The sequence below is a fragment of the Salvelinus alpinus genome, chromosome 7 (genome assembly GCF_045679555.1).
Source record: "Salvelinus alpinus chromosome 7, SLU_Salpinus.1, whole genome shotgun sequence".
In the NCBI taxonomy this organism is placed as follows: domain Eukaryota; kingdom Metazoa; phylum Chordata; class Actinopteri; order Salmoniformes; family Salmonidae; genus Salvelinus; species Salvelinus alpinus.
In genome coordinates, this window is record NC_092092.1 from 60999999 (window position 1) to 61139998 (window position 140000).

At 45.8% G+C, this 140000-nt stretch overlaps 4 protein-coding genes across 11 annotated transcripts in view; 1 reads left to right on the plus strand and 3 right to left on the minus strand.

Moving 5' to 3' along the window:
- Window positions 1-16764: 16764 nt before the first annotated feature.
- On the plus strand, window positions 16765-27614 carry LOC139581402 (T-cell leukemia homeobox protein 3-like). Its single transcript, XM_071411124.1, has 3 exons — window positions 16765-17407; window positions 18702-18936; window positions 25739-27614. The coding sequence occupies exons 1-3, from the start codon at window positions 17014-17016 to the stop codon at window positions 25920-25922; spliced, it is 813 nt and encodes a 270-aa protein (XP_071267225.1). The 5' UTR covers window positions 16765-17013; the 3' UTR covers window positions 25923-27614.
- LOC139581403 (A-type potassium channel modulatory protein KCNIP1-like) lies at window positions 26874-85972 on the minus strand. 4 transcript variants are annotated; one of them, XM_071411125.1, is made up of 8 exons: window positions 85582-85972; window positions 84581-84770; window positions 31946-32070; window positions 31741-31810; window positions 30503-30573; window positions 30237-30344; window positions 29946-30113; window positions 26874-27919 (listed from the first exon to the last, which is right to left on the minus strand). In XM_071411125.1, exons 2-8 carry the CDS (start codon window positions 84666-84668, stop codon window positions 27872-27874), a joined length of 678 nt encoding a protein of 225 aa, XP_071267226.1. In that variant the 5' UTR covers window positions 84669-84770; window positions 85582-85972; the 3' UTR covers window positions 26874-27871. The 4 variants fall into 4 exon arrangements, with proteins under 4 accessions (XP_071267226.1, XP_071267228.1, XP_071267227.1 ...); XM_071411127.1 differs by lacking the exons at window positions 84581-84770; window positions 85582-85972 and adding an exon at window positions 65979-66514; XM_071411126.1 differs by lacking the exons at window positions 84581-84770; window positions 85582-85972 and adding an exon at window positions 53303-53924.
- Window positions 85973-98458: 12486 nt separating this feature from the next.
- LOC139581400 (uncharacterized protein C4orf50-like) lies at window positions 98459-119343 on the minus strand. 3 transcript variants are annotated; one of them, XM_071411117.1, is made up of 19 exons: window positions 119131-119343; window positions 118327-118542; window positions 117778-117925; window positions 115224-116069; window positions 112145-114949; window positions 111913-112032; window positions 111639-111824; window positions 111444-111560; window positions 111119-111241; window positions 110683-110736; window positions 110138-110407; window positions 108775-108885; window positions 108370-108618; window positions 106305-106893; window positions 106086-106216; window positions 105920-105973; window positions 105513-105743; window positions 105012-105146; window positions 98459-101458 (listed from the first exon to the last, which is right to left on the minus strand). In XM_071411117.1, the coding sequence occupies exons 2-19, from the start codon at window positions 118506-118508 to the stop codon at window positions 101282-101284; spliced, it is 6528 nt and encodes a 2175-aa protein (XP_071267218.1). In that variant the 5' UTR covers window positions 118509-118542; window positions 119131-119343; the 3' UTR covers window positions 98459-101281. The 3 variants fall into 3 exon arrangements, with proteins under 3 accessions (XP_071267218.1, XP_071267221.1, XP_071267219.1); XM_071411120.1 differs by lacking the exon at window positions 108775-108885; XM_071411118.1 differs by lacking the exon at window positions 119131-119343 and having other exon boundaries at window positions 118327-118892.
- A 66-nt stretch (window positions 119344-119409) lies between these two features.
- The window catches only part of LOC139581401 (janus kinase and microtubule-interacting protein 1-like), a 57527-nt gene continuing 36936 nt past the window's right edge, over window positions 119410-140000 (minus strand). The window contains exons 8-22 of one of the 3 annotated variants that reach the window (XM_071411121.1): window positions 138209-138367; window positions 137324-137386; window positions 130511-130639; window positions 130189-130317; window positions 128717-128800; window positions 127473-127535; window positions 127212-127310; window positions 125249-125350; window positions 125129-125182; window positions 124907-124972; window positions 124056-124124; window positions 123840-123917; window positions 122611-122817; window positions 120249-120314; window positions 119410-119902 (exon numbers count right to left, since the gene is read on the minus strand). In XM_071411121.1, the coding sequence (XP_071267222.1) occupies window positions 119735-119902; window positions 120249-120314; window positions 122611-122817; window positions 123840-123917; window positions 124056-124124; window positions 124907-124972; window positions 125129-125182; window positions 125249-125350; window positions 127212-127310; window positions 127473-127535; window positions 128717-128800; window positions 130189-130317; window positions 130511-130639; window positions 137324-137386; window positions 138209-138367 (1536 nt within the window). In that variant the 3' untranslated portion in view covers window positions 119410-119734. Of the gene's footprint in view, window positions 119934-120248; window positions 120315-122610; window positions 122818-123839; window positions 123918-124055; window positions 124125-124906; window positions 124973-125128; window positions 125183-125248; window positions 125351-127211; window positions 127311-127472; window positions 127536-128716; window positions 128801-130188; window positions 130318-130510; window positions 130640-137323; window positions 137387-138208; window positions 138368-140000 lie in introns of all 3 variants that reach the window. The other 2 variants (XM_071411122.1, XM_071411123.1) reach the window with 2 other exon arrangements.

A 140000-nucleotide genomic window follows, 5' to 3' on the forward strand; every position in this document is an offset into this window, starting at 1 on the left:
CCTCTCACTCACTAACATTCTACCTTTCACTCACTAACATTCTACCTTTCACTCACTATCATTCTACCTCTCACTCACTAACATTTTACCCCTCACTCACTATCATTCTACCTCTCACTAACTAACATTTTACCCCTCACGCACTAACATTCTACCTCTCACTCACAAACATTCTACCTTTCACTCACTAACATTCGACCTTTCACTAACTAACATTCTACCCCTCACTCACTAACATTCTACCTTTCACTCACTAACATTCTACCTCTTACTCACTATCATTCTACCTCTCTCTAACTAACATTTTACCCCTCACTCACTAACATTCGACCTTTCACTAACTAACATTCTAACCCTCACTCACTAACATTCTACCTTTCACTCACTAACATTCTACCTCTCACTAACTAACATTCTACCTCTCACTAACTAACATTCTTCCTCTTACTCACTATCATTCTACCTCTCACTCATTATCATTCTATCTCTCACTCACTATCATTCTACCTCTCACTCACTAACATTCTACCCCTCACTCACTATCATTTTACCTCTCACTCATTATCATTCTACCTCTCACTCACTATCATTCTACCACTCACTCACTAACATTCTACCTTTCACTCACTAACATTCTACCTCTCACTCACTATCATTCTACCTCTCACTCATTATCATTCTACCTCTCACTCACTATCATTCTACCTCTCACTCATTATCATTCTGCCTCTCACTCACTAACATTCTACCTCTCACTCACTTACATTCTACCCCTCACTCACTATCATTCTACCTCTCACTCACTAACATTCTACCTCTCACTCACTAACATTCTACCTTTCACTCACTAACATTCTACCTTTCACTCACTATCATTCTACCTCTCACTCACTAACATTTTACCCCTCACTCACTAACATTCTACCTTTCACTCACTAACATTCTACCCCTCACTCACTATCATTCTACCTCTCACTCACTAACATTTTACCCCTCACTCACTATCATTCTACCTCTCACTAACTAACATTTTACCCCTCACGCACTAACATTCTACCTCTCACTCACTAACATTCTACCTTTCACTCACTAACATTCGACCTTTCACTAACTAACATTCTACCCCTCACTCACTAACATTCTACCTTTCACTCACTAACATTCTACCTCTTACTCACTATCATTCTACCTCTCTCTAACTAACATTTTACCCCTCACTCACTAACATTCGACCTTTCACTAACTAACATTCTAACCCTCACTCACTAACATTCTACCTTTCACTCACTAACATTCTACCTCTCACTAACTAACATTCTACCTCTCACTAACTAACATTCTTCCTCTTACTCACTATCATTCTACCTCTCACTCATTATCATTCTATCTCTCACTCACTATCATTCTACCTCTCACTCACTAACATTCTACCCCTCACTCACTATCATTTTACCTCTCACTCATTATCATTCTACCTCTCACTCACTATCATTCTACCTCTCACTCACTAACATTCTACCTCTTACTCACTATCATTCTACCTCTCACTCACTAACAGTATACCTCTCACTCATTATCATTCTACCTCTCACTCACTAACATTCTACCTCTCACTCACTAACAGTCTACCTCTCACTCATTATCATTCTACCTCTCACTCACTAACATTTTACCCCTCACTCACTAACATTCTACCTCTCACTAACTAACATTCTACCTTTCACTCACTAACATTCTACCTCTCACTCACTAACAGTCTACCTCTCACTCATTATCATTCTACCTCTCACTCACTAACATTTTACCCCTCACTCACTATCATTCTACCTCTCACTAACTAACATTCTACCTCTCACTCACTATCATTCTACCTCTCACTAACTATCATTCTACCTCTCACTAACTAACATTCTACCTCTCACTCACTATCATTCTACCTCTCACTCACTATCATTCTACCTCTCACTAACTAACATTCTACCTTTCACTCACTATCATTCTACCTCTCACTAACTAACATTCTACCTCTCACTCACTATCATTCTACCTCTCACTCACTATCATTCTACCTCTCACTCACTATCATTCTACCTCTCACTAACTAACATTCTACCTCTCACTCACTATCATTCTACCTCTCACTCACTATCATTCTACCTCTCACTAACTAACATTCTACCTTTCACTCACTATCATTCTACCTCTCACTAACTAACATTCTACCTCTCACTCACTATCATTCTACCTCTCACTCATTATCATTCTACCTCTCACTCACTATCATTCTACCTCTCACTCATTATCATTCTACTTCTCACTCACTAACATTCTACCTCTCACTCACTAACATTCTACCTTTCACTCACTAACATTCTACCTCTTACTCACTAACATTCTACCTTTCACTCACTATCATTCTACCCCTCACTCACTAACATTCTACCCGTCACTCACTAACATTCTACCTTTCACTCACTATCATTCTACCTTTCACTCACTAACATTCTACCTCTTACTCACTAACATTCTACCTTTCACTCACTATCATTCTACCCCTCACTCACTAACATTCTACCTCTCACTCACTAACATTTTACCCCTCACTCACTAACATTCTACCTTTCACTCACTAACATTCTACCTCTCACTCACTAACATTTTACCCCTCACTCACTAACATTCTACCTCTCACTAACTAACATTCTACCCCTCACTCACTAACATTCTACCTCTCACTAACTAACATTCTACCCCTCACTCACTAACATTCTACCTCTCACTAACTAACATTCTACCCCTCACTCACTAACATTCTACCTTTCACTCACTAACATTCTACCTCTCACTCACTAACATTCTACCTCTCACTCACTATCATTCTACCCCTCACTCACTAACATTCTACCTCTCACTCACTAACATTCTACCTTTCACTCACTATCATTCTACCTTTCACTCACTAACAGTCTACCTCTCACTCACTAACATTTTACCCCTCACTCACTAACATTCTACCTCTCACTAACTAACATTATACCCCTCACTCACTAACATTCTACCTCTCACTCACTAACATTCCACCTCTCACTCACTAACATTCTACCTCTCACTCACTATCATTCTACCCTCACTCACTAACATTCTACCTCTCACTCACTAACATTCTACCTTTCACTCACTATCATTCTACCTCTCACTCACTAACATTCTACCTTTCACTCACTATCATTCTACCTCTCACTCACTAACATTTTACCCCTCACTCACTAACATTCTACCTCTCACTAACTAACATTCTACCTTTCACTCACTAACATTCTAACTCTTACTCACTATCATTCTACCTCTCACTCACTATCATTCTACCTCTCACTCACTATCATTCTACCTTTCACTCACTAACATTCTACCTTTCACTCACTAACATTCTACCTCTCACTCACACCTCACACCAGCATGTGTGTAGGCTACCTTGCAAATGTATGAATGTTTGTGCATTGTCTCTGTCTTTGTGTGCATTGTCTCTGTCTTTGTCTCTGTCTTTGTGTGCATTCGTATGTGTGTGTGAAATGCCTTTCTTGCTTGCTCTTTCCCAACAATGCCTAACAATCTAGTAATCAATATCAGTCTCTGCCTCATTGCAAAAGCAAGCAGGGACGCCTGCTATCACACAAAGGTTTCAGAACATCTCTATTAGCAGACACACCAGGCACACACATCCATCATTTACACACTGTGTGTGTGTGTGTGTGTGTGTGTGTGTGTGTGTGTGTGTGTGTGTGTGTGTGTGTGTGTGTGTGTGTGTGTGTGTGTGTGTGTGTGTGTGTGTGTGTGTGTGTGTGTGTGTGTGTGTGTGTGTGTGTGTGTGTGTGTGTGTGTGACTGCAGCCTGGGGCAGGACAGGTGGGACTGGTGGCAGTGCAGACTACTCCATCCTGAGGGGCCAGAAGGCCGGACGAAGCAGGGGACTGGAGTATCTCCTCTGCCAGGGAGGGGAGCACTGCAGCTGGTGGCAGCTGGTGCCTTCCCTCCTCCTTCTCTCCCCCTCCTCCAACATCCCGCAGCCAGGCAACAGAAGGGGTGAGGAGGTCAAAAGGCAGAAGAATGAGCGGAACAATGACACGCAGGATAATCGGCTTTTATGAAGAGTAGAGGACAGAGAGGGCTGGTAAGGGCTGCTCTGGCACAATGATACTGAGATGAACACTAATGAATTATCACATTAACACAGGACAAGGGGCCTGCAGGTCGCCCCAGCTCCTCACACACACACACACATCAACTCTGACACATCTACACACCCGTTAACACGCTCACTAATGAATTTAATTTGTCATTTATCAAGGACAGCCAAGTGCTTTTTGAAATGTGATGCTTTTTTTTAAGCATTGGGCTGTCTGGGTCTAAAAGCTATGAGAGGCTGAGAGACAGAAAGACAGACAGAAAAACAGACAGACAGAAAGATATTCATTAATGTGTTAAAGCTGATCTTTTACATCTCAATCTGATTAATCTTTATCTCTCCATCCATCCCTTTAACTCAGGACATTCCTCCCCCCTCCTCCTCTCCCTCCCTCCATCCATCCCTTTAACTCAGGACATTCCTCCCCCCTCCTCCTCTCCCTCCCACCATCCATCCCTTTAACTCAGGACATTCCTCCCCCCTCCTCCTCTCCCTCCCACATTCGTGTAGAGGCAATCATGCATTCAACCATCAGACAGACTAACATGGTCCGAATACACACACCCACCATACACACACCATACACACACCATGCTCACACACCATACACACAACATGCTCACACCATACACACACCATACACACACCATACACACACCATACACACACCATGCTCACACACCATGCTCACACACCATGCTCACACACCATGCTCACCCACCATACACACACCATGCTCACACACCATTCACACACACCATGCTCACACACCATACACACACACCATGCTCACACACCATACACACACACCATACACACACACCATGAACACACACCATACACACACACCATGCTCACATACCATGAACACACACCATGAACACACACCATGAACACACACCATACACACACACCATGCTCACATACCATGAACACACACCATACACACACACCATACACACACACCATGAACACACACCATACACACACACCATGCTCACAAACCATGAACACACACCATGAACACACACCCTTGATCTCAGCCAAACCCCATCCCTTCCTTTATTTTTACAAGCCAAGAACACAATGCTCAACAAATATCTCAAAATAAATGTTCTAAATATAACAAACTAAAACAAAACATTTATGTGATTGGCTTTGTCTTCCCAAACTATTTTAATAAAGAGAACCCTAAAGACTATGTGCATAGTCCTGTATCCACATGGGCATAGCCCTTCCACCCCATAGTCCTGTATCCACAGTGGCATAGCCCTTCCACCCCATAGTCCTGTATCCACAGTGGCATAGCCCTTCCACCCCCTAGTCCTGTATCCACAGTGGCATAGCCCGTCCACCCCATAGTCCTGTATCCACAGTGGCATAGCCCTTCCACCCCATAGTCCTGTATCCACAGTGGCATAGCCCGTCCACCCCCTAGTCCTGTATCCACAGTGGCATAGCCCGTCCACCCCATAGTCCTGTATCCACAGGGGCATAGCCCTTCCACCCCATAGTCCTGTATCCATAGTGGCATAGCCCTTCCACCCCCTAGTCCTGTATCCACAGTGGCATAGCCCTTCCACCCCATAGTCCTGTATCCACAGGGGCATAGCCCGTCCACCCCATAGTCCTGTATCCACAGGGGCATAGCCCTTCCACCCCATAGTCCTGTATCCACAGTGGCATAGCCCTTCCACCCCCTAGTCCTGTATCCACAGGGGCATAGCCCTTCCACCCCATAGTCCTGTATCCACAAGCCCTTCCACCCCATAGTCCTGTATCCACAGGGGCATAGCCCTTCCACCCCATAGTCCTGTATCCACAGGGGCATAGCCCTTCCACCCCATAGTCCTGTATCCACAGTGGCATAGCCCTTCCACCCCCTAGTCCTGTATCCACAGTGGCATAGCCCGTCCACCCCATAGCCCTGTATCCACAAGGCCTTCCACTCCATAGTCCTGTATCCACAGTGGCATAGCCCTTCCACCCCATAGTCCTGTATCCACAGTGGCATAGCCCTTCCACCCCCTAGTCCTGTATCCACAGTGGCATAGCCCTTCCACCCCATAGTCCTGTATCCACAGTGGCATAGCCCTTCCACCCCATAGTCCTGTACCCACAGGGGCATAGCCCTTCCACCCCATAGTCCTGTATCCACAGTGGCATAGCCCTTCCACCCAATAGTCCTGTATCCACAGTGGCATAGCCCTTCCACCCCATAGTCCTGTATCCACAGTGGCATAGCCCTTCCACCCCATAGTCCTGTATCCACAGTGGCATAGCCCGCCCACCCCATAGTCCTGTATCCACAGGGGCATAGCCCGTCCACCCCATAGTCCTGTATCCACAAGGCCTTCCACTCCATAGTCCTGTATCCACAGTGGCATAGCCCTTCCACCCCCTAGTCCTGTATCCACATGGGCATAGCCCTTCCACCCCATAGTCCTGTATCCACAGTGGCATAGCCCTTCCACCCCATAGTCCTGTATCCACAGTGGCATAGCCCTTCCACCCCCTAGTCCTGTATCCACAGTGGCATAGCCCTTCCACCCCCTAGTCCTGTATCCACAGTGGCATAGCCCGTCCACCCCATAGTCCTGTATCCACAGTAGCATAGCCCTTCCACCCCATAGTCCTGTATCCACAGTGGCATAGCCCGTCCACCCCCTAGTCCTGTATCCACAGTGGCATAGCCCGTCCACCCCATAGTCCTGTATCCACAGGGGCATAGCCCTTCCACCCCATAGTCCTGTATCCATAGTGGCATAGCCCTTCCACCCCCTAGTCCTGTATCCACAGTGGCATAGCCCTTCCACCCCATAGTCCTGTATCCACAGGGGCATAGCCCGTCCACCCCATAGTCCTGTATCCACAGGGGCATAGCCCTTCCACCCCATAGTCCTGTATCCACAGTGGCATAGCCCTTCCACCCCCTAGTCCTGTATCCACAGGGGCATAGCCCTTCCACCCCATAGTCCTGTATCCACAAGCCCTTCCACCCCATAGTCCTGTATCCACAGGGGCATAGCCCTTCCACCCCATAGTCCTGTATCCACAGGGGCATAGCCCTTCCACCCCATAGTCCTGTATCCACAGTGGCATAGCCCTTCCACCCCCTAGTCCTGTATCCACAGTGGCATAGCCCGTCCACCCCATAGCCCTGTATCCACAAGGCCTTCCACTCCATAGTCCTGTATCCACAGTGGCATAGCCCTTCCACCCCATAGTCCTGTATCCACAGTGGCATAGCCCGTCCACCCCCTAGTCCTGTATCCACAGTGGCATAGCCCGTCCACCCCATAGTCCTGTATCCACAGGGGCATAGCCCTTCCACCCCATAGTCCTATATCCATAGTGGCATAGCCCTTCCACCCCCTAGTCCTGTATCCACAGTGGCATAGCCCTTCCACCCCATAGTCCTGTATCCACAGGGGCATAGCCCGTCCACCCCATAGTCCTGTATCCACAGGGGCATAGCCCTTCCACCCCATAGTCCTGTATCCACAGTGGCATAGCCCTTCCACCCCCTAGTCCTGTATCCACAGGGGCATAGCCCTTCCACCCCATAGTCCTGTATCCACAAGCCCTTCCACCCCATAGTCCTGTATCCACAGGGGCATAGCCCTTCCACCCCATAGTCCTGTATCCACAGGGGCATAGCCCTTCCACCCCATAGTCCTGTATCCACAGTGGCATAGCCCTTCCACCCCCTAGTCCTGTATCCACAGTGGCATAGCCCGTCCACCCCATAGCCCTGTATCCACAAGGCCTTCCACTCCATAGTCCTGTATCCACAGTGGCATAGCCCTTCCACCCCATAGTCCTGTATCCACAGTGGCATAGCCCTTCCACCCCCTAGTCCTGTATCCACAGTGGCATAGCCCTTCCACCCCATAGTCCTGTATCCACAGTGGCATAGCCCTTCCACCCCATAGTCCTGTACCCACAGGGGCATAGCCCTTCCACCCCATAGTCCTGTATCCACAGTGGCATAGCCCTTCCACCTAATAGTCCTGTATCCACAGTGGCATAGCCCTTCCACCCCATAGTCCTGTATCCACAGTGGCATAGCCCTTCCACCCCATAGTCCTGTATCCACAGTGGCATAGCCCGTCCACCCCATAGTCCTGTATCCACAGGGGCATAGCCCGTCCACCCCATAGTCCTGTATCCACAAGGCCTTCCACTCCATAGTCCTGTATCCACAGTGGCATAGCCCTTCCACCCCCTAGTCCTGTATCCACATGGGCATAGCCCTTCCACCCCATAGTCCTGTATCCACGGTGGCATAGCCCTTCCACCCCATAGTCCTGTATCCACAGTGGCATAGCCCTTCCACCCCCTAGTCCTGTATCCACAGTGGCATAGCCCTTCCACCCCCTAGTCCTGTATCCACAGTGGCATAGCCCGTCCACCCCATAGTCCTGTATCCACAGTAGCATAGCCCTTCCACCCCATAGTCCTGTATCCACAGTGGCATAGCCCGTCCACCCCCTAGTCCTGTATCCACAGTGGCATAGCCCGTCCACCCCATAGTCCTGTATCCACAGGGGCATAGCCCTTCCACCCCATAGTCCTGTATCCATAGTGGCATAGCCCTTCCACCCCCTAGTCCTGTATCCACAGTGGCATAGCCCTTCCACCCCATAGTCCTGTATCCACAGGGGCATAGCCCGTCCACCCCATAGTCCTGTATCCACAGGGGCATAGCCCTTCCACCCCATAGTCCTGTATCCACAGTGGCATAGCCCTTCCACCCCCTAGTCCTGTATCCACAGGGGCATAGCCCTTCCACCCCATAGTCCTGTATCCACAAGCCCTTCCACCCCATAGTCCTGTATCCACAGGGGCATAGCCCTTCCACCCCATAGTCCTGTATCCACAGGGGCATAGCCCTTCCACCCCATAGTCCTGTATCCACAGTGGCATAGCCCTTCCACCCCCTAGTCCTGTATCCACAGTGGCATAGCCCGTCCACCCCATAGCCCTGTATCCACAAGGCCTTCCACTCCATAGTCCTGTATCCACAGTGGCATAGCCCTTCCACCCCATAGTCCTGTATCCACAGTGGCATAGCCCTTCCACCCCCTAGTCCTGTATCCACAGTGGCATAGCCCTTCCACCCCATAGTCCTGTATCCACAGTGGCATAGCCCTTCCACCCCATAGTCCTGTACCCACAGGGGCATAGCCCTTCCACCCCATAGTCCTGTATCCACAGTGGCATAGCCCTTCCACCCCATAGTCCTGTATCCACAGTGGCATAGCCCTTCCACCCCATAGTCCTGTATCCACAGTGGCATAGCCCTTCCACCCCATAGTCCTGTATCCACAGTGGCATAGCCCGTCCACCCCATAGTCCTGTATCCACAAGGCCTTCCACTCCATAGTCCTGTATCCACAGTGGCATAGCCCTTCCACCCCATATACCTGTATCCACAGTGGCATAGCCCTTCCACCCCCTAGTCCTGTATCCACAGTGGCATAGCCCTTCCACCCCATAGTCCTGTATCCACAGTGGCATAGCCCTTCCACCCCATAGTCCTGTACCCACAGGGGCATAGCCCTTCCACCCCATAGTCCTGTATCCACAGTGGCATAGCCCTTCCACCCCATAGTCCTGTATCCACAGTGGCATAGCCCTTCCACCCCATAGTCCTGTATCCACAGTGGCATAGCCCTTCCACCCCATAGTCCTGTATCCACAGTGGCATAGCCCGTCCACCCCATAGTCCTGTATCCACAAGGCCTTCCACTCCATAGTCCTGTATCCACAGTGGCATAGCCCTTCCACCCCCTAGTCCTGTATCCACAGTGGCATAGCCCGTCCACCCCATAGTCCTGTATCCACAGGGGCATAGCCCGTCCACCCCATAGTCCTGTATCCACAAGGCCTTCCACTCCATAGTCCTGTATCCACAGTGGCATAGCCCTTCCACCCCCTAGTCCTGTATCCACAGTGGCATAGCCCGTCCACCCCATAGTCCTGTATCCACAGGGGCATAGCCCTTCCACCCCCTAGTCCTGTATCCACAGTGGCATAGCCCGTCCACCCCATAGTCCTGTATCCACAGTGGCATAGCCCTTCCACCCCCTAGTCCTGTATCCACAGTGGCATAGCCCATCCACCCCATAGTCCTGTATCCACAGTGGCATAGCCCGTCCACCCCATAGTCCTGTATCCACAGGGGCATAGCCCTTCCACCCCATAGTCCTGTATCCACAGTGGCATAGCCCGTCCACCCCATAGTCCTGTATCCACAGTGGCATAGCCCTTCCACCCCCTAGTCCTGTATCCACAGTGGCATAGCCCGTCCACCCCATAGTCCTGCTGTACCCACTGGGGCTTAGCCCTTCCACTCCATAGTCCTGTACCCCCAAGGCTTTCCACTCCATAGTCCTGTACCCCCAAGGCTTTCCACTCCATAGTCCTGTACCCCCAAGGCCTTCCACTCCATAGTCCTGCTGTACCCACAGGGGCTTAGCCCTTCCACTCCATAGTCCTGTACCCCCAAGGCCTTCCACTCCATAGTCCTGTACCCCCAAGGCCTTCCACTCCATAGTCCTGTACCCCCAAGGCCTTCCACTCCATAGTCCTGTACCCCCAAGGCCTTCCACTCCATAGTCCTGTACCCCCAAGGCCTTCCACTCCATAGTCCTGTAGCCCCAAGGCCTTCCACTCCATAGTCCTGTCTCATACTCTAACACAGGCAGGGTTATGCTAGTCCCCAAAGGAGTTTCCATTCCCCTCTCTGACCTAGAAACATCCCACTGAGCATGTCAACATGTCAACTCTCCCACTGGCAACACCATGCATTGAGCACGGAAAAGGGAAGACATTATTTCTCTTTTTCATTGTAAACAGAGATATATTCTGCCAAGCATTGTAGGCTAATGTGAAATACCTCCTATAAATGTCGTATGACACCAATTTTATTGATTGCTATAGCTGCCTGTTGCCCAATGGCCAGCACCAATACGTATATTAAATACTTTAAATATTGCATGAGGATGGCAGGAAAATAATCGTTATGAGCGGTAGTTTCATTAACAACTCAATTTGCCTGCGAGGCAATCTCTTCCTCTACTGTCGCTTATATTGCAATAAAACAGATCTCTCCTCCTTTTCTCCCTCTCCCCATCTCCATCTCTTTCCCTACATATCATAATAAAACATTAGTACATCCTCTTTAAATGCCCTATTACTTACCGCTGCGTTTCCATATCCTAACATCAGCAGCACTTTAGCAACAATAGAAAAACACCTCATTCATTATTCAAAAGCAGCCCGTCCCCTTCCTTTAAAAAGAGGGAGTGAAGACACGTGCAATAAAAACAGAGCCCGTGGGTGCCACAAGCTCGAACCTCGATTATGCAGATCAAGTGGTAAGCTAATTTCTCAAATAAATCGTGCGCTTTCAGTCTTTGTTCCATTTTCTTTGGACTTTAGGCCTCTCTCTCCAGAGAACCAGAATGCCAGCTGAATATATTGGCTTTGCAGTTTGTACGAGAATTGACCGTGTCCTAATTGCTCACGGAGGGCCATTTATGAAGATAGCTTTCCAAAGTCAAGTGTCATTACCAAAACTGCTTTCGATTGAAATGTCATTGGTCTATTGTTATATTAGCCTACTTGCCTAATAATTATAAGTGTTACAATTGCTTTAGCCTAATTTAGTATTGGCATCCATTATTTTTTATGTCATTACTTTTATCTAATTGGTGTTAACAGCCCATCTGTAAATATCCCACCCAACTACCTCATCCCCATATTGTAATTTATTTTTTTGCTCCTTTGCACCCCAGTATCTCTACTTGCACATTCATCTTCTGCACATCTATCACTCCAGTGTTAATGCTAAATTGTAATTATTTCGCCACTATGGCCTATTTATTGCCTTACCTCCCTAATCGTATTACATTTGCACACACTGTATATAGATATTTCTATTGTGTTATTGACTGTACGTTTGTTTATCCCATGTGTAACTCTGTGTTGTTTGTGTCGCACTGCTTTGCTTTATCTTGGTCGCAGTTGTAAATGAGAACTTGTTCTCAACTGGCCTACCTGGTTAAATAAAGGTAAAATTAAAATAAATAAATACAAGTTAAAACATTTTTTTTTTTTATGTAAGCAGATATAGCCTTTAAGGGGAGGTAGCCTATAGACTGGTCCCAGGACTGTTTGTGCTCTTGCACTCCAAAAGAAAATGTTCCTGGAGAATCGTTTAGGGGTTCTTCAAATTGAAACTGTGGGGGAACCCCTATATTCAAAGAACCTCTTTTGATGGATCCTCAAAGAACCTTTTGAGGTTCATTTTTTAACCCCCCCCCCCCCCCCCCCCCCCCCAATATTAATAATAATAATATGCATAAAAATAACACAATATTTTAGTTGTCAGTGTTTATTATGATTTTAGTGGCAAAGCAGAATTAAAAAATCTAAATATGAGGTAAACTCCCAGCAGAGCCCCAAGTCCAATAGGTACCGTATATCTTCTGGCTTGATGATGTTAATGTGTTGATGTTCTCCGTATCCACAGCCAGAATGATTTTGCAGTGCATGGGGATCTAACAGGTTTCCTGTTATATTCATCAGAGGTGAAGGGAGGGGGAAGTCTGTGAATCCAAAAATGTTTTATTATACAGATGATTAACAAAACATCCACTCGACAGGATTCATACCTTGGTTTTTGTGGTGAATGTGATTCTTTTTTAAACTGTTTTGATACTGGTTTTCATACACATACCTTGTCCATAATGTAGAGGCCTATGGGATATTCATTGAAGAGGTAAGGGAGGAGGATGGTAAATGTGATCTATATTACATACCAATACCAATTGACATATCTTTGTATGCCTCCTCGTCTGTATACCTGCAGACAGACACAAAAGTGAGCAGTTCAGTCATCTGCTCCCAATACAGCTGGCCTTCAACATATTCTTATAGCCTACATATCATTACCTCTTTGTTGATTGATATCCATTGAATTGTGTCCATTTTCTGTTTTAGAAAGATTTGCACAAATATGAAAAGATAGATGGTATCATCACAAAACAATATCAATTTAGATCATATAAGGGACAAACCTTACCTTAAATCGAGGAGATCTTTACATTTTTCAATTAAGCGTCTGCACCTGCTGTCGTTTCAAATTCAAATCCAAATGTTTCGATTGGACAGTTAGGTTCCTGCAAGAACCCCCACCAACCCCCACCTCCTATTGGGTTCTTGGAAGAACCTTTTGGGGTAACTTTTCAGTGCCAAGAACCGTATGGTTCTTCAATGAACTTTGAGGATCTTAGAAGAACCCTTGTTGAACCCCTAATTTTTAGAGTGTATGATTTTAGTGGCAAAGGAGAATAGAAAAATCCAAATATGAGGTAAACTCCCAGCAGAGACCCAAGTCCAATGTCTATATCCTCTGGCGTGTTGATGTTAATGTGTTGATGTTCTCTGTATCTATATACAGTGGCAAGAAAAAGTATGTGAACCCTTTGGAATTACCTGGATTTCTGCATAAATTAGTCATAAGATTTGATCTGATCATCTTAGTCACAACAATAGACAAACACAGTGTGCTTAAACTAATAACACATTCATTATTGTATTTGTCTTGTCTATATTGAATACATCATTTAAACATTCACAGTATAAGTTGGAAAAAGTATGTGAACCCCTAGGCTAATGACTTTTCCAAAAACGAATTGGAGTCAGGAGTCAGCTAACCTGGAGTCCAATCAATGAGACGAGATTGGAGATGTTGGTTAGAGCTGCCTTGCCCGATAAAAAACACTCACAAAATGTGAGTTTGTTATTCACAAGAAGCATTGCCTGATGTGAACCATGCCTCGAACAAAAGAGACCTCAGAAGACCTAAGATTAAGAATTGTTGACTTGTATGAAGCTGGAAAGGGTTACAAAAGTATCTCTAAAAGCCTTGATGTTCATCAATCCATGGTAAGACAAATTGTCTATAAATGGAGAAATTCAGCGCTGTTGTTACTCTCCCTAGGAGTGGCCGTCCTATAAAGATGACTGCAAGAGCACAGCGCAGAATGCTCAATGAGGTTAATGTGTTTTGTATCCGGTAGCCTATTTATTTGTTCTTCTATTTCTAGTATTTCTTAAATAGTTTTAAAGCTATTAGTTCTATTATCGTATAGAACTATAGTTATTATCGTGGTTGTATCATCCATGTAGTAGGCCTAGCATTCCCCGCATTTAGTGGCTTCATGGTGTGACATAAACTCGGATAATCTGAGGATTACACCGGCTCATTTACACCCACGACCCCTGAACCAACGTTCCCCTGTCCCCGTCCGCTCATTCCATTTCCAGTGGAGAGAGAGCCAGCTATGACACCGTTTCTGCCGCGTTCCCAAATCCGCAGTGCATAATATACCCACCGGGAACAGATGTCAGTTCAACTTCAATTTTGTATTTACATTTGGTTGATTTGTCAACTAACGTGAATTCAACGTGAAATCAACCAAAAATGTCACCATGTCATTGGATTTAGATGCAACGTTGGGTGAAAAAAAGACGAAATTCCTTATGTTGATTACTTTTTTCAAATCTAAGCAGTTTTCCACGTTGATTGAACGTCATCACATTGCATTTTTTGATTAACATGACGTGAAAACAACGTTGACTAGACCCGTTTTTGCTATGTGTGTAGGACTGCAGATGGTCATATTAGGCTAAATCAAAATGCATGCAATCGAAAAAATATATATACATCAAACATATAATTTAATAGAATAAAACGATCAACCACATATAGGTACACAATAAATAGTAATTATGATTTTAATATAAAGTAGCCTGATAACTGCGCAGTAAATATGAAAATGTGTACGGGAAATGACAGCTATAACAGTCCATTTCTCCCTCATGAAAATAGGCCGCCGGTGTGCTCACGATGGTGGGGAAACTATAGCCAATTCTGCCAGTCCATATTTCTGAACAACCACGTCAAGTTTTGGTTAGGTCTCTTGATATGCCTACCCCGTTTGTTCGTTTATGGAAAACACATGTTTTGTAAACTACGTATTAATACGAGATCATTATTATTCACAAAGGAATTTCCCCAGGATGAATATGAAAACCTTAACGCACATAAAAATAAAGAAAAGTTAAATAGATGGCACAAAAAAACAATAGAACCTCCGTTATGGACATTCACTTATGCAACAAATTCGATCGAGGTAATCATTTTGATTGTGGGAGGTACCCAGCTTATTTCGCCTCATCAAATTAATCATTAAAATAGTCGTATTCAGTTATCTATGCCTAAAACCTATAAGAAACTTGCAATCCAAAATATAGGTTTCAATTATAGCCTAATAGTTAAAAAATGTTTTACCTGTGTTAAGAATATTTGCTTTGGTCGATAAATAAAATGTACATGTAAATATGATAGACTATGGGCCTATATCAGGTCTATAGAGACGAGGACAGGAACACATCTCAGCAAAGCTCTAGCCAGGGGTACATAAACAGTTAATTGTGTCCGTCTTTTCATTGATTCTGATGGGCAGGAGGTTCCAGCGACCACGCAGACCCTCCACTTCCTCTGTATAGCCCGTGGCCTCGTCAGACAATTCCCTTTTATTATCAATTAATGTGCCACCGTCGGGTTATACCCTGCACTATTGTCATTTAGTTTAGGCCTTGTAAGGACTTAAAGCATCATGATTACCAGCAGCAGACACGGTTCGGAAACAACCTATTGGCTTAGTTCAAATGTATATCTTACACAGAGGAGGAATCTGACAGACACCGTAATCAAAACGGAGAAGTGATGCCTCGCTTCCTCTATACCTCAAATCAATGGCCCTAACCAAGGCCCACTTTAATCCATGACGAATAGACTCTTGTGTTAATACAGGTCCTCTCATGTTCCTCGTAGAAAATCAATAAGCCGACTGAACTGCCTGCGTTCATCTTCACTACTCCACAGGTCCGGTGAGAGACGCGCAGCCACCAACATGTGTATTGCGGGATGGACATATCACAGAGAAGAGACAGAGACAAGAGCTAGAGATTATCAACGACTAAACTGTATCGAAATAGGAAAAGGCAATGGGAAGTAAGAAATATGTAATCGTTGCAACTTGTATCTGTTATTTCAGGTCAATTAATATACTTCATTACAGCCTACTGTATTTTCATGGAGATCGGACAATGACAAGGCTACAAAAAGGAGGTTAGAATAAAGGGACTCCGGGCACTTTTTCAAAGCCTGTGGGGCGGCAGGTAGCCTAGCGGTTAGAGTGTTGTACCAGTTACCGAAAGGTTGCTAGCTCGAATCCCCAAGCTGGCAAGGTAAAAATCTGTCGTTCTGCCCCTGAACAAGGCAGTTAACCCACTGTTCCTAGGCCGTAATTGTAAATAAGAATGTGTTCTTAACTGACTTGCCTGGTTAAATAAATAAAGCACTAGGTCAAGTGAATTGTGAATTGCACTAAATTATATGAACTCTGTCGGAAAGCAGTCTAGGTTATGGTGTTAAATTATCCTCCCCCCAAGGGGTTGACAGCACCAACCAATAAAAACACAAGAATGGGGGGGGCAGCAAGACCAACATGTTTAGACGCAGGGAAGAGAGCGTCACAGACTTATCCAAACGCACATCAAACTGGCGTGCACTGGCGTGCACGAGGATGATCTGAAGGAGTGCTTTCCGAAGTTTCAGATGGTCGGATTCTGAACGGAGGATGACAATGGAGCCAACCGCAGTTGCTTTTTGGCACAAACCGGCTGTTTAACCTCGTTATTTAATTTCCATCCTGTCCAGCCATCCCACGGTCTGAGTAAACGGTGGGGATGGAGCGCGCACAGAGCGCCACAAGCCCTCCTACCAAAGAGGTCCAGCACGAACCCATCAGCTTCGGCATCGACCAGATACTTAGTAGCGGTGCTGACTCAGAGAGCGGCCGGACCAGCAGTGGAGACGGTTACCTTTTGGGGAGCCCAACCGGAGAGAGCGCAGCGCCCTACACCGCGCTGTCCATCTCCCTCTCGGGTATGGTACCACAGTTAGAGGATCCTGGTTTGTACGGAGTGAACCGCAGCCTGGGCAGCAGAGGAGTGATCCGGGTGCCCGCTCACAGACCGTTGACGGTCGAGGGACCGCTGCACGTGGGGAGCGCTGTGCCTGGGTATGGAGGCCTGTGTTTCCCGTGGGTCGGTTATAGGTTCGCCAAGGACAGGTTATCAGGTAACTTTCCGATAGAACCCTTAGCCTATAGCCCATCAAATAATGTTTATTCTGTTTATATATATATATATATATATATACATACACCATTTCAGGCACAGTGATTTAGACTATCCATCTGAACATTAAGAAAATGTTCCCGGTTTCCCGTAATGGCAATTTTCAAAACATCTTATCTTACGTGTAATAAGCTTTAAAAAAGTGAAAAGCCAAATAATAACGATAACGATACGGCAATAAAAACAACAATAATACAGATTATGTGATCAATAAAATAACAAAGCATTTTGATAACCATTATTTCAATCTTCAACCTTTTACGCATTAAAACGGAAGAAAATGTAGGCTTCACCCACTTATGCAATTTTACTGAAATTGTAGCTTATTTCCTTATTTCTCTACATATTTAGCATATTTTAATGTTACAAGGCGTGTGCTTGATAAAGTCAATTAATACTTATAGCAACGAAAACCACGTGTAAATATTGAATAGGCCTATACAAATAAAATGTGGTAAAAAAACATAATTGCTACAATAATCAAATTGCATTGTAAAATCACCCAGAATAGCCTTAAATTGTATTGCTTTATGCCTCCATTTGTATTCACTTCCAGTTTAGGATCTTCTAGCGCCAAGGACATGTGATAAATTATTATTTTTAGATGTATCTCATGCACGTTCTTGTTATTGGCCTAAATATATAGATTTTAAATATAAGGATTTTGTTTAACACCCAACAGTTTATACAATCTGATAAAGACATATGAAAACATCCTCGTGAAGAGTGGTAAGCCATAGTGTAAATGTTAGGCAATAATGCTATTCATCTCACATGTAGACCTATTCAATCTGTAATAGCCTAATTCGGCACCCAGAGCCGAAACCAACATGATCGACTCCCTGTATTTACTATTTCATGTCATTGTTTGCTCACGCAAGAGGAAGCCTAATTGTAATATCCAGACAGAAATTATGGCTTTATCCCCAGAGAATAAACGATTCAAATCAGGTTAAAAATGAATATTCGCAAATTGCAGATGGATGTGTCGACGTAGGCCCAAACAGAAACGCCCGGTTTTATGCAGGCGCCAAATCAACCAATACAATTATCTTCTAACTAGGCTAATAATGAATATAACCTTTGTTTTCTACTGAGTATTAGCCTATACCCCAGAATTTATGAACTGTACAACAACACAGTTGGAGTCTTTCCTACCACAGAGGACAAAACACCCATCACTCATCCTCCGTGTAAACTCATCCTCCAGTCTGTTGTTCTGCTCCCTCCTTCAGCTCTCGTGCCATTCACGGTGACCCGGCGGATAGGTCATCCATACCAGAACCGCACACCGCCCAAACGGAAAAAGCCTCGGACATCCTTCTCCCGTGTGCAGATTTGTGAGTTGGAGAAGCGCTTCCACCGGCAGAAGTACCTCGCGAGCGCGGAGCGGGCCACCCTCGCCAAGAGCCTGAAGATGACAGACGCGCAGGTCAAGACCTGGTTCCAGAACCGCAGGACCAAGTGGAGGTCAGTTTATCAATTTTACAGTTGACATGTTTAGTCATACCTTAAAGTAAATGTCCATTGAAAATCTCAATGGATGATGTCTTCCTCGTGAGGAGAATGAACTGGCCAATTAGAAGTCTACTCGGATGAATATTTTTAACGATGGTTGGTATATGCCCACACCGTTATGTTGTTGGGGTACGCCCACACCATTCAGTTGTTTCGGTATACCCACACAATTCTGTTGTTGGAGTAAGCCGACATCATTTCAACACAGAAAAGCTGCTGCTTTTAGAAGGTGCTACACATAGGATTTTTGTTGTTGTTGGATTTTTACATTGTAATTTCAGGAAATGTCCATATTAAATCTGCAGTAATAGTGAAAATAAAGTGTTTCATAGTCACTATCATTTCATTATTAGCAACAGATCTATCATGAAGATCTATCATGAACATTTTCTGAAATTATACTAAACAAAAATATAAACACAACATGTAAAGTGATGGTCCCATATTTCACGAACTGAAATAAAAGATCTCAGAAATCTTCCTCATGCACAAAAAGGTTATTTCTTTCAAAAGTTGTATGCAAATTTGCTTACATCCCTGTTAGTGAGCATTTCTCCTTTGCCAAGATAATCCATCCAATTGACAGGTGTGGCATATCAAGAAGCTGATTAAACAGCATGATCATTACACAGGTGCACCTTGTGCTGGGGACAATAAAAGGCCACTCTAAAATGTGCAGTATTATCACACAAGTTTTGAGGGAGCATACAATTGACATGCTGACTGCAGGAATGTCCACCAGAGCTGTTGCCAGGTCATTTAATATACATTTCTCTACCATAAGCCACCTCCAAAGTCATTTTAGAGAATTTGGCAGTACGTCCAACTGGCCTCACAACCGCAGACCACATGTAAGCACACCAGCCCAGGACCTCTACATCCGGCTTCTTCACCTGCTGGATCATCAGAGACCTGCCACTCGGACAGCTGATGAAACTGTGGATTTGCACAAGCAAAGAATTTCTGCACAAACTGTCAGAAATCGTCTCAGCGAAGCTCATCTGCGTGCTCGTTGTTCTCACCACGGTCTTGACCTGACTGTAGTTTGGCATCATAACCGACTTAAGTGGGCAAATACTCCCCTTTGAAGGCCACTTGCACGCTGGAGAAGTGTGCTCTTCATGGATGAATCCTGGTTTCAACTATACCAGGCAGATGGAAGACAGCGTGTATGGCGTCGTGTGGGCGAGCGGTTTGTTATTCACAACATTGACATCAGAGTGCCCCATGGTGGTGGTGGGGTTATGGTATGGGCAGGCATAAGCAACGGAAAACAAACACAAATGCATTTTATTAAAGGTCATTTTAATGCAGAGATACCGTGCCGAGATCCTGAGGCCTATTGTCGTGCCATTCATCTGCCGCCATCACCTCATGTTTCAGCATGATAATGCACGGCCCCATGTCGCACGGATCTGTATACAATTTCTGGAAGCTGGAAATGTTACAGTTCTTCCATGGCCTGCATCCTCACCAGACGTGTCACCCATTGGGCAGGTTTGGGATGCTCTGGATCCACGTGTACGACAGCGTGTTCCAGGTCCCAACAATATCCAGCAACTTTGCACAGCCATTGAAGAGGAGTGGGACAAGATTACACAGGCCACAATCAACAGCCTGATCAACTCTATGCGAAGGAGATGTGTCACGCTGCATGAGCCAAATGGTGGTCACTCCAGATACTGACTGGTTTTCTGATTCACTCCCCTACTTTTTTTAAGGTGTCTGTGACCAACAGATGCATATCTGTATTCCCAGTCATGTGAAATTCATAAATTAGGGCCTAATGAAGTTATTTCAGTTGACTGATTTCCTTATATGAACTGTAACAGTCAAATCTTTGAAATTATTGTTTTTATATTCTTGTTCAGTATATAATGCAAAAATGTTAAAGAAAATCCTATCTGTAGCACCTTTAACCAGTGATGTAAAGTACCTACACTACCGTTCAAAAGTTTGGGGTCACTCAGAAATGTCCTTGTTTTTGAAAGAAAATCTAAAAAAATTGTCCATTAAAATAACATCAAATTGATCGTAAATACAGTGTGGACATTGTTAATGTTGTAAATGACTATTGTAGCTGGAAACGGCAGGTTTTTTATGGAATATCTACATAGGCGTACAGAGGCCCATTATCACCAACAATCACTCCTGTGTTCCAATGGCACATTGTGTTAGCTAATCCAAGTTTATCATTTTAAAAGGCTAATTGATCATTAGAAAACCCTTTTGCAATTATGTTAGCAGTTTTATTGCTTCTTTAATCAGGGCAACAGTTTTCAGCTGTGCTAACATAATTGCAAAAGCGTTTTCTAATGATCAATTAGCCTTTTTAAGTGATAAACTTGGATTAGCTAACACAACGTGCCATTGGAACACAGGAGTGATGGTTGCTGATAATGGGCCTCTGTACGCCTATGCAGATAATCCATTAAAAATCTGCCGTTTCCAGCTACAATAGTCATTTACAACATTAACAATGTATACGCTGTATTTCTGATCAATTTTGTTATTTTAATGGAACAAAAATGTGCTTTTCTTTCAAAAACAAGGACATTTCTGAGTGACCCCAAACTTTTGAACGGTAGTGTAGTTGAAAATACTTCAAAGTACTATTTAAGTTATTTTTTGGGGTATCTGTACATTACTTTACAATTTATATTTTTGACAACCTCATACTTTTACTTCACTGCATTGCTAAAGAAAATGATGTACTTTTTACTCCATACATTTTCCCTCTTCACTCAAAAGTACTCGTTACATTTTGAATGCTTAGCAGGAGAGGACAATTGTCTAATTCACACTTATCAAGAGAACGTCCCTGGTCATCACTACTGCCTCTGATCTGGCGGACTCACTAAACACGTGCTTCGTTTGAAAAACATGTCTGATGGTTGGAGCGCGCCCCTGGCTATCCGTAATGAAAAAAATGAAAAATTGGTGCCGTCAGGTTTGCTTAATATAAGGAATTTGAAATGATTTATACTTTTACTTTTCATACTTAAGTATATTTAATACCAAATACTTTTTAGACATTTACTCAAGTAGGAATTTACAGGGTGACTTTCACTTTTACTTGAGTCATTTTCGATGAATGTATGTTTACTTTTACTCAAGTATGACAATTGGTCACTTTTTCAAGCACTGCCTTTAACATAAACGTAATGAAACATTTTTGTGAGGAAAACTATTTCAGTCACATTGTAATTAATTATAGATACTATTTAATGGAAATCTGGAAACACTGTTACTTTAAGTCTTAATCTCGTTCATCAGTCACCAGACAGACACTTCTGCTCATGCCCAATTAGTCTGGGGACAAGGATAGTTTTAAAATATAGGCCTGAATTGAGACTATTGAGACGAATTATTTTCTGGTAGTGTGAAAGGTGCTACATGGGATTTTGGGGGATTTTTGCAGTGCCTTCAGAAAGTATTCACAAAGTGGGGTTGAAATGGATTTAATTGTATTTTTTTATCAATGATCTACACAAAATACTCTGTCATGTGAAAGTGGAAGAAACATTTCAACATTTGCCAAAAAATTATGAAAAATAAAAGACTAAAATATCTTGATTAGATAAGTATTCAACCCCCGTGTTAGAATCACCTTTGGCAGCGATTACAGCTGTGAGTCTTACTGTGTCACGCCCTGACCTTAGAGAACCTTTTATTTCTCTCTTTTGGTTAGGTCAGGGTGTGATTAGGCTGGGCATTCTAGTATTTCGTTTCTATGTTGGCCTGGTATGGTTCCCAATCAGAGGCAGCTGTCTGTCGTTGTCTCTGATTGGGGATCATATTTAGGCAGCCTTTTCCCACCTGTTGTTTGTGGGATCTTGTTTTTGTGTAGTGCCTGTGAGCACTCCATTACTTCACGTTTCGTTTGTTTCTGTATTTGTTTTGGTGAGTTTCATTTATTAAAACATGTGGAACTCTACGCACGCTGCGCCTTGGTCCATTTATTCCAACGAGCGTGACAGAAGATCCCACCACAACTGGACCAAGCAGCGTGCCCGGGAGGAGATGGCATCCTGGTCTTTGAAAGAGGTCGAGGAGAGAATATCCGGGACTTGGGAGGAAGTCTTGGCAAGACACGAAAGCCTGCCGGGGAAGCATGCGGAAGCAGCGAAGGAGCAACAACGACGACACCGGGGTTCGCGGCCACGACGGAAGCCCGAGAGGCAGCCTCAAAAAATGTTTTGGGGGGGGCACACAGGTTGGTTGGCGGAGCCAAGGTGGGAAGCAGAACCAACTCCCTGTACTCACCGTGTGGAGTTGGTCACCGTTCAGGTGCCATGTTTTGCGGTTCTACGCACCGTGTCTCCAGTGCGCCTCCACAGCCCGGTGCGTTCTGTGCCAGCTCCCCGCACTTGTCGTGCTAAAGTGGGTATCTGTCCAGGACGGGTTGTGCCGGCTCAGCGCTCCTGGTCTCCAGTAAGCCTCCAGGGTCCAGTATATCCTGCGCCGGCTCTACGCACTGTGTCCCCAGTGCGCCTTCACAGCCCAGTGCATCCTGTGCCAGCTCCCCACACTTGCCAATGCAGAGGTGGTCATTTGTCCAGGACGCGTTGTGCCAGCTCTACGCTCCAGACCTCCAGTGCGCCTCCACGGTCCAGTACATCCTGTGCCGGCTCCACGCACCCAGCCTCCAGTGCGTCTCCTCAGCCCGGTACGTTCTGTGCCAGCTCCACGCACCAGGCCTCCAGCGACGGTCTGCAGTCCAGAGCCTCCAGCGACGGTCTGCGGCCCGAAGCCTCCAGTGACGATCCATGGCCCGAAGCCTCCAGTGATGATCCATGGCCTGGAGCCTCCATTGATTATCCATGGCCCGGAGCCTCCATTGATGATCCATGGCCCGAAGCCTCCAGTCATGATCCATGGCCCGAAGCCTCCAGTGATGATCCATGGCCCAAAGCCTCCAGTGGATCCATGGCCCGGAGCCTCCAGTGATGATCCATGGCCCGGAGCCTCCAGTGATGATCCATGGCACGAAGCCTCCAGTGATGATCCATGGCCCGAGGCCTCCAGTGATGATCCATGGCCCGGAGCCTCCAGTGATGATCCATGGCCCGGAGCCTCCAGTGATGATCCATGGCCCGAAGCCTCCAGTGATGATCCATGGCCCGAAGCCTCCAGTGATGATCCATGGCCCGAAGTATAGGTCTTGCGTCAATAAGTATTCAACCCATTTTTTATGGCAAGCCTAAATAAGTTCAGGAGTAACATTTTTATCCAGACTCATTGCAGGTAAGAAAACAAACGTCCGTGGGCGTGGCGTAGAATCTGGCCGTATTAAGGAGCCTGGGTAGCCAGGCAAGCTGTCAGCATGGCCACTGCTCTTTAAATATGTCACTCAATGCTTCAAGTCACACCCTGCCACACCCACCAAATGGAGCAAATGTACCTCAAAGTCTGCTCAAGAATGCTGAAGAAAGTTTTGGTGAAACATGTCGTTCATTTCAAACCATTATGCAACATAGCGAACGTTCAATCGAACAGCTCGCTGGTAGATCCCTAATTCTTCTGCCAAAAAATGATTGGACTATCCTGTAGGCCTACCAGAATAAGTCAGGAGAAAACAGGATGGTAAAATCAGCCCAAGTGTCACACCTTCTCCCCCTTCCCCTCTCTGAGCTTGAGGGAGCCAGGCTGCCCTTCATTACGCACACCTGTCACCATCATTACTCGCACCTGCGTGGTTTTATTCCCCCGTCCAGGCGCTATTCTTGTTTTGTTTGATGTCTGTTTTCCATTAAATGTTCACTCCCTGTATTTGCTTCTCGTCTCCAGCGTCAGTCCTTACAGAATGCTGACACCAATATTTGAGGGAGTTCTTGTTTTTTGTTTTTGGTGGTTACGTCGGATCCAGGTGCCACCGCTGATGGAACCAGGGGTGCCTCAGCTGGCTCGTCGGGCTTCCACGCCTTAGTTGTCTCGAGAGGTTTCCTTGCCTCGTTTGGCTCAGCAGGCTTCCATCCACGTCATGCCTCAGCCGGCCCATCAGGCTCCCACGCCTCATCCGGCTCGTCAGGCTCCCACGTCTCAGCTGGATTGTTAGGCTCCCACGTCTCAGCTGGATTGTTAGGCTCCCACGCCTCAGCCGGCTCGTCGGGCTCCCACTCCTAAGCCGGCTTACCGGGCTTCTACGCCTCTGCCCGCTAGTACAGCGACAATGCCTCGGCCCGGCCTGTCAGGCTTGCCCAGGTGGGATGCCGGGTGGGGCCCCTAGAGGGGGGGGGGGGGTACTGTCACGCCTTCTCCCCCTTCCCCTCTCTGAGCTTGAGGGAGCCAGGCTGCCCTTCATTACGCACACCTGTCACCATCATTACGCGCATCTGCTCTAATTGGACTCACCTGGACTCTTTCATGTTTGTTGATTCCTCCTCTATATCTGTCTGTTCCTCAGTTGGTTCCCCGTGTCAGCATTATTGTCGTCATGTCGTTTCATTGCCCCGTCCAGGCGATGTTCTTGTTTTGTTCACTCCCTGTACTTGCTTCTTGTCTCCAGCGTCAGTCCTCACACCAAGTCTGTTTGGCCTAGACCTATAGTTTATCAAGTCATCTGCAATTATACAGTGCCTTCAGAAAAATGAAGCTGTAGGCCTAGATGCCTAAGGAAAGTTGAGATGGTATATAAACGTCCACTAGGCTACATAAGTTTGACCATTGTTGAATTTCAACATATTAGAAGTATTTTATGTTCATAATTAGATTGTAAGCAAGTAGGCCTAATCTCTCTCTTTCTCTGTTTTAGGAGACAGACAGCAGAGGAGCGGGAGGCTGAGCGTCAACAGGCCAATCGGCTGATCCTACAGCTGCAGGCCGACGCCCTCCACAAGTCCCTCAACGAATCAGCAGGTTTCGACCCGCTGTACTCACATAACTCCTCCTTGTATGCCCTGCAGAACCTCCAGCCCTGGGCCGAGGAGAGGGAGTAGGAGGAACCTGCAGCCCTGGGCCGAGGAGAGGGAGTAAGTCTCCCGTAACCACTGATCCAGGGTCACATATTTGGCCATCCTTCCCAACTGTTAAGATGAGGAATTGGATGATTTGACCCTAGCTCAGTTGGTAGTGGCAAAGTGGAGATTATGGACAGTGTGTGATGCCCCTTTGAGACTGTGTGGAGACAAGGTGCCTGATAGCCCTAATACTACACCCAACCCCTCATCCTTAGATTGAGCCCTATCTAGGTCTATCACTAGCCAAGCACCCTTACAGGTGTTTTGACCCCTATCTGGCCTTGTGTTATATCCCACACTGTGGCCGTGTTCGAGAGCGTCAAATCCATGGTGCATTGTGGGTAAATGGTTACTGACTGATCTACAGATAAGAATGAGTAGTTATTTATGATGCAAGGTGATTTGTAGATCAGTCAGCACTGTTGGCAGCAACGTGGAACAAGCTCTATGACTCTATGGCTAAAGAGAGATTGTAGACTCAAGTGACAGGGAACTGAGGGAAGGACAGGAGGAGCCATGTGTGAGAGGTAGAGGGGTAGAGAAGAGAGGGAGGAAGTGGAGAGGTGGAAGAGTGATGCATGTAATGTTGGTAAAGTATGAAACTAAAACATCCTCAAATGTTCCATTTGTGATTCATTTCCTATGAGGATGTGGGTGTAAATGTATCGTCATTTGTACTTGGGATGTAGATATGTAAATACCGATATACACTCTTCACTTGAGAACTCTTCATTTGTTGCCTGTGGTGTACAGACATGGATGGAAAGCTTCGTTTTACTCAAAGAAGACATATCAAACGTCACAATTTGTTCTGAAAAGTTGTTAAATATCATTTTGTACCACATCTCAATACACTGATGTTTTCTGTGAGATAACTGTGAGAAAAGGGATTTTGTATTTTTTGTCAGTAAGTTCACATTGATTAGGCTATTGTCATCTCTCATGGCTTTATTCCTGTATTCTCAGTGACAAGGTCTCTCTCTCTCTCTCTCTCTCTCTGGTCACAGTGAGTGGTTGGGTATTGTCTTGAGAGTTGTTACTGTCGGAATATCGTAATATCCCACAGCCGTAATATCCCACATAAGAATACACTTCAAAATGGGACTTGCAATAACTTCCTACCACTGTATATGTCTATCATAGGCCACATAACATCCAATCCAGGCTCTGTGGGCGGGATGTCGTCTGGCCATGACTTAGATTGACAGAAAAAGAGACCAACCACGACACAGATAAAAGAGCTCATTGCAGACAGAAAGATAGAAGCCAAAAACACTATGACACAAGTTACCACAACACCAAAAACATTGAATAACACTAACACACATTCGGTAGGAGTTCTGCATTTAGCAGGGTTAAGAATGACTTGGTTCAAATGTATTTTTCTTAAAGGTTAAATACCGATCAGATGAATTCTACAGATGAAAATGTATTGATTGTGTATTTGTTATTTGTAGTCGATTGAGGATTCAATCCAAGGTATGTGTGTATGCCTTAATCTGTGTGTGTGTTTATGTCAGTAGGTACACTAACAGGTGTGATATACACTCTCAGAGAGATCAGTAACCATAACAACATCAACAGAACAAGACAGAGAGGACTAGGGTGAAAGGTTACAGGGTCACAGGAGGTTCAAAAACAGGTACAGGGGTCAGAGGTCAAGGGCAAGGGTCATAACCCAGCCCATTGATGGTCACTGCCATGGTAACATGATGGTGAGACACTGTGCCACACGACTGGTGTGTATAGCTGTTGTTGGGCAGCCGGTGTTGAGTACCTCTCGTAACCATGGTGACAACAAAGTTTATTTGTGCCTCTTTTTTCCATTAAATGGCGGGCTGCTTTTCCTTCTCACAGTTCAAGCATCTCTTCCAATCCCTCCCGGTCTTTCTTTCTCTGTGTCTTTTCTCTCCTTTTCTCTGTGTGGTCTAAATGACATTTTTGAAGAGCTGCAGGGACCTCATGATGTTTTCGTCCTAAGAGAATAAAGTATGGAAAAAAGGAGAGCTGATTTAATATCAGGTGGAAAAAATTATACCTCTGAACTTGCAGTTCTCATAACCACCACGAGGGGGCAACAAAAACAGAGGAGAAGATAGCAAGGGACAGCAATGTGAACAGCAGAGAGTACAGAAAGCAAGACACCTCACATGCTTGTTTTTTTCTGGTTGGGGCAGGGTTGGCGGGGCAAGAGGGAGGAAGCGAGTTTAGTCAACCAAAACCAGCTGCTATCACAGTGATGCCTATGCTAAGCTAAGGTCCCTGGGAGTAAACACTTCCTTCTGCAACTGGATCCTGGACTTCCTGACAGGCTGCCCCCAGGTGGTAAGGGTAGGTAACAACACATCCGCAACGCTGATCCTCAACACAGGGGCCACTTAGAGGGGGGGTGCTCAGTCCCCTCCTGTAATCCCTGTTTCCTCATGACTGCACGGCCAGGCACGACTCCAACACCATCATTAAGTTTGTCGATGACACAACAGTGGTAGGCCTGATCACCAACAACGACAAGACAGCCTATAGGGAGGAGGTCAGAGACCTGGCCGTGTGGTGCCAGGACAACAACCTCTCCCTCAACATGATCAAGACAAAGGAGATGATTGTGGACTACAGGAAAAGGAGGACCGAGCACACCCCCAACCTGTAGTGGAGCAGGTTGAGAGTTTCAAGTTCCTTGGTGTCCACATCACCAACAAACTATCATGGTCCAAGCACACCAAGACAGTCGTGAAGAGGGCACGACAAAACCTATTCCCCCGCAGGAGACTGAAAAGATTTAGCATGGGTCCTCAGATCCTCAAAAGGTTCCACAACTGCACCATCGAGAGCATCCTGACTGGTTGCATCACTGCCTGGTATGGCAACTGCTTGGCCTCCGACCGCAAGGCACTACAGAGGGTAGTGCGTACGGCCCACTACATCACTGGGGCCAAGCTTCCTGCCATCCAGGACCTCTATACCAGGCGGTGTCAGAGGAAGGCCCTAAAAATTGTCAGACTCCAGCCACTCTAGTCATAGACTGTTCTCTCTGCTACCGCACGACAAGCGGTACCAGAGCGCCAAGTCTAGGTCCAAGAGGCTTCTAAACAGCTTCTACCCCCAAGCCATAAGACTCCTAAACATCTAATCAAATGGCTACCCAGACTATTTGCGTTGCTACTCTTATTATCTATGCATAGTCACTTTAACTCTACCTACATGTACATATTACCTCAATTACCTTGACTAACCGGTGCCCCCGCATATTGACTCTGTACCGGTACCCCTGTATGTAGCCTCGCTATTGTTATTTTACTGCTGCTGTTTAATTATTTGATACATAGATTTTTTTTAATGTTATTTTTGGGGGAGTATTTTTTCTTAAAACTGCACTGTTGGTTAAGGGCTTGTAAGTAAGCATTTCACTGTAAGGTCAACATCTGTTGTGGTGACAAATACAGTTTGATTTCGTTTGATTTGATGGGAGAGCCATAGGATTTGACCGAATATTGTGGATTTCTCCCCCACACAATGACTGGAGTCAATTTTGGGCGACTTTATGACAAGCTGAAAGAGTGTTGAGCATTCTGAGCCCGCATGGTTTCCATGACATTTTCCAGGCTGTGACATCTTCATTCTAAGTCTTTGGAGGACCGAATGAAGAAGTTAAAAAGGTAAAGACCTACAGAAGGGGCAAATAGAAAAGAATATTATACTTCATAAAATAACCCTAAGTCACTGTTGTGTACTTCTAAACTATAAAACTACACAACAGTGTTTGAAACGATAATTGATTATCTGCCTAGCAGCTACCTTGTTCTAATCTGATTGGTCAGATGTTTGTTGTTGACATAGAGATGGTAGATGGTTGGAAGCAAACCTAAAGTGGTTGAGTTGACGCATGGCTGTGAAGTTGGTCAGTTGATCATTGAATTTGATCCATCCAAAACCCTCAAACTAATATAAAATACAAGAATAAGTGGGTGGAACAATGATGATCGTATAAATGTAGAGAAAGTTGACCTCCTGGCAGGACAGAATGAACTCGTCCAGAGTGACTACTCCATCTCTGTTCTTGTCCATCTTCTGGAAGAAGGCATCCACATGTTGTTTGGGGGTGTCTGTCTTCAGGGCAGGGTAGGTGTACTTCCCCATCATGTCATATATCGCTCTGACGATGTCTGTCATCTCCTGTAAAACACGCACAAAGAATACACAAAACCGCCGCATATGAAGCAAAATATATGCAATAATATTTGCCTGTCGTTGTTAAATGGTGAAATAACCACACGCAATATTTAAGTACACACACACCTCCTTGTTGATGTAGCCATCTCTGTTGATGTCGTACAGGTTGAATGTCCACGTCAGTTTCTCCCTCACTGAACCCCTCAGCAGGGTGGACAACGCCATGATAAAGTCCTGGAGGAGGGAGAGAGCGACAGAATGAGACGCCGTATCACCGAGAACAAGAAGACGAATGATCCAGAATACAAAAAGGGTTAGTCATCTGATGATGGTGAGAAAGAGAAAGAGAGAGATAGAGGGGAGGAGTAGAGAGACAGTAGAGGAATGTTAACCTCAAACTTGATGGATCCACTGTGTGCTGAGTCAAAGGTGTTGAACAGGTAGTGTGCGTAGGTACTGGCATCTGCAGAGCATTGGAGAGAAGAGATACACTATGTATACAAAGTATGTGGACACCCCTTCAAATTAGTGGATTCGGCTATTTCAGCCACACCCATCGCTGACAGGTGTATGTAATTGAGCACACAGCCATGCAATCTCCATAGACAAACATTGGCAGTAGAATGGCCCGTACTGAAGAGCGCAATGACCTTCAACGTGGCACCGTCATATGATGCCACCTTTCCAACAAGTCAGTTCGTCAAATCTCTGCCCTGCTAGAGCTGCCCCGTTCAACCGTAAGTGGTGTTATTGTGAAGTGGAAACGTCTAGGAGCAACAACGGCTCAGCCGTGAAGTGGGAGACCACACAAGCTCACAGAACGGGACCGCCGAGTGTAAAAATCGTCTGTCCTCAGTTGCAACACTCACTATTGAGTCGCAAACTGCCTCTGGAAGCAACATCAGCACAGTAACTGTTAGTCGGGAGCTTCATGAAATGGGATTCCATGGCAGAGCAGCCACACACAAGCCTAAGATCACCATGCGCAATGCCAAGCGTCGGCTGGAGTGGTGTAAAGCTCGCCGCCATTGGACTCCGGAGCAGTGGAAACGCATTCTCTTGAGTGATGAATCCCGCTTCACCAACTGGCAGTCCGACAGGACGAATCTGGGTTTGGCGGATGGCAGGATAACCCTACCTGCCCCAATGCATAGTGCCAACTGTAAAGTTTGGTGGAGGAGGAATAATGGTCTGGGGCTGTTTTTCATGGTTTGGGCTAGGCCCCTTAGTTCCAGTTAACGGAAATCTTAACACTAGAGAATACAATAACAATGCCCCCGCGGACAAAGTGAGGTTCATACAGAAATGATTTGTCAACATCGGTGTGGAAAAACCTCACTAAGGCTCTTGTCGCTGAATAGAAGCAAGTCCCCGGAGTGTTCCAACATCTAATGTTCCAACATCTAGTGGAAAGCCTTCCCAGAGAGTGGAGGTTGTTATAGCAGCAAAGGGGTGACCAACTCCATTTTAATGCCCATGGTTTTGGAGTGAGATGTTGGACTAGCAGGTGTCCACATACTTTTGGTCATGTAATGTATGTATTACCCTTTATGTGATCATAACACAAATCCACTGCACAACTCAACACCTTTAAAGGTTATGTACACACAGACACAAACTCATTCCCTACCTCCATGGGGAAAGAACTGTGCGTATATTTGTTTGAAGGTGTCCTCATTCACCACCCCACTAGGGCACTCCTACGATGGAGAGAGAGGCAGAGAAAGATAGAGAAAATAGAGAGAAAAGAGAGAGATCAGCCATAGAGAGAGTGACAGACACTAAGTGATGAAGTAATGGAGAAATGGAGTGACACACATAGATTGACTACATACGTTTTTGAAGCCTCGGTAGAGCACTTGCAGCTCTTGCTTGCTGAAGTTGGTCTGAGCCTCTAGTTTATCCAGCCCTTCTGGCCGATGACACACAATGCTCAACTCAAAATCATCATCTATTTTATCTAGAGAGAGACAGAGCATCAATATCATTAGAGGGAATTTACACAAAATGTTGCATTTTCATCAGCTATAGAAAGGAGTAATACTGTAGGTAGGGAAAGAGAGAGAAGGGAGGACACAATAGCACAGAGAGGAGATGGACCTCAGAGAGAGAGTGAGAGAGAGGTCATTGTAGAAATCCCTGTGTTCCTCCACCTCAGTCACCTGACCGAGTCACTGTTCAATGATACTGTACACTCTTAGAAAAAAAGGTGCTATCTAGAATCTAAAAGGGTACTTTGGTTGTCCCCATAGGAAAACCCTTTGAAGAACCCCTTTTGGTTCCAGGCAGAACCCTTTTAGGTTACCTGGAACCAAAAAGGGTTCTCCTATGGAGACAGCCGTAGAACCCTTTTGGAACCTTTTTTTCTAAGAATGTACAGTCACACAAAACCAGCCTTACACACAGGTAATGGTAGTACACCTTCCCTCCTCTCTCTCAATACGCAGGGCAATCTTCATTCATATTGAAAAGTTTCACTATGCAGAAAATCGGAGAGACCCTTTAATAAGCTCAGCAGTGGTAACATACCAGGTCAATATCTGGGTTGAAAATCCTGGATAACCCGCAGTGGTAACTAATCACCCTCAATGTGGATTGCACCCAGTGGTAACTACTCTCCCTATACATTGGTAACCCCCAATGGTACCTACTCACCCTCAACATGGACAACCCCCAGTGGTAACTACTCACCCTCAATGTGATTAACACCCAGTGGTAACTACTCAGCCTCAAAGTGGATTGCTCCCAGTGGTAACTACTCACCCTCAATGTGATTAACACCCAGTGGTAACTACTCAGCCTCAAAGTGGATTGCTCCCAGTGGTAACTACTCACCCTCAACATAGTTAATCCCCAGTGGTAGCTGCTCAGCCTCAACGTGGATTACCTCTAGTTGTAAGTACTCACCCAAAACATGGATAACCCCCAGTGGTAACTACTCAGGCTCAATGTGGATAACCCCCAGTGGTAACTACTCAGCCTCAATGTGGACAACCCCCAGTGGTAACTACTCAGGCTCAATGTGGATAACCCCCAGTGGTAACTACTCAGGCTCAATGTGGACAACCCCCAGTGGAAACTATTCTCCCTCAACATGGATTACCCCCAGTGGCAACTACTCAGGCTCAATGTGGATAACCCCCAGTGGTAACAATTCTCCCTCAACATGCATAACCCCCAGTGGTAACTATTCACCCTCAATGTTGGTAACCCTCAGTGGTAACAATTCTCCCTCAACATGCATAACCCCCAGTGGTAACTATTCACCTCACTCTCAACGTGATTAACCCCCAGTGGTAACTATTCACCTCACTCTCAACGTGATTAACCCCCAGTGGTAACTATTCACCTCACTCTCAACGTGATTAACCCCCAGTGGTAACTACTCACCTCACTCTCAATGTGGATAACCCCCAGTGGGAGCTGCTCAGCCTCAACGTGGATTACCCCTAGTTGTAAGTACTCACCCACAACATGGATAACCCCCAATGGTAACTACTCACCCTCAATGTGGATTACCCCAAATGGTAGCTACTCAGCCTCAACATGGACAACCCCCAGTGGTAACCTCTCAGCCTCAATGTGGATGACCCCCAGTCGAAACTACTCACCATCAACTTGAATAACTCCCAGTGGCAACGACTCACCCACAACAGGGATTACCCCAAGTGGTAACTGCTCAGCCTCAACATGTATAACCCCCAGTGGTAACTACTCACCCTCAACGTGAATAACCCGCAGTGGTAACTACTCACCTCACCCTCAAGGTGGTTAACCACCAGTGGTAAATACTCAGGCTCAACGTGGATAACCCCCAGTGGTAACTACTCACCCACAACATGGATAACACCAAGTGGTAACTACTCAGCCTTAATGTGGATAACCCCCAGTGGTAACTACTCAGCCTTAATGTGGATAACCCCCAGTGGTAACTACTCACCTCAACATGGATAACCCCCAGTGGTAACTACTCAGCCTTAATGTGGATAACCCCCAGTGGTAACTACTCAGCCTCAATGTGGATAACCCCCATTGGTAACTACTCAGCCTCAACGTGGATAACCTTTAGTGGTAACTGCTCAGCCTCAATGTGGATAACCCCCTTGTTAACTACTCAGCCTCAATGTGGACAACCCCCAGTGGTAACTACTCACCCTCAATGTTGGTAACCCCCAGTGGTAACTATTCTCCCTCAACATGGATAACACCAAGTGGTAACTACTCAGCCTCAATGTGGACAACCCCCAGTGGAAACTGCTCAGCCTCAATGTTGGTAACCCCCAAAGGTAGCTACTCAGCATCAACGTGGATAACCCCCATTGGTAACTACTCAGCCTCAACGAGGATTACCCCCAAAGGTAGCTACTCAGCATCAACGTGGATAAACCCCAGTGGTAACTACACAGCCTCAACATGGATAACCTTTAGTGGTAACTGCTCAGCCTCAGCGTGGATAACCCTCAGTGGTAACTACTCAGCATCTATGTGGACAACCCCCAGTGGTAACTACTCAGCATCTATGTGGACAACCCCCAGTGGTAACTACTCAGCATCTATGTGGATAACCCCCAGTGGTAACTACTCAGCCCCAACGTAGATTACCCCCAGTGGTAACTACTCAGCATCAACGTGGATAACCCCCAGTGGTAACTACTCACCATCAACATGGATAACCCCCAATGGTAACTATTCACCTCACTCTCAATGTGGATAACCCCCAGTGGGAGCTGCTCAGCCTCAACGTGGATTACCCCTAGTTGTAAGTACTCACCCACAACATGGATAACCCCCAGTGGTAACTACTCACCCTCAACGTGGATTACCCCAAATGGTAGCTACTCAGCCTCAACATGGACAACCCCCAGTGGTAACCTCTCAGCCTCAATGTGGATGACCCCCAGTGGTAACTACTCACCATCAACTTGAATAACTCCCAGTGGTAACTACTCACCTCACCCTCAAGGTGGTTAACCACCAGTGGTAAATACTCAGGCTCAACGTGAATAACCCCCAGTGGTAACTACTCACCTCACCCTCAAGGTGGTTAACCATCAGTGGTAACTACTCAGCCTTAATGTGGATAACCCCCAGTGGTAACTACTCAGCCTTAATGTGGATAACCCCCAGTGGTAACTACTCACCTCAACATGGATAACACCAAGTGGTAACTACTCAGCCTCAATGTGGACAACCCCCAGTGGTAACTATTCTCCCTCAACATGGATAACCCCCAGTGGTAACTACTCAGCCTGTCAGGGTTGTGTGCGGAGAAGTATTGGAGTCAAGCGCAGGACACAGGTGTTGAGTGAAACCACAGTGTTTTACTCAAAATATATGCAGAAGTTCCACAAATGGAAAATATCATAAACACACACGTAATCATCACAACACCTAACGCACAAACAATCACGGACAAAACAGAAATGAAAGCCAGAGGGTTAAATAGGGAACATGATGGGGGAATTGAAACCAGGTGTGTATAAACAGACAAAACAAAACGAAACTGAAAAATAGATCGATGGTGACTAGAAAGCCGGTGACGTCGACCGCCGAACACCACCCGAACAAGGAGAAGGGCCGACTTCGGCGGAAGTCGTGACAGTACCCCTCCCCTGACGCGCGGCTCCAGCAGCGCGACGACACCGGCCTCGGGGACGACCCGGAGGGCGAGGTGCAGGGCGATCCGGGTGGAGACGGTGAAACTCCTGTAACATGGACGGATCTAGAATGTCCTCCACCGGTACCCAGCATCTCTCCTCCGGACCGTACCCCTCCCACTCCACGAGGTACTGAAGGCCCCTCGCCCGACGTCTAGAATCCATGATGGCCCTTACGATATACGCCGGGACCCCCTCGATGTCAAGAGGGGGCGGAGGGACCTCCAGCACCTCAGACTGCTGGAGCGGACCAGCCACCACCGGCCTGAGGAGAGACACATGGAACGAGGGATTAATACGGTAATCAGGGGGGAGTTGTAACCTATAACAAACCTCGTTCAGTCTCCTCAGGACTTTGAATGGCCCCACAAACCGCGGACCCAGCTTCCGGCAGGGCAGGTGAAGGGGTAGGTTTCGGGTCGAGAGCCAGACCCGATCCCCCGGTGCATACACCGGGGCCTCACTGCGGTGGCGGTCGGCACTCGCCTTTTGTCTCCTGATGGCCCGTTGTAACCGCACATGGGCAGCGTTCCAAGTCTCCTCTGAGTGCCGAAACCATTCATCCACCGCAGGAGCCTCAATCTGGCTCTGATGCCATGGTGCCAGGACCGGCTGGTAACCTAGCACACACTGAAATGGTGATAGGTTGGTAGAGGAGTGGCGGAGGGAGTTTTGGGCCATCTCCGCCCAGGGGATGTAAGCTGCCCACTCCCCCGGCCGGTCCTGGCAATAGGACCTCAGAAACCTACCCACATCCTGGTTGACTCTTTCCACCTGCCCATTGCTCTCGGGGTGGAAACCTGAGGTAAGGCTGACCGAGATCCCCAGGCGTTCCATAAACGCCCTCCAGACTCTAGACGTAAATTGGGGACCCCGATCAGAAACTATATCCTCAGGCACCCCGTAGTGCCGGAATACGTGGGTGAACAGAGCCTCCGCAGTTTGTAGAGCCGTAGGGAGACCGGGCAAAGGAAGGAGACGGCAGGACTTAGAAAACCGATCCACAACTACCAGGATCGTGGTTTTACCCTGCGACGGGGGAAGATCCGTCACAAAATCGACCGATAGGTGTGACCACGGTCGTTGTGGAACGGGAAGGGGTTGTAATTTCCCTCTGGGCAGATGTCTAGGTGCCTTGCACTGTGCACATACCGAACAGGAGGAAACATAAACCCTCACGTCCTTAGCTAAAGTGGGCCACCAGTACTTCCCAGCAAGGCAGCGCACCGTCCGACCGATACCAGGATGACCAGAGGAGGGTGACGTATGAGCCCAACAGATCAAACGATCGCGGACATCAAACGGAACGTACATACGCCCAGCTGGACAGTCAGGTGGAATGGGCTCTGAACGTGACGCCCGTTCGATGTCCGCGTCCACCTCCCATACCACCGGTGCCACCAGGCGAGAAGCTGGAATTATGGGAGTGGGATCTGAGGACCTCTCCTCTGTATCATACAGCCGGGACAGTGCGTCTGCCTTAACGTTCTGGGAACCTGGTTTGTAGGAAAGGGTGAAATCAAAACGGGTGAAAAACATGGCCCACCTTGCCTGGCGAGGGTTCATTCTCCTCGCCGCCCGGATGTACTCCAGATTGCGGTGGTCAGTCCAAATGAGAAAAGGGTGTCTAGCCCCCTCAAGCCAATGTCTCCACGCTTTCAGAGCCATGACAACAGCCAGCAACTCCCGGTTCCCCACATCATAGTTTCGCTCCGCCGGGCTGAGCTTCTTCGAAAAGAACGCACAGGGGCGGAGTTTTAGTGGCGTACCCGAGCGCTGAGACAGCACAGCCCCTATCCCTGCCTCGGACGCGTCCACCTCAACTATGAATGCTAAGGAAGGATCAGGATGAGCCAGCACGGGAGCTGAGGTAAACAGAGCCTTCAGGTGACCAAACGCCCGGTCCGCCCCAGCTGTCCACTGCAGTCGCACCGGTCCTCCCTTCAGCAGTGAGGTAATGGGAGCCGCTACCTGACCAAAACCCCGGATAAATCTCCGGTAGTAGTTGGCAAACCCTAAAAACCGCTGCACTTCCTTTACCGTGGTTGGAGTCGGCCAATTACGCACGGCCGAAATGCGGTCATTCTCCATCTCTACCCCTGACGCTGAAAAGCGGTACCCTAGGAAGGAGATGGACTGTTGGAAGAACAGACATTTCTCAGCCTTGACGTACAGGTCATGCTCCAACAGTCGACCAAGCACCCTGCGCACTAGGGACACATGCTCGGCGCGTGTAGCGGAGTATATTAGAATGTCATCTATATACACCACTACACCCTGCCCGTGCAGGTCCCTGAAGATCTCATCCACAAAGGATTGGAAGACTGATGGAGCATTCATTAACCCGTACGGCATGACTCGGTACTCATAATGCCCAGAAGTGGTGCTAAATGCTGTCTTCCACTCATCTCCCCCCTTGATACGCACCAGGTTGTAAGCGCTCCTGAGGTCCAATTTTGTGAAGAAGCGCGCCCCGTGTAATGACTCGGTCATACTGGCTATAAGTGGTAGCGGGTAACTGTATTTTACCGTGATCTTATTTAATCCGCGATAATCAATACACGGGCGCAACCCTCCATCCTTCTTCTTCACAAAAAAGAAACTCGAGGAGACAGGTGAGATGGAAGGCCGAATGTATCCCTGTCCCAGAGATTCGGTGACATATGTCTCCATAGCCACCGTCTCCTCCTGTGACAGAGGATACACGTGACTCCGGGGAAGTTTAGCGTCTACCAAGAGATCTATCGCACAATCCCCCGGTCGATGGGGTGGTAATTGAGTCGCCTTCTTTTTACAGAAGGCGAGTGCCAAATCGGCATATTCGGGAGGAATGTGCATGGTGGAAACCTGGTTTGGACTTTCCACCGTAGTGGCACCTAAGGAAACACCTACACACCTCCCTGAACACTGACAGGACCATCCCTTGAGAGCCCTCTGTTGCCACGAAATAATCGGATCATGAGAGGCCAACCAGGGAAGACCCAACACAACAGGAAACGCAGGAGAGTCGATCAGGAAGAGACTAATTTTCTCCTCGTGATTCCCCTGCGTTCTCATAGCGATGGGCGCTGTGACCTCCCCAACCAGCCCCGACCCCAAAGGACGACTATCTAAGGCATGTACAGGGAAGGGAACATCAACAGGAATAATAGGAATCCCTAAGCTATGAGCCAAAGAGCGGTCAATAAAGTTCCCAGCTGCGCCTGAATCTACTAGCGCCTTATGCTGGGGGTGCGGGGAAAACTCAGGAAATTCTATAGGTAACCACATGAGGGCAACAGAAGGCTCTGGGTGAGTTCTGTGCCTACTCACCTGAGACGACCCACCAGTGCTCCGCCTGCTACCTCGACTTCCAGGAGAAACATCCCAGCACCGGACAGCAGTGTGCCCTCTGCGTCCACAGTTGGTACATGGAGTGGTTCCCCCTCCGGTCTCCCTCCTATCAGCCCCTCCCAACTCCATAGGGGTTGGATCCAAGGAGCTGGGTAATGGAATGGGCGGACCCCGATCTAGACGCCCGCGGGAGGCCAACAGGTTATCCAGCCGGATAGATAAATCCACCAGCTGGTCCAGGTTGAGAGTGGTGTCCCTGCAGGCTAGCTCCCTACGAACGTCTTCTCGTAGACTACACCTGTAATGATCGATCAGGGCCCGCTCATTCCATTCCGCACCAGCGGCCAGAGTACGGAAGTCCAGGGCGAATTCTTGAGCGCTCCTCATCCCCTGTCTTAGATGGAATAATCGCTCTCCCGCCGCTCTCCCTTCAGGTGGATGATCAAAGACTGCTCGGAAGCGGCGAGAGAAGTCATCATAGTTATCCCGGGTAGATCCTTCTCTTCCCCAGATGGCGTTGGCCCACTCCAGGGCTTTACCAGTCAGACAGGAGATGAGGGCGCCCACCCTCTCGTGTCCCGAAGGGGACGGATGAACAGAGGCCAGGTAGAGCTCCAGCTGTAGGAGAAACCCCTGGCACCCGGCTGCTGTTCCGTCGTATGCTCCTGGGAGCGAGAGCCGAATCCCACTGGGTCCGTACGATGGAGGGATGGACGGTGGTGTAGGTAGAGGTGCGGGTGGAGGTGCTGGGGTATGATTTACTGGAAGACCTCCTCTCTCCCATCTGTCCATTGTTTGCAGCACGCGATCCATGGCTGTCCCTAAACTATGCAACATGTTCGCGTGCTGCTGAACCTGCTCTCCTACTGGGAGAGAAGGGCTGGCGGCGCCTGCTGACTCCATTTGAAGATGGTCCGTGATTCTGTCAGGGTTGTGTGCGGAGAAGTATCGGAGTCAAGCGCAGGACACAGGTGTTGAGTGAAACCACAGTGTTTTACTCAAAATATATGCAGAAGTTCCACAAATGGAAAATATCATAAACACACACGTAATCATCACAACACCTAACGCACAAACAATCACGGACAAAACAGAAATGAAAGCCAGAGGGTTAAATAGGGAACATGATGGGGGAATTGAAACCAGGTGTGTATAAACAGACAAAACAAAACGAAACTGAAAAATAGATCGATGGTGACTAGAAAGCCGGTGACGTCGACCGCCGAACAAGGAGAAGGGCCGACTTCGGCGGAAGTCGTGACACAGCCTCAATGTGGATAACCCCCATTGGTAACTACTCAGCCTCAACGTGGATAACCTTTAGTGGTAACTGCTCAGCCTCAATGTGGATAACCCCCTTGTTAACTACTCAGCCTCAATGTGGACAACCCCCAGTGGTAACTACTCACCCTCAATGTTGGTAACCCCCAGTGGTAACTATTCTCCCTCAACATGGATAACACCAAGTGGTAACTACTCAGCCTCAATGTGGACAACCCCCAGTGGAAACTGCTCAGCCTCAATGTTGGTAACCCCCAAAGGTAGCTACTCAGCATCAACGTGGATAACCCCCATTGGTAACTACTCAGCCTCAACGAGGATTACCCCCAAAGGTAGCTACTCAGCATCAACGTGGATAAACCCCTGTGGTAACTACACAGCCTCAACATGGATAACCTTTAGTGGTAACTGCTCAGCCTCAGCGTGGATAACCCCCAGTGGTAACTACTCAGCATCTATGTGGATAACCCCCAGTGGTAACTACTCAGCCCCAACGTAGATTACCCCCAGTGGTAACTACTCAGCATCAACGTGGATAACCCCCAGTGGTAACTACTCACCATCAACATGGATAACCCCCAATGGTAACTATTCACCTCACTCTCAATGTGGATAACCCCCAGTGGGAGCTGCTCAGCCTCAACGTGGATTACCCCTAGTTGTAAGTACTCACCCACAACATGGATAACCCCCAGTGGTAACTACTCACCCTCAACGTGGATTACCCCAAATGGTAGCTACTCAGCCTCAACATGGACAACCCCCAGTGGTAACCTCTCAGCCTCAATGTGGATGACCCCCAGTGGTAACTACTCACCATCAACTTGAATAACTTCCAGTGGCAACAACTCACCCACAACAGGGATTACCCCAAGTGGTAACTGCTCAGCCTCAACATGTATAACCCAAGTGGTAACTAATCACCCTCAACGTGAATAACCCGCAGTGGTAAATACTCACCTCACCCTCAAGGTGGTTAACCACCAGTGGTAAATACTCAGGCTCAACGTGAATAACCCGCAGTGGTAACTACTCACCTCACCCTCAAGGTGGTTAACCACCAGTGGTAAATACTCAGGCTCAACGTGAATAACCCCCAGTGGTAACTACTCACCTCACCCTCAAGGTGGTTAACCACCAGTGGTAAATACTCAGGCTCAACGTGAATAACCCCCAGTGGTAACTACTCACCTCAACATGGATTACCGCTAGTTGTAAGTACTCACCCTCAACATGGACAACCCCCAGTGGTAACTACTCAGCCACAACATGGATAACCCCCAGTGGTAACTACTCAGCCTCAACATGGATAACCCCCAGTGGTAACTACTCAGCCTTAATGTGGATAACCCCCAGTGGTAACTACTCAGCCTCAACATGGATAACACCAAGTGGTAACTGCTCAGCCTCAACATGGATAACCCCCAGTGGTAACTACTCAGCCTTAATGTGGATAACCCCCAGTGGTAACTACTCAGCCTCAATGTGGACAACCCCCAGTGGTAACTATTCTCCCTCAACATGGATAACACCAAGTGGTAACTGCTCAGCCTCAACGTGGATTTCCCCCAGTGGTAACTACTCAGCCTCAACGTGGATAACCCCCATTGGTAACTACTCAGCCTCAACATGGACAACCCCCAGTGGAAACTGCTCATCCTCAACGTGGATTTCCCCCAGTGGTAACTACTCAGCCTCAACGAGGATTACCCCCAAAGGTAGCTACTCAGCATCAACGTGGATAACCCCCATTGGTAACTACTCAGCCTCAACGAGGATTACCCCCAAAGGTAGCTACTCAGCATCAACGTGGATAACCCCCAGTGGTAACTACACAGCCTCAACGAGGATTACCCCCAAAGGTAGCTACTCAGCATCAACGTGGATAACCCCCATTGGTAACTACTCAGCCTCAACGAGGATTACCCCCAAAGGTAGCTACTCACCCTCAACATGGATAACCTTTAGTGGTAACTGCTCAGCCTCAATGTGGATAACCCCCTTGTGAACTACTCAGCCTCAGCGTGGATAACCCTCAGTGGTAACTACTCAGCCCCAACGTAGATTACCCCCAATGGTAACTATTCACTCTCAACGTGGATAACCCCCAGTGGTAACTACTCACCCACAACGAGGATCACCGCCAGTGGTAACTACTCATCCTCAACGAGGATCACCCCCAGTGGTAACTACTCATCCTCAATGTGGATAACCCCCGTGGTAACTACTCACCCACAACGAGGATCACCCCCAGTGGTAACTACTCATCCTCAACGAGGATCACCCCCAGTGGTAACTACTCATCCTCAATGTGGATAACCCCCGTGGTACCTACTCACCCACAACGAGGATAACCCCCAGTGGTAACTACTCATCCTCAACGAGGCTCACCCCCAGTGGTAATTACTCACCCACAACGAGGATAACCCCCAGTGGTAACTACTCACCCACAACGAGGATCACCCCCAGTGGTAACTACTCATCCTCAACGTGGATAACCCCCAGTGGTAACTACTCACCCTCAACGAGGATCACCCCCAGTGGTAACTACTCACCCTCAACGAGGATCACCCCCAGTGGTAACTACTCATCCTCAACGTGGATAACCCCCGTGGTAACTACTCACCCACAACAAGGATCACCCCCAGTGGTAACTACTCATCCTCGATGTGGATAAACCCCGTGGTAGCTACTCACCCTCAACGTGGGTAACCCCCAGTGGTAACTACTCACCCACAATGAGGATCGCCCCCAGTGGTAACTACTCACCCTCAACGAGGATCACCCCCAGTGGTAACTACTCACCCACATCGAGGATCACCCCCAGTGGTAACTACTCACCCACAACGAGGATCACCCCCAGTGGTAACTACTCACCCACAACGAGGATCACCCCCAGTGGCAACTACTCACCCACAACGAGGATCACCACGTGTGGTAACTATTCACCCACAACGAGGATCACCCCCAATGGTAACTACTCCCCCACAACGAGGATAACCCCCAGTGGTAACTACTCATCCTCAACGAGGCTCACCCCCAGTGGTAATTACTCACCCACAACGAGGATAACCCCCAGTGGTAACTACTCACCCACAACGAGGCTCACCCCCAGTGGTAATTACTCACCCACAACGAGGATAACCCCCAGTGGTAACTACTCATCCTCAACGAGGATCATCCCCAGTGGTAACTACTCATCCTCAACGTGGATAACCCCCGTGGTAACTACTCACCCACAACGAGGATAACCCCCAGTGGTAACTACTCATCCTCAACGAGGATCACCCCCAGTGGTAACTACTCACCCTCAACGTGGATAACCCCCATGGTAACTACTCACCCTCAACGAGGATAACCCCCAGTGGTAACTACTCACCCACAACGAGGATAACCCCCAGTGGTAACTACTCATCCTCAACGAGGATCACCCCCAGTGGTAACTACTCATCCTCAACGTGGATAACCCCCGTGGTAACTACTCACCCACAACAAGGATCACCCCCAGTGGTAGCTACTCACCCTCAACGTGGGTAACCCCCAGTGGTAACTACTCACCCACAATGAGGATCGCCCCCAGTGGTAACTACTCACCCACAATGAGGATCGCCCCCAGTGGTAACTACTCACCCTCAACGAGGATCACCCCCAGTGGTAACTACTCACCCACATCGAGGATCACCCTCAGTGGTAACTACTCCCCCACAACGAGGATCACCCCCAGTGGTAACTACTCACCCACAACGAGGATCACCCCCAGTGGCAACTACTCACCCACAACGAGGATCACCACGTGTGGTAACTATTCACCCACAACGTGGATAACCCCCAGAAGGTGCAGTAGTTTAACCCACCCAGATAAGTGCTATAATAGTTATAGAATGGAGACTGCTCCGTGTGTGTGTGTGTGTGTGTGTGTGTGTGTGTGTGTGTGTGTGTGTGTGTGTGTGTGCGTGCGTGCGTGCGTGCGTGCGTGCACGCGTGCGTGCACGCGTGTGTGTGTGCGCGTGCGACCGTGTTTATGAATGAGGGCATTTTTCACTGTACAACATAACGTAGCTGTGCTTAACTTGCCTGAAAGTAACTTTGCTAAACTGTTGTCATATCCGTTCAACGGTACCCAACAATGACTCAAGTCATTGTCCCCCATGTAAACCAACCAGTCAGGCCCAATAGTTATTATTATTATCAATAAAATACAATGCCGCTCTATGAATCTAGTCAAATATACTTGTAGTAATCACAATCTACCAGTAGAGGGAGGCATGTAGTTTTGCCAGATCAGATCCCTGATGGTCATTGTGACGTTCCTATTCCCCTCTGTCAACATCTTGTATTCTCTTATATTGTCCTGATGGTGTTGTTTCCAGAACCTCACTGACCATGAGAAAGCAAATGCTCCTGGAGTCATATCACCATTTTATTATTGAGTATATAATCCTGACTCTTTCTCTATTTTTCTCTCCCTTTTCCTCTCTCTTCCCTCTCTCACCTCTCCCCCTCTTCCCTCTATCCCTTTCCCCCCTCTGCCCCTCCTGTTCTCTTCCCCCTCTCCCTTTCCCCCCTCTCCCTCGATCCCTTTCCCCGCTCTCCCCCTCTCCCTTTCCCCCCTCTGCCCCTCCTGTTCTCTTCCCTCTGTCCCTCTCCCCCCTCTCCCTCTCCCCCCTCTCCTGTTCTCTTCCCTCTCTCTCGTTCTACTCAAACTGATCCCTGCAATCCTTCCATATGAGACTCTCGTTTGTATAATCTGAGTTAGCCTAATCTGTGGCGTCCCCCAGCGACCACAACAGCTGCCTCTCATTGGCCACTTATCAGTGTGGAATGCTCTCTATGAAGCAGAACCACTACTCTGATATCACAACACTGAGCAGGTATATGGATCACACACACCCATATTACACACTATTACACACACACCAATAGATTTACACAGCATTACACCAACTCACAACCAGTGGAGATAAGATACTGCATTCTAAATTCCATTTGACTAAAGCAACTGTGCGACTTCAGGACAGGGTGACACAAATTGACATACTGTACCTAAACCTTCACTTTGCATGCCTTCCGGTCACCCTTCACTCACACCAATAAATCACTGGGAAATGTTAAGCAGTGTTACTACTAATGTACATAATCACTGGCCTTTTGAAGGGCTCACTGTCCAACACTGACAGACAGAGTGACATCTCCACATATTCTTAGAAAGTGCAAAAGAAACACATCCATTATTAAAAACAGGAAGACACTGGCCGACACAAATTCAGTGACTCAGAAAAGCAGACCCACACACACCATCGCACTAAATATTACGCTAATGCCATGACACAGTCCGTGTGAAATGCATTAGAGTGGCGTTTGTCTGCTCATCCCCATGGACAAGAAGAGATGCGTCTGCTATCAACACATGAAGAAAAAAACACTTCAGTAGATAGTCAACTGAGGCTGTCGTCACAGGATGTCCTGGTTAATAGGCACTCACACACCCTGCAATACTCTGTATGAGCGTTGGGGAGAGAAGGAATGTGAGAGAGGATGGGAGGGAGGGAAGGAAAGGGGGATGATAGCAAAAATAGGGATGTGAAAGGGTTGGGTTGAGAGTGAGGAGAAAGATGTAGATTATGAATCAGAGTGTGTGGGAGAAAAGAACGAAGAAGTGATAAAACCAGAAAGAAATGTGGAATGAGTAGGAGGGGGGAGCAAAAACAGAGAGGGAGGAGTGGAAATGGGGACAAGAAGGAGAGGATGACAGAAAGAGAGAGGGAGAGAGAGAGCGACAGATGGAGACAGAGGGAGATATGGAGAGAGAGAAAGTGGGAGAGAGAGAAAGAGAGAGGGAGACAGAAGGAGACAGAGCGAGATATGGAGAGAGAGAGAGATAGAGAGAGAGAGCGGGAGAGAGAGAGAGCAGGAGAGAGAGAGAGAGACAGAGGGAGATGTGGAGAGAGAGATATGACAGAGAAAGGAAGACGAGAAAGGGTTTGGGAGACAGGAAGGCAGGAAAAGACAGGAAGGGACAGAAAAGATGAGCAAGGGAGAGAGGGAGAGTGGCAGGAAGAGAGAAGAGTAACACAACATTGCTGCAGGGTGCCTGAGTGAGGGATGGAAGGATGGGGGTGGAGGAGAAGGAATGACACATTCACCAGAGAGAAAAAGACATCCAAAGCTTCTGTCGGAGCTGGCTGTCATCAGCCCCATGTCACTAAGACCCTGTCAGACTGACTGTTACAGAGAAGAGACACACACACACTGTCACAGAGATAACATGCATCAGAAAACATCAGAGAGATGGAAAGACCCAGATAGGATAACACACCTCCATAGCACAGCTCTAATAAGGTCAAGCTAGGATACTATATTTAACAAGGAACTATAACTGTAATCTGACGTTACCACTAGCCCTACACTCTTAGAAAAAATGTGTTATCTAAAAGGGTTCTTCAGCTGTCCCAAAAGGAGAATCCTTTGAAGAACTCATTTCGGTTCCTTTTTTATATATACAGTTGAAGTCAGAAGTTTACATACACTTAGGTTGGAGTCATTAAAACTCGTTTTTCAACCACTTCACAAATTTCTTGTTCACAAACTATAGTTTTGGCAAGTCGGTTAGGACATCTACTTTGTGCATGACACAAGTAATTTTTCTAACAATTGCTTATAGACAGATTATTTCACTTATAATTCAATGCATTACAATTCCAGAGGGTCAGAAATTTACATACACTAAGTTGAATGTGCCTTTAAACAGCTTGGACAATTCCAGAAAATTATGTCATGGCTTTAGAAGCTTCTGATAGGCTCATTGACATAATTTGAGTCAATTGGAGGTGTACCTGTGGATGTATTTCAAGGTCTACCTTCAAACTCAGTGCCTGTTTGCTTGACATCATGGGAAAATCAAAATAAATCAGCCAAGACCTCAGAAAAAAATGGTAGACCTCCACAAGTCTGGTTCATCCTTGGGAGCAATTTCCAAACGCCTGAAGGTACCACGTTCATCTGTACAAACAATAGTACGCAAGTATCAACACCATGGGACCACGCAGCCGTCATACCGCTCAGGAAGGAGACGCGTTCTGTCTCCTAGAGATGAACGTACTTTGGTGCGAAGAGTGCAAATCAATCCCAGAACATCATCAAAGGACCTTGTGAACATGCTGGAGGAAACAGGTACAAAGTATCTATATCCACAATAGAACGAGTCCTTTATCGACATCACCTCAAAGACCCCTCAGCAAGGAAGAAGCCACTGCTCCAAAACCGCCATAAAAAAACAGACTACGGTTTGCAACTGCACATGGGGACAAAGATCGTACTTTTTGGAGAAATGTCCTCTGGTCTGATGAAACAAAAATATAACTGTTTGGCCATAATGACCATCGTTATGTTTGGAGGAAAAAGGAGGAGGCATGCAAGCCGAAGTACGGGGGTGGCAGCATCATGTTGTGGGGGTGCTTTGCTGCAGGAGGGACTGGTGCACTTCACAAAATAGATGGCATCATGAGGGTGGAAAATTATGTGGATAAATTGAAGCAACATCTCAAGACATCAGTCAGGAAGTTAAAGCTTGGTCGCAAATGGGTCTTCCAAATGTACAATGACCCCAAGCATACTTCCAAAGTTGTGGCAAAATGGCTTAAGGACAACAAAGTCAAGGTATTGGAGTGGCCATCACAAAGCCCTGACTTCAATCCCATAGAAAATTTGTGGGCAGAACTGAAAAAGTGTGTGCGAACAAGGAGGCCTACAAACCTGATTCAGTTACACCAGCTCTGTCAGGAGGAATGGGCCAAAATTCACCCAACTTATTGTGGGAAGCTTGTGGAAGGCTACCCGAAACGTTTGACCCAGGTTAAACAATTTAGAGGCAATGCTACCAAATACTAATTGAGTGTATGTAAACTTCTGACCCACTGGGAAGTTGTGAAAAACTGAGTTTAAATGAATTTGGCTAAGGTGTATGTAAACTTCCAACATCAACTGTATATACTGTATATAAAATACATTTTTATAAAGGAGAACCCTTTTTGGTTCCAGGTAGAACCCTTTCCACAAAGGGTTCTTCATGGAACCCAAAATAGTTCTACCTGGAACCTTTTTTTCTAAAAGTGTAACATACATCGTTGATATGACAAGATAAGGAACAAGACAGATATTCAAAATGTTTGTTTTTGTCCATCATCAATCTACACACAATACCCCATAATGACAAAGCAAAAACAGGTTTGCAGAAATGTTTGAAAATGCATAAATTAAATAAACTGAAAAATCACATTTACATCTCTATCTGTCTTGTTCCTTCCTTATAGCTGTAACGTAACAAAATGTGGAAAACGTCAAGGGGTCTGAATAGTTTCTGAATGCACTGTACGTAAGAAATAAGACAGATATGGAAGGAACAAGGGTAGGAACAAGACAAATAGGGAAGGAACAAGACAGATAGGGAAGGAACAAGACAGATAGGAAAGGAACAAGACAGATAGGGAAGGAACAAGACAGATAGGGAAGGAACAAGACAGATAGGGAAGGAACAAGACAGATATGGAAGGAACATGACAGATAGGGTAGGAACAAGACAGATAGGGAAGGAACAAGACAGATATGGAAGGAACAAGACAGATAGGGAAGGAACAAGACAGATAGGGAAGGAACAAGACAGATAGGGAAGGAACAAGACAGATAGGGAAGGAACAAGACAGATAGGGAAGGAACATGACAGATAGGGAAGGAACAAGACAGATAGGGAAGGAACAAGACAGATATGGAAGGAACAAGACATATATGGAAGGAACAAGACAGATAGGAAAGGAACAAGACAGATAGGAAAGGAACAAGACATATATGGAAGGAACAAGACAGATAGGGAAGGAACAAGACAGATAGGGAAGGAACAAGACAGATAGGGAAGGAACAAGATAGATAGGGCAGGAACAAGACAGAGAGGGAAGGAAAAAGACAGATAGGGAAGGAACAAGACATATATGGAAGGAACAAGACATATATGGAAGGAACAAGACAGATAGGAAAGGAACAAGACATATATGGAAGGAACAAGATAGATAGGGAAGGAACAAGACAGATTGGGAAGGAACAAGATAGATAGGGAAGGAACAAGACAGATAGGGAAGGAACAACACAGATAGGGAAGGAACAAGACAGATAGGAAAGGAACAAGACAGATAGGGAAGGAACAAGACATATATGGAAGGAACAAGACAGATAGGGTAGGAACAAGACAGATAGGGAAGGAACAAGACAGATAAGGAAGGAACAAGACAGACAGGGAAGGAACATGACAGACAGGGAAGGAACATGACAGATAGGGAAGGAACAAGACATATATGGAAGGAACAAGACAGACAGGGAAGGAACACGACAGACAGGGAAGGAACAAGATAGATAGGGAAGGAACAAGACAGATAGGGAAGGAACAAGACAGATAGGGAAGGAACAAGACAGATAGGGAAGGAACAAGACAGATAGGGTAGGAACAAGACTTATAGGGAAGGAACATGACATATAGGGAAGGAACAAGACAGATAGGGAAGGAACAAGACAGATAGGGAAGGAACAAGACAGATAGGGAAGGAACAAGACAGATAGGGAAGGAACAAGATTGATAGGGAGGGAACAAGACAGACAGGGAAGGAACAACACAGATAGGGAAGGAACAACACAGATATGGAAGGAACAACACAGATAGGGAAGGAACAACACAGATAGGGAAGGAACAAGACATATAGGGAAGGAACAACACAGATAGGGAAGGAACAAGACAGATAGGGAAGGAACAAGACATATATGGAAGGAACAAGACAGATAGGGAAGGAACAAGACAGATAGGGAAGGAACAAGACATATTTGGAAGGAACAAGACAGATAATGCAATGCAAACTATATTTAAGAAATTATATTTATTGTCTTCATTATGTTAATATTTCATGATATAAAACATGATAAGTTACCTAATGTGATTTATATTACAATATGGAAATAGCCCATGGAAAAATAATCAAAATAGCAATATGCAAAATTGTGCAAATTTGCAATAAGCATGGTTAACTTTGGAACCACCAATCTCATAACATCTCACTGACCCCCAAAACTGATATATTTTGTTGTCATGCCAACCGTTCTTCCAAGGAAACAGGCAAGATGGAAGAGAGTGTGTGAGCAGAGTGACAAATACCTTGTGTATGTTTCCCCTCCACTGATGTGTTCACATACACTTATGTAGACACACACACACACACACACACACACACACACACACACACACACACACACACACACACACACACACACACACACACACACACACACACACACATCAAGCAAACACATGCACATAGACATTACCTTACACTAGAGCATGTATAGATCCTCTATGTCCTGATGACACTACCCTTCTCTCTAGAGTTATCACCCACACATTACCTCAGGTGTTACCTCTCTCTCTCTCACCCACACATTACCTCAGGTGTTACCTCTCTCTCACACACACATTACCTCAGGTGTTACCTCTCTCTCTCTCACCCAGACATTACCTCAGGTGTTACCTCTCTCTCTCTCACACACAAATTACCGCAGGTGTTACCTCTCTCTCTCACCCACACATTACGTCAGGTGTTACCTCTCTCTCTCTCACCCACACATTACCTCAGGTGTTACCTCTCTCTCACACACACATTACCTCAGGTGTTACCTCTCTCTCTCTCACCCAGACATTACCTCAGGTGTTACCTCTCTCTCTCTCACACACAAATTACCGCAGGTGTTACCTCTCTCTCTCACCCACACATTACCTCAGGTGTTACCTCTCTCTCAAACACACAATACCTCTCACACACACATTATCTCAGGTGTTACCTCTCTCTCTTACACACACATTACCTCAGGTGTTACCTCTCTCTCACACACACATTACCTCAGGTGTTACCTCTCTCTCATACACACATTACCTCAGGTGTTATCTCTCTCTCTCACACACATTATCTCAGGTGTTACCTCTCTCTCTCACACACATTACCTCAGGTGTTACCTCTCTCTCTCACACATTACCTCAGGTGTTACCTCTCTCTCACACACACACATTACCTCAGGTGTTACCTCTCTCTCTCTCACACACATTACCGCAGGTGTTTACCTCTCTCTCACACACACATTACCTCAGGTGTTACCTCTCTCTCACACACATTACCTCAGGTGTTACCTCTCTCTCTCTCACCCAGACATTACCTCAGGTGTTACCTCTCTCTCTCTCACACACAAATTACCGCAGGTGTTACCTCTCTCTCTCACCCACACATTACGTCAGGTGTTACCTCTCTCTCTCACTCACACATTACCTCAGGTGTTACCTCTCTCTCTCACCCACACATTACCTCAGGTGTTACCTCTCTCTCAAACACACAATACCTCTCACACACACATTATCTCAGGTGTTACCTCTCTCTCTTACACACACATTACCTCAGGTGTTACCTCTCTCTCACACACACATTACCTCAGGTGTTACCTCTCTCTCATACACACATTACCTCAGGTGTTATCTCTCTCTCTCACACACATTATCTCAGGTGTTACCTCTCTCTCTCACACACATTACCTCAGGTGTTACCTCTCTCTCTCACACATTACCTCAGGTGTTACCTCTCTCTCACACACACACATTACCTCAGGTGTTACCTCTCTCTCTCTCACACACATTACCGCAGGTGTTTACCTCTCTCTCACACACACATTACCTCAGGTGTTACCTCTCTCTCACACACATTACCTCAGGTGTTACCTCTCTCTCACACACATACACTACCTCAGGTTTTACCTCTCTCTCACACATTACCTCAAGTGTTACCTCCCTTTCTCACACACACATTACCTCAGGTGTTACCTCTCTCTCTCACACACATTATCTCAGGTGTTACCTCTCAGAGACACACCCATTACCTCAGTGGTACCTCTCTCTCACACACACACACCCATTACCTCAGTGGTACCTCTCTCTCACACACACACACATTACCTCAGGTGTTACCTCTCTCTCACACACACACATTACCTCAGGTGTTACCTCTCTCACACATGATCTCAGGTGTTACCTCTCTCTCACACACACACATTACCTCAGGTGTTACCTCTCTCTCTCACACATTATCTCAGGTGTTACCTCTCTCTCTCACACATTACCTCAGGTGTTACCTCTCTCACACATGATCTCAGGTGTTACCTCTCTCTCACACACACACATTACCTCAGGTGTTACCTCTCTCACGCATGATCTCAGGTGTTACCTCTCTCTCTCACACATTATCTCAGGTGTTACCTCTCTCTCTCACACATTACCTCAGGTGTTACCTCTCTCTCTCACACATTACCAAAGGTGTTACCTCTCTCACAGACACACATTACCTCAGGTGGTACCTCTCTCTCTCTCACACACATTACCTCAGGTGGTACCTCTCTCTCACACACACACATTACCTCAGGTGGTACCTCTCTCACACACACACATTCAACAGATGCTTCCATGGAATAGTGACTTAATGATGATGAATATTATTATTATTATTATGTGTGTGTGTGTGTGACTTTGTATTGTTTGCATGCGTTGTAGATAGGTGTAGGTTGTGTTGTTTTCATAAATGTGTGTATGTGAGTGCTAGCATCCTTTTTTAAGTGTGTGTGTGTGTGTGTGTGTGTGTGTGTGTGTGTGTGTGTGTGTGTGTGTGTGTGTGTGTGTGTGTGTGTGTGTGTGTGTGTGTGTGTGTGTGTGTGTGTGTGTGTGTGTGTGTGTGTGTGTGTGTGTGTGTGTGTGTGTGTGTGTGTGTGTGTGTGTGTGTGTGTGTGTGTGTGCGCGCGTGCGTGCGTGCGTGTGTGTGTGTGTGTTTGTGTGTGTGTGTGTGTGTACGTGTGTCTCACCTCTGGATGGCCTCCTCCTCTCCCCCTTGGTCCTCTCCCCCATGGTTAACGTGCCCACAACAGCGCCCATGTTGTCACCGTGGAAACAGTCTTGTCTACGTTCTGTCTGTCTACAGAGGTCCGTAACGTGTCTGACAGTTAGCTCTCACACTGCCTCCCTCACTCCCTCTCTCTCTCTGTCCCTCTCTCCACTCATCCTGTCATCTGACTCTCTGAATGGTTTTCCTCAACGACGCCCCGCTTTCTTTCTTTCGTTCTTTTACTCTCTCGATCTATGTGGAGCCTCGAAGGTCCTTTCCCTCTCTCTGCCTCTGCTTCTCCCTCTTCTCTCTCTACCCCTCCCTCCTTTCTCACCTTCTCTCTCTCCCTATCTCTCCTCTCATCTCTCCTCTCTTCCTATCTCTCCCTAGCTCTCCTCTCTTCCTATCTCTCCCTAGCTCTCCTCTCTTCCTATCTCTCCTCTCTTCCTATCTCTCCCTAGTTCTCCTCTCTTCCTATCTCTCCTCTCTTCCTATCTCTCCCTAGCTCTCCTCTCTTCCTATCTCTCCTCTCTTCCTATGTCTCCCTAGCTCTCCTCTCTTCCTATCTCTCCTCTCTTCCTATCTCTCCCTATCTCTCCTCTCTTCCTATCTGTCCCTATCTGTCCTTCTCTCTCCCCATCTCTCCTTCTCTATCCCTATCTCTTCTCTCTCTCTATCTCTCCTATCTCTCCCCTATCTCTCCTTCTCTCGCCCTCTCTCCTTCTCTCTCCCTCTCTCTCCTTCTCTCCCTCTCTCCCTCCCTCCTTCTCCCCTTCTCTCTCATTCTCTCTCCCGCTTTCATCCTCTCTCGCCGTCTTTCATCCTCTCTCGCCCTCTCTCCCTATCTCCCTCTCTCCCTATCTCCCTCTCTCCCTCTCTCCTTCTCTCTCCTTCTCTCTCCCTAGCTCTCCTTCTCTCTCCTCCTCTCTCCCTCTCCCCTTCTCTCTCATTATCTCCCTATCTCTCCCTCTCGCCTTCTTTCTCTCTCTCTTTCTCTCTCCCTATCTCTCCTTCGCTCTCCTTCTCGCTCCCTCTCTCTCCTTCTCTCTCCTTCTTACTCCCTCTCTCCTTCTCTCCTTCTTTCTCCCTCTCTCTCCCTCTCCCCCTCTATCCCTCTCTCTTTCTCTCTCTCTCTCCCTCTCTCTCATTCTCTCTCTCTGTCTCCCCATCTCTCCCTCTCCCCTTCTCTCTCACTCTCTCCCTCACCCCTTCTCTCTCATTCTCTATCTCCCTATATCTCCCTCTCGCCTTCTCTCTCACTCTCTCCCTCTCCCCTTCTCTCACATTTTCTCTCGCTATCTCCCTATATCTCCCTCTTTCCTTCTCTCTCACTCTCTCTCCCTCTCTCTCCTTCTCTCTCCTTTGCTCTCCTTCTCTCTCCCTCTCATTCTCTCTCCCTATCTCTCCCTCTCTCCTCTCTCCTTCGCTCTCCATCTCTCTCCTTCTCTCTCCCTCTCTCCTTCTCACTCCTTCTCTCTCGCCTTCTCTCTCACTCTCTCCCTATCTCTCCCTCTCCCCTTCTCTCTCATTATCTCCCTATCTCTCCCTCTCGCCTTCTTTCTCTCTCTCTTTCTCTCTCCCTATCTCTCCTTCGCTCTCCTTCTCTCTCTCCCTCCCTCTCCTTCTCTCCTTCGCTCTCCCTATCTCTCCTTCTCTCTCTCCTTCTCTCTCCTTCTCTCCTTTTCTCTCCCTATCTCTCCCTATCTCTCCCTCTCTCTCCTTCTCTCTCCTTCTCTCTCCCCATCTCTCTCCTTCTCTCTCCCTCTCTCTCCCTCTCTCTCCCTCTCTCTCCCTCTTTCATCCTCTCTCTCCTTCTTTCATCCTCTCTCTCCCTCTTTCATACTCTCTCGCCCTCTTTCATCCTCTCTCCCTATCTCTCCCTCTCTCCTTCTCTCTCCTTCTCTCTCCCTAGCTCTCCTTCTCTCTCCTCCTCTCTCCCTCTCCCCTTCTCTCTCATTATCTCCCTATCTCTCCCTCTCACCTTCTTTCTCTCTCTCTTTCTCTCTCCCTAGCTCTCCTTCTCTCTCCTCCTCTCTCCCTCTCCCCTTCTCTCTCATTATCTCCCTATCTCTCCCTCTCTCCTTCTTACTCCCTCTCTCTTTCTCTCCTTCTTTCTCCCTCTCTCTCCCTCTCTCTCACTCTCTCCCCTCTCCCTCTCTCCTTCTCTCTCCTTCTCTCCCCTTCTCTCTCCCTCTCTCTCCCTCTCTCCTTCTCTTTCCTTCACTCTCCCTCTCTCTCCCGCTCTCCTTCTCTCTCCACCTCTCCTTCTCTCTCCCTCTCTCTCCCTCTCTCTCCTTCTCTCTCCCTCTCTCTCCCTCTCTCTCCCTCTCTCTCCTTCTCTCTCCTTCTCACTCCTTCTCACTCCCTTTCTCCTTCGCTCTCCCTCTCTCTCTCCCTCCCCTGTTACTCATTTGTAGTTGTTGCTGTGTTCCTCCCACCTGCCACCTCCCTCCTCTAGAACACTGAAAAGCCTGAATCATTGAATCAGAGTCAGTAAATCAGTAAGAGGTTGATTCATTGAATCATAGATCATATGACTCAATGACTCATAGTACGAGAAGAGCCGAGTTCGGATTTCAGTACTGTTACACCATTCCATCCACCTGAGAATAAAACTGTAATTTAAACACACACACGCAGATACACACGCCCCTCCATAAAACAATTATTCATATATTTGAACTAAACTGATTACAGACATGATCATACTGTCACACAGACACCTTTACACACATATTCTCCTCCCTCTCTTCTCCCCCTCCTCCCCCTCTTCGCCCCCCACACACAGCACTCATACCACATGTAAGCACACACATCAACCATACCACTGATCACCCACTACATGCATCATCCATCTATAAAAACATACCAGGATAGAGAAGAAGATGGAGACAGAAAAGAGGGGAGAGGGTGGGGATGGGGGGGAGAAGGAGTGTGGGGATGGGGGAATGAAGGAGTGTGGGGATGGGGGGGAGAAGGAGTGTGGGGAAGGGGGAGAGAAGGAGTGTGGGGATGGGGGAGAGAAGGAGTGTGGGGATGGGGGAGAGAAGGAGTGTGGGGATGGGGGAGAGAAGGAGTGTGGGGATGGGGGAATGAAGGAGTGTGGGGATGGGGGGAGAAGGAGTGTGGGGATGGGGGAGAGAAGGAGTGTGGGGATGGGGGAATGAAGGAGTGTGGGGATGGGGGGAGAAGGAGTGTGGGGATGGGGGAGAGAAGGAGTGTGGGGATGGGGGAGAGAAGGAGTGTGGGGATGGGGGAGAGAAGGAGTGTGGGGATGGGGGAGAGAAGGAGTGTGGGGATGGGGGAGAGAAGGAGTGTGGGGATGGGGGAGAGAAGGAGTGTGGGGATGGGGGAGAGAAGGAGTGTGGGGATGGGGGAGAGAAGGAGTGTGGGGATGGGGGAGAGAAGGAGTGTGGGGATGGGGGAGAGAAGGAGTGTGGGGATGGGGGAGAGAAGGAGTGTGGGGATGGGGAGAGAATGAGTGCGGGGAAGGGAGAGAAGGAGTGTGAGGAAGGGGGAGAAGGAGTGTGGGGATGGGGGAATGAAGGAGTGTGGGGATGGGGGAGAGAATGAGTGTGGGGAAGGGGGAGAGAAGGAGTGTGGGGAAGGGGGAATGAAGGAGTGTGAGGAAGGGGGAGAGAAGAAGTGTGGGGATGGGGGAGAGAAGGAGTGTGGTGATGGGGGAGAGAATGAGTGTGGGGATGGGGGAGAGAAGGAGTGTGGGGATGGGGGAGAGAAGGAGTGTGGGGATGGGGGAATGAAGGAGTGTGGGGATGGGGGAGAGAAGGAGTGTGGGGATATTTTTTTTTATCTTTCTTTTTCTCTCACAAAAGTAGTGCACTGCGCCAATACTAGTCCTGTATTAGCCGACTGATATAGCGGACTGATATGGCCGACTGATATGGCCGACTGATATGGCCGACTGATATGGCCGACTGATATGGCCGACTGATATAGCCGACTGATATAGCCGACTGATATAGCGGACTGATATAGCCGACTGATATAGCGGATTGATATGGCCGACTGATATGGCCGACTGATATGGCCGACTGATATGGCCGACTGATATGGCCGACTGATATAGCCGACTGATATAGCGGACTGATATGGCCGACTGATATGGCCGACTGATATTGCGGAATGATATAGCCGACAGTACCACGGGCCCCAAAAAATATATTCTAGATGGAGAACTGGAGAGAGGGAGAGGTGGAACAAAGATCCTCACACAGTGTGCTGTGAGCTATGCTTGCCAAGGCCATTAGTCAAGAAGCAACTTTAACCAACGAACATCATTATAGGAAGAAAATTGTACAATACACTGAACACCATGTGTGAATATACAAAACTTTGCTCGTTAATCAAATACACTAACTCTGAGATCTTAAAACAGCATGTATGCATAGCCTGAGTACGACAGTTCTGGTCAAGTGAGCCAAGGCTCTTTTATGTATAATACATCAGGAGTCTTAATGAGTTAATCCACAGATTGAGACTAAAGAATGTTAGTTGTAAAATGGTATAACAATTACTATACATAGGAATATAAACTGACTATACAGAACATTAGGAACACCTTCCTAATATTGAGTTGCACCCCCCTTTACTCTCAGAACAGACTCATTTCGTTAGGGCATGGACTCTACACGGTGTCGACACACACACACACACACACACACACACACACACACACACACACACACACACACACACACACACACACACACACACACACACACACACACACACACACACACACACACACACACACACACACACACACACACACACACACACACACACACACACACACACACGACTACATAACAAATGGGTCAGTTCAGTTGTCAGCCACAACTCAGTTTGAGCTCTGACTCATTTGCCCCCTGTTGGTTAGGGCAGTCACATAGGCCTCTCTTCACAGCACAACAGTCATGACCACAGTTATTTACAGTCACACATCATGTAACATGCCACTGAGCAACTGAAACATAATCACTCAAGCTCACAGAAACACGGCGGAACAAATGAGGGAAAGACCACACTGCAGGCATGCCACACATCCTGGATGAATTGTTGGAGCATATAGCTCATTACCATAGAACTGGGCAGGGACGTCACTCTTCTCAGAAATTCTGTCTGGAGATTTAGGATGTTTGAATATTTCTGATGTCCCTAATCTCCTCAGCTTTACTTCTCACATCTACATTCCTGGCGGTCAGAAAAATTCAGCCCCTCTCTCGGGGGCCAATGACATTTGAATAGGAAGTGTTTATCATTAAACACCAACACGTTTCAGCACACCAGCTTTAATCAGGGTGCCTTTCACATGACTGAATAGGCTTCTCACATGACTCACTCAGGCTCCTCAGGGATTGGATATGAAATGAAAAGAGACTGGAAACTCTGTGGAGGATAGTGAACTTAAGCTTGGCTACCACTCAGCAATCAGACCCACACACATCAAGCAATTTATACTGAACAAAAATACATACACAACATGCAATCATTTAAAAGATTTTACTGAGTTACAGCTCAAATAAGGAAATCAGTCCTTTGAAATAAATTCGTTAGGCCCTAATCTATGGATTTCACATGACTGGGAATACAGATATACATCTGTTGGTCACAGATACCTTAACAAAATAAAGTATGGCCGTGGATCAGAAAACCAGTCAGTATCTGGTGTGACTGTGGCCTGTGGAAGGTTGTCCCACTCCTCTTCAATGGCTGTGCGAAATTGCTGTATATTAGCGGGAACTGGAACACGTTGTCGATCCAGAGCATCCCAAACATGCTCCATGGGTGACATGTCTGGTGAGTATGCAGGTCATGGAAGAACTGGGACATTTTCAGCTTCCAGGAATTGTGTATAGATCCTTGCGACATGGGGCCGTGCATTACATTTACATTTACATTTAAGTAATTTAGCAGACGCTCTTATCCAGAGCGACTTACAAATTGGTGCATTCACCTTATGATATCCAGTGGAACAACCACTTTACAATAGTGCATCTAACTCTTTTAAGGGGGGAGGGGGGGGTTAGAAGGATTACTTTATCCTATCCTAGGTATTCCTTAAAGAGGTGGGGTTTCAGGTGTCTCCGGAAGGTGGTGATTGACTCCGCTGACCTGGCGTCGTGAGGGAGTTTGTTCCACCATTGGGGTGCCAGAGCAGCGAACAGTTTTGACTGGGCTGAGCGGGAACTGTACTTCCTCAGAGGTAGGGAGGCGAGCAGGCCAGAGGTGGATGAACGCAGTGCCCTTGTTTGGGTGTAGGGCCTGATCAGAGCCTGAAGGTACGGAGGTGCCGTTCCCCTCACAGCTCCGTAGGCAAGCACCATGGTCTTGTAGCGGATGCGAGCTTCAACTGGAAGCCAGTGGAGAGAGCGGAGGAGCGGGGTGACGTGAGAGAACTTGGGAAGGTTGAACACCAGACGGGCTGCTGCGTTCTGGATGAGTTGTAGGGGTTTAATGGCACAGGCAGGGAGCCCAGCCAACAGCGAGTTGCAGTAATCCAGACGGGAGATGACAAGTGCCTGGATTAGGACCTGCGCCGCTTCCTGTGTGAGGCAGGGTCGTACTCTGCGAATGTTGTAGAGCATGAACCTACAGGAACGGGTCACCGCCTTGATGTTAGTTGAGAACGACAGGGTGTTGTCCAGGATCACGCCAAGGTTCTTAGCACTCTGGGAGGAGGACATAATGGAGTTGTCAACCGTGATGGCGAGATCATGGAACGGGCAGTCCTTCCCCGGGAGGAAGAGCAGCTCCGTCTTGCCGAGGTTCAGCTGAAACATGAGGTGATAGCGTGGGATGAATGGCACGACAATGGGCCTCAGGATCTCGTCACGGTATCTCTGTGCATTCAAATTGCCATTGATAAAATACAATTGTGTTCGTTGTTTGTAGCTTATGCATGCCCATACCATTACCCCACCTTCACCATGGGGAACTCTGTTCAAAACATTGACATCAGCAAACCACTCGCCCACACAACACCGTACACGTGGCCTGCGGTTGTCCAGTTGGACGTACTGCACAATTCTCAAAAATGACATTGGAGGTGGCTTATGGTAGAGAAATTAACATTAAATTCTCTGGTGGACATTCCTGCAGTCAGCATGCCAATTGCACGCTGCCTCAAAACTTGAGACATCTGTGGCAGTGTGTTGTGTGACAAAACTTTTATTGTCCCCAGAATAAGGTGCACCTCTGTAATGATCATGCTGCTTAATCAGCTTCTTGATATGCCACACCCGTCAGGTGGGTGGGTTATCTTAGCAAAGGATAAATGCTCACTAACAGGGATCTAAACAAATTAGCTTTTTGTGCATGTGGAACATTTCTGGGATCTTTATTTCAGATCATGTAACATGGGATCAACACTTTACATGTTGCGTTTATATTTTTGTTCACGGAAAATACGGTACACAGACACCGGAAAATGCATGTGCACACGTGAATACACACATGCACGCATGCACAGACAAACATGCACTTGCATGCACACACACAGTGCTGCAGGCAGTGGATTATCACCCCTGGATGAAGCCATGTGACTAATAAAGCTCTTTGGCAGTTCTAACACAGCGCTGTGGGCAGTGGATTATCACCACTGGATGGAGCCATGTGACTAATAAAGCACTTTGGCAGTTCTAACTAATCCTTGTGGTGTCTGTTGATGTGAGGGGATGAGGGGGGTTACTGATGAAGCTGGAGGAGCGGAGAGGAGAGAAGAGGAGAGGAGCGAAGAGAAGAGAAGAGGAGAGGAGAGGAGCAGAGAGGAGCAGAGAGGAGAGGAGAGGAGAGGAGCAGAGCGGAGCGGAGAGGAGCGGAGCGGAGCGGAGCGGAGAGGAGAGGAGAGGAGAGGAGAAGAGAGGAGAGGAGAAGAGAGGAGAGGAGCAGAGAGGAGAGGAGCAGAGAGGAGAGGAGAGAGGCGCAGAGAGGAGAGGCGCAGAGAGGATAGGAGATGTGCTCTTCTGATACTGCTGATGTAGCCTCTTTAGCCTGTGGCTGAGGGAGATATTAACCCAAAGACACACTCACTACACACACACTACCCTAGACTAGATAGCCCCACACTCACAGAACAAGATTAGCCCAACACATGTTTCAAAGCCAGCGATGAGCTTAGTGTAGCATGCAGTGTGGCTGTCCCTATCAGACCTGATAACGACAGATAGAGGAAGTTTGCATATAGAGTGAGAAGTGGAGAGAGAACAGGGAAGAGAAATCGTTTGACAGAGTGTGTGAGAGAGAGAAGAGGGATGAAAAATTGTTTGACAGAGTGTGTGAGAGAGAGAAGAGGGATGAGAAATTGTTTGACAGAGAGAGCAAACTAGAATGCTATTTGGCCCTAAACAGAGAGCACACAGTGGCAGAATACCTGACCACTGTGACTGACCCAAACTTAAGGAAAGCTTTGACTATGTACAGACTCAGTGAGCATAGCCTTGCATTTGAGAAAGGTTGCCGTAGGCAGACATGGCTCTCAAGAGAAGACAGGCTATGTGCACACTGCCCACAAAATGAGGTGGAAACTGAGCTGCACTTCCTAACCTCCTGCCAACTATTTGTACATCGTTACAACACTGTATATAGACATAATATATGAAATGTCTGTATTCTTTTGGAACTTTTGTGAGTGTAATATTTACAGTTCATTTTTTATTGTTTATTTCACTTCATTTCACGTTTTTATCTATTTCACTAGCTTTGGCAATGTAGACATATGTTTCCCATGCCAATAAAGACCCTTGATTTGAATTGAGAGAAAGACGGGGGGGGGGGGGGGGGGGGGGATTAGTGATGGGTTTCTTGCTGCTATGTTTTTGTTGTTACAGGAAATCATTCCTATTGGAAGTAGTGTGTTGTGAGGTGACAGAAGATAACTGCATCATGTTCCCTGAGGCTCTTCAGAAGAAGCCATCTGTTATTATTGCCGGAGCTATGACCTCCTGCTGTACTGACTACGATCAACACCTCTCAGCAGACCTCCTCTTCTCTCTACCTCTGTCTACCTTGGTTAACCGCCTCTCTCTCTTTACATCTACCTACCTCTGTTAACAGAGGTAGATAGAGGTAAAGAGAGAAGAGGTTAACAGAGGTAGATGTAGAGAGAGGAGGTTAACAGAGGTAGGTAGATGGACGTAGAGAGAGGTTAACCAAGGTAGATGTAGAGAGAGGAGGTTAACAGAAGTAGGTAGATGGACGTAGAGAGAGGAGGTTAACCAAGGTAGTTGTAGAGAGAGAGAGGAGGTTAACCAAGGTAGACAGAGGTAGAGAGAAGAGGTTTTAACCTCCTCTCTCTACCTCTCTACATCTACCTCTGTTAACCTCCTCTCTCTAACCTCCTCTCTCTACCTCATCTACCTACCTCTGTTAACCTCTTCTCTTCTGTTTTTGGTAGGTTTCCAAACTACATTCCTTCCATCTATAGCATTTCTTAATATTACTCAGTTCCTTTGGCTTTGATGCCTCATGATTGAGTATTGCTCTGTTCAAGTAGACTGTGATTTAGCTGTGGTCTGATAGGGATGTCAGTGGACTGACTGTGAACGCTCTGAGAGACTCTGGGTTGAGGTCAGTGATAAAGTAGTCTACAGTACTACTGCCAAGAGATGAGCTATAGGTGTACCTACCATAGGACTCTCCTTGAAGCCTTCCATTGACTATGTACATACCCAGCGCGCGACAGAGCTGCAGGACTTGTGACCGTTTTTGTTGGTTATGTTGTCATAGTTGTGCCTAGGTGGGCATATGGGGGAGGGAATGATGTCATCTCCAGGCAGGTGTTTGTCCCCCTGTGTGCTGAGGGTGTCAGGTTCTTGTCCAGTTCTGGCATTTAGGTCACCACAGACTAGTACATGTCCCTGGGCCTGGAAATGATTGATTTCCCCCTCCAGGATGGAGAAGCTGTCTTCATTAAACTATGGGGCTTCTAGTGGGGGGATATAGGTAGCACACAGGAGGACATTTTTCTCTGTTAGGATCATTTCCTTTTGAATTTCTAGCCAGATGTAAAATGTTCCTGTTTTGATTAATTTAATGGAGTGAGTTAGGTCTGCTCTATACCAAATTAGCATACCCCCTGAGTCTCTTCCCTGTCTCACAACTGGTAGTTTGGTGGATGGGACAACCAGCTCTCTGTAACCTAGAGGGCAACCAGTGGGTCCATCTCCTCTATACCAGGTGTCTTGCAGGATGACAACGTCTGTATTACCGATTTCTTTGGTGAAGTCCAGGTTCCTGCTCTTTAGGCCAAAGGCAGATGACCCCAGGCCTTGGATATTCCAGGATGAGATAGTGAAGGCTTTGTGTTCCATAAAGTGTCCAATATTGTTGGTCGTGTGGTTTGGCCTCAGGCCAGTTAGAGTGAGCAGAGCCTGCTGAGCATCTGGTACATGCCATTGGCTTGGGCTAGTGTAAGAGTGGGGGTTGGGCTTGTTTGCCTGCTCACGGTCTGGGCATATGTGTGACTTCTTTGCGGGGGTGGGGTGCATGGGATGGGCAGGAGGGGCATGGGTCTGATCTGAGGGGGCCTAAATGGGGTGTGGGCATGGTTGAATTGGGAGGGTGTTGATTGGTTGGGGTGGGGTTGTGTATGTGGCTGGTGGTGTTGTGATCTAGATGTAGGTCCTCTCAGTGTGGGTCCTCTATGTGTAGGTCCCCCCCTCCCGTCAGATGGCCAGCAGAGGGACTGAAGGCTCCCCAAAGCCCTGGTGGTTCCTGCTTGTCCCTGGGTACATCTCAAATGGCACCCTATTCTCTACATAGTGCACTACTAAATATGGTGCTCTGGTGAACAGAAATAGAGCACTATATATAAATAGTCTGCCTTGGGACGCAGCCCCTGCTTCCGTTGAGCTAGATCCTGGAGGTTGAAGCTTCTGCAGGGATACACCTTGTTTTTATCACAGATTTCGTTTCTTAGGAGCTTGTAGCTCTGCTTTCTGCTATTGTAATTCTGTTCAAATTGTACCGTTTCAGATCCAGCATGTTCTGATTCAGGAATAGATCGTGGATTAACAGTTTATAGTAATGGATAATGCTCCTGTAGACCCAGTTTCTGTTGGTTTAGTATTTTTAGCTCTATGTATGGGAGTTCTATGCTCTCAATTTCTGTGTCCAATGGTGAGTGACAATCTGTAGTCAGCAGACACGCCACAGCCTATGGCTGACGGATTACAGTGATTACCTGAACACAACATAAGGGGCTAGAAAGATGCCCCTTAAGACCAACAGACACAGACACACACACACACACACACACATACACACACACACACAATTTCCTGTCCTTGTAAGACACTGGTAGACAGAACGCAGGTTTTGTTTTAATGAGCAGAAGCAGAGACGTGGAGGCTAGTGAATACCATCACCTTTTATAGACATTATCCCAACCCTCTCTATTTACCTTAGCAGTATGCTGTCTACACACACACACACACACGCACACACACACACACACACACACACACACACACGCACACACACACACACACACACACACACGGACACACACAATGTGTACAGAAAACAGAAGAAGCTGACTCTATGGTATAGTGCTAGTGCTGAAACCAGTCAGTCACTCACAGACTGTAGTCTACAAGTAATCATATTCACTCACACACTGTATTCTACAAGTAATCATATTCACTCACCGACTGTATTCTACAAGTAATCATATTCACTCACACACTGTATTCTACAAGTAATCATATTCACTCACCGACTGTATTCTACAAGTAATCATATTCACTCACACACTGTATTCTACAAGTAATCAGATTCACTCACAGACTGTAGCCTATAAGTAATCATATTCACTCAGACTGTATTCTATAAGTAATCATGTTCACTCACAGACTGTATTCTACATTTAAATGTAATCACATATGCATAAACAACTGATAAATCATGAATTGACACTGACACTAATGGATGCTAGTCCATATGCAGTACATGCAGACACATATGTGCATAATTTAGCCTATACATACACTCAATGTACAAAACATTAAGAACACCTTCCTAATATGGAGTTTCATCCCCTTTTCGTCCTCAGAATAGACTCAATTCGTCGGGGCATGGACTCTACAAGGTGTCGAAAGAGTTCCACGGGGATGCTGGCCAATGTTCACTCCAATGCTTCCCACGGTTGTGTCAAGTTGGCTGGATGTCCTTTGAGTGGTGGACCATTCTTGATACACACAGGAAACTGTTGAGCAGGAAAAAAACAGCAGCTTTGCAGTTCTTGACACAAACCTGTGTGCCTGGCACCAACTACCATACCCAATGCAAAGGCATTTCAATCTTTTGTCTTGCCCATTCACCCTTTGAATGGCACACATACACAATCCAGGTCTCAATGGTCTCAAAGCTTAAACATCCTTCTTTAACCTGTCCCCTCCCCTTCATCTACTGTACACTGATTGAAGTGGATTTAACAAGTGACATCAATAAGGGATCATAGCTTTCACCCAGATTCACCTGGTCAGTCTGTCATGGAAAGAGCAGGTGTTCATAATGTTTTGTACACTCAGTGTATATAACAAAGTCTCTCACACACAGACATACAGTACTAACCCTGTAACACACAGTAAACTGAATCAGTCTCCCACTCTGAGAATAAACAATGGAGGTCTTACCTTTCCGATAGGTCCGATCCTGCTTATTGCTCTGCATGGAAAAGGTCCCCATGACGAGCCCCATGTTTACAGCCACACAAAGAGTCTGTGTCTGCGATTGATTGAGTGTGTGTATGTGTGTGTGCGTGTGTGCGTGCATGTGTGTGTCTTGTGCGCCTGTTGTTGTTAAGTTATGAATGTGAGGCTACTCCGTGTGCAAGCCAGTGGCATTCCTCTTCTGTCTGACTCCTACGCAGTTGTAATGCCGGTGTGTGCGAGAGTGTGTGTGTGTGCGAGAGTGTGTGTGTGTGTGTGTGAGAGAGAGACCACATGCACTACGGTGCTACCTTTGTCTGTATGGCAACACTGACACACCTGGGTTTACATTAATCTATCTATCTATCTATCCATCTCTCTCGCTATCCCTTTCTATCTTTCTCTTAATATCTCTGTCACAGCCATCTTGTCATTCTATTCATTCTTAATATACGTCTGCTACTCCCCCTCTTTTTCCCTCTCTCCGTCTCTTTGTCTGTCTCGTGGGGAGAGGGGGATCACACTGTTGCTTACGGAACAGGAAGGAAGCAGACAGAATCTCACAGAGGAAAGCTGAAAGCTGGGAGGAGAGAGGAAAGGGTGATGCAGAGGGAAAGCAAGAGAAAGATTCAGCTTGATGAAAAGGAGAGTGATGAAGTAGGTTTTGACAGTGGAGAATGCAAAAAGCAGGGGAGTGAGAAACAGAGAGAGATGAGGTGAGAACGGGGAAGGGCTCTGCTCTGCCTCTGTTGCTATTTTGCAGACACACTGTCTGCCTGTGTTGACTGTATTTTGCATTATCTAACACACTACTGCCTTGGCGAGTGTGTGTTTGTGTGTGTGTGTACATGTTTTCCTACCTTATCAGGACCACAATGTCCTAACAATTCACCAGAGTGTGTGTGTGTCTGTGTGAACTGTGTGTGTACTGTGTGGACCACTAGTGTCCTATCTCTCAGAAACAGGACAGACACTTCAGAACTAACTTCCTTTCCATTTTGGGGGGGGAACTATCTGGTGTTTATGGGGCAATAGCAGTAACGCCAAATAAAAATGCTAATCTAATATTTTTTTTTATATACTTCAAGGGATCTTAAAATACAAAATCAAATAGAAAAATGATTATTGGTATGACAATCTTAAAATAATTCCATATAGCTTGGTAGAACCCCCTCCCCCGGCTTAGACAGGGATTAGACTCTAATGGATTAAAGGAGAGTTCCTCAGTGAGATCAAGCATAACATGGCAGTAATACAGTCATTAGGGCAGCACTCATTAAACACACTGCTCCCTCAGCACAGGTAGTCAATCAGGTCAGGGAGGGAGGGAGGGAGGGAGGGAGGTAGAAACTGGTGTGTAATGAAACGTGACATTTCCTTCTCTCTCCCTCTGCCCTCCTGGCTCAGTGAAAGTGATATGACAGCATTTTTAGATCTATCCTCATACAGAGGTGCAGCACACCCACACACTGTCTGTCGCTGTCTCCATCTCCCTGGAAGCACAGGAGGAGAGTGAGGAATACAAAACAGTATGTCTGATCAGACATGCCAGGCAGGGCAGCAACAAACCTGAAGAGACTTCACACCACCAGCCAATCACCACCAGCCATTCACCACCAGCCAATCACCACCAGCCATTCCCCACCAGCCATTCACCACCAGCCATTCAACACCAGCCATTCAGCACCAGCAGCACCAGCCATTCAGCACCAACCATTCAGCACCAGCCATTCAGCACCAGCAGCACCAACCATTCAGCACCAACCATTCAGCACCAGCAGCACCAACCATTCAGCACCAACCATTCAGCATCAGCAGCACCAGCCATTCAGCACCAACCATTCAGCACCAGCCATTCAGCACCAGCAGCACCAACCATTCAGCACCAACCATTCAGCACCAGCAGCACCAGCCATTCAGCACCAGCCATTCAGCACCAACCATTCAGCACCAGCAGCACCAGCCATTCAGCACCAACCATTCAGCACCAGCCATTCAGCACCAGCAGCACCAGACATTCAGCACCAACCATTCAGCACCAGCAGCACCAGCCATTCAGCACCAACCATTCAGCACCAGCCATTCAGCACCAGCAGCACCAGACATTCAGCACCAGCCATTCAGCACCAGCCATTCAGCACCAGCCATTCAGCACCAGCAGCACCAGGCATTCAGCACCAGCCATTCAGCACCAGCCATTCAGCACCAGCCATTCAGCACCAGCCATTCAGCCATTCAGCACCAGCCATTCAGCCCCAGCCATTCAGCCATTCAGCACCAGCCATTCAGCACCAGCCATTCAGCACCAGCCATTCAGCCATTCAGCCCCAGCCATTCAGCACCAGCCATTCAGCCATTCAGCACCAGCCATTCAGCCCCAGCCAATCAGCCATTCAGGCCCAGCCATTCAGCACCAGCCATTCAGCCATTCAGCACCAGCCATTCAGCCCCAGCCATTCAGCCATTCAGCCCCAGCCATTCAGCACCAGCCATTCAGCCATTCAGCCCCAGCCATTCAGCACCAGCCATTCAGCCATTCAGCACCAGCCATTCAGCCCCAGCCATTCAGCCATTCAGGCCCAGCCATTCAGCACCAGCAGCACCAACCATTCAGCCATTCAGCCCCAGCCATTCAGCACCAGCCATTCAGCCATTCAGCACCAGCCATTCAGCCCCAGCCATTCAGCCATTCAGGCCCAGCCATTCAGCACCAGCCATTCAGCCCCAGCCATTCAGCACCAGCCATTCAGCCATTCAGCACCAGCCATTCAGCCCCAGCCATTCAGCCATTCAGGCCCAGCCATTCAGCACCAGCCATTCAGCCATTCAGCACCAGCCATTCAGCCCCAGCCATTCAGCCATTCAGGCCCAGCCATTCAGCACCAGCAGCACCAACCATTCAGCCATTCAGCCCCAGCCATTCAGCACCAGCTCCAACACACATCAGACATCAGGGTCAGCACTGAGCTTTAAAACACACTGAAGTGGAGAGATGAAGCAGTGTGTTTCTGTTTGTTGCTCTCTCTGTTGCTTCCTGGCACTGAAATAGCAAACAGGAACAAAATTAAGTGGTCTTGTTCCCCTGCTATTCGGTGTCCCTGAACATGTCGAAAGCAGAGAAGCAATATACATGTTTTGTGTTCCTAATTGAGGACCGATAAAAAACAGTTTAGCACAGTGAAACACTAAGCCACTGTTAGATGAGTCTGATGGACCTGGATGGTGTCTGTCACTGGGATGATGGAAACATCAACAGCAAGGTTGACAAATGACCAGAGCATTCACATTTCCTGTACTAGTACCAAAAATGGAAAGGAAGTTTGTTCTGAAGTGTCAGTACTACAGACACAGTATTCAATAGAGGAACTTCAAAGCCCAAATATACAAAGTGGGCTGTTGCCGTGAACGTATTACTGCCATACCAGCGGTCACGAGTCATGAAGGCAGCGGTCACGAGTCTCCAAGCTCTGATGCTGCTGGTCATTAGTAGTATTCCAAACTTGCTAACTGCCTGGTACTTAGCACTCTATTGTCCCTCTAATCACTGTGACATCAATGCAAATGTATTCAAAAATCGAATCAAACACTTCATGAGCTCATGTTGCGGAACATTTCTATAGGCGATGCAATTGCACGAGAAAATAGTGATGGCCACTAATAAAAAGTGGAGGCTCCCATCAGCTTTCCATAGGCCTACTATATTTATTTCTCAACTTTCCTAATATTAAGCACATTGCTTATATTTACAATAGGGGTATAGCCTACCTGTCTGGCATGAAAATAAACCACGGAGAAAGCGTCCTCCATACCCTATTTAAGTGCATAGATGACAAGTATTTTTCCCACTGCCCCTGTTTCAATACGGGTGCATGATAATGGTCTATTCTAAATCAAAACAAATGTCACACATGTATTATTTAGTATATGTAAAGACAATATTAAATCAAGAAAAATTGATCCACCCCCTAAAATAATAAAATAATAATAATAATAATAATAAATATTTAAAAAAAAATATATATATATATATATATGTATATATATAAAAATAAATCAAGAAAAGTCTGATGGTTGACAATATTAGCCTGTCACTTGTGAATTAAATATTATCACTTGTGAATGATGCCCATCATGAGAAACAGTGAATTGTTTTTGCAACTTGTTCGAATCATAGTCGCACACCTCATGTAGCCTAGCCCATAGGCCTATATGTTTTAATAAGGTTTGTATCACAACTAAAGTGGCCAAATAACTTCTTAAAATTAAGCACATTAATCCGCTTTACAAGGGGTGTAGAGCCTAACTGGCATTTATAAGCAGTGCGTGAATTTCAAGTTTGGGGAAGATCATTTTCACCATAAAAATGCACCTTTACAATAAAAGCATTACATGCATAATGTCATTTGCGGTCACTTTTGATAATGGTGTTTTCCGCTAATGTAACATTCATGCTTACAGCCTTCTACCATGTGCACATTGCTGCGCTTATAATGTGAAGAAATAGCCTAATAGTAATCAACATTTTAAGCTAAACGTTCTGATCTGTTGAGGCAGCCACTTTGCATAAAAAAGTTTGGGGGATACTAGTGGTTGTATTAATATGGGATCTATCGCATCCCACAACTGTCCCAGACTATGTTTGGAAAGATTATTTCTCACACAGAATAGAATAGGTTGACTTTTGTACTATGGGGGATAGTAGATTGACATAGGCTAGTGCTTTTGCTGTTCGTTAGGCCTACTCATCTTGTTGGCTGACGAAAAGTACATATGGACAGTTCTTCCAATATCTTCAATATGTACCTCGGAATTGGATAAGGACTCACGCAGTTGCGTCCCTGATGTGTCTGTCTTAACTTGTAGCCTGTGAGAAGACTGAGAGAAGACTGAGAGAAGCTTCGAATAGGCAGTACACTCAGTGAGAAGGGCACAATGCAGCACTCCAGGCCGCAAAAGGTATTCATATTTTTAGGGTGCATTACGGGCACAAAAGGGATGCCTCCGTGAAATTCAAGGTATTATCAAGTACTTGTCAAATTGTGAATGAGACACTATTGGAGTGTGTACAGCCTGTGCAAAAAACAAAGAGCTCACGCCTTTCAAGTGACTTTTTTCAAATCATAATTTGAGTCTCATCATGCAGCCTTATAATGTATTCAAAATCTAAACACACTATAAAATACTGCCACGGAATTATAAGCAAATCTTATCTGCTAAATTAACTAGTGTAGCCCACAACCATTTGGCATAGCCACATCAGGACCTAACATAAGAACAACTCCGAGTATGCTATTATTATCCTCTGAAATAGACTACATTATCTTCATTTCATGCTTCTTTAGACCTATCTAAAATATATAATGATTTTTTGTGAAGGTGTAGGCTATATTACATGGATTTATTAGACTTTTAAAATGGCTTGTAGGCTATGTGTGGAAGCCAGGAGGTGCTAAATGTGTTTATGTTAATTAACGGTCAATTACCGTGAGACCGACAGTTATTTGCTTGACAATCACCGGCTGACTAAAATTTATTGACCGCCACAACGCTAGTACTGATGAACAGAGTTGAAGACACAGAGTTCTACAAACATCTGTTAAGTTTGGCAGTTCTGCCACATAGTTCCACCATGGCACAGTCCAGTCCTGGAGTCAGAACAAAGCAAACAGAGGGTCCCCTTGCAGGCAGGCAGTCATTTTTCATCTGGGATTAAATATTTACTGTTCCATATACACCATATGAGTGTTTTACACACACTGGTTTCTTCCTCCCTCTCTTTGTCTCCACATTGAATACAACAGCACAGCCAGCTCTCCTTGACTTCATGGAAGGGCAGAGGTGGTTGAGTGATGGCATTACATTTTTTATTAGGCACTCTTGAAGAACACCTAAAGCAGAGGACCAAGGAGTGAGGAAGAACCTTGTGAAATTGTTTAATCTATCAATCGGTATCAATAATGGTTTGGCTGGAATCGCTTTATCAGCAAGTCTTTTGCAATTCTTACAATCAATGGTGTAAAACATGTAAGTAAAAATACTTTAATGTACTACTTAAGTCGTTTTTTGGGATATCTGTAATTTACTAGTTATATTTTTCAACAACTTTTAATTCACTACATTACTAAAGGAAATCATATAATTTTTACTCTATACATTTTCTGACACCCAAAAGTACTCATTATATTTTGAATGCTTAGCAGGACAGGAAAATGGTCCAATTCAAGCACTTCTCAAGAGAACATCTCTGGTCATCTACTGCCTCTGATCTGGCGGACTCACTAAACACACATGCTTTGTTTGTAAAAGAAGCCTTAGTGTTGGAGTGTGCCACTAGCTATCTGTAAAACAAAATGGTGCCATCCAGGTTTGCTTAATATAAGGAGTTTGAAATGATTTATACTTTTACTTTTCATACTTAAGTATATTTTAGCAATTACATTTACGTTTGATACTTATGTATATTTTCTTGAGTAATTTCTATTAAGGTATCTTTATTTTGACTCAGGTATGAGAATTGGGTACTTTTTCCACAGCTGGTTTGAACATGTGTGTGCACGTGCATGTGTGTGTGTGTGGGGGGGGGGGGGGGTTATGACACAGGGTTGCATCCATGGACCATAGGTAAGGTTTGAATGGATTGGGGTTTTTCCGTTTAGACCAATTTGACAAACTGCTTCGAATAAATTATCCATCAACATTTGAGTATGACTTCTTCTATTTTATCAATATGAATCAGTGGACTATCATGAATCAGAATTGGACTTCTATCGCCATCTGCTGTTCACTAGAGGGACAGTTGAGACTAGGGTTGAATGGTGGGAACCCGGTTAACGAGATTTCCCGACCGAAACCACTCCCTTTTCCTGGGATAAATAACTGTGTTTTAAAACAGCCTATCACTGTGACTGCCGAAAACTTCAGAACTAATGTGACTACAAATACAAAGTTGGTAATGTCTTTGCAATGGTTAGAAACAAGCAAAGGAGCATACCGCTGAATTCCACCGCTGGCTTGCTTCTGAAGCTGGTTGATCCTGGTCAGTCCCTGGATGGGAGACCAGGTGGTGTTGGAGGGCCAGTAGGAGGCACCCGTTCCTCTGTTCTAAAAATAAAGATCCCAGGGCAGTGATGGGGGACATTCCCCTGTGTAAGGTGCCGTCTTTTGGCTGGGATGTTAAACGGGTGTCCTGGCTCACTGTGGTCACTAAAGATCCCATGGCACTTATTGTAAGAGTAGGGGTGTTAACCCTGATGTCCTGGCTAAATTCCTAATCTGCCCCTCATACCATCATTGCCACCTAATCCTCCCCAGTTTACAATTGGATCATTAATCTCCTGTAACCATTCCCCGGGTTGTTGCTGTAAATGAGCATGTGTTCTCAGACAATTTACCTGGTAAAATGAATATAAATGTGTCTCAAAAGAAAACTGAGATGACTGCAATAAAAGACATGTACAGGCTACATATACCTATTCAAATAAATTTGATGTTAATTGAGTTGTATTTAGCTTTTTTTATACACTACTGTCTGTAACATGTGCGCAAATGAATCTTGGTTTAGTGAATTATTATAGGGTGAGAATTAGAAAAAGCCTCCTCAATACAATATTTGTAGCCATGGGTGATATATCATAGGAGTTGATCCGTCGTCAGTATTGTGGAATAATTCTAATGTTAAGGTAAGATTTGAAAGGGAGAACGCTGATCTGAGAGCAGTGCTGCCTGCCTTTCTTTCGATCCTATCAGTGTTGTTGACACAGCCTCAATAACGCCCTTATAGTCGTGTTTTGGGGAACGCATACATCTTGGCGTGAAAGGGTTTTGATGGATAAACAAGTTGTGGGTGTGTCAAGGCTTGGCCCCTCACTGGTCAATCAGAATCAAATCAAATCAAATGTTATTTGTCACGTGCGCCGAATACAACAGGTATTCCTTACAGTGAAATGCTTACTTACAAGCCCTTAACCAACAATACAGTCAAGTAAAAATAGATAAGTAAAAAATAAGAAATAAAAGTAACAAATAATTAAAGAGCAGCAGTAAAATAACAATAGCGAGGCTACATACAGGGGGTACCGAAAAAGATTCAATGTGCGGGGGCACCGGTTAGTCAAGGTAATTGAGGTAATATGTACATGTGGGTAGAGTTATTAAAGTGACTATGCATAGATAATAACAGAGAATAGCAGCAGCGTAAAAGGGGGGGGGGGGGGGGGGGGCAATGCAAATAGTCCGGGTAGCCATTTGATTAGCTGTTCTGGAGTCTTATGGCTTGGGGATAGAAGCTGTTAAGAAGCATTTTGGACCTAGACTTGGTGCTCCGGTACCGCTTGCCGTGCGGTAGCTGAGAGAACAGTCTATGACTAGGGTGGCTGGAGTCTTTGACCATTTTTAGGGCCTTCCTCTGACACCGCCTGGTGTAGAGGCAGGTGGTCAGATGGGAGGCGTAGAAATATTCCGCAGTCAAAATTCATGCCATAACCGACTGAATTACCACTAAAACCAGCTTTTGGTTGGTCTTAAATATCCTTACCAGCGCTGCCTGAAATTAGCACTTTGCATCATGTTTTTAAGACATGACTCAAATATTTCCACCCCTGCCATCTGAGCACCTACGTGCTGATTTTAGACAGGTATATTACCGCTAAATTGACACTAGCGCCACCTTAAAGCCAGCCGAAAACAGAGCCCACTGAGTGCGTCTGAAAGAGGGTGTTGCAAAAGAAGTGGGTGGATCACATCAATGGGTGTAACATCAGCTCTCCATTATTAGTTAGACCGGCCATAGCCAGGTGCACCGCAGGTCAGCTTAATGTTTACATAGCAGGTTAAGAGAACTCATGTAGCAGGTTAAGAGAACTCATGTAGCAGGTTAAGAGAACTCATGTAGCAGGTTAAGAGAACTCATGTAGCAGGTTAAGAGAACTCATGTAGCAGGTTAAGAGAACTCATGTAGCAGGTTAAGAGAACTCATGTAGCAGGTTAGGAGAACTCATGTAGCAGGTTAGGAGAACTCATGTAGCAGGTTAAGAGAACTCATGTAGCAGGTTAAGAGAACTCATGTAGCAGGTTAAGAGAACTCATGTAGCAGGTTAAGAGAACTCATGTAGCAGGTTAAGAGAATTCATGTAGCAGGTTAAGAGAACTCATGTAGCAGGTTAAGAGAACTCATGTAGCAGGTTAAGAGAACTCATGTAGCAGGTTAAGAGAACTCATGTAGCAGGTTAAGAGAACTCATGTAGCAGGTTAAGAGAACTCATGTAGCAGGTTAAGAGAACTCATGTAGCAGGTTAAGAGAACTCATGTAGCAGGTTAAGAGAACTCATGTAACAGGTTAAGAGAACTCATTTAGTAGGTTAGGAGAACTCATGTAGCAGGTTAGGAGAACTCATGTAGAAGGTTAAGAGAACTCATGTAGCAGATTAAGAGAACTAATGTAGGAGGTTAAGATAACTAATATAACAGGTTAAGAGAACTCATTTAGCAGGTTAGGAGAATTAATGTAGCAGGTTAGGAGAACTAATGTAGCAGGTTAGGAGAACTAATGTAGCAGGTTAGGAGAACTCATGTAGCAGGTTAAGAGAACTAATGTAGTAGGTTAGGAGAACTCATGTAGCAGGTTAAGAGAACTCATGTAGCAGGTTAAGATAACTCATGTAGCAGGTTAAGAGAACTCACGTAGCAGGTTAAGAGAACTCATGTAGCAGGTTAGGAGAATTAACGTGTCAGGTTAGATGAATTAGCGTGGCAGGTTAGGAAAACTAACGTAGGTAGCCGGTTACGAGAATTAACGCAGTAGGTTAAGAGAATGAGGTTAAGGTTAGGGAAAAAGTTTGGGTTATGCTTAGCTAAAATGCTACAGCTGTCAACAATGGACTTGCATGCAGCCCAATCAGCTACACAAAACAGTCTTGAGTGGCAACACATTTTCCTAATTAGCTGATCCGTTTTCCTTACACCCACTTCTGTCGATCCTTCCACTTCTGTTGACACCCCCACTTTCAGACACAGTTACCTACGACCGGCCCTGAACGTTAAAGCGCATCTCTTGCAGTACGGTTTTGGAAACATAAGGAACATCTCACTGGGCACACACTGGTTGAATCAACATGGTTTCCACGTCATTTCAATTAAATTACGTTGAACCAGCGTGGAATAGACGTATAATTGACGTCTCTGCCCAGTGGGGAATCTTTCATATCAGCGAGAAATAATAATAAATAAAAAAATAAAGGTTAAATTTCTACACACCTTTATAGGGTTAAGGTTCCCACATTGCCATATCTCCATGTTACAGTGCTTGTTTACGGAAGACAGAGCAGACTACCTGTACTAATTAGCTATCTGCGTCTCCGAACACCTGTGTGTAAACTGAAGGCAGACGCCACAAACGTGTTGTCACTGAAAAATACTGTCGGCTGCAACTGTGTTAAAACCTGTTAAAACAGTCTACAGTATGTGTATATTTAGCATGTGTAAATATTTTGATGAGATATGAAAGCACAGGTCCCCCACAAGCTATTCCTTATTTGTCCACATCTGGCACACGTGCAGGACTTTTATTTTGACATGAGGTAAACAGGGAGGGAGTGGGTCTACAACAGACCCACGTTTGGAAAGTCTGTTAAATAGGATGATCCTTGACGTTTTGTCTCAAATTGCCCCGTCATAATGACCAAGCATCCTGCCCACCTGCACTGTAAGTTGAAATGGAATTGTATTTAACTTCTGGCTTCGCCCGGACTGTTTTTGTGCCACCCAATACAATTGAAAGAAATGCTAAAAGCACCTGACTAACTCTATGCTGGCGCCATATTGCCATTAACTCCTTCAATTCTGCTCTAAGTGGTGAAGCCATAAATTTCCAACAAGTGTCAGAATAACCAAACACTAAATGGGGTTTCTACAGACATAAACATCTATTTTCCAAATAACATTCTTTACATTTCATACATAATTCAACACATTTTCTTTTCCAACAAAATGACTCTTACAAGATTAAAGAGAGGAAATGGCCAAGAAGTATTAAAGGTCTGTTCGTATGTACTATTACAAATAATATAAAGCACTTTGCAGATGCTTTTATCCAAAACGACTTCTTGGTGACAGAACACTCTACATATATTTTCGTTGTTCATTTCTAGTTTGAAACTATGGGAGATGATTCTCAATTGACTCCTCCGTCCCCACTCCTCTGTGACCCAGAAAACGATAAGTGGTCAGGTGCTGGAGGAGAGTGTCAATTCGTTAGAGGCGAGAAGTGTCCTCCTCGGCTTGATAGCCTCCTCTTGCAAAGGATACTGGTCCATTCTGTGTGGAAGAGTTTTAAAATCTGCCACACCCCCTTTGAATCAGCTGTTGTTTACTCAGAGGAGAAAAGCATGCTAACATTTAAAAACAATATGCTACTTATCCTTTTCTTTATAACATGTCTTGCACAACTAACTAAATTCGTTTTTATCACTTTACACATTTATTAGGATCCACCCCTGTAAATGTCATTTGCCTGATGGCACACGAGTGGAGAAGAGAGGCGATAGGAGTCGAGCAGAACCAATTGAGATTTTCCCAATGACTGTAAGCAATGATAAGTGTGAACTTCAGCCCAATAGCAAACAAAAGAGGTCCTCTAGTGCAGTGGTTCCCAAACTGTGGGGCGTGCCCCCTAAAGGAACAGTCCGGCTTTAAACTTACTCTTAAAATGTGTAATAGTAGAATGCACCAATTTCGAAATTGGGTAGTGCCTCATCAGTTCCTCTTGTCATGTCAGTCATTGCATACCTTAGAGAGCTATTTATTACTTTTCAGAAATGTCCACATCAACTAGCCCATGTCAACTAACACTTTTCTATTTCAGTTTTTTAGCCCATAGATATTATTGTAATTTTTTTGTCACTCAAATATCACATGAATACACACTAGACATAGCAAAATGTATATAATTGCAAGAAAATGTGCTTTAAAATTCTACATTTTCTTTGCAACCCATTACAGAATGTGTAGAATTGCAGGAAATAAGCTTTAAAGCTGCACAATGTTCTCTCCACCAACAAGAGGGGTGTGAACAGTTTGTTTCATGAACAGTGCTTGTGCACATAGAAATAGACGTTGCGCGTGCGCAGGGGGACGCGGGATGCCACCCAAAGCTGGAAGTGGGGCCCGGGTGAAAAAGTTTGGGAACCCCTGCTACAGTGGGCAGGAAAGGAACGGACAGAGCTACACTGCTACCAGCAGAGGTCAGTGTTACTCCTACTCATACATTGCCTGCCACCTGTTATACAATCTACTACAAGCCCAAGGTTTCTCCCCTCCCTGGGTGGGGAGACTTCCTTCCCTGTTATCAGTTCCACAGTGGTCACAAGTTGTCTGCCACAGTTCCTTTTTTCTTATGGACAAACATTCTTCATCATTATACAGACACAGGGTAGAATTCTATTAGATATAGTCCTATCATTACTTTAAATGTATACATCATTTAATCATTATACATTAAATTCATAACAGTTTTTAAAAAATTATACATGTGCACACAAAAAACTGTTTTTGCTTTGTCATTATGGGGTATTGTGTGTAGATTGATGAGGGGGAAAAACAATTTAATCCATTTTAGAATAAGGTTGTAATGATACAAAATGTGGAAAAAGTCAAGGGATCTGAATACTTTCCGAATGCACTGTACCTACAAAGACAAAATGTTCAGATTCTAACAACTGTGTGTGTGGGTGTGTGTTTGTGTCTCGGTCATAGCCTTTATTACCACTGTCATGACGTTGGCCTGGGGGTAGGTTAATGACAGTCATAAATACCTCTCCCCCCCTTTTTCCTCTCTCTACCCTACTGATGTGACATTTGAAAATCCCTTGGGAATTCTGGGAACATCAGAATGTGGGGGGAAATGAACCATATTTTGGTAATCCGACCAGTTGAACATATGGGTTGGTACTTAATGAATATGATGTCAGTTCGGTTGTCATCTGAGACATTCTCATCAATGATAGGATGACATAAACTCTACAGTGGAAAGTCTACACATTAGAGTTATCAGATTCACATGGAATTGTTGGGCAATTTAAAAGTTTGAATATACAATTATTGGTGAAAAGATTAAATGTAATTTTAGCTTCCAAATGAGAGATTTGGGTTTCATAAGGTTAGAGCTCTGCTCAATCAGTGGCCCACCCCTGTGAAGAGACAGGGGTTATAAAACTATGAAAACACACCCTTCTCTCTCCACTATATAAAGCCTTGACGAAAATGTAACCTCCTGTTCCGAGGATGTGAGGACGACGGTCCATACCTTAAAAGGACTAACATGTCAACTGTTCCGGGTACATTAGGATGACGATCCGATGTCAGAATGGTTCAGATAATAACTACAGAACGAAGCCAACCTCAGCGTGAGCTTTGGTTGCGAATGGTATGAACTTTGAACTCTTATTCACTACAGAAGTGATACCTCCTAGCCGTTGAGTTAGCAACAGCAGCTGCAAACGTGGGCTAGAAAAGAACAGACAGAGTTTTCCTTCTACCACACAATGACGTTACTACAACGTATCCAATAGTTAGGTATTTAGTAAATAAATAATTAAACCCAATTTTGTATTGCTGATTCAACTTGTTAGGCGTTCGTGAAGATAACCAATAATTTACAACTATCAGATGAGACTGAAATAAGGTGCCATTGACGTAAAATATTACTAGGTCTTTAAGAGTTTATTCGGAAGATAACAGCTCTATAAATATTATTTTGTGGTGCCCCGACTTTCTAGTTAATTACATTTACATGATTAGCTCAATCAGGTAATATTAATTACGGAGAAAGGATTTTATAGAATAGCATGTCATATCACTTAATCCGGCATAGCCAAAGACACGACACATTGGTGCCCCCTGTGATTAATCTAAAATAGAATGACGCTTTCATTTTGATTCAGCCTGTATGAAATTGAAAAGCAGATTACATAATATACCAAGTTTTATTATACACATTATGGGAGTTAAAGACAGGAATTATTGGTGCGTGTGTGTGCTCTGGAGAAATGCCTCCGTGTAGTGTTCTGCCGTAGTCAGTGGGTAACATAAGCGAATACATTTCTGTACTAGGGCTGATAAAGCTAATTACAGAAATCTGAGAAATAGAGGGTTTGGCCAAACGCAGGGCTATTTCTGCCTCTTGTGTTTCAGATGCGTGTAGGCTCGGTCATTATTAATTTCTCGAGCGAGGACAAAGAGCCAGCCGATTGAAATTCAGGAGATATTAGCTTGACCAGCGATAATTATCTCTGTCTCTCTCGTGTTTCCACGCAAGTAGACCACGGTGCAGTCCGTTGTTTGCCGCGTGTTCTGGTTAAAACATCGTCAAAATAACGCCGAAAAGGGTTTGCATGCATTTTTCATGCATAAAGTAGGATTAGCTTGCACAAGATGCTAAGCTAACAAAGGGAAAATCGCCATTTTGTTTTCTTGGGCCACGTTGAAATTCCTCCGCCTTGCGGAACGGAAGTCCCGCCCCGGGTACTTCCGTTTGATTTCAGCGTGTGTAATCATTGACCGCTGAAGTGTGCCCAGTATATTCGTTCATGAAGAATTATTCAGGTCACACTCAAGTCATTACTTATGATATCCAGACAGATATCAATGTCTTATCCAATTGAACTAATAAGTGTAAATCTGGCAATTTCATTCTCAAATGGATCTTTTAAATAATATCCAAATTGATGAGTCTTCTGTAAACTTTTTTCAAACTAACCTAGATGAAGCAACTTCTCAGGTTAATTAAAGTTTCATTCCCAAATAGCCTATACAGGTCTGATTTATTATTAAATTGATCAATCAGTAAAATTTGGTTTTTCCAAAACCATTCAGTAATCCAGTACGGACAGAAATCCCGCCCCAGCGGGAACCCCATGTGGCTTCGGCCTTAGGGAGAAGTGTACCATAGTGGTGAATGATCCCAACATTTGATCTACTGTTTACACTGTTTACGATATCCAATCAATGGAGATTGTATAGATTATAGTCTCATTCAATTTAATAAGTTAAATTGTTGAACATACCTTAATGTTCTTCCAATCAAATGAGACACTTTTAAACTTATTATTAACCTGGATAAAGCAACATCTCAGGTTATTTCAAGTTTAATACCCAGATAGCCTACCCAGGTAGGATTAATCATTGGCATTGATTAATTCATTCAATTTGCTTTTGCAAATTCATTCACGTCCAACTTCCACATTACTGGTACGGTACTGATGGTTCGTCAACATCAATAAATAGATTAAACTTGTCTTTGCAGCTTCCGACGAATTCCAAACCTTTGAAAATTAGGAATATTTTTCCTCTAAATTTTTCTAATAATGTGCAAGCTATCAAAGGAAGTGGTCACCACTCCTCCGCTAATTAGTGAACCTCCACCCATAAAAGGATTGATCTCTGACCTCAGCAGCGATACCAACCCTAATTATGCCATTAGCGAAAAAACTGCAGAAATTGCGAACGCTCTCCAAAATGAACCATCAAACACAGACTTTGTGACAGTTCTCCCCACTTTTGCACTGATGTATCACCATAAAAATATGGCATCGGTCCAATACCACAGTGCACAGCTGAAGCACGTGCCAGACATGGCTAACATGAGGGGACAGATGGAGAGAACTGAGCAACTATTGACAAAAGCAAGAAATGAAAACATTCTGCTCGTCGAGGAACTGCATTTGAAATCTGAACAATTAAAAGTAATTGCAAATACTTATGACGATGAACGAGCACAAACTCTCCAACAAAATCGTTGTCTCCAGGAACAACTCGATTTAGCCAAAACTAAATACAATGTAGTCCAGTCCAAACTAGATAAATCTGTCGAGTTATCTACGAACAGGGGCGTGCAATTTGATAACATGCAGGCAGTTTTGTCAAACGTTACACAAGGTAACAATGTTCTACTCCAAATTCTGCAGACCAAAGACGATCAGTTGATGAACACAATGACTTAGTTGGATGACAAATCAGCAGAACTCATTGAAGTCGCTGACCAAATGAATGATGAGAGAACTCGGGTGATGAAGATGGATATCTTGATGTCTAAGCAAGCGGAATAAATCTCTTCACTGAATCTCTCCCTCCGTACTCAAGACCTCTATCTACAAACCATGACAGATAAGTTTGAGACCGAAAGGAGCAAGTGAGAGAGAGATTACACCATTGTGTAATCTGATGTTCTTAGATGTAGCTCTCGTTCCCTGTGGAGCACTGAGACACTGAGACACTGAGACAATGAGACCCTGAGACACTGAGACTCTGAGACTCTGAGACTCTGAGACTCTGAGACCCTGAGACCCTGAGACTCTGAGAGACTGAGACTCTGAGACACTGAGACACTGAGACTCTGAGACCCTGAGACTCTGAGAGACTGAGACTCTGAGACTCTGAGACCCCGAGAAACTGAGACCTTGAGACCCGGGGACACTGAGACACTGAGACCCGGGAACACTGAGATTCTGAGACACTGAGACACTGAGACCCGGGGACACAGACACTGAGACCCGGGAACACTGAGATTCTGAGACACTGAGACACTGAGACCCGGGGACACAGACACTGAGACCCTGAGACCCTGAGAAACTGAGACACTGAGACACTGAGACCCTGAGACCCGGGGACACTGAGACCCGGGGACACTGAGACACTGAGACACTGAGACACTGAGACAGCCCAGTGAGATTGTGTGTGTGTATTTGATGTTATTCAGACCCAGATCTCTTATATTTTCCTCTTCATTTCCTTATTACTTTGTGTGTGCCTGTGTGTGTGTTTTCAGCTTTTAAGGAGCCATTCGTTACGCAACATAACCTCTGCAGGACCCCCTAATAGAGCCCTAGACGGGCATGAATTTTAACACTTACCCGTGCCCGCAATTTTCAGGCCCTACCCTACCCAGACCCGATAGCTTCTGCCAAATTTAAGGCCCTGCCCGAAACCTGAAATCATAAATAACTTCCTCCGTTAGTAAATCAATTAGCTGCTCCTCTCTGTCTGTTACTCTCTAACTGCACGCAGCTCGCTCTGCATGAGCTCTGCTCATTGGCGGCTCTGAGTCTGCGAGTAGCCATGGCAATGGCTCCGCTTGTCCTGCTCTGCTAAATGACGAGACACGAGAGAGCAGTTAGTTGTTAGCTACATCTGTCACTCTAAACATTATTATTTTCTATGAAGAGTCTCTCCAGTCTTATATTTGTCGAGGTTGAAGCACTTCTGACACCCTGTTATGATCTTAGTCAGATATGACTGTGCTGCGCAGAAGAGCACAAGTAAATGGCTCAGCTTCAAAATGTTAGTGATCAACTCAGTGATACCCTGCCCGTACCCTAGTTATTGATGAGAAACCAGGCCCTACCCCGTAGTATAATGTAGGGGCCCTCAGGCTTGGGTCTGGAGCTCTATCCCTAATAACATCACCAGTTTACCCCCTCCACAGAGCCGGCTCTAACACTAGTGTGTGACTGTGCTTCCTTCAAACCAAAGTCAATAGCAGTACGCCTGCGCGGGTGTGCGTGTGTTGGTTTGTGTGCGTGCGCTGTATATCCTCCAGTCTCATAATGTACTGTACTGTACTCTACTGTACTGTACTCTACTGTACTGTATTTGAGATTCAGCTCATTTTGTTTAATCCTGCCCTGCTTTCCTCCAGCAATAGAGGCAATATAATGAAATCATGAATCACACACACACACGAACACACACGAACACACACACACACAGTAGAAAACAATGAATCACAACAGTAAAGCTTTTCCTTCTATATTGAGAGCTTCCCCTGTTTTTCCCAGCCACTACGTTGCCACGCCGAAATGTTATTACACACATTCATCACACTGTCAAACACATTCTGCTCTCTATCAAGTTTATCACTCCTCTATTACCAAACCCTCACTGCCTCCCTCCCTCCCTCCCTGCCCCCTTGCCTCCCTGCCTCCCTCCCTCCCTGTCTCCCGCTTCCTTCCCTGCCTGCTTCCTTCCCTGCCTGCCTCCCTCCCTCCCTGCCTGCATGCCTCCCTCCCTCCCTCCCTCCCTCCCTCTTTCACTTGTCTCCTTTATACAATAATCATTCTGCCAGAGATATGGGGAGGAGGGATGGATAGTGAGAGAGAGAGAGAGAGAGAGAGAGAGAGAGAGAGAGAGAGAGAGAGAGAGAGAGAGAGAGAGAGAGAGAGAGAGAGAGAGAGAGAGAGAGAGAGAGAGAGAGAGAGAGAGAGAGAGAGAGAGAGAGAGAGAGTTGGACACTTCGGTCTAGCCGTGTAACTTACGTGTTGGTTCAATAGTTTAGATGGAGCTTTAGATGAGTAGCCATGCAAACTCTATAAAACTGACACACAAGCACAATGTCATGTACTGATGTGGTGAGGTTCCTACAGCTCATGCAACTCCACAACAGACACTCAAACCCAGAGAGAGCAAATCTAACCCTATAGCTATGTACTCCTATACAGTTCACACTCATTCTGCTTTATACTGTATAAACAGTATATTCACACGCCCATGCTCAAATTTGTCCTTGGACGCACACACTCACACACCGTCCAGTGACGTACCTTTGTTGAGAGTCCCTGTGACTAGTTTGTGCAGGGACAGGACACATTTCACTAATCCCTGTTTACAGCGCTTAGCACAGCCTGCCATTCTGACTCCAAGCTGGGCCAAAGCAGGCCAAGACGGACCCAAGGGTGCCAATGTGGTCTGGAGCTGGAGGTGCAGTCTATGGCATTAGCCTGAGTCAGATGTCTAAGGAGTTGAGAAGATACGCAGTATTAAAGGAGGACCTCTCCTGAATCTCTCTCCTGGGCTGAAAAAAAACTGTGATCTCACCCTCTGTTTCCCAATCTCTCCCTCCCTCCATTATCTACCCCTCCTCTTTCCCCCTAAATATGTCAAATTCTCTGTCTCAAGAGAACGAGGGAGAGAGAGAGCGAGGGAGAGCGAGAGCGAGGGAGAGCGAGAGCGAGGGAGAGCGAGAGTGAGGGAGAGAGAGAGCGAGGGAGAGAGCGAGGGAGAGAGAGAGGGAGAGAGCGAGGGAGAGAGAGAGCGAGGGAGAGAGCGAGGGAGAGAGAGAGCGAGAGAGAGAGCGAGGGAGAGAGAGAGCGAGGGAGAGAGGGAGAGGGAGAGAGAGAGAGAGAGGGAGAGAGCGAGGGAGAGAGAGAGAGAGAGGGAGAGAGAGCGAGGGAAAGGGAGGGAGAGAGAGGGAGAGAGAGCGAGAGAAAGAGCGAGAGGGAGAGAGAGAGAGGGAGAGAGCGAAGGAGAGAGAGAGAGGGAGAGAGAAAGTGAGGGAGAGAGAGAGAGAGAGAAAGCGAGGGAGAGAGAGAGTGAGAGAGAGAGCGAGTCAGAGAGAGAGCGAGAGAGAGAGCGAGGGAGAGAGAGAGAGAGAGCAAGGGAGAGAGCGCGAGGGAGAGAGAGAGAGAGAGGGAGAGAGAGAGAGAGGGAGAGAGAGAAAGAGAGAGTGAGAGAGAGTCAGAGAGAGAGCGAGTCAGAGAGAGAGCGAGTCAGAGAGAGCGAGGGACAGAGAGAGAGTCAGAATATCACAGATAAAAAAACTGACATCATTGGTAAGCGAAGTCAAAGCTCTGATGTTAAAATCCAACTTTGACAATCATACATCTTCTTCTCCCCAAATGACTCCAAACTTCAAGAGGAAACCTTGAATAGACAGTCCAGTTTGCTCTGAGTGTCCGAAAATATCCTGCTTTATTTTAGTCCTCTTTCTTCCATGATCTCTTTCACCATTTCTCTCTTCCTCTGAATTAACAGAGTGGTAATCCACCTATGGCACCACTACCGGTGGGCAGCTCCCAACAACGCAGGGCAACGCAGACATACTGCGTTCAACCCTTTTGCTTTCTCTCTTTGTCTCTCTTCCTCTCTCTTTCTCTCCTCCCTCTTCCTCTACCCCTCACACACACAACCCCCTACACTGTGCTCACATATGTTCTGCCTCTGTATAATTCCAGTCCGTTATCACACTAATAGCCATGAAGTCAGGGGATGGATATTCTCCAATCTGTATTTAAGCAACAAATATCATACATACTCAGTCTAAAATCTCACTTCACCTTCAATCTGTCAGCCAATCATAATAGGGTCTAATTAAGCCTGCTTTCACAGGTAAGAGATCAGGGACCTTAAAGTGTAGGCTCTGCCTCCTCCTCCTCAATCTCTCTGGTTCATACCCAGTAGCTCTTCTTCCTAAACTAACACACTTCAGCTATAAGTGTGAGAGAGAGAGAGAGAGAGAGAGAGAGAGAGAGAGAGAGAGAGAGAGAGAGAGAGAGAGAGAGAGAGAGACAGAGAGAGCGCCGTGGGGTGAGACAGGGAGGCAGCTTAAGCCCCACAATCTTCAACATATATATCAACGAATTGGCGAGGGCACTAGAACAGTCTGCAGCACCCGGCCAGCCTCACCCTACTAGAATCTGTCAAATGTCTACTGTTTGCTGATGATCTAGTGCTTTTGTCCCCAACCAAGGAGGGCCTACAGCAGCACCTAGATCTTCTGCACAGATTCTGTCAGACCTGGGCCCTGACAGTAAATCTCAGTAATACAAAAATAATGGTGTTCCAAAAAAGGTCCAGTCGCCAGGAACACAAATACAAATCCCATCTAGACACCGTTGCCCTAGAGCACACAAAAACCTATACATACCTCGGCCTAAACATCAGCGGCACAGGTAACTTCCACAAAGCTGTGAACGATCTGCGAGACAAGGCAAGAAGGGCCTTCTATGCCTTCAAAAGGAACATAGAATTTGACATACCAATTAGGATCTGAATAAAAATACTTGAATACTTGAATGCTTGAATCGGTCATAGAGCCCATTGCCCTTTATGGTTGTGAGGTCTGGGGTCCGCTCACCAATGAAGAATTCACAAAATGGGAAAAACACCACATTGAGACTCTGCATGCAGAATTCTGCAAAAATATCCTCTGTGTACAACGGAAAACACCAACTAACACATGCAGAGCAGAATTAGGCCGATACCCACTAATTATCAAAATCAGAAAAGAGACGTTAAATTCTACCACCACCTAAAAGGAAGCAATTCCCAAACCTTCCATATCAAAGCCATCACCTACAGAGGGAGGAACCTGGAGAAGAGTCCCCTAAGCAAGCTGGTCCTGGGGCTCTGTTCACAAACACAAACAGACCCCACAGAGCCCCAGGACAGCAACACAATAAGACCCAACCAAATCATGTGAAAACAAAAAGATAATTACTTGACACATTGGAAAGAATTAACAAAAAAGCGGCGCAAACTAGAATGCTATTTGGCCCTTAAAACAGAGAGTACACAGTAGCAGAATACCTGACCACTGTGACTGACCCAAAATTAAGGAAATCTTTGACTATGTACAGACTCAGTGAGCATAGCCTTGCTATTGAGAAAGGCCACCGTAGGCAGACATGGCTCTCAAGAGAAGACAGGCTATGTGCACACTGCCATCAAAATGAGGTGGAAACTGAGCTGCACTTCCTAACCTCCTGCCAAATGTATGACCATATTAGCGACACATATTTCCCTCAGATTACACAGATCCACAAATAATTCGAAAGCAAATCCAATTTTGATAAACTCCCATATCTACTGGGTGAAATACCACAGTGTGCAATCACAGCAGCAATATTTGTGACCTGTTGCCACAAGAAAAGGGCAACCAATAAAGAACAAACATATTTATTTATTTTCCCTTTTGTAGTTTAACTATCTGCACATTGTTACAACACTCTATATATATACATAATATGACATTTGAAATGTCTTTATTCTTTTTGAACTTTTGTGTAATGTTTACTCTTCATTTTTTATAGTTTTTTTTCACTTTTGTTTATCTATTTCACTTGTTTTGGCAATGCTAACATATGTTTCAGAGAGAGAGAGACAGAGAGACAGAGGGACAGAGAGAGAGGGACAGAGAGAGAGAGAGGGGGGGAGCAGAGAGAGAGAGAGAGAGAGAGGAGGACAGAGAGAGAAGGGGGGACAGAGAGGGGGGGACAGAGAGAGGGGGGGACAGAGAGAGAGAGGGACAGAGAGAGAGAGAGACAGAGAGAGAGACAGAGAGAGACCGAGAGACAGAGAGAGAGAGAAGGACAGAGAGAGAGACAGAGAGAGATGGAGACAGAGAGAGAGAGACAGAGAGATGGAGACAGAGGGACAGAGAGAGGGAGACAGAAACAGAGAGAGGGAGACAGAGAGACAGAGCGATGGAGACAGAGAGACAGAGAGATGGAGAGAGAGGGACAGAGAGATTGAGAGAGAGGGAGACAGAGAGGGACAGAGAGAGGGAGACAGAGAGGGACAGAGAGAGAGGGACAGAGAGAGAGAGAGAGAGAGGGACAGAGAGACAGAGAGAGACAGAGAGAAAGAGAGAGACAGACAGAGAGAGAGAGAGAGCAGCGTTAGAGAGCATAGAAGAAAGGATGGAGCAGTAATCATGTAACATGGAGAGCTTCCATGCCTGTACTATTGTAGCTTCATTATTAATCCCCAGAGGAAAATGATTTCTCAACACAGCTGACTTATTAGTCATACAACATAAAAAAATAGGAATAGCAGGTGAATGAATATTGAGTGAGGAAACGAGCTGAGGATAGTAGAAGCACCAATGCCGGTGGGGCTGTATAATGTGTCCAATGCTCCATAAACTCCCGTAGTTTATACACCCTCAGGCTCGATATCTTCTTATACACAGAACTAGCCCTGACTGTACACTAAAACGAGTTTACTACCTCTGTGACTATCCTGGAGGAGAGGAGATGAGAGGAGAGGGATTAGAAAAGAAAATGGGGGAGAAGAGGAGAAGAGAAAAACTGTTTGTTTGAGAAAGGTTATGGTTAGGGTCAGACTGATACAAAAGAACAAAATGAGAAAGATTGGAACCTGAGATGGAAAGGAGAGGTGAACATTTAAGGAGAGATCTCATAAGGTATCAGTTAAAGAGGAGGGGAAAAGACCAGAAAGTGGAGGAGAACAGATGAGTGGAGGAGAACAGATGAGGGAGGAGAATAGATGAGTGGAGGAGAATAGATGAGTGGTGGAGAATAGATGAGTGGAGGAGAACAGATGAGTGGAGGAGAACAGGTGAGTGGAGGAGAATAGATGAGGGAGGAGAACAGATGAGGGAGGAGAACAGGTGAGTGGAGGAGAATAGATGAGGGAGGAGAACAGATGAGTGGAGGAGAACAGATGAGTGGAGGAGAACAGATGAGTGGAAGGAGAACAGATGAGTGGTGGAGAACAGATGATTGGAGGAGAACAGATGATTGGAGGAGAATAGATAAGTGGAGGAGAACAGATGATTGGAAGAGAACAGATGAGGGAGGAGAACAGATGAGTGGAGGAGAACAGATGAGTGGAGGAGAACAGATGATTGGAGGAGAATAGATGAGGGAGGAGAACAGATGAGGGAGGAGAACAGATGAGTGGAGGAGAACAGATGAGTGGAGGAGAACAGATGATTGGAGGAGAATAGATGAGGGAGGAGAACAGACGAGTGGAGGGGAACAGATGATTGGAGGAGAATAGATGAGTGGAGGAGAACAGATGAGTGGAGGAGAACAGATGAGGGAGGAGAACAGATGAGGGAGGAGTACAGATGAGTTGAGGAGAACAGATGATTGGAGGAGAACAGATGATTGGAGGAGAATAGATGATTGGAGGAGAACAGATGATTGGAGGAGAACAGATGATTGGAGGAGAACAGATGATTGGAGGAGAACAGATGAGGGAGGAGAATAGATGAGTGGAGGAGAATAGATGAGTGGTGGAGAATAGATGAGTGGAGGAGAACAGATGAGTGGAGGAGAACAGGTGAGTGGAGGAGAATAGATGAGGGAGGAGAACAGATGAGGGAGGAGAACAGGTGAGTGGAGGAGAATAGATGAGGGAGGAGAACAGATGAGTGGAGGAGAACAGATGAGTGGAGGAGAACAGATGAGTGGAAGGAGAACAGATGAGTGGTGGAGAACAGATGATTGGAGGAGAACAGATGATTGGAGGAGAACAGATGATTGGAGGAGAATAGATAAGTGGAGGAGAACAGATGATTGGAAGAGAACAGATGAGGGAGGAGAACAGATGAGTGGAGGAGAACAGATGAGGGAGGAGTACAGATGAGTTGAGGAGAACAGATGATTGGAGGAGAACAGATGATTGGAGGAGAATAGATGATTGGAGGAGAACAGATGATTGGAGGAGAACAGATGATTGGAGGAGAACAGATGATTGGAGGAGAACAGATGATTGGAGGAGAACAGATGATTGGAGGAGAACAGATGATTGGAGGAGAACAGATAAGTGGAGGAGAACAGATGAGGGAGGAGAACAGATGAGTGGAGGAGAACAGATGAGGGAGGAGAACAGATGAGTGGAGGAGAACAGATGAGGGAGGAGAACAGATGAGGGAGGAGAACAGATGAGTGGAGGAGAACAGATAAGTGGAGGAGAACAGATGATTGGAGGAGAACAGATGAGGGAGGAGAATAGATGAGGGAGGAGAACAGATGAGTGGAGGAGAACAGATGAATGGAGGAGAACAGATGATTGGACTAGAGAAAGGGGGAGGAGTTGTTTACATACAGCTTCTCTGTTTATGGTTTATATACTGTAGAAATTGTTGAGGGTGAATTTGCATAAACATTTTCTATTACATCCTTAATTGCTATTCATTAATACGATTAAGGTTACATTTACATACCAATTCAAGAAATATATATTTTTTAAATGTTTAATATTATAATAACAATAATAAAATTAATACATATATACATATGCCAGTTAGCCATAGCTTTTATCCATAGTAACTTGTAATCATGAATGCATAAATTTTTATATATGGGTGGTCCTGGAAATCAAACTGAGGGGGTGGAAGAGAGGGGGCGAGGGGGTGGAAGAGGTGCTGAGGGGGTGGATGAGAGGGGGCGAGGGGGTGGAAGAGGTGCTGAGGGGGTAGATGAGAGGTGGGAAATTGGCAAAGGAACGGTTTGAAGGGGATGGATAAAAACAAAAAGGAGAACAGATAAGTTGGGGGGAATGGGTAAGATAAAGATAGGAGAGGGAGGCGAAAAGGGAGAGGAATAGAGAGAGGGAGAGTGGGATCGTTAAACTATATATGGGCGGGAAGGGAATAGAAGGAAAGAGAGAGGGAGAGAGAAGGGATTGCTTTGAATGCAGTTGATCTGTCGGAGCAGAATCACACACAGCTGTAAGCTCAGATAGCATCCTGCCTCTAAATATAACACACGCCACGATCGACAGTTAAGACTAGAACAAAACAGAGAGAGAGAGGGGGAAGGAGGAAGGGAGGGATGAGGGACCAAGAAAGGAAGTCACTGCAAACACATAAAAATACAAAAGAAGCCCATCACGACAGAAAAGCCTATTTACATACTCAGAACACACACACACACACACACACACACACACACACACACACACACACACACACACACACACACACACACACACACACACACACACACACACACACACACACACACACACACACACACACACACACACACACACACACACACAGAGAGAGATATTGGCACTAGAAAAATGATTGCTTGAGTGAAAACAACATCAGAAAACCAATTAGCCTTTGACACCCTACATGGAATCATGTTTATTAACAGTTTTTGTCCAAAAAACTCTAAATACAACTTCCATCCAGCTGGGTGGCCCAGACATGCTGGAAGGGGAAGCACATTTTGGGAGCTGGACTGTGGGGTGTGAGCAGCGAGCTCTGCCTGGAGGGCTGGAACTGGAGCTCCAGACACCCAGTCTCCATATCTCCTTTGGGACACATCACTGTGGGTTTGATGAGGTGACAGGGTCCCTGTGGGACCTCCACAATTACTCCTTTTCTCGTACACCTCCCCTCCTCCTTATCCCTCTCTTCTTCCCCTCCTGGGGGCACCCTGCTGACAGCTGTCTGTCTGCACTGCTACACACACACAAATTGACAAAGATATGGTCTCATTCATACAAACATATTTTCCAACATGTGCAGATAAACACACACACGCTGTGAGGAAGGTTCCAGAGGTGTTTGTCTGCGCTATACAGCATGTCCCAGAATCCCTACTGGGGCCGGGGCCCAGATGTTGCCGTCACTGACAAGCAGACACACACACACAAACCAGTGTCTTCAGAAAGCATTAATACCCCTCGACCTATTCCACATTTTGTTGTGCTGCAGGCTGAATTCAAAATTGATTAAATTGACACAATACCCCATAATAACAAAGTGAAAACATGTTGGAAAGCAGACTGAACCAGGTTTTCCTCTGATTTTTCTGTGCCTAGGTCTATTGCGTTTCTTTTCATCCAAAAAAAACTCCCTAATCCTTGCCGATGACAAGCATACCCATAACATGATGCAGCCAACACCATGACTGAACATATGAAGAGTGGGAGTCAGCGATGTGTTGGATTTGTCCCAAACATTACACTTTGTATTTAGGACATAAAGTTCATTTATTTGCCAAATTGTCTGCAGTTTTACATTAGTGCCATATTGCAAACAGGATGCATGTTTTGGAATATTTTTATTCTGTAAAGGCTTCCTTCTTTTCACTCTGTCATTTAGGTTAGTATTGTGGAGTAACTACAATGTTGTTGATCCATCCTCAGTGTTCTCCTATCACAGCCGATAAACTCTGTAACTGTTTTAAAAAAGTGACCATTGGCCTCGTGGTGAATTCCCTGAGTGGTTTCCTTCCTCTCCGGCAACTGAGTTAGGAAGGATGCCTGTATCTTTGTCGTGACTGGGTGTATTGATACACCATCCAAAGTGTAATTGATAACTTCACCATACTCAAAGGGATATTCAATGTCTGTTTTTTTTACCCATATACAGTGGGGAGAACAAGTATTTGATACACTGCCGATTTTGCAGGTTTTCCTACTTACAAAGCATGTAGAGGTCTGTAATTTTTATCATAGGTACACTTCAACTGAGAGAGACGGAATCTAAAACAAAAATCCAGAAAAACACATTGTATGATTTTTAAGTAATGAATTTGCATTTTATTGCATGACATAAGTATTTGATACATCAGAAAAGCAGAACTTAATATTTGGTACAGAAACCTTTGTTTGCAATTACAGAGATCATACGTTTCCTGTAGTTCTTGACCAGGTTTGCACACACTGCAGCAGGGATTTTGGCCCACTCCTCCATACAGACCTTCTCCAGATCCTTCAGGTTTCGGGGCTGTCGCTGGGCAATACGGACTTTCAGCTCCCTCCAAAGATTTTCTATTGGGTTCAGGTCTGGAGACTGGCTAGGCCACTCCAGGACCTTGAAATGCTTCTTACGGAGCCACTCCTTAGTTGCCCTGGCTGTGTGTTTCAGGTTGTTGTCATGCTGGAAGACCCAGCCACGACCCATCTTCAATGCTCTTACTGAGGGAAGGAGGTTGTTGGCCAAGATCTCGCGATACATGGCCCCATCCATCCTCCCCTCAATACGGTGCAGTCGTCCTGTCCCCTTTGCAGAAAAGCATCCCCAAAGAATGATGTTTCCACCTCCATGCTTCATGGTTGGGATGGTGTTCTTGGGGTTGTACTCATCCTTCTTCTTCCTCCAAACACGGCGAGGGGAGTTTAGACCAAAAAGCTCTATTTTTGTCTCATCAGACCACATGTCTTTCTCCCATTCCTCCTCTGGATCATCCAGATGGTCATTGGCAAACTTCAGACGGGCCTGGACATGCGCTGGCTTGAGCAGGGGGACCTTGCGTGCGCTGCAGGATTTTAATCCATGACGGCGTAGTGTGTTACTAATGGTTTTCTTTGAGACTGTGGTCCCAGCTCTCTTCGGGTCATTGACCAGGTCCTGCCGTGTAGTTCTGGGCTGATCCCTCAACTTCCTCATGATCATTGATGCCACACGAGGTGAGATCTTGCATGGCGCCCCAGACCGAGGGTGATTGACCGTCATCTTAAACTTCTTCCATTTTCTAATAATTGCGCCAACAGTTGTTGCCTTCTCACCAAGCTGCTTGCCTATTGTCCTGTAGCCCATTCCAGCCTTGTGCAGGTCTACAATCTTATCCCTGATGTCCTTACACAGCTCTCTGGTCTTGGCCATTGTGGAGAGGTTGGAGTCTGTTTGATTGAGTGTGTGGACAGGTGTCTTTTATACAGGTAACGAGTTCAAACAGGTGCAGTTAATACAGGTAATGAGTGGAGAACAGGAGGGCTTCTTAAAGAAAAACTAACAGGTCTGTGGGAGCCGGAATTCTTACTGGTTGGTAGGTGATCAAACACTTATGTCATGCAATAAAATGCAAATTAATTACTTAAAAATCATACAATGTGATTTTCTGGATTTTTGTTTTAGATTCCATCTCTCACAGTTGAAGTGTACCTATGATAAAAAATGACAGACCTCTACATGCTTTGTAAGTAGGAAAACCTGCAAAATCGGCAGTGTATCAAATACTTGTTCTCCCCACTGTACCAATAGGTGCCCTTCTTTGCGAGGCATTGGTAAACCTCAACCTTGTGGGTGAATCTGGGTTTGAAATTCACTGCTCCACTGAGGGACCTTACAGATACTTGTATGTGTGGGGTACAGAGATGAGGTAGTCATTCAAAAATCATGTTAAACACTATTATTGCACACAGAGTTCATCAATGCAATTTATTCTGTGACTTGTTAAGCATGTTTTTACTCCTGAATTTATTTAGGCTTGTCATAACAAAGGGGCTAAATACTATTGGGTAAAGACATTTCAGCTTTAAATGTTTTATTAATTTGTAAACATTTATAAAAACATAATACCACTTTGAGATTATGGGGTAGTGTGTCTAGGCCAGTGACACACAATCTCAAATTAATACATTTTATATTCAGTCTGTTACAACAACAACATTTGGAAAAGTCAAGGGGTGTGAATACGTTCTGAAGGCACTGGACATAAAAACACATGCACAAGGTTTTGCAAGAGTAGTGAAGCATACACAACTCACTTCATCCAGATCGCCACCAAATTCTCCTCCTCATCTCTCTCTGCCATCCTGTGACATTAACAAGCATGTCTTCATTAATCAGCCTTCATTAACTCCTGTCGAGGAGGGTTCTACACTGCTCTGTTGTCCCGGGTGTGTTTTATAATGACAACGTGATGACGCTGAGGTTTTCACTACAGTAGTCTCCATACAGGGAGCAAACAGTCTGTGTCACTAGTGTCTCCAGGATCTTGGGTTTCTCTCCAGGCTGCAACAGTGGAGTGCACAGCTCTACAGACAGCTGCACTAGCCCTGAACTGAGCTCATTAGGTATTTCTAAGTTATCCTCTATAGCAGTGGTTCCCAAACTTTTTATAGTCCCGTACCCCTTCAAACATTCAAGCTCCAGCTGCGTACCCCCTCTAGCACCAGGGTCAGCGCACTCTCAAATGTTGTTATTTGCCATCATTGTAAGCCTGCCACACACACACACTATACAATACATTTATTAAACATAAGAACACAACCCGGCTCGTGGGAAGTAACAAAGAGCTCTTATAAGGCCAGGACACAAATAATAATATAATAATAATCAATAATTTTGCTCTTTATTTAGCCATCTTACATATAAAACCTTATTTGTTATTATTATTTGAATAACTCACCACAGGTTAATGAGAAGGGTGTGCTTGAAAGGATTCACATAACTCTGCAATGTTGGGTTGTATTGGAGAGAGTCTCACTTAAATCATTTTCCACACACAGTATGTGCCTGTATTTAGTTTTCATGCTAGTGAGGGCAGAGAATCCACTCTCATATAAGTATGTGTTTGTGTAACAGTATAACTTTAGTACGTCCCCTCGCCCCGACACGGGCGCGAACCAGGGACCCTCTGCACACATCAACAACTGACACCCACGAAGCGTCGTTACCCATCGCTCCACAAAAGCCGCGGCCCTTGCAGAGCAAGGTGCAACACTACTTCTAGGTTTCAGAGCAAGTGACGTAACTGATTGAAACGCTAGTAGCGCGTACCCGCTAACTAGCTAGCCATTTCACATCCGTTACACTCACCCCCCCTTTCAACCTCCTCCTTTTCCGCAGCAACCAGTGATCCGGGTCACGGCACCAATGTAACAGTATAACTTTAGTACGTCCCCTCGCCCCGACACGGGCGCGAACCAGGGACCCTCTGCACACATCAACAACTGACACCCACGAAGCGTCGTTACCCATCGCTCCACAAAAGCCGCGGCCCTTGCAGAGCAAGGTGCAACACTACTTCTAGGTTTCAGAGCAAGTGACGTAACTGATTGAAACGCTAGTAGCGCGTACCCGCTAACTAGCTAGCCATTTCACATCCGTTACATTTGCAAAGGGCATCCGTGTCTTAACATCGCGATTTGCCAAGGCAAGAAACTCTGAGCGCAGCCCTATCCAGAAATCTGGCAGTGGCTTCTGATTAAATTACATTTTCACAGAACCGCTTGCTGCAAGGCTCTCTTGAGGCTCTCTTGTTCAGATATCGGTAAGTGTATAACGGATCCAGTTGTTTGTGTCATCCGTTTCAGGAAAGCACATGCGTAATTACAAACCCAGCTCACTCAGGTGCTTTGCTATATCACATTTGACATTGTCCGTAAGCTTGAGTTCATTTGCACACAAAAAATCATACAATGATGAAAATACTTTTGTGTTGTCCTTGTTAATGCAGACAGAAAAGAGCTCCAACTTCTTAGTCATAGTCTCAATTTTGTCCCGCACATTGAATATAGTTGCGGAGAGTCCCTGTAATCCTAGATTCAGATCATTGAGGCGGGAAAAAACATCACCCAGATAGGCCAGTCGTGTGAGATACTCGTCATCATGCAAGCGGTCAGACAAGTGAAAATTATGGTCAAAGTAAAGAAAACTTTAAGCTTGTCTCTCAATTCAAAAAAAATGTGTCAATACTTTGCCCCTTGATAACCAGCGTACTTCTGTATGTTGTAAAAGCATTACATGGTCGCTGCCCATATCATTGCATAATGCAGAAAATACACGAGAGTTCAGGAGCCTTGCTTTAACAAAGTTAACGATTTTCGCTGTAGTGCCAAAAACGTCTTTCAAGCTGCCAGGCATTCCCTTGGCAGCAAGAGTCTCTCGGTGGATGCTGCGGTGTACCCAAGTGGCGTCGGGAGCAACTGCTTGCACGCGCATTACCACTCCACTATGTCTTCCTGTCATGGCTTTTGCACCATCAGTACAGATACCAACATATCTTGACCACCCAAGTCCATTTGATGTCACAAAGCTGTCCAGAACCTTAGAACCAATTTACAGTAGCTATTACAGTGAAATAATACCATTGCTTTTGTTTGAGGAGAGTGCACAGTTATGAAGTTGAAAATGTATCAATAAACCTATTAGGCACATTTGGGCAGACTTGATACAACATTTTGAACAGAAATGCAATGGTTCATTGGATCAGTCTAAAAAATGTTGCACAGCTGCCATCTAGTGGCCAAAATCTAAATTACGCCTAACCTGTAATAATACATTTGGACCTTTCTCTTGCATTTCAAAGATGAAAAAAAAAACACTATAAAATATGTTTTTTTCTTTGAATTATCTTTTACCAGATCTAATGTGTTATATTCTTCGACGTTAATTTCACATTTCCACAAACGTCAAAGTGTTTCCTTTGAAATGGTATCAGGAATATGCATATCCTTGCTTCAGGTCCTGAGCTACAGGCAGTTAGATTTGAGTATGTCATTTTAGGCGAACATTTAAAAAAAGGGTCCGATCCTTAAATTATTCAAGAATCAATGGGTATATATCATTACTTTATTTTATAAGTCAAAAAATGTATGCTGCAGTTCCTCCACAACCATGACCTCATTCCCCGAGGTTTCTCTTTTCTGTTGTCGTCCAACTGTGTGTGTGTTCGTGTATGGGTTTGAGGATGTGGGTGTTCTCCTCTCTGTTTAGGGACTATTGAGCAACTCTCTCCCCAGATAATTGTATATCAAAACTCCCACTGTCTGTTGTGTACAAACACTTACATGTAGACTTGTTAGGGAATACTCACATACACACACACACTTTCTTTCTGCTGAGCTATGGGGTTTTACACTTTGAGGAGTTCACACAGCAGCAGACCACAGCAGGTGGTTAATAAGGCACTCTTGCCTCCAATGCGTGTGTGTGAGAGTATTCCCTAACAAATCTATATGTACGTTTTTGTACGCAACACAGTGGGAGTTTTGATATACAATTATCTGCATCCCATGGGGGGGAAGAGAGTTGCTCAATCGTCCCTAAACAGAGAGGAGAGGAGATAAGAACACGTACACCCACAGATTTATTTGGCTATTGAGAGTAGCATGTCTGAAAGTTTGCGATGACTGCCCTCTAGTGGTAAAATCAAGATTGTACACCGCAGTATAATCTGGAAAATACAGGACATACTACTATATCTGATGTCATCTAAACATTTATTATCTTAATACAGTCTAAAGAAATCATTAGGAAATCAAATGACATCATATGCACAGAGTGATACAAAAATACATTTGTGGCTCCATGGCCGTTCCCACAATCAGAGGAAGGACAAGTATGCAGTAGTCATGTGTCTCACACAGAATGTATTTTCTCTATTTCAGATCAGAACAGAAAAGTAAAAGGTCATTAACTTCAGTTAGACTGTAGACAGAGACTGGGGACATGAACGGAGACTGATACCCACAGCCCAATGGCATACCTCCGGTTCTTTAATCATCTCAAAACATATATATCCGTGACACATTTCTATCCATCTGAATGACATGACTTCATTGAGTGATTCGATTCTACAGTAGAACATCTCAGACTTCAATCAAATTCATGATCGATGAACAACCATGATCAACCATGATTGGCTTTTGTAAATACACTAAACAAAAATATAAATGCAACATGCAACAATTTCTATGATTTTACAGAGTTACAGTTCATATAAGTAAATCAGTCAACTGAAATGACTTCATTAGGCCCTAATCTATGGATTTCACGTGACTGGGAATACAGATATGCATCTGTTGGTCACAGACACCTTAAAAAAAGTAGGGGAGTGGATCAGAAAACCAGTGTGACCATTATTTGCCTCACGCAGCGTGACATTTCCTTTGCATAGAGTTGATCAGGCTGTTGATTGTGGCCTGTGAAATGTTGTCCCACTCCTCTTCAATGGCTGTGCAAAGTTGCTGGATATTGGCGAGAACTGGAACACACTGTCGTGCACATCAATCCAGAGCATCCCAAACATGCTCCATGGGTGACATCTCTGGTAAATATGCAGGTCATGGAAGAACTGGGACATTTCCAGCTTCCAGGAACTGTGTACAGATCCTTGCGACATGGGGCTGTGCATTATCATGCTGAAACATGAGGTGAAGAAGCAGATGAATGGCACAACAATGGGCATCAGAATCTTGTCACGGTATCTCTGTGCATGCAAATTGCCATAGATAAAATGCACTTGTGTTTGTTGTCTGTAGCTTATGTCTGCCCATACTATAACACCACCGCCACCTGCCCATACCATAATCCCACCGCCATACCATAACCCCCCAACATTGACATCAGCAAACCGCACACCCACATAATGCCATACACATAATGTCTGCCATCTGCCTGGTACAGTTGAAACCGGGATCCGGGAAGAACAGTTCTCCAGCATGCCAGTTGCCATCAAAGGTGAGCTTTAGCCCACTGAAGTCTGTTCCAACACCAAACTGCTGTCAGGTCAACACCCTGGTGGGGACGATGAGCATGCGGATGAGCTTACGAGACGGTTTCTGACCGTTTGTGCAGAAAGTCTTTGGATGTGCATGCCCACACTTTCATCAGCTGTCCGGGTGGCTGGTCTCAGATGATACTGCAGGTGTACAAGCTGGATGTGGAGGTCTTGGGCTGGCGTGGTTACACCTGGCCTCACAACCGCAGACCACTTGGACGTACTGCCAAATTCTCTAAAACAATGTTGGAGGTGGCTTATGGTAGAGAAATTAACATTGAATTCTCTGGAAACAGCTCTGGTGGTCATTCCTGCAGTCAGCAGGCCAATTGCATGCTCCCTCAAAACTTGAGACATCTGTGGCATTGCGTTGTGTGACAAAACTGCACATTTTAGTGTGGCCTTTTATTGTCCCTAGCACAAGGTGCACCTGTGTAATGACCATGCTGTTTAATCATCTTCTTGATATGCCACACCTGTCAGGTGGATGGATTATCTTGCCAAAAGAGAAATGCTCACTAACAGGGATGTAAAACAAATTTATGCACCAAATTAGAGAGAAATATGTTTTTTTTATGTGAACAGAACATTTCCGGGATCTTTCATTTCAACTCATGAAACATGGGACCAACACTTTACATTTTGCATTCATATTTTTGTTCAGTGTATAACGACAAAGAACTGAAATATCCAAGTCTTTGGTATGGACCTCCTTTTATCCTATTTGGCTTGATAAAAGATCCAGTAAAATGGCCTAGCTTTATTACCATGAACGCACTTGATGTCAGACAGGTTGTCAGACAGGTTGTCAGATCCATTAGGCCAACCTTTGACCTTTTTGACACTTGTCACATACAGAATAATCTTGGAAACCCAGAATTACAATCTTGCGTAATTGCGTTAGATACTCAATTATTTTCTGGGGGAAGATGTGTTTGAAAAGAGACAAGAGCAAGCAGCGGAAGCAGGGCAGTAGCTCCACCCCCCTTTGCAAGTTACAGGCAAGTCTATGGGCCAAATGTCCCCTCCCCTTCCGAAATTTGAAAGATGCGAAATCGTGATTTGTCCAAAATGATCAGTGATTAAAAATCACTGATCAAGTTCCTTGATAGTCATCGCATCCCACAGTCTGTTGACAGACACTACAATACCAGCTATGTTACGTGCGTCTGTCCACGAGAGATTACACACAGAACAGTGGGGATTTTGATAGAGGTGATTAGAGAGAATTTTGATAGAGGTGACAGTTAGAGGTGATTCGACACAATCTCAGTGAGTATTATGTAGGCTATAAGGAACTGTCTATCGGAGCACAATGTCAAACTGGGCCACACAACTTCCCACATTTAGGATGGTGCTCAACTGTAGACTTCCATTTCAAATTACTTTGGGCAGCGAGCGCTTATGAACGTTTGTGTCACAGGCAGGCAGTGTTTGACGATGTCATTAACTCTGGCCACTATAATCTCTCTGTAGGTAAGCATTTTTTGATTGGCAGCCACAGTGGCCCATCATCTTGTTCTCTCACTGATTGACAGTCAAAGCGGCCCATCTTGTTCTCTCCTTGATTGGCAGGCGCAGTGGCCTATCATCTGCTCCTCTCTCAGGAGAAGATTGGGGAGGGGCGGGGCTTACATGTCTGTCTGGAACAGAAACTTCCTCTAGTAACGCCACAGGAGCCAGACCTCGTCTGCCATTCACCTGAAACACATAGTCACTCAGTAAGCTATCTACAGCACAGCTGCACTCATCTGTTTAGATAGTAGTCTGTAAGATAGCAGTCTGTAAAATAGTAGTCTGTAAGATAGTCTGTTAGAGAGTAGTCTGTTAGATAGCATTCTGTAAGATAGTAGTCTGTTAGATAGCAGTCTGTTAAATAGCAGTCTGTTAGATAGTATTCTGTTAGAAAGAAGTCTGTAAGATAGTAGTCTGTTTAGATAGTCTGTTAGATAGTAGTCTGTTAGAAGGCAGTCTGTAAGATGGTCTGTTAGATAGTAGTCTGTTAAAAGGCAGTCTGTAAGATGGTCTGTTAGATAGCATTCTGTTAGATAGTAGTCTGTTTAGGTAGTCTGTTTAGGTAGTAGTCTGTTAGATAGCAGTCTGTAAGATAGTATAATAAAATATAGTCTGTTAGATAGTAGTCTGTAAGATAGTCTGTTAGATAGCAGTCTGTTAGATAGCAGTCTGTTAAATAGCAGTCTGTTAGATAGTATTCTGTTAGAAAGAAGTCTGTAAGATAGTAGTCTGTTTAGATAGTCTGTTAGATAGTAGTCTGTTAGAAGGCAGTCTGTAAGATGGTCTGTTAGATAGTAGTCTGTTAAAAGGCAGTCTGTAAGATGGTCTGTTAGATAGCATTCTGTTAGATAGTAGTCTGTTTAGGTAGTCTGTTTAGGTAGTAGTCTGTTAGATAGCAGTCTGTAAGATAGTATAATAAAATATAGTCTGTTAGATAGTAGTCTGTAAGATAGTCTGTTAGATAGCAGTCTGTTAGATAGCAGTCTGTTAGATAGCAGTCTGTTAGAGAGTAGTCTGTAAAACAGTAGAATAAAAGATAGTCTGTTAGAGACTAGTCTGTAAGATAGTAGTCTGTAAGATAGCCTGTTAGATAGTAGTCTGTTAGATAGCAGTCTGTAAGATAGTAGAATAAAAGATAGTCTGTTAGATAGCAGTCTGTTAGATAGCAGTCTGTTAGATAGCAGTCTGTTAGATAGCAGTCTGTTAGATAGCAGTCTGTTAGATAGCAGTCTGTTAGATAGCAGTCTGTTAGATAGCAGTCTGTTAGATAGCAGTCTGTTAGATAGCAGTCTGTTAGATAGCAGTCTGTTAGATAGCAGTCTGTTAGATAGCAGTCTGTTAGATAGCAGTCTGTTAGAAAGCAGTCTGTTAGATAGTAGTCTGTTAGATAGCAGTCTGTTAGATAGCAGTCTGTTAGATAGCAGTCTGTTAGATAGCAGTCTGTTAGAAAGCAGTCTGTTAGAAAGCAGTCTGTTAGATAGCAGTCTGTTAGATAGCAGTCTGTTAGATAGCAGTCTGTTAGAAAGCAGTCTGTTAGAAAGCAGTCTGTTAGAAAGCAGTCTGTTAGAAAGCAGTCTGTTAGATAGCAGTCTGTTAGATAGCAGTCTGTTAGATAGCAGTCTGTTAGATAGCAGTCTGTTAGATAGCAGTCTGTTAGAAAGCAGTCTGTTAGAAAGCAGTCTGTTAGAAAGCAGTCTGTTAGATAGTAGTCTGTTAGATAGCAGTCTGTTAGATAGCAGTCTGTAAGATAGTAGAATAAAAGATAGTCTGTTAGATAGCAGTCTGTTAGATAGCAGTCTGTTAGATAGCAGTCTGTTAGATAGCAGTCTGTTAGATAGCAGTCTGTTAGATAGCAGTCTGTTAGAAAGCAGTCTGTTAGAAAGCAGTCTGTTAGAAGGCAGTCTGTAAGATAGCAGTCTGTTAGAAAGCAGTCTGTTAGAAAGTCTGTTAGATAGCAGTCTGTAAGATAGTCTGTTAGATAGTAGTCTGTAAGATAGTCTGTTAGATAGTAGTCTGTTAGATAGCAGTCTGTTTAGATAGCAGTCTGTAAGATAGTCTGTTTAGATAGTAGTCTGTAAGATAGTAGTCTGTAAGATAGTCTGTTTAGATAGTCTGTTAGATAGTCGTCTGTTTAGATAGCAGTCTGTAAGATAGCAGTCTGTAAGATAGCAGTCTGTAAGATAGCAGTCTGTTAGATAGCAGTCTGTTTAGATAGTCGTCTGTTTAGATAGTCGTCTGTTTAGATAGTCGTCTGTTTAGATAGTCGTCTGTTAGATATCTCAGACACAGATCTTTTTTAAATTAAAGTGCATTCAGAAAGTATTCAGACCCCTTGACTTTTTCCACATTTTGTTATGTTACAACCTTATTCTAAAATGGATTCAATAGTTTTTTTCCTCATCAATCTACACACAATACCCCAAAATGACAAAGCAAAAATGTTTTTTTAGACATTTTTGCATTTATATCACATTTACATAAGTATTCAGACCTTTTACTCAGTACTTTGTTGAAGCACCTTTGGCAACGATTACAGACTCAAATCTTCTTGGGTATGACGCTACAAGCTTGGCACACCTATATTTGGGAAGTTTCTCCCATTCTTCTCTGCAGATCCTCTCGAGCTCTGTCAGGTTGGTTAGGGAACGTCGCTGCACAGCTATTTTCAGGTCGCTCCAGAGATTTTCGATCGGGTTCAAGTCCAGGCTCTGGCTGGGCCACTCAAGGACATTCAGAGACTTGTCCCGAAGCCACTCCTGCATTGTCTTGGCTGTGTGCTTAGGGTCGTTGTCCTGTTGGAAGGTGAAACTTCGCCCCAGTCTGAGGTCCTGACGGCTCTGGAGCAGATTGTCATCAAGGATCTCTCTGTACTTTGCTTTGTTCATCTTTCCCTCGATCCTGACTAGTCATACTGCAACTGAAAAACATCCCCACAGCATGAGGTTTCCTCCAGACGTGACGCTTGGCATTCAGACGCTTGGAGTTCAATCTTGGTTTAATCAGACCAGAGAATCTTGTTTCTCATGGTCTAAGTCTTCAGGTGCCTTTTGGTTTGGCCGGGCGGCCAGCTCTAGGAAGAGTTTTGGTGGTTCCAAACTTCTTACATTTAAGAATGATGGAGGCCACTATGTTCTTGGGGACCTTCAATGCTGCAGACATTTTTTGGTACCATTCCCCAATTCTGTGCCTCGACACAATCCTGTCTCGGAGCTCTACGGACAATTCCTTCAACCTCATGGCTTGGTTTTTTCTCTGACATGCACTGTCTACTGTGGGACCTTATATAGACAGGTGTGTGCATTTCCAAATCATGTCCAATCAATTGAATTTACCCTAGGTGTACTCCAATCAAGTTGTAGAAACATCTCAAGGATGATCAATGGAAACAGGATGCACCTGAGCTCAATTACGATTCTCATAGCTAAGTGTCTGAATACTTACGCAAATAAGGTATCTGTTTTTTATTTTTAATACATTTGCTAAAATCTCTGAAAACCTGTTTTTCGCTATGTCATCATGGGGTATTGTGTGCAGATTGATGAGGAAAAAATGTAATTTAATAAATGTTAGAATAAGGCCGTAACGTAACAAAATGTGAAAAAAGTCAAGGGGTCTGAATACTTTCCGGAATGCACTGTACATACACATGATGATCCGATATAAAGAGATTCAAGCTACAAGTTAATTCTGCAAGTTGATTGGTAAATGACTGTTGCCTGGATGTTGTTGATTGGCCCACCTCGGCCTGACAGAAGCCGTCGTTGCGTGGGTTGCCTAGCAGCATGACGGTGTCTCCCTCTCTCAGGGCCAGCTCTCTGCTGGGGTGGAGGTTAGGACTGTCCTTCAGAGGGTTGTAGTTGTAGATTGCCACAAACTGAAAGGCACGCCACACACACGCAGAGTACACACACAGACACACACACATTAATACACAAGCCCAGAAGAGATGACTGTAAATGTAGAGAATTATGAATGAATCACATTTCATTATTTCATACAGATTTCAATGAAACACAGTAACTGAAATGGCACACATCAAGACCGTTGGACTTGCTGAGTCGGGTGAGTAAGGTTTCAACTGGAGAGTACGGCTGAAAATATGCAGTAAAAGATTAAAAGATTAAAACGTTGGGTCAGGGTAAGGTTGCAAAAGTCTGGTAAGTTTCCCAAAATGGTCAGGGCAAAAGTGATCATGTGGTGGGTGTGTCAATTTGGAAGTGGGCGTGTTTGTAGAACTCACTGGTTGGGTGGAGCCACTGTGTCGGTGTGTGGGCGGAGTCCTGCAGTCTAGGTAGGCAGGGTCTGTGCAGGGAGCAGCAGAAGCTGTGTTGAGACGGGTGTGGTCTGTCCTAAACTGGGTGTGTTTTCCCCTGTAGATGAGGTGGACCTTCTCCGCATAGAGACCGTTGGAGCCCAGGGTCTGAACACTGATGTGGACCGGACCGGACAGATCCAGGTTCTCCAGAATACACTGAAAGAGAGGACAGATACACACTGTCATCTTCAACCATTCAACTGATGATACGTAGAAACACCACCACACACAGTGATGAATATTATTGCATCATTAGGGCAGGAGGGGAGGAAGAGGAGAAAGAGGAGGAGGAAAGGTGGAGCATGTTGTCAAAGGACTGCTTCATACCGTACCTTGGTGCATGCAGAGCTCATGACAGACTTGTGGAACTCCCCTTCTACATAGATCTGTGGAGGGAGAGAGAGAGAGATGAGCACGGCATACACAGAGCACCGAATGAACAACACCAAAGCCAACCATTTACATTCTAATGTATCCAAGGCGAGAGGAGCAGCCTACCATGTATCCATACACAAAGGTTCCGTTGCTGCAGCCCAGCTCATCCAGTGGCGGTCTCTCCCAACCAATCATGAGGCTGCTCTGTCCCACCGTCCTGATGACCTCAACAGAGCCCACCTCAGCTGGAGGTTCTAAGAGGGCCGGGACCAAAGACAATCAGACACGTATGCTTTCCGTCAAGTGTACAGTCAACAGTGTGTATTGTGTGGGCTACTGCACCTGGTATAGCTCTGGGTTTGGTTGGTTTAGCTTGTTCAGGTTGGAGGTTGGAGAGGGGCTTCTTGATACACTGGTTCTCATCAGGTAGTCGTGACAACTCAGCAAGGGGAAGAGCAGTAGTGAAGGGGGCCATTTTGGTGGGGGCTGTAGTTCCAGCGGTAATAGTTGGAGGGGCAGATTGGAGGGGCAGATAGGGGCAGATAGTTTGTGCTTTATTAACAGTCTGAGCCACAGCGGTAGGAGGGGTATTAACAGGGGTTGTAACATTGGAGGTAGCAGCAGTAGAGCCAGTTTTAGAGAGGGGTTCTTTACCACTGCTAAGGGCAGTAGTGGTGGTGGTGGTGTGGACAGGAGGGTTGTTAGTTGGATGTGCTCTGTTTGGGGTCTGCTTAGGAGAGGTAGCACCATCACTGGTAGTTTTAGTGGGGGCAGTGGGAGATAGGAGACTAGTAGTAGTAATAATAGGGGTAGTTGCTACAAGGGTATGCTTGGGTCGGTTGGGGGCAGCATGGTTGTGGTATCCTGGGGAGTACCCCTGTCCTGGAGGGGGAATGGAGTAAACCTGGGGGCTGGTCTTGGAAGGGAAAACCTAGGGAGAGAATGGGTGACATGGTTGTATAGACTATATTGGGACTTTGTGCATAAACAATGTACATTTGCGGTCCTTCAAGCCTGGTTAGCATAGCATTGTGTGTTTTGATACTGAATTCTACTACAACTGAAGTTTCCGTTGAAAACAATAAAGTTACTCAATATTTAATGTGTTTGTTTTTTATTTTAATGTGTATATGAATGTGCAGTTTAAAGTGTTTATTGTATTTTGATGTGTATTGTGGTGCTATACATGCTCATCTGGAAAAGACACCTTGGTTTCAGCATTGACTCCCTGTCTAAATAAAGAGACCTTGGTCTCAGCATTGACTCCCTGTCTAAATAAAGAGATCTTGGTCTCAGCATTGACTCCCTGTCTAAATAAAGAGACCTTGGTCTCAGCATTGACTCCCTGTCTAAATAAAGAGACCGTGGTCTCAGCATTGACTCCCTGTCTAAATAAAGAGACCTTGGTCTCAGCATCGACTCCCTGTCTAAATAAAGAGACCGTGGTCTCAGCATCGACTCCCTGTCTAAATAAAGAGACCGTGGTCTCAGCATCGACTCCCTGTCTAAATAAAGAGACCGTGGTATCAGCATTGACTCCCTGTCTAAATAAAGAGACCTTGGTCTCAGCATTGACTCCCTGTCTAAATAAAGAGATCTTGGTCTCAGCTTTGACTCCCTGTCTAAATAAAGAGACCTTGGTCTCAGCATTGACTCCCTGTCTAAATAAAGAGACCTTGGTCTCAGCATTGACTCCCTGTCTAAATAAAGAGACCTTGGTCTCAGCATTGACTCCCTGTCTAAATAAAGAGACCGTGGTCTCAGCATTGACTCCCTGTCTAAATAAAGAGACCTTGGTCTCAGCTTTGACTCCCTGTCTAAATAAAGAGACCTTGGTCTCAGCATTGACTCCCTGTCTAAATAAAGAGACCGTGGTCTCAGCATTGACTCCCTGTCTAAATAAAGAGACCTTGGTCTCAGCATCGACTCCCTGTCTAAATAAAGAGACCGTGGTCTCAGCATCGACTCCCTGTCTAAATAAAGAGACCTTGGTCTCAGCATTGACTCCCTGTCTAAATAAAGAGACCTTGGTCTCAGCTTTGACTCCCTGTCTAAATAAAGAGACCTTGGTCTCAGCTTTGACTCCCTGTCTAAATAAAGAGACCGTGGTCTCAGCATTGACTCCCTGTCTAAATAAAGAGACCTTGGTCTCAGCATTGACTCCCTGTCTAAATAAAGAGACCTTGGTCTCAGCATTGACTCCCTGTCTAAATAAAGAGACCCTGGTCTCAGCATTGACTCCCTGTCTAAATAAAGAGACCTTGGTTTCAGCATTGACTCCCTGTCTAAATAAAGAAACCTTGGTCTCAGCATTGACTCCCTGTCTAAATAAAGGTTAAATAAATTTTAAATAACTTGTGTGAAGGTAGGTAGCATAGAGTTTGTTAAAGCTGTACTATAGGCCTACCTGGTAGCTGTTGGAAAGAGTGTTCTGCAACTGCTGGTGAAGGTTGATGATCTTCCCTGGACTGGTCAGCTTCCTAGTCAGACTGGCACATCTCTCTGGCGAGGGCGAAGTCAGGATGAGTGGTCTCCCATTCTCCTCTAAGAAACGGGCAGGGACCAGGCCAGACTCCCCTTTCACCTCGGCATGGTACATCCCATGTCTGTCTGGGAGTCCAGTGACTTGGACTGATTCACCCGCAGAAAGGGGAAGCTGTAACAGAAATGTGTGGATCATATAAGCCTACTGTATAAGACATGCAACAAGATATCATTTGTTATCATGTATTTATATTCATAAAAACAATGCTCTGTGACGGAATACTGTGTGCCACAGAAACAGAGTTGTAATATTTCTAAATCCAACTACCATTGGCAGTAGAGTGTGAGGCATGTTCGGAGAGGGGCAGTAGTCTGCTGTGGCCACACACACTCTGAAGGGTTCCCTCCTACTGCCTTCAGACACAGCTTTACTCAGCTCCTAGGAAGAGAGCACAACCCCTCAGAGATGGCCAGGGAAACCCCTTACACAGGTGTGTTTTGTTATAAACCAGTTCAGCTGGCGTGAGGTCTGTTTCTATATTACACAGTGGTGGGAAAAGTACCCAACTGTCATATTTCAAAAAGTAAAGTTACGTTAATAGAAAATGACTCAAGTAAAAGTGAAAGTCACTAAGTAAAATACTACTTGAGTAAAAGTCTAAAAGTATTTGGTTTTAAATATACTTATGTATCAAAAGTAAATGTAAAAGTATAAATCATTTCAAATTCCTTATATTAAGCCAACCAGACGGCACCATTTTCTTTTATCTTTTTTATTTACAGATAGCCAGAGGCACACTGCAACATTCAGACCTCATTTACATAATTGAGTGAGTCCACCAGATCAGAGGCAGTAGGGATGACCAGGGATTTTCTCTTGATAAGTGCGTGAATTGGACCAGCTCTCTGTCCTGCTAAGCATTCAAAATGGTAGGCCTTAATAATGGAACACTAGTCACTTTAATAAGGTTTACATATTTTTGCTTTACTCATCTCGTATGTATATACTGTATTCTATTCTACTGTATTTTAGTCCATGCCACTCCGATATTGCTCATTCTAATATTTATATATTCCTTAATTCCATTATTTTTCTTTTAGGTTGTGTGCATTGTGTGTATTGTTGTGAATTGTTAGATATTACTGCACTGTTGGAGCTAGAAACACTACATCTGCAACAACATCTGTTAAACATGTGTATGTGACAAATAACATTTGATTTGATTTTGATTTGAAATGTAATGAGTACTTTTGGGTGTCAGGGAAAATGTATGGAGAAAAAGTACATCATTTTCTTTAGTAATGTAGTCAAATAAAAGTAAAAGTTGTCAAAAATATGAATAGTAAAGTAAAGTACAGATACCCCCAAAACCTACTTAAGTACTACTTCAAAGTATTTTTACTTAAGTACTTTACACTACTGGTTTCACACTGTACTAAGATGAATAAGTGGTTCAGTGCAGTGGTATGGTGTGTTACTGCGGTGCGTTTCAAACCTCTCCTCGGGGACCCCCGGACATTTCACAATTTTGTTGTTGCCCTGCACTAACTCATCTGATTCGAGTAGTCAAGGGCTTGATTAGTTGACAAGTTGAATCTGGTGTACTAGCTGTGGAATAGTTTGAATACATGGAATGGCTGGGGGTCCCCAAGGAGACGTTTGAAAACCTCTGTGTTACTACATCTCTTACCTGTGCTGTGGAGGCTGCAGTAGAGGTCTGTGAGCGCTCCGATCGTTCTGAGGCTGCAGGTGGGAGAAGGTGGGTGTTCTCCTGCAGAGCTGCAGTGGATGGGCGTGTGAAGGTGCTGGCGTAGTCCTGCAGTGCTGTGTCATTAAGCAGGTCCTCAGCCTCCTGGGTCAGATTGTAGTCCAGGCAGCCATACCGACGCAGGGCTCGCATCAACTGCACCAGTAGACTGTTCCTCTGCTGGCACTTCACCACCAGACATGACAGCTTGGCCTGCCATCGGACAGATCATCAGTCAATCAAAACCAAATCATGACAGCTTGGCTTGTCATTGGGCAGATCATCAGTCAATCAAAACCAAAACATGACAGCTTGGCTTGTCATTGGACAGATCATTAGTCAATCAAAACCAAATCGTGACCGCATGGCCTGCGATTGGATACAACAGCTGTCAGTCAAAACAAGTCCAACACCAAATGTTATTTTAGCTTCAAACAACCATGTATCAAACCAGACTAACAGACTACCCCCATTCTCCACCCCCTCACCTTTAGAGGAGCTATGTCCAGATCCATCTGACTCTTTCTCAGGAGAACATTGTACTGGAGAGTCAGGACAGACATAGCCATTAGAGTAAATACACTGACTGGAAATAACAACAAAACATTACAGTAAACCAAAAACACTGATAACAAATATAGCTCTTTTGATATTGTAAAAGCTCTCTTCCAATACAATTAATTCTGCATGTCTTTGAACAAACATCACTCTAAGCAGAGAGCTGTGGTTTTATCAGACTAGGATGAAGTTGCTCCTGGACACTGATCTAAGGTCAGTTTTTAATTTTCTTCCTAACAGGTAATGCTCGGGATTCGGGGATGGTAGAGTATTAAGCTGATCCTAGATCTGTGCAAAAGGATGTCTTCTACCTAAATTTGTAAACTTAAGGGTAACTTTTACCTATCTTAGCAAAAGGCAGTTTACCTTAGCTCTGATGTCATCATAGCGCACCCTCAGTAAGGTGAGTGTGTTGCGCCAGTCCTCTCTGCTGCCCTGCTCTCTCTTCAGAGATGTGTACTCTGAACTCAGCTCCTTCAGAGCAACACTCTGAGTGAATGATCACAAAATCAGGTATACAGTACACACACAGAAAGATTTAGTCAACACACACACCTTGGCTTTGAGTTCAGCCTGAAGCAACACACACCTTGGCTTTGAGTTCAGCCTGAAGCAACACACACATTGGCTTTGAGTTCAGCCTGAAGCAACACACACCTTGGCTTTGAGTTCAGCCTGAAGCAACACACACCTTGGCTTTGAGTTCAGCCTGAAGCAAGCTGAACTTCTCTTCAATCTTGATCCTTAGTGAGTGAGCATCGGTCTTCTCTCTCTCCAGACCCACTAGTCTGCTCTTCACCTCTCCCAACTAACAACAGACACAGCCAGTGGGTTATCATGACATGACTATGGTGGTTAGTGAGAGGGATACTTTCTCTATCCATACCTCTGCTCTCAGTGTGTGGTTTTCCCTCTTCGTCTCCTCCACCTCCTTGGTTTCCTCTCTCATCCCCTTCACCTCATTGGCTGCCTGTACCGCCCTCTTCACCTCATTGGCTGCCTTTCCCGCCCTCTTTTCAGCCTCCTCTCGTCTGACCTCAGACACACCCAGCTCACGGTACCACCTTTGAGCCTGCACACACAGATTCTGTCCAGTCATGGTTCTGACCTCTGACCTCTCCTCTGATTGGCCAAGAAGACAGGAAGAAAGGAGCGCTCACCTCTGATTGGGTCTTCTTCAGTACCTCTCGTGAGCTTCTGAGTTCTAACCCCAGCGACTCGATCTCCCTCATCAGTTCACTCTGCTCCACATCTGTTCCCTCTTTCTCTCCCAAGTGGTTCTGTATATGGGGATATGCTATAACTCACACAACCCTGCGACACGCTACTACCGACAGAAACTCAGTGCCAACATACATAACAACTCACACAAGTACAAAGATTCGCTCCTACCTGAGCAGACTGCTCCAGACGGATGGTCTTGTAGGAGTAGACCGTGGCCAGACATCTATGAGTGACATCACCATCATCATGCGTTTTTGGCATCTGACCCCCTCTCTCTGTAGCCACAACCTCTGTGCGTGTTGCCTTGCCAACGTGGTTCTCTGAGGGCTGCTGGTTGTGGCTCCGCCCCTGTAACAGCAGCTGATTCCGTAGAGTAGCGACGTCCATCTGCAACTGGTCTCTCTCCTCTGTGAGCTGTTCTCTCTGTTCTCTCAGAACATCCATTGACTGAACTAGCTGCTCTTTCTCTTCTTTTAGATCAGAGACAAACTGGTCCACCTGGTACCTCTCTCGTGTTTGAAGGCTGAGAGATGACAGCTTGTCTCTTTCCTGCTCTAGACGGCTGAGTGTCTGTGTTAGCCGGTCTCTCTGTCCCTTTAAACCACACATTGACTGCATCAACTGGTCTCTCTCATCTTTTTGGCTGAAGAGAGACTGCGAGAGCTTGTCTCTCTCCTCCTGGAGTCCAGACATTGACTGAACTAGCTGGCCTCTCTCCTCCTGGAGTCCAGACATTGACTGAACTAGCTGGTCTCTCTCCTCCTGGAGTCCAGACATTGACTGAACTAGCTGGTCTCTCTCCTCCTGGAGTCCAGACATTGACTGAACTAGCTGGTCTCTCTCCTCCTGGAGTCCAGACATTGACTGAACTAGCTGGTCTCTCTCCTCCTGGAGTCCAGACATTGAGAGAACTAGCTGGTCTCTCTCCTCCTGGAGTCCAGACATTGACTGAACTGGCTGGTCTCTCTCCTCCTGGAGTCCAGACATTGACTGAACTAGCTGGCCTCTCTCCTCCTGGAGTCCAGACATTGACTGAACTAGCTGGTCTCTCTCCTCCTGGAGTCCAGACATTGACTGAACTAGCTGGTCTCTCTCCTCCTGGAGTCCAGACATTGACTGAACTAGCTGGTCTCTCTCCTCCTGGAGTCCAGACATTGACTGAACTAGCTGGTCTCTCTCCTCCTGGAGTCCAGACATTGACTGAACTAGCTGGTCTCTCTCCTCCTGGAGTTCAGACATTGACTGAACTAGCTGGTCTCTCTCCTGGAGTCCAGACATTGACTGAACTAGCTGGTCTCTCTCCTGGAGTCCAGACATTGACTGAACTAGCTGGTCTCTCTCCTCCTGGAGTCCAGACATTGACTGAACTAGCTGGTCTCTCTCCTCCTGGAGTCCAGACATTGACTGAACTAGCTGGCCTCTCTCCTCCTGGAGTCCAGACATTGACTGAACTAGCTGGTCTCTCTCCTCCTGGAGTCCAGACATTGACTTAACTAGCTGGTCTCTCTCCTCTTTTAAACCACACATTGACCGCATCACCTTGTCTCTCTCATCTTTCAGACCACAGAGGGTCCTTGTCAGCTGTTCTTTCTCTTCTTTTAAACCGCAGAGTGACTTATGGATCTGGTCACGTTCTTCTTTCAGAACCCACATGGAGCGTGTTAGCTGGTGTTTCTCCTCTGTCTGACTGCTAAGTGAGAGGGCTACCTGTTCTCTTTCCTCTTTGAGATCACTGAGATAGCCAATCAGCTCGTCCCTCTTCTCTCTAAGCCTGCACGTTGACTCCGTGGTCAAACGGTCCTCCTGCTGACCACACACTGACTCGACTGTGTGGTCAACCTGTGGTACACCACTATTCACTGACCCTGGCGTCTGATCACCTAGTAGACTGGTCACAACCCCTACTGTGGGTTGACCCTGTTGAGTGGGCACTGAGCCGACCGCATGCTCACCCTGTTGAGCGGGCACTGAGCCGACCGCATGCTCACCCTGTTGAGCTAGCACTGAGCCGACCGCATGCTCACCCTGTTGACCGCACTCTGACTCAGTGGTCAAACCACTGTCACACTGCTGTAGGCCTAGCTGACCGCTCTCGACCCGTCTTTCCTGCAGCTCTATGATAGTGTTGAGGTCATCCTCAGTCTTCCTGGTCAGCTCAGTGATGAGACCTCCCTGCTCCAGGTTCTCCTGCTCCAGCCTGGTGCTCTCCCTCTCTAACAGGGACACCTGCAGCCTGAGCTGGACTAGCTCCCTCTCACTCTCCCCCTCCTGGCTCTCTATGTGGGCTAGGAGCTCCTGGATACGCCTGCCCAGGGCCCGGTTCTCCTGGTTCAAGGCTAGGGCTAGGTCATCTTGGGCTAAGGCATACAGGGACAGGTCATCCTGGGCTAAGGCTAGGATAGTATCATTCTGATATGGAGTTGCAGTGAGCTCTCTGCTACCCTGGGGTATTAGGTTTGGAGTTGGCACCTTGTTTTCCTGGACATTTGTCATGCTCTCGCCTACAAGCGAGGACCACTGCTCCACCTCGCAGGCCCCTGTTTCTCCCTGCTCCCTGAGTTTACATTTCAGTCGGGCGTTCTCCTCGGTCACCCTGTGTAGCTGGTCCTGTGTGTGTCGTAGAGTGCTCTCCAGCTGGTCCCTGTGGTCCCGGAGTGAGTCCATGTCGCCCCCCATGCTCCTGTAAGCCTCTCTCAGGGCCTCAGTCTCCTCGCTTGTCCCCTCCTCCAGGTTGAGAGAGGGGAAGCCCCCAGGACCAGGACACCAGTCCCTCAGGGTCAACTCCCCCAGACCCTCAACGCTCTTAGTACCCAGGGATATGAGGCCGGGGTTCTGGCTACGGTGGCCTGAGAGGTTCAGGAGGTCCGGCTGGGGCAGAGGCAGAGTGGAGTTTTCCTGTGACCTCTCTGTTGCTCCATGGTGTTGAGCAGAGGGAGGTGTGTCTAGTGAAGACTGGCCTGGGATCATCTTCACCTGCATAGATGATGAACATTAAACATTAGAGGTTCATCAAAAAGCAGATCCCAGTCTCAAACACACAAGCCGGCCACACTCGTTAGTTCTTCTGTAGTTACTCAGATCAACATTCCACTTTGGACCCATGATAATCCCACATTATAATCCATTTTACAATCCTAAAATAAGGTTTGCTTATAATCATAATCATTCACTTTCTTGAGGCTTAACTCTCCAACTCTTACACTGATTTACAGAGTCCCTCTACATGATCTTTCATCTCATCACTCACCGGGTCAGTGTTGTCCACAGAGCAGGAAACTGGTTGACCCAGGCCAGGGGTGTTTGGCAGGGAGGTAGCCAGGCTGGGGTCAGTAGAACCCAGGCTGTGGTTGGTTTGTCTCAGGGTGTGGCTGAGCCTCTGACACAGTCTCTGGTTCTCCTCTTGCAGCTCCTCCACCTCCTCCATCAGGGAGCTCTCTGTCAGCTTCAGTCTGTGGACCACCGTCCTCATCTCCTCCAACGTACAGGACAAGAAGTGGTTGTTCTCCTGCGCTTCCTGCAGCTGTTCCATCAGCCCCCTCTGCTCCGCCAGCTTCTGCTCCTCCCTTTCCAGCAGAACCCTGAGGTCCTCACCCCCCAGACTCTCACCCTCTTCCCCTTCCTCCCCCTCTCTTTCTCCCTCTATTTGTCTATCATCCGCTCCCTGCTTCTGCTGGAGCTGTTGTCCGTAGTGTCTCCGCTGTGTCTTCTCCTCACCGTCCTCCTCCTCTCCTTCTCCTTCCTCCCTTGGGTGGGGAAGTCTCTCTGTCTCTGTTCTCTGTTGGCCTGAGGTTGGTACCATGATGGGATTGACATTGTCTGCAGTAACGGAGTTGGTGCTAGCTGTGTTGACAGGGGCTATGTAGGTGGCAGCAGATACGTTCATCTCCAGCACCGGTCGCTCCAGCTGGTGTAGTCTGGTCTGCAGGCCCTGCTCTCTGTCTCTGGCCAGGCCTAGCTTGTGGTGCAGCTGGCTCTTGAAGAGCTCAAAGTACTGAGACTGGCGGCCCATCTCCTCTTCTTTAGCCCTGAGCTGGGCCTGACAGCGCCGCAGCCTCTCCCTCCACACACGGTCCCCACGCTCCTTCTCCTGGGACTGGGACAGAGACAGGGAGATTACAATAATTTACACATGAGCTACAATAGAGTTATGATACTCGCATACTCCCTGCATTCTCCTTCTTCTTACAATTACAATAAAGTACAATAAATTACCCTACACAAATACCTGAGTTAAAACAGGTTTACACTACAATAATACCTGAGTTACAACAGGTTTACACTACACTAATACCTGAGTTACAACAGGTTTACACTACACGAATACCTGAGTTAAAACAGGTTTACACTACACTAATACCTGAGTTACCACAGGTTTACACTACCTGAGTTACAACAGGTTTACACTACACTAATACCTGAGTTACAACAGGTTTACACTACACTAATACCTGAGTTACAACAGGCTTACACTACACTAATACCTGAGTTACAACAGGCTTACACTACACTAATACCTGAGTTACAACAGGTTTACACTACACTAATACCTGAGTTACAACAGGTTTACACTACACTAATACCTGAGTTACAACAGGTTTACACTACACTAATACTTGAGTTACAACAGGTTTATACTACACTAATACCTGAGATACAACAGGTTTACACTACACTAATACCTGAGTTACAACAGGCTTACACTACACTAATACTTGAGTTACAACAGGTTTATACTACACTAATACCTGAGATACAACAGGTTTACACTACACTAATACCTGAGTTACAACATGTTTACACTACACTAATACCTGAGTTACAACAATACCTGAGTTACAACATGTTTACACTACACTAATACCTGAGTTACAACAGGTTTACACTACACTAATACCTGAGTTACAACAGGTTTACACTATACTAATACCTGAGTTACAACAGGTTTACACTACACTAATACCTGAGTTACAACAGGTTTACACTACACTAATACCTGAGTTACAACAGGTTTACACTACACTAATACCTGAGTTACAACAGGTTTACACTACACTAATACCTGAGTTACAACAGGTTTACACTACACTAATACCTGAGTTACAACATGTTTACACTACACTACCTGAGTTACAACAGGTTTACACTACACTAATACCTGAGTTACAACAGGTTTACACTACACTAATACCTGAGTTACAACAGGTTTACACTACACTAATACCTGAGTTACAACAGGTTTACACTACACTAATACCTGAGTTACAACAGGTTTACACTACACTAATACCTGAGTTACAACAGGTTTACACTACACTAACACTTGAGTTACAACAGACTTACACTACACTAATACCTGAGTTACAACATGTTTACACTACACTAATACTTGAGTTACAACAGGCTTACACTACACTAATACCTGAGTTACAACAGGTTTACACTACACTAATACCTGAGTTACAACAGGTTTACACTACACTAATACCTGAGTTACAACAGGCTTACACTACACTAATACTTGAGTTACAACAGGCTTACACTACACTAATACCTGAGTTACAACAGGTTTACACGACACTAATACCTGAGTTACAACAGGTTTATACTACACTACCTGAGTTACAACAGGTTTACACTACCTGAGTTACAACAGGTTTACACTACCTGAGTTACAACAGGTTTACACTACACTAATACCTGAGTTACAACAGGCTTACACTACATGTACAGTACAGCTTCCAGTACTCGTATGTTTGCTATGCCTCATTGAAGCTCATGTAAAGCTCAATTCTGTCTCTCACCATGGAGCGTACCTCCTCCCTCAGCGTGTGGAGCCGCTCATCCAGCCTCTGGCGCTGCAGCATGCTGGGGCAGTGGAGGACTGAGTTGGCAGTAAGGTCCTCCACCTTCTGTAGCAGGCTCTGTTCTGACACCTCCAACTCTCTAATCCTGCACAGGAGGACGACATGATTCATTAGATCACATTACATTTTCATAGCATTACATGAATAGCAAGAATAGCATAGAATTGCATGAATAGCATAGCATTACATGATTAGCATAGCATTACATTAGCATTAGATGAGACATCCTACTGTCAAATTGTTTTTGCCTGTCATCAGTCCAAGAGAAAGTAGAAGTGTGCACACATACCTTACTGGCTGCAATGTTTGAAATAAACCCCACACACAGTGATATCATGCTAAGAGGTAACCAACTGTCTGTTACTATGGCAAAATGCTGCTTGGTAAGCTGCATGTGAGAACAGGATGTGCAATGTGATATGGTTGTGGCCATATGTTGTAGCTGTGTGATACGTGATCCCTGTCTCTATGTCACCTGCTCCTCACCTGTTGTGCAGAGCGCTCTCAGACTCAGTGAAGGAGCTGACGTTGTCTCTCAGGCTGTGCTCTAGAAGCTTCACTCTGTGTGTCAGAACCTGGAGGTTCGGGGTGCCAGTGGGACCTGTTACCATGGTTACAGAGTCAGCTCCGGTTCCGGTCCCCGCTGTTGTAATCATGTTCCCCTCCATGGTTGTTGTTCATGGGTGACCTCCTCTCTAGAACCTGCAAACCAACGGTTTCCATTCAGAAACCTTACTGATCCTCTCCCTGCATTCATCCACTGTCTGGTAGCAAACCAGCAAACACACTCCTTCTCCAACCTCAGTCATACCCCCCTCTCTTTCTCAAAAACTCCCGCCCCTCCCCTCCTTCTCTCTATACCTCTCTGACCTCCCTCTTTCTCTCCCTTCGCTTCTCTCTCTGTCCTCTCTTCCTTCTCTTTCTTGACCCTTTGCTGTGGTGTAACACACACACACTCATACAAATTGCATTAATCATGAGAGCAGTAGCTCGGCTGCAGCAAGTAGCTGACTAGCTTCAGACATGCGTCTAAAGTTACCTCACCACCTCCTCTCCCTAACCACAACAAGCCCCGCCCCCTCATCCCATCACCCATCTCTCCCAGTTAGCCAAGTTATTGCGTAACTCTGATTAAGCTAATGAATGAATGCAATGTGAAGCCAATGGATAACTCAGAACTGCAGAACAGAGCAGAAGGAGGAAGTATTTGTGTTGGGTTTGTTTTGTCAAGGTACCTAAAGTTAGACATAATTGTAAAATACAGTGCTGTGATAATATAAAGTAACTTACCTACTGAAGATTCTTTGTTGTCTTCCACAGACTAGACTCCTCCCGTCCCCTCAGTCCTCTGGTGTCTCTCTACTGCGGCACCTACTCAGAGCTTTCACTTCTTACCCTTTCAACGTGGCCGTGACGGCCGTTTCCATGGAGACCCTCATGCGCTGAGCTTTCCGGGAAGGTCCAGTGCCCAGGACTTGGCTAGTCTGTGTTAGAAAGGCCTCCTGCTTTCTTTCCCCCTCCCCATCTTTCCCCCTTCTTCTTCCTCTCCTCCTCCTCCTCCCTCCTTCTCCAATTGCACTCTTTCGTTGTGTGGTTCTAAATTCATCTGAGGCAGTGTCTCAATCAATGTTGTCCTTATTGACCCGCTTCAGTGTTCCAGTCACAATGTTTATGCTTTTTAGAACTCACTTTAGAGTTTGGCTAATTGTTCCACTTCCAGAAATGGTAGGCGAGGCTTCCTTTCTATAAAAAAAACACTGATACACCTCTCTTTATATGTCTCTGGTATTTGTTCACTTTTTAAAGTCATGGTTTTGTTATGTTTTGCATCCCAGGTTAAAAGTGCATGTTTATCAAAAAAGACATAAGGTTTGTGAACCATCTAAAAAACACATTAAAAAAACAAACATGTTGTGTGTCTCTTCCTCACTCTCTGAGGAAACAGACAATTGAGCGTCAGCGTCATCCTCCTGTTCTTACACAGTATTAGGGAGGTTGCGTCGCTGTGTGTCATTACCTGATGTCGGTCCGTGTCAGTGTCATTAAGGCACAATAATAAAAGCTAGAGAGAAAAACAAAAAGAGGAAGAAGAACTAAACAAATCATAATAATGTTAAAGAATGTTAAAAAAAGGAGAGAAGAAGACACGTTACTGTTCAGAATTCTAACTGAAGAGTCCTACTGCCCGCTCACATGACCCACAACCACAGGAGGCTGGTGAAGGGAGGCTTATAATAATAGTTGGAATGAAGTGAATAGAGTGGTACCATGTGTTTGATACCATTCATTTTGTTTCCTTCCAGCCATTACTATGAGCCCATCCTCCCCAAATTAGGTTCCACTAGCCACCTGTGCCTACAACACATACATAGATGTTTCTTAGACAGAGAGAGAAATTACATATATACCTTTTCTTCAATTTCCTTGACTTGTCTCTTTTGCATGTCAATCATGCCTTCCAACTGTCTTATTCTCTGTAAGGCAAATAACACAGAACATATGGTTCAGGAGGTCAACTTCCTACTGACCACAGGCTCTGTATTATAGTTTAGAAGTAGAACAAATAAATGGTTGTGGTTGTTAAACAGTTGCTAATGAAAGTGACGACAACCCTTTCCACATGTATTCCCAGAAGCTGCCCTACTCCCATGTTACCATGGCAGCTGTTGCAGAGCGTCAAATAAAAAAAATCCTGCTGCCATGACAACGAGCAAGTGGAACAATGGTGAATCTTTGTTCAGACCACATGAGCTGATTTGTTGACTGACCTTTGGTCTTGGCTACACACGCACGCACACTTCCATTTGCTCCTTTCCTCTCCTCTAAACACTATTTGAGACAGACTCAGACAAGCGGGAAATCCAGAACCTTCACTGGAAGTAATCCTGATAGAGTTATGAAACAATGGAACCACACTGATCACATTCTCCCTAAAAGCTGCTTAGATCATAACCACGGGAGGCTGAGTCAGCCAGAGGAGAGGCAGGGCCTGGAAAAGAGCTGTTTTTGGGGGACGGGATTAGGTTGAGATCCTGTATTGCACCCAGCAGGGCTGGTGGAGGAGAGACCAATGAAGAGAAGACTAAGAAAAATGTCTCAGCTGCAGGTCGGTTATGGAGAATGTTCTATTATAATTGATGTCTTTAGTAAATTCCTATTGTGTAACTGATTAGACAGTTGATGGTTAGTTTCTGAAGCAAGGAGTGTTGAGGTTAGGAGTGTCGTGTTGAGGTTAGGAGTGTCGTGTTGAGGTTAGGAGTGTCGTGTTGAGGTTAGGAGTGTCGTGTTGAGGTTAGGAGTGTCGTGTTGAGGTTAGGAGTGTCGTGTTGAGGTTAGGAGTGTCGTGTTGAGGTTAGGAGAGTCGTGTTGAGGTTAGGAGTGTCGTGTTGAGGTTAGGAGTGTCGTGTTGAGATTAGGAGTGTCGTGTTGAGGTTACGAGTGTCGAGTTGAGGTTAGGAGTGTCGAGTTGAGGTTAGGAGTGTCGAGTTGAGGTTAGGAGTGTCGTGTTGAGGTTAGGAGTGTCGTGTTGAGGTTCGGAGTGTCGTGTTGAGGTTAGGAGTGTCGTGTTGAGGTTAGGAGTGTCGTGTTGAGGTTAGGAGTGTCGTGTTGAGGTTAGGAGTGTCGTGTTGAGGTTAGGAGTGTCGTGTTGAGGTTGGGAGTGTCGTGTTGAGGTTAGGAGTGTCGTGTTGAGGTTAGGAGTGTCGTGTTGAGGTTGGGAGTGTCGTGTTGAGGTTGGGAGTGTCGTGTTGAGGTTGGGAGTGTCGTGTTGAGGTCGGGAGTGTCGTGTTGAGGTCAGGAGTGTCGTGTTGAGGTCAGGAGTGTCGTGTTGAGGTCAGGAGTGTCGTGTTGAGGTCAGGAATGTCGTGTTGAGGTTAGGAATGTCGTGTTGAGGTTAGGAGTGTTGAGGTTAGGAGTGTCGTGTTGAGGTTGGGAGTGTCGTGTTGAGGTTAGGAGTGCCGTGTTGAGGTTAGGAGTGCCGTGTTGAGGTTGGGAGTGTCGTGTTGAGGTTAGGAGTGTCGTGTTGAGGTTGGGAGTGTCGTGTTGAGGTTGGGAGTGTCGTGTTGAGGTTGGGAGTGTCGTGTTGAGGTTGGGAGTGTCGTGTTGAGGTTAGGAGTGTCGTGTTGAGGTTAGGAGTGTCGTGTTGAGGTTAGGAATGTCGTGTTGAGGTTAGGAGTGTCGTGTTGAGGTTAGGAGTGTCGTGTTGAGGTTAGGAGTGCCGTGTTGAGGTTAGGAGTGTCGTGTTGAGGTTAGGAGTGTCGTGTTGAGGTTAGGAGTGTCGTGTTGAGGTTGGGAGTGTCGTGTTGAGGTTGGGAGTGTCGTGTTGAGGTTGGGAGTGTCGTGTTGAGGTTGGGAGTGTCGTGTTGAGGTTGGGAGTGTCGTGTTGAGGTTGGGAGTGTCGTGTTGAGGTTAGGAGTGTCGTGTTGAGGTAAGGAATGTCGTGTTGAGGTTAGGAATGTCGTGTTGAGGTTAGGAATGTCGTGTTGAGGTTAGGAATGTCGTGTTGAGGTTAGGAATGTCGTGTTGAGGTTAGGAGTGTTGTGGTTAGGAGTGTCGTGTTGAGGTTAGGAGTGTTGTGTTGCAGTTAGGAGTGTCATGTTAATGTTAGGAGCATAAAGACTAATAGAATAAGGATAGGACTTTTGTGAAATGTTGAGGTTTGGTGGAATACACAAAATACAAGGAAACACACACACACACACACACACACACAAGCAGGAGGGATACTGCATCTTTTCTCTGTGGCGGCTGCAGGTTAAGGCCTTTCCTTACCTGCTGGGCATGCTGTAGGAGCTCCATGCGCTCCTGTAAGATCTGACTGTCATACTGGCGGCTCTGCCTGAGTATCTGCCTCCGCAGTTTGTCCACGGCTAGCCCCAGCTCCTCCCGCTGCCTGTTGGACAGAGACTCTGCGACCGCACGCCCCCCCGGCTCCTGCTGCAGAGCGCTATACAGAGTCGCCTCCAGCTCTGCGATCCTCTGCCATACAGCCACATACACAGGTACGCCACTGTGATCATGGCCGAGATGGAAAACACTGTTCCACTTTATATCTAGTGTCACTATAATGGTGTGTTTTTCATGGTAATTTCATGGCAACTACAATGTAGGTACTAAGTCCACTTTGTTACATAGTACTTACAACTGTTATGCCTGTTTACGGCTTATAATGTCAGTGTAGTGACCATGTAAAAACATGCTTCTATTGACACTGTATAAAGTGGAACTAAAAACACAAAAACACACACTGAATCAAATGAATAAATGGTGAGTGCTAGATACTCCTGTTGTTACCTGACTCATGGTGGTAGTGACGGTTAAATCAAGTTAGAGAGGGGAAGAATGTAAAACATACGGGCTTCTCTGTACTGGGAACATTCACACATCTCTAGTCTACGTGTAGTTCCTCTTGATACAGTCTCATTAGAATTACACACTTCACTGAGGGAATCACTAGACATCCTGTCTCGGGATCGTACTGTTCTCATCTGAGAGTGTTAGGGATGTGTCTGAACAGTTAATGCACAGCCATTCTCCCCAGCCAGTAGGGTGTGTCTCGTTCTGTCCTTTAGTACCCAGTGCAAACACGGGTTCATTGAGGTAGAAGATGCAGTATCCCGACAACACATGACAAACTCAAACAGCAGGGTTTGGTCTGTGGGTTAGTGATGTTTTATGGGTTTACATCATTTAGAGGGCTGACAGTGGGTCTACATCTAGGTCTAAAACATATACTTTATGAAACTATTGCATGTCATCTTGATAATATAAGGACTATTGTAATATATAATTATAATACAATATATGCCATTTAGCAGACGCTTCTAACCAAAGCGACTTACAGTGATGCGTGCATACATTTTACGAACAGGTGTTTCCTGGGAATCTAACCCACTATCCTGGCATTGCAACTTCAAGTTCCATGCTCTACCAACTGAGGACCACCACCCATGTTCCTACAAGCAGTAACCCTCCTCTCCCATCATGTTGCTGTGTCGTACCATGTAGGCCTGATCCAGGGCCTGCTTCCTGTAGTCCAGCTCCTCCTCCATGAAACCCTTCTGCTTACTGAACTGGTCCTGGAACAGCCACAGCACAACACAGGATATGAAATCACATCACGGGGTATCACATTGCATCACCATGACAATGGCGTCACGTCAGAGAGAGTGAAAAACCACTGATACTTGGTCAGATGTTTTTTTGGGGTCTCTCACCGTCTCATTCTCCAGGTCAATCATCTTCTGGGTCAAGGCTGCCTCTGTGCTGTTTATCTGTTTTAACCACTATGGAGGGAGGGAGAGAGAGAGAGACAGAGAGAGACACTCAACACATACTGTACAGTTAAATACTCAGTAGATAATGGACCAGTAGGTGTAAGAGGCAGGCTCAGAGATAAGAAGGAGGAGGAGGAGAAGGAGAAGGAGGAGAAAGAGGAAGAGGAGGAGAAGGAGGAGGAAGAAGAGAAGGAGGTGGAAGAGGAAAATAAGGAGGAGAAGGAGGAATAGTTGAAGAGGATGAAGAGGAGAAGGAGAAAGAGGAGGAAGAAGACGAGAAGGAGGTGGAAGAGGAAAAGAAAGAGGAGAAGGAGGAATAGTTGAAGAGGAGGAAGAGGAGAAGAAGAAAGAGGAAGAAGACGAGAAGGAGGAAGACAAGAAGGAGGAAGAGGAGAAATATGAGGAGGAGGAAGAGGAGGAGGAGGAGGAAGACGAGAAGGAGGTGGAGGAGGAGGAAAAGAAGAAGGAGGAATAGTTGAAGAGGAGGAAGAGGAGAAGAAGAAAGAGGAGGAAGAAGACGAGAAGGAGGAGGAAGACAAGAAGGAGGAAGAGGAGAAAGATGAGGAGGAGGAGGAGGAGGAAGAGGAGGAGGAAGACGAGAAGGAGGTGGAGGAGGAAAAGAAGAAGGAGGAATAGTTGAAGAGGAGGAAGGGGAGAAGAAGAAAGAGGAGGAAGAAGACGAGAAGGAGGAGGAGGAAGACGAGAAGGAGGAAGAGGAGGAAGAGGAGGCAGATGGGTTGCCTCCCACAATGTAACAATGTTCCAGTGTTGTTGGAGAAGGAGAGACTGACCTTCTCACACATTGACAGAACCGTCCCCGCCTGGATGACAACAATCTGCTCCTCGTTACGCAAGTTCTGGAGACGAAGAAGAGACAGGAAATGGATATAGAGGATCGGGGAGGGATAAAAGTATTTATTAAGGTTTTAATTGAGGGAGAAAATAGCATTGTGAATGTTAGTAAGATCATTTTATTGAGAGTATTAGGAACAGTGGAGAGAGTGTAAACTCACCCCATTATCTCCCAGGATATCCAGTTTCTTCATCAGATCTGGAATAACCACGTCCTAAAGAGGGATTACACATCCAGTTTACATACGCTGCGAGAGGGAGAATGTGTGTGTTTGTGTTACCTTGATGCCCTCCTGGTGACAGAAGATCTGCAGAGCGCTGTTGCTGTTCTCTGGGAAGGTAGTCATGTGGAATCCCATGGCTGGAAGCCTGTGTTCCCTCTCCTAATGGACAACAAAGACAGTTAACCCAGCCCTCATTCACACACACACACACACACACACACACACACACACAAACAGTCCTACCAGTCTAATTTACAGACCACAACAGCCAGCCCTCTAAAGGGGACAGTACAATCACAACTAATATTCTGGTTGGGTAGACTGGTGTGTGAGACTAATAGTGAATGCGTCAGGGTTGGGAACTGAACTGAATGGGTCAGGAACTGACCTGAATGGGTCAGGAACTGAATGGGTCAGGAACTGAATGGGTCGGGAACTGAACTGGTCAGGGTTGAGAACTGAACGGGTCAGGGTTGGGAACTGAACTGAACGGGTCAGGATTGGAAACCGAACTGAATGGGTCAGGAACTGAATGGGTCAGGAAATGAACTGAATGGGTCAAGGTTGGGAACTGAACAGGTCAGGTTTGGGAACTGAACGGGTTGCGAACTGAACTGAATGGGTCGGGAACTGAATAGGTCAGGAACTGAACTGAATGGGTCAGGGTTAGGAACTGAACTGAATGAGTCAGGGTTGGGAACTGAACTGAATGGGTCGGGAACTGAACGGGTCAGGGTTGGGAACTGAGCTGAATGGGTCATGGTTGGGAACTGAACTGAATGGGTCATGGTTGGGAACTGAGCTTAATGGGTCGTGGTTGGGAACTGAACTGAATGGGTCAGGGTTGGGAACTGAACGGGTCATGGTTGGGAACTGAACTGAATGGGTCAGGGTTGGGAACTGAACTGAATGGGTCATGGTTGGGAACTGAACGGGTCAGGGTTGGGAACTGAACTGAATGGGTCAGGGTTGGGAATTGAACTGAACTGGTCAGGGTTGGGAACTGAACTGAATGGGTCATGGTTGGGAACTGAACTGAATGATGTACAGTACTTACATGATGAGGATAGCATGCTCAGGATCTGTCCAAATGAGTTAGGTGGAGAAACATGATTTAAAACCAAAGTAAAGTAATAGGGTTTTAAAACATACTCTGGGAGTTCAAATGGACGAGTTTAAGTGACTGAGTGGCTCTTTGGGTCCATTCAACCCATTCTCATGTGTGTATTACGAGTTTCTTTGATACCTTCTTGAAGTGATCGAGTATCTCCTATGAAGTCATCATGAAAGATAGAAAAAAAGGATACTATGAAAGATACTCTAAAAAAGTATATGAAAGAGCTCATTAAAGATATCCTACATCAGTTGTTGGAGGCAGAACCTGAAAGGAGGAAAGCCATGCAGTCGATAATCTTCTATTATGGATAACAATCAAGAGATCTTCATCATACGACTGCCTTTTTAATGAACATAAAGAAACTTAAGAACAACTACATGCAAGGAGGAGACAAATGAACAAAGATGGGCAGATGGTGAACTTGAACACATTTTATTCCATTCAAAATTATATTCATCTCACTAAAGACAACATTCTTGTACATCTTTCAATTTAAAAAAATAAACTTTTCCAGTTCAGTGGGGATGGTAAGGCGGTCAGAATACAAGGTACATACAATGGGTCGAGGCACAGTAGTGTGTATGTTTGTGTGCGTGCGTGTGTACGCTGTACTAAGCGCCCCAGGAGGCTGGTGGGAGGAGCTATAGGAGGATGCTCTCACTGTAATGGCTGTAATGGAATTTGTGTCACGGAATCCAACATGTTTTTTTTGTGTGTTTGATACCATTCCATATATTCCATTCCAGCCATTACAATGAGCCCGTCCTGCTATAGCTCCTCCCACCAGCCTCCTCTGCTACTAGCACGCTTGTGTGTGTGTTTTGGTCACTGTATGTAGGTCTTGCGTGGGGACTGGAGACCGGTGTCGCCCCCTGGGGACAGTTTGATGGTGCACTCTCTTACTTCCAGCTCTAGCACTCTGAACTCCAGCAGCTCATTCTGGTCCCTCACGTCCTGCACCGCCGCCTGCAGCTTCCACTCAGCTTGCTGTAACACACACATCTACACACACACACACACACACATTTTTGTATTTCCTGCCACATTAGATAAACCATGTATCTAATAAAAGTATACACTCAAAGGCGCCCAATCCGAGTGTCCTTTCCTTCCAGATTGCTCACAGGACGGTGCTGAGTGACAGAGGAGTAGGATGTACCTTACCTTGTCGTGGAGTTCCTTATTGGTCCTGATGAAGTACTGCTTCTCCTCCACCCACTTAGAGTCCTGGAGAAATATACGGTCACACACACCTCAGAGGAAAACTAAAGTATCACAACACAGAATGATAAGGGAGATAAGAGCATCTTGCCACCCATAGGGGATACTGTACAATGTACATGCATGAGCACCCCAACCCAAAGAGATTCAGCCACACCGGGTGAGTCCTAGCCCAAACTGTCCGTTTCTGAACTGAGACCCACAAGCCCAAAATAAGTGATAAAATGCATTCAAATAGTCAGCACACATGCATGCAACCACAAGTTAAACACAAAAGATATTGCTGTAACATGGTTTTATTGAGCCAAAAAGAAACAGAGAAAGTTCACCACCAGAATGACCAGAAATACAGAGAAATGTGCTCAGAAATCTGTATTGGTACAGTGAACAGCATGCTGAACAGAGATTCAGGAATATTGAGGCACCAGAGGTGAGAGCAGTGCAACAGAAAGTGCAACAATGCCACAATGACACAAACAGGCAACATGCAGTAAATGTGAGGCATGCAACAGGTACCAGAGAATGATGGAGGATGCTATGAGTTCTGACCTCTGTGAAACGCTGCTCGGTATTAGATCTATTCAGTCTATTGATATCAGGCTGAGCAATCAACAAGAGGATTGAACAATCTATGTGATTTGCATCATGGTGCATTTGTTTTGTTTTGACCCCAAAATCCATATACACTTCTCAAAATGGATTTCACTCTGATTTTACAAATATCATTACTTATCCAAGGAAATAATGTAATTGATATATCTTTACAGAGGAACTGATTGAAGATGATTTCCACATAATGTCACATAATTAAGACAATACAGTATATATATATCTTCATTAACCTTGTTTCTTCAGAGTCAAATTTGTAAATGCTAGGTAAAATTTGATGACTGGCTGATTTGTTTATCATCAGTTTTCTCATGATCATGAGGAGATAAATCCTGATGATCTTTTCCAGAGAAAATAGACCATATACATTAAAATACTGTCAACGACAGTGGAGCACACACACAGGGCAGAGTTGTGACATCATCAGAGTGACATCACAAGATCCTGCGGCAGATCCGGTCGGCGTAGCCGTAGCGCCAGGCCAAAAGCAAAGCCCCAAGACAGACAAGCAGCAGGGCCAATGAGAGCGGAGCAGCCAGGGACCTCCCAGTCTTCTCCCCGCCCACTTCCTCTTTTACCTGCCCCCTCTCAGCCAATGCCTTCTCCAGGTCGGCGATCTTCGCCTGGCACCCAATCAGATCTGCCTGCAGCTGCTCACGGTTCTGGGGGAAGGTGAACGTAGCCAATCAGAGAACAGAGTCAAGTCAGTTCAATCAGGTGAGTTAGTGCTGGGCTGGAACAAAAGCCTGCACACCCTGCAGCCTGCTAAGATAGAAGAACATCAACCTGCACACCCTGCAGCCTGTTAAGATAGAAGAACATTAACCTGCACACCCTGCAGCCTGTTAAGATACAAGAACATTAACCTGCACACCCTGCAGCCTGCTAAGATTGAAGAACATTAACCTGCACACCCTGCAGCCTGCTAAGATAGAACATTAACCTGCACATCCTGCAGCCTGTTAAGATAGAACATTAACCTGCACACCCTGCAGCCTGTTAAGATAGAACATTAACCTGCACACCCTGCAGCCTGTTAAGATAGAAGAACATTAACCTGCACACCCTGCAGCCTGTTAAGATAGAACATTAACCTGCACACCCTGCAGCCTGCTAAGATAGAAGAACATTAACCTGCACACCCTGCAGCCTGTTAAGATAGAAGAACATTAACCTGCACACCCTGCAGCCTGTTAAGATAGAACATTAACCTGCACACCCTGCAGCCTGTTAAGATAGAAGAACATTAACCTGCACACCCTGCAGCCTGTTAAGATAGAAGAACATTAACCTGCACACCCTGCAGCCTGTTAAGATAGAACATTAACCTGCACACCCTGCATCCTACTAAGATAGAAGAACATTAACCTGCACACCCTGCAGCCTGTTAAGATAGAACATTAACCTGCACACCCTGCAGCCTGTTAAGATAGAAGAACATTAACCTGCACACCCTGCAGCCTGTTAAGATAGAAAATTAACCTGCACACCCTGCAGCCTGTTAAGATAGAACATTAACCTGCACACCCTGCAGCCTGTTAAGATAGAACATTAACCTGCACACCCTGCAGCCTGTTAAGATAGAACATTAACCTGCACAGCCTGCAGCCTGTTAAGATAGAACATTAACCTGCACACCCTGCAGCCTGTTAAGATAGAACATTAACCTGCACACCCTGCAGCCTGTTAAGATAGAAGAACATTAACCTGCACACCCTGCAGCCTGTTAAGATAGAACATTAACCTGCACACCCTGCAGCCTGTTAAGATAGAACATTAACCTGCACACCCTGCAGCCTGTTAAGATAGAACATTAACCTGCACACCCTGCAGACTGTTAAGATAGAAGAACATTAACCTGCACACCCTGCAGCCCGTTAAGATAGAAGAACATTAACCTGCACACCCTGCAGCCTGTTATGATAGAATAACATTGTTCTTGTACTCCTCTTGGCAAAAGCTCATGTTTTGAGACAGTGATGGGCACATCAGGAGTCTAATGAGGGATATCAGGGGCAGGCTGTAGGGGTTAAAGGTTAAAGCTACTCACCCTGGCCACTCTCTCAGCATCGTGTGACCCCCCAGTCTGTTCCTGTAGGAGGGCGTAGGCCCGCTGGAGAGCCTGGTACTCTCTGGTCAGCTGTCTGAAGCGCAGCTCTGACTCTTCACGAGAGACACCCTGGGGAATGAATACAATATATAACAAGCCATATAGCATACGCTTTTATCCAAAGCGACAAACAGTCATGCATGTATACATTTTACGCACGGTTGGTCCAGGGAATTTAACCCACTATCTGGGCATTGCAAGAGCCATGCTCTACCAACTAAACTACAGAGGACCGGGTAGCGACATGGTCAAACACACTTACGTCCTCCAGGTCCTCCTCAGGTGTGGCAGGGGTGCAGTCTGTGAGGTCAGTGTTGTAAGAGGTCAGAGACGACGTCTCAGAGTCCACAGACTCCTCATCAAATCCAAAATATGTCTCCACAACATGCCTCTGGAGAGATAGAGAGAGAGAGGGAGGAAGAGGAGAGAGGGGGAGGGAGAGAGTGGGGGAGGGAGGAGGGTGGAGAGCGAGAGAAGGAGAGAGAGAAGGGGAAAGAAAAAGGGAGTGATGAGCTGTAATATATTGATCTACACACACACATACACAACAACAATAGGAGAGAAGACTATTTGAAACACACACTGTGGTATCTACCTCGGGGGTTGGTAATAGAGGGGAGGTAGGTGCTGCGACTTTGCCTCCCTCTGCTGGGAGTACACGTGCTGGGCACCCGACACGGATGGCTCCAAGTAGAGGTAATTCGGGGAAAGTGCCAACCAGCCGTGGAGGCCACATAAAAGGAGCACTGTGGCACACCGCGGGGGAGAACAGAGAGACCGACAGAGCAGAAGCTGAGAAGAAGGACCGAGACAAACCTACATGATTTCGTTGTTATGTTTATTTTATTGTCTAGTAAAGTTGTGTTTGCTGACTAGAACCTCCCTGTCGCGGTGTTCTCTCTGCACGCTCAACCCAACACCCCACGGTTTACCACATATGGTGGAGAATGCGGGCATCTCAGTTGTTTTGGGTGCTGTGGGGGTCGAGCGTACGGAGATTACCATGGAGGAACTGGTGGCTCAGTTTATCCTCAGCCAGCAGAAGCAGCACCAACAAAACCGCAGACTGGTAGCGGAGGTAGCCCAGTTGAAGGCTGGGAGGGCTCAGGAGTCTGGCCCGAATCAGTTCCTGGTTAAGTTAATGGAGGAGGACGTGGATATGTATTTGTGCAGCGTCGAGAGGACGGCGCAGAGGGAAGGATGGCCCAAGTGGGCCAGCCTGTTGGCTCCCTACTCTCCAGAAGGCCTACTTTGACTTGAATGCCGACCAGGCCGCAAATTATGAGGCACCCAAATGTGAGAGGGCGGTCGGTCCAATGGGAAGTGACGACAGTGCTAGAGATGGGGGTACTGGAGGAGTCCCACAGTGAGTGGTCTAGCCCTATAGTGCTGGTACCAAAACCGGACGTATCCGTACGCTTTTGCAATGACTTCCGGGGCCTGAACGAGGTCAGCAAGTTCGACATCTACCCCATGCCCCGGGTGGATGAACTGATTGACCGCTTGGGGATGGAGAGATACGTCAGCACCTTGGACCTGACGAAGGGGTACTGGCAGGTGCTGCTGGCAGCGGCCTCCCGGGAGAAGATGGCCTTCTCCACCCCGGGGGGGTTATACCACTCTTAGGTTCTTCCTTTCGGGCTCCACGGGGCTCTAGCGACCTTTCAGCGACTCATGGACCGCCTCCTGTGCCCGCCCAGTAAGTACGCTGCTGTTTATTTGGATGACATAATTGTGTACAGTGACAGTTGGGAGTCCCATCTCTGTAGGTTACAGGCAGTGGTGGATGTGCTAAGGGATGCGGGTCTGACCGCGAACCCCCACAAGTGCAAGCTGGGCTACGCCGAGGTGAAGTACCTGGGCTATCAGATCGGGTGGGGAAATGTGAAGCCCAAAGAAAAAAAAAGAAAAAAAAAGAGAAACAATGGCTGCCATTAGGAAATGGCCGGTCCCCCGAACCAAGAGGCAGGTGAAGTCGTTCCTGGGGTTAGCAGGCTACTACAGTCGATTTGTACCAAACTTTGCCGCAATAGCTCCTCCCCTCACAGACCTAACGAAGACACGACTACCCCAGATGGTGCGATGGACGGAGGACACAGAGGCGGTGTTCCAGGCCTTGAAGGATGCGCTATGTTCGCACCAGGTACTCATCACCGCGGACTTATCAAAAAACTCCTGGTCCAGACAGACGCGTCTGACCAGGCAGGAAGCTCCTCCCGAGGGAGAAGAATTACTCGACTGTCGAGAAGGACTGCCTCGCTGTGGAGTGGGCACTGGACACCCTTAAGTATTACCTCCTCGGGAGGAAGTTCACCCTGATCACTGACTGTGCCCCCCTTGCGTGGATGGCTCCAAGTAGAGGTAATTAGGGGAAAGTGCCAACCAGCCGTGGAGGCCACATAAAAGGAGCACTGTGGCACACCGCGGGGGAGAACAGAGAGACCGACAGAGCAGAAGCTGAGAAGAAGGACCGAGCCAAACCTACATGATTTCGTTGTGTTTATTTTATTGCCTAGTAAAGTCGTGTTTGCTGACTAGAACCTCCATGTCACTGTGTTATCTCTGCACGCTCAGCCCAACACCCCACGGTTTACCACAACACACACTCACCCAACCCATGATGCTACAGAACACTCACCCAACCCATGATGCTACAGAACACTCACCCAACCCATGATGCTACAGAACACTCACCCAACCCATGATGCTACAGAACACTCACCCAACCCATGATGCTACAGAACACTCACCCAATCCATGATGCTACAGAACACTCACCCAATCCATGATGCTACAGAACACTCACCCAATCCATGATGCTACAGAACACTCACCCAATCCATGATGCTACAGAACACTCACCCAACCCATGATGCTACAGAACACTCACCCAATCCATGATGCTACAGAACACTCACCCAACCCATGATGCTACAGAACACTCACCCAACCCATGATGCTACAGAACACTCACCCAATCCATGATGCTACAGAACACTCACCCAACCCATGATGCTACAGAACACTCACTGTGACATACTGTAGACTGTCCATCAACCTTGGAACAATCACTTCCCCATTCCTTACCATCCGATTACGAAACACAAATCATCCACACAATAATAATAAAGGCTAATCTCATCCTTCCCATTGATTTTATAAATTCAACAGTATTGTCCTTCCCATTGATCTCAGGACCAACCCACGGAGTCAGCTCAATAGTCACTGTACTACAGTAAAGTCCTTACCATCGTGTTTGTAGGTCATCCCCTGACACCCAGAGAAGGCGAGGACAGACCATAACACACAGACAGATGAATCAGGAGAAGGAGACAGACCATAGCACACAGACAGATGAATCAGGAGATGGAGACAGACCATAGCACACAGACAGATGAATCAGGAGATGGAGACAGACCATAGCACACAGACAGATGAAGCAGGAGATGGAGACAGACCATAGTACAGACAGATGAATCAGGAGAAGGAGACAGACCATAACACACAGACAGATGAAGCAGGAGAAGGAGACAGACCATAGCACACAGACAGATGAATCAGGAGATGGAGACAGACCATAGCACACAGACAGATGAAGCAGGAGATGGAGACAGACCATAGTACAGACAGATGAATCAGGAGAAGGAGACAGACCATAACACACAGACAGATGAAGCAGGAGAAGGAGACAGACCATAGCACACAGACAGATGAAGCAGGAGATGGAGACAGACCATAGCACACAGACAGATGAAGCAGGAGATGGAGACAGACCATAGCACACAGACAGATGAAGCAGGAGGAGACAGACCATAGCACACAGACAGATGAAGCAGGAGAAGGAGACAGACCATAGTACACAGGCAGATGAAGCAGGAGATGGAGACAGACCATAGCACACAGACAGATGAAGCAGGAGAAGGAGACAGACCATAGCACACAGACAGATGAAGCAGGAGATGGAGACAGACCATAGCACACAGACAGATGAAGCAGGAGATGGAGACAGACCATAGCACACAGACAGATGAAGCAGGAGATGGAGAGTACGAGCTGGACATACTCATACACACTGGTGCTATACTATAAACCTCCTGACAAAGCTAGTATCCTCGAAGGTGAACTATACTGTTTTCTGGCACTGAGCTCTGAGGCCGGGCTGTCTCAGTCACCCACTTACCAGACACAGACAGAGAGGTGTGTTAGCTAGCATCCACCAATCCTCTTTAAGATAGTTAACAGGCCTGTGAGGTAGCAGCACTGTACTCTTCCATTCCCAGTCAGACTCTCCCAGTAAGTGCATTCTGTTCCATTCCAGTCAGACTCTCCCAGTAAGTGCATTCTGTTCCATTCCAGTCAGACTCTCCCAGTAAGTGCATTCTGTTCCATTCCAGTCAGACTCTCCCAGTAAGTGCATTCTGTTCCATTCCAGTCAGACTCTCCCAGTAAGTGCATTCTGTTCCATTCCAGTCAGAATCTCCCAGTAAGTGCATTCTGTTCCATTCCAGTCAGACTCTCCCAGTAAGTGCATTCTGTTCCATTCCAGTCAGACTCTCCCAGTAAGTGCATTCTGTTCCATTCCCAGTTAGAGTCCCAGTAAGTGCATTCTGTTCCATTCCCAGTTAGAGTCCCAGTAACCAGCTCCAGTTATAGATGCAGGGAGTGTGTTAAAACCTTTTCTCAATATAGGGGGTGCTGTTTCAACGTTACCATTTATCGTTCCCAAATTAAACTGCCTCGTACTCAATTCTTGCTCGTACAATATGCATATTATTATTACTATTGGATAGAAAACACTCTCTAGTTTCTAAAACCGTTTGAATTATTTTTTCTGAGTGAAACAGAACTCGTTTGGCAGCGAAATTCCTGACAGGTACTGCAAAATCTGAAAATGTAGACTCTGTTCTAGGATCAGTTTAAAACTCTGTATGTATCCTATGGGTCGACATGAACTGCACGCGCCTTCCCCTGGATGTCAGTAACCAATGAGAATTGGAATGGAGTTTCTAGGCAGATCTGAGACCTTATAAAAGCCCATGGCATGGGGGGTGCACTCTTTTCAACCTTCGTCATGACGCAAAGAAGGACCTCAGGATGGCATTCTCAAAAGCTCAAGTTATAGGCCTTAGATATATCCGGCTCTGATTTTATTCGATATAGGTGTTAGAAACATCATAACGAAGTTATTTTAAACCGAGTTATATCAGTTTATGTGAGTATATTGCGATTTTCGGAATTTCCTTTGTATTGCGTTTTGAAGATTTGGGCATGTCTGCGCCACATAGCTAATGTTTGCTGCTATTTCCAAAGTTGAAGAGGACGTTTTACAACCGAGCAACGATTCTTTTGGACAAAGGACAACTTGCCCAAGATTCTGATGGAAGCTCTTCCAAAAGTAAGAGCTATTTATGATGTTAATCCGTATTTCTGTGGAAAAATGTAAAATGATTTGTCCGCCATTAATTTCGGCACTGGTCTGGCTGTAACGCACACTGTATGTCTAGTAACGTTAATTTTAAAAATCTAACACAGCGGTTGCATTAATAACTAATGCATCTTTCATTTGCTGTCCAACCTGTATTTTTTAGTCAAGTTTACGATTAGTTATCGATTAGATTAGGTGCCTCTCCAAGATGGCGCCGGCCAGAATGCCTGAAATGTTGCTACTGATCACATAGTTGCTACTGATCGTATAACCACGATTTGTGCTGCTAAATATGCACATTTTCGAACAAAACCTATATGCATTGTGTAATATGATGGTCCCGTGTGGCTCAGTTGGTAGAGCATGGCGCTTGCAACGCCAGGGTTGTGGGTTCATTCCCCACGGGGGGACCAGGATGAATATGTATGAACTTTCCAAATTGTAAGTCGCTCTGGATAAGAGCGTCAGCTAAATGACTTAAATGTAAATGTAATGATGTTACAGGACTGTCATCTGATGAAGTTTATCAAGGTTAGTCAAAAATTATATATCTTTTGCTGGATTGTTACGATCGCTAACCTTTGCTGCTGGTAAATTGCTTGTGTTTCTGGTTATTGTGGTAAGCTAATATAATGCTATATTGTGTTTTCGCTGTAAAACACTTAAAAAATCTGAAATATTGGCTGGATTCACAAGATGTTAGTCTTTCATTTGCTGTACGCTGTGTATTTTTCAGAAATGTTTTATGATGCGTATTTCGGTATTTGACGTTGGTCTCTGTAATTATTCTGGCTGCATCGACGCTATTTCAGATTGCAGCTGCAATGTAGAACTGTGATTTATACCTGAAATATGCACATTTTTCTAACAAAACATATGCTATACAATAAATATGTTATCAGACTGTCATCTGATGAAGTTTTTTCTTGGTTAGTGACTATTTATATCTTTATTTGGTCGAATTTGTGAACGCTACCTATGCAGTAAGAAAATGGTGGAGAGAAAAAAGTTGAGTCTTTTGCTATCGTGGTTAGCTAATAGAAATACATATTGTGTCTTCCCTGTAAAACATTTTAAAAATCAGAAATGATGGCTGGATTCACAAGATCTGTATCTTTCATCTGGTGTCTTGGACTTGTGATTTCATGATATTTAGATGCTAGTATTTACTTGTGGCGCTATGCTAGGCTATGCTAGTCAGCTTTTTTACTGATGGGGGTGCTCCCGGATCCGGGATGAGTACCAAGTAAAAGTTAAATCTCTTAGCAACATACATCACCGACTCTGCTAACTCTCGAGGACCCAGTCCAATTACTAGAATCACTCCTCCTCTCCTGATCATCAACACCTCATCTACCTATCCTTCTGACTGAGTTTGGAAGAGATTACCAAACAGGTGTCAATGTTCCCCCATCTGAGCCCAATTAAACACAGTCACACGCACTTAGGAACCGATACATTCACACGCGCGCCCACACGCCCCATCTGACCCCAATTAGACAGAACCAGCCCATCAGCATCATGAGAAGAGACTATTGCTTTGACAAGCCGCTGGACCAGCAGTGTGTGACAAGAGGCATAGAACACAACAAAGAAACACTATAAAACACACACAAACACACAGAATGGTAGAGGGAGTTGTAGTCTTACTTTAGGTGGTAGCTTGAGGGGTTTTCTTCGGTTCTTTTTGCAGCGCATCAGTCTGTCACGTTCCTGTGCAGAAAGGAGCAACTTGGGATATAGCATTTTGAGTTTAGACAACATGCATCGTTTATGTATGAGAAGGCTCTGATTGATGTGGGACTGATCCTTAACCTGACAAACTAATTGTACTAATCTAGGCCATCGATCGTCCCGTGTGTGGAATCCTGGGGACAGAATCGGAATACTATTTGATTTAGGCTTGTCAAAATGCAGCCACGGTAAAAAGTGAGACGGGTAGGATTCTTTATGGGACCAACCAGGTTTGGAGAAGGTAAACAGAGTTGTGTATCCAACACCTGCCCCCAGGACCGGACATGTTGGGGCGATCCAGAACTATGATCAGCAGCAAGGAGCCAGCAGAACATCACCGTGCTAATGAGTAAATTAGCAACAGGCTCTGATTAAAAGTGATTAGAGAGTGGGTGGTGAGAGTGGGAGAGTGGGTGGTGAGAGTGGGAGAGTGGGTGGTGAGAGTGGGAGAGTGGGTGGTGAGAGTGGGAGAGTGGGTGGTGAGTGTGGGAGAGTGGGTGGTGAGTGTGGGAGATTGGGTGGTGAGTGGCTGGCTGGCGAGAGGGTCTGGAGGGCAGGACCAACATGTTACCCAACAGTACACTCACCCTAACGGCAGCCATTTTATTCCACTGTTTCAATGTACTGCAGTAAAGTACAACAAAATGTCTGCCTGTTTGTTTAAGAACCCATGAGCTAGGCGGGTGCCCATATTCACTAATCTCACTACAATAAGGATCTGTCAATGCCCTGTTGTTTGGAACTTCTGGTGATTTAAAGATCAGGTAAACTACAATGTCGATGTTAGAGTGTCTCCCTGACCTGCGTGAGCTCGTCGATGATGCCTTGTTGCTCGGCAACCTGCAGCTTAAGGAACTCTACTTCCTGTTCCTCGTGGGCCTGACTTAGGTCTGTCAGTGAGGTAGGCCTCTTCAGCTGCTGGGGCTGAGGCTGCTGGGAACGAGAGTGCACATTCACCTTCTGATAGAGGGAGAGGGGGAGGGAGAAGGGGGAGAGAAAGTGGAAAAGAGAGAGAGGGAAGTGAGGAGAGATACATTATCAGGGGTCAGCGACTCAAGTGTGGAGGTTGAGAGAGACAGAGAGAGAGAGAGAGAGAGAGAGAGAGAGAGAGAGACAGAGAGACAGAGAGAGAGAGAGACAGAGAGAGAGAGAGACAGCGAGACAGCGAGACAGACAGCGAGAGAGAGATACAGCGAGAGAGAGACAGCGAGAGAGAGACAGCGAGAGAGAGACAGCGAGAGAGAGACAGCGAGAGAGAGACAGCGAGAGACAGCGAGAGAGAGACAGCGAGAGAGAGAGACAGCGAGAGAGAGAGACAGCGAGAGAGAGAGACAGAGACAGAGAGAGACAGTGACAGAGAGAGAGAGACAGAGAGAGAATAAATAAATAAATAAATAAAATCCATGTACACAAACAACAAGTGTGCGGTTAAAATTGGCAAAAAACACACACATTTCTTCACACAGGGTCGTGGGGTGAGACAGGGATGCAGCTTAAGCCCCACCCTCTTCAACATATATATCAACGAATTGGCGCGGGCACTAGAACAGTCTGCAGCACCCGGTCTCACCCTACTAGAATCCGAAGTCAAATGTCTACTGTTTGCTGATGATCTGGTGCTTCTGTCACCAACCAAGGAGGGCCTACAGCAGCACCTAGATCTTCTGCACAGATTCTGTCAGACCTGGGCCCTGACAGTAAATCTCAGTAAGACCAAAATAATGGTGTTCCAAAAAAGGTCCAGTCACCAGGACCACAAATTCCATCTAGACACCGTTGCCCTAGAGCACACAAAAAACTATACATACCTCGGCCTAAACATCAGCACCACAGGTAACTTCCACAAAGCTGTGAACGATCTGAGAGACAAGGCAAGAAGGGCCTTCTATGCCTTCAAAAGGAACATAAATTTCAACATACCAATTAGGATCTGGCTAAAAATACTTGAATCAGTCATAGAGCCCATTGCCCTTTATGGTTGTGAGGTCTGGGGTCCGCTCACCAACCAAGATTTCACAAAATGGGACAAACACCAAATTGAGACTCTGCATGCAGAATTCTGCAAAAATATCCTCCGTGTACAACGTAGAACACCAAATAATGCATGCAGAGCAGAATTAGGCCGATACCCACTAATTATCAAAATCCAGAAAAGAGCCGTTAAATTCTACAACCACCTAAAAGGAAGCGATTCCCAAACCTTCCATAACAAAGCCATCACCTACAGAGAGATGAACCTGGAGAAGAGTCCCCTAAGCAAGCTGGTCCTAGGGCTCTGTTCACAAACACAAACACACCCCACAGAGCCCCAGGACAACAGCACAATTAGACCCAACCAAATCATGAGAAAACAAAAAGATAATTACTTGACACATTGGAAAGAATTAACAAAAAAACAGAGCAAACTAGAATGCTATTTGGCCCTAAACAGAGAGTACACAGTGGCAGAATACCTGACCACTGTGACTGACCCAAACTTAAGGAAAGCTTTGACTACGTACAGAATCAGTGAGCATAGCCTTGCTATTGAGAAAGGCCGCCGTAGGCAGACATGGCTCTCAAGAGAAGACAGGCTATGTGCACACTGCCCACA

Excerpts from the sequence above, each read along its gene's own strand:
- LOC139581400 (XM_071411117.1), bottom strand. The coding sequence starts at position 118,508 with ATGGAGGGGAACATGATTACAACAGCGGGGACCGGAACCGGAGCTGAC. Across the intron at positions 108,619-108,774 it reads CTCACACTCTACTGCCAATG|CTTCCCCTTTCTGCGGGTGA; the intron begins GTAGTTGGATTT and ends TTTCTGTTACAG. Across the intron at positions 105,744-105,919 it reads TGAGCTCTGCATGCACCAAG|TGTATTCTGGAGAACCTGGA; the intron begins GTACGGTATGAA and ends CCTCTCTTTCAG.
- LOC139581402 (XM_071411124.1), top strand. The coding sequence starts at position 17,014 with ATGGAGCGCGCACAGAGCGCCACAAGCCCTCCTACCAAAGAGGTCCAG. Across the intron at positions 17,408-18,701 it reads CGCCAAGGACAGGTTATCAG|CTCTCGTGCCATTCACGGTG; the intron begins GTAACTTTCCGA and ends TCCCTCCTTCAG. Across the intron at positions 18,937-25,738 it reads AACCGCAGGACCAAGTGGAG|GAGACAGACAGCAGAGGAGC; the intron begins GTCAGTTTATCA and ends TCTCTGTTTTAG.
- LOC139581403 (XM_071411127.1), bottom strand. The coding sequence starts at position 66,117 with ATGCACGCACACACGCACACACACATACACACACTCAATCAATCGCAG. Across the intron at positions 32,071-65,978 it reads GGATCGGACCTATCGGAAAG|ATAAAATAGATGATGATTTT; the intron begins GTAAGACCTCCA and ends GTCTCTCTCTAG. Across the intron at positions 30,345-30,502 it reads GTGGATCCATCAAGTTTGAG|GACTTTATCATGGCGTTGTC; the intron begins GTTAACATTCCT and ends TCCCTCCTCCAG.